At 43.0% G+C, this 144,179-nt stretch overlaps 2 protein-coding genes across 6 annotated transcripts; one reads left to right on the forward strand and one right to left on the reverse strand.

Annotated features, from left to right (window-relative positions):
• Nucleotides 1-37,210: 37,210 nt before the first annotated feature.
• On the forward strand, nt 37,211-65,288 carry MED15 (mediator complex subunit 15). Of its 4 annotated transcripts, none has more exons than XM_063454508.1 (18): nt 37,211-37,323; nt 44,565-44,652; nt 44,805-44,856; nt 45,331-45,360; nt 45,493-45,702; nt 48,851-49,116; nt 51,494-51,793; nt 51,930-52,157; nt 56,315-56,434; nt 59,117-59,253; nt 60,416-60,543; nt 60,650-60,784; nt 61,406-61,469; nt 61,548-61,614; nt 62,262-62,422; nt 63,670-63,836; nt 64,288-64,386; nt 64,659-65,288. In XM_063454508.1, exons 1-18 carry the CDS (start codon nt 37,256-37,258, stop codon nt 64,793-64,795), a joined length of 2,457 nt encoding a protein of 818 aa, XP_063310578.1. In that variant the 5' UTR covers nt 37,211-37,255; the 3' UTR covers nt 64,796-65,288. The 4 variants fall into 4 exon arrangements, with proteins under 4 accessions (XP_063310578.1, XP_063310579.1, XP_063310580.1 ...); XM_063454509.1 differs by having other exon boundaries at nt 45,523-45,702; XM_063454510.1 differs by having other exon boundaries at nt 45,547-45,702.
• Nucleotides 65,289-74,647: 9,359 nt separating this feature from the next.
• SMPD4 (sphingomyelin phosphodiesterase 4) lies at nt 74,648-107,531 on the reverse strand. 2 transcript variants are annotated; one of them, XM_063454512.1, is made up of 19 exons: nt 107,383-107,531; nt 104,617-104,703; nt 95,518-95,660; nt 95,363-95,438; nt 95,173-95,281; nt 94,718-94,770; nt 94,148-94,299; nt 93,866-93,995; nt 90,100-90,171; nt 88,495-88,578; nt 86,387-86,532; nt 84,992-85,082; nt 84,785-84,888; nt 83,931-84,094; nt 83,632-83,837; nt 83,261-83,494; nt 78,452-78,583; nt 77,340-77,468; nt 74,648-75,347 (listed from the first exon to the last, which is right to left on the reverse strand). In XM_063454512.1, the coding sequence occupies exons 1-19, from the start codon at nt 107,422-107,424 to the stop codon at nt 75,027-75,029; spliced, it is 2,475 nt and encodes an 824-aa protein (XP_063310582.1). In that variant the 5' UTR covers nt 107,425-107,531; the 3' UTR covers nt 74,648-75,026. The 2 variants fall into 2 exon arrangements, with proteins under 2 accessions (XP_063310582.1, XP_063310583.1); XM_063454513.1 differs by lacking the exon at nt 88,495-88,578.
• Between the last annotated feature and the right edge of the window lie 36,648 nt (nt 107,532-144,179).

Here is a 144,179-nt window from a genome sequence, read left to right on the forward strand (position 1 = left end):
AGTGGGTCCTGCCGTCTAAAACAGCAGTTGTCTTACCTCCTCGTTCCTGAACCTGAGTTCACACTCATCGACGGGGACACCCCAGCACTTCTCACGTAGAGGCCGATGATCTCCTGGACAACAGACCAGTGGCGCCGAGACGAAGGGAGGTCCACGCAGAAGTTCAGGGGTGCAGCCGTAGAGAACGTGGGCAAAGATAGACCGTCTCACGCCTCTGCCTCTCAGCTACCGTTGAACGATGAGCTTCCCGGCCAATGCACCAAATGATACCGGAGAAACTGACGGAAGCCAAGCACAGAGAGATGGACACAGGTTTCTTCAGGAAGGAAGAGATTCTTTATTGGATCACCGATCGGGACTCAGAGGGACTAGCGTCACCAAAATACAGCAAATTCTGAGCCCCGGACAATAGTGCAGGCTCCTTATATAGGCATATAACTCCTCCCATATTAAGCTCCACCCGCACATTCTCTTAACCAATCAACACAAATAAGAATTAACTTCCTGTTTGACCGCATGGCTTGTCCAGCACAATGGAGGAGGGGGAATACTATATCCTGTATTCTTGCACATGCTCCGTACACTACTGATCGTATCTTGCCTCGTGCAACCAACTGATCGATACGTCAGCATATGCACGTACACATGCCACGTGGTAATCTCGGCCTACTAAATTTATTTTTACCGAGATTTCACCACACCGCTAGAGGCGCTTCCGCGATTCTCACTGTGAAAATCACAGTGAGATGATGCTGAAGTCCATAGGAAAGCATTGAATAATGCTTTCCTATGGGCGGTTTGAATGCGTGCGTGGCTCTTGCTGCTCATTTGGCGCCGACGTTGGCAGGAGGAGGAGAGTTCCTCAGCGTCGATGCTGGAGAAAGGTAAGTGGCTGAAGGGGTTTTAACCCGTTCAGCCCTGCGAGAGGGGGTCCATCCTTGCTCTCAATCCTTCTTTTTGTGAGATTAGGTCAAACCCAAATATGAGAGGAATGGAGGTGAAAGGAGGGAATAACATTAACGTGCCACTTACGCTGATGATTTATAGGGCATGTGCATGGGCAAAAAATTCGGTTAGGTTCGGCATTCCGAAATTCGGCACTTCCGAAGTTCGGGAATTCAGAGCTTCTGCAATTCAGGACTTTGAGTTGGGGTTGGGATAGGAGTAGGGTTAGAGTTGGTAAGGAGTAGGGTTTGGGTTGGGTTACGAGTAGGGTTTGGGTTGGGTTACGAGTAGAGTTTGGGTGGGTTAGGAGTAGGGTTATGGTTAGGGTAGGGTTAGGTTTAGGAGTAGGTTAGAGGTAGAGGTATCCCTACTCCTAACCATAACCATAACCATACTCCTAACCCTACCCCTATCACTACTCCTACCCCAGCCCCAATCCAACCCTTACGCGTCTTTCCACTTTTCAGAAGTCTGAAGACCTTCAACACTTTGGAAATTCGGTTAGGTTCGGCACTTCCGAAATTCTACACTTCGGACATTTGGAAGCGAACCGAATAGCACATGTCTAATGATTTTATTGTTTTGTCACCTGTGCCTCCTAACATTGTGCAAGAATTTTACTAATATGGTTCCCTAGAAATTAATGTCTTACCCCTATTGAGATAGCATATATTCCACTTAAAGAGGTATACAGAACAATATAATCTAAAATAAGAAAATACACATCATGGTGCAGTATGCGTGTAAAATCTGGATAAAGTGTAAAGAAGATGTATATCCAACTCACATGGTGAAGAGCCTGGGGATTGGCTCAAATCACAACAGCTTGGGTATATATGGTAATACCAGACCTTCTCCAGATATAAGGCTCACAAAATATGTGGATAAAAAAGACAAAATCCTGGTGCAAATACATATAGATAAAGGAGTAATCACATTTAAAGGTGCATGGATGTGCTCACCTGGAATAGAGTCGGTTATACTAGGCTCTATGTATATACGCCTATGTGCCTTTAAGAGAGGCACTACCCTTCTTTATGAAGATGCAGGAAGCAGTTGAAGATCCACTACTTAATATACGGTAAAAGTAACAATTTATAAAAAATAAAAAATAAAAAAAAAACTACAGTAGATACAGATACCAAAATAAAAGTCACTGAAGTGGTCTTCCTTCAAGGGTCATGACAATGATCTGACCATTCGGAACCAGCAGAGAATAATGTCTAGGATCACGGTGGATAACATTATTGGTATTAACGCTGATTCACAGCAAGAGTATGCTCTCATTAAGACTTGTTATGATCAGTTAAAACATATCCAGCGGCAGATAGAAAAGGCCTCTACCTTATGCATGTCTACTATAGACGTTTCTTCCCAAGTCATCCTACAAATTTGACTCAGATAAAATAGACATGGTTGAGTTATCTAATACTGGAGACTCGAAACTGGAAGAGTCACCTATACAATTTGCTCCGGGAGATGCAAATGACGACAAGGCTGGACGACTGAAGTTGGAAACCAATCTCGTTGAAGGTGATCCTCTTGTCAAAAGGCCACCACGTCGGAAACGTGGTAAACGACCTATTTCTTCCAAAACACTGTCTGAGAATGCTGAAAAACCTAAAGTGAAGCTTCAGAGCAACCAGTGGAAGAGGAAGTTATTGTGCCAAAGTCAGCTCACAACTTTGATGTGGAGAGGTTTGATGATTCCAATTTTAACCCTTCTACCTCTGGGGGTTCGAAGATTGGCACCTCTCTTACAACCTCAACTGTGAAAAATGAGTTGACACCAAGTAAAGAAAACTGTCATCCTCAAGTGGAATACAAAGAGTCAGACTTGGTGCAACGTGACAAATACATTCTTTATACCAAAGGACTGTTTAAGTATACGCTGCCTGCCCACTTTGTGGTTATCCTGATTTATTGTAAATATTATTCTGTGGCTTTGTATATATTTATTACATATTGTTTTGTTATCTTTTGTCCTTTGGTTCCCTTTAATGTATATTTCTTGATTTATTCTATTCATTGTGTCCACATTTAAAGGGACAGTGCTGTTCCAGGGCAGCACCCCTTCATGTCATGACAACTTAGACCCAAGGCCCATTAGAGCCCTACAATTTCTTCTGTGATAATTATTTTAGGAAAATTCGCACATGGCTATCCGGGGTTACAGCAGAGCCGGACTGGCCCACCGGGATACCGGGAAATTTCCTGGTGGGCCACAGCACCTGGGGCTGGGCTGACAGCCCTAATCATCACTGATCAGGCTCCTGTAATCCCGGCCAGCCATGTGCGAGCTGTGGGCCGCAGGGGGCACCAGGCGGCCGACACAGCTCACACATTGCCGGCCAGGATTATAACAAAACAAAATAAAAAAAACAATAGTGGGGCGGAGCTTAGTGTGCTGCGAGGCGGAGCTTACTGTGGGGCGGGCGCGGGCTAAGTGAATGAGCCAGGTAACTGCAGCATGGCCAACAACCAGTCTCCAGGAGCTCCAAGGGATGTGGAGATAAGAAGCAGGTCAGTGTGTGTGTGACTGTCTGCCTGTGTGTGTGAGTGTGTGACTGTCTGTGTGAGTGTGTGACTGTCTGCCTGTGTGAGTGACTGTCTGCCTGTGTCTGTGTGTGGCTGTCTACCTGTGTGTGTGTCTGCATCTGCTAGTGAGTAAGTGAGCTTCTGTGTGTGTGTGTGTGTGTGTGTGTGCGCGCATCTGCTAGTGAGTGAGCTTCTGTGTGTGTATGTGCATCTGCTAGTGACTCCGGCATTTCGGGACTTCTCTTGCAGCCGCTTGGTAGATAACTCCCTAATTCCCACGGTATTAGGGAGTTATCTACCAAAAGGCTGAAAGACCTAAATTGGTCTTTCAGACAAATTTACTAATACTAAGTAAAGATTACTTAGTATTAGTAAATTTTGACCCTACTCGCTATACTTACAAGTAGGGGCATGTCTATTAAACAGTGAGCAGCCTGTGCTGCTATTGCCTCCACCCCTGAGCGGCGGGTGGGGGCCCTAAAGTAAAAAAATGGGGGAGGACCTATTGTCCTCCCCACCGGCTCTCACCCCTGAGTGGAGGGTGGGGGCCCTAAATAAAAAATTGGGGGGACCTAAAGTCCTCCCTCCTGGCCCCCACCCCTGAGTGGTGGGGGGCCCTAAATACAAATTGGGGGGAGACCTAATTTCCTCCCCCCCGGCCCCCACCCCTGAGCGGTGGGTGGGGTGCCCTAAATACAAATTGAGAAGGGGGGAATCATTGTCCTCTCCCCTGGCCCCCACTCCTGAGCGGAGGGTGGGGGCCCTAAATACAAATGTAACCCCCCCCAGGTGACTAGGGGTCCCCAAACCCCTAGTCACCCCCCTCCCTCCCAAAAATGAAGCCCTACCTACCCCCCTCACCCTAAAAATAATGACCATTTGATGTTTTCTTTCTTCTAAAATCTTCTTTTTTCAGACCCAAAAAAGGCCAAATAAAAATCCATAATAACCGACGCAATAAAAAAAAAAATAGAAAAAAAACAGCGCAATTTTTTTTCCCCACGCTTTGTAATTTGACTCATAACTCTCTGATTGGTTACTTAATACACCAATCAGAGTGTTATGAGTCAAATTACACAGCGTGGGAAAATTCCAAATAACTTTCCCACGCTGTGTAAAATGACACAGAGCCAGGGCCGGATTAACATAGGGGCTGATGGAGCTGCAGCTCCAGGCTTAGGGCCATGGAATAGGCCCATTTTTACACACTACTCTTAGGTTTGTCACCTGACTGGTATTTTACTGGCACAGCCAGTATTTGAGGCTGCCTGGCTGTGCCGATATTGCAGTAATACCGGAAATACAAATGCAAGTATTTTTCTCAGAATATGGAGATTACTCTGCAATACAAGCACCGGCCAGTAGGGGTCACTGTGTGTGGAGAGAGGCAGGGATAGGAGGTTACAGCATATCCCTCCCTGCCTCTCTCTACTCACTGATCCGCGGGGGAGCAGCTACACAGCACAGAGTCCAGACAGCAGCACCCAGCCTGCAGAGACAGACTACAGCTCAGGTAAGTGAGGGATGGGGGGAAAGGCAGCAGGGACACATGGGGACACTGAGACACTAGGGGACACATGGGGACACAGACACTAGGGGACATATAGGGACACTGAGACACTAGGGGACACAGACACTAGGGGACACAGACACTGGGAGACCTGGAAACACTGACACACTTGGGGACACTGGAAAACATGGGGACACTGAGACACTAGGGGACACTGGGACACATTGGGATGCTGAGACACATGGGGACGCTGTGAGACATAGGGACATTGGGAGACACCGAGACATTGGGACACGGAGGCACTATGTCCCCATTTCTTTCAGTATCCCCATGTCCCCCATCCAGTGTCGCTAGTGTCTCAGTGTCCCCAAGTCTCCCAGTGTCTGTGTCCAATGTCTCTCAGTGTGCCTAGTGTCCCTATATGTCCCAGTGTCCCCATGTCTATGTCCACAACTGTCCCCATGTCTCCCAGCCAGTGTCCCCTAGTCTCCCAGTGTCTGTGTTCCCATGTCGTGTCCCTAGTGTTTCAGTGTCCCCATTGTAACAGATCCCCCTGTTTTGCATTGGATCTGCAATCTATGTTGTATCAGCCACCTACCGTGTTACCTGGGAACATCTACCCTTTGTTTTATTGCCATCATCCACCTTGCCTTGCACTTAAAGACAAAAACTGTTTCTGGTCCTTTAATTGTGTTGTGCAAAGAATGGGTACGTTTGATATGGCACTTCGGATACAGCCTAAGTGCCAAAGTAGTCGAAGTGGCCGCCATTAGACAATCGAACACGTGGCGGCGGCCATTTTAATGCAGTCGAACGCGGTCAGCGGTGTGTGCCGTCAAATCCCTGGAACGGAAATCGGCCACACATTTGAACGAACACCGCTGACCTGTACCTTCCCCTACCCTTCGACACCGCGGCTGGAGACTAAGTCCCGTTCGTAGATTCGAACACCCGTTCGATTGGGACTTTGTCATCTTTTCATGGGAAATAGACTGCCACTCGACTGACGACCACCGCAGAAGTTTAACCCCATTCTACTTCAACACTTCGACAGATGTCAAAGTGCGTTCGACTATTCGAACGCCACATTCGGATGGGATTGTCAATTTTCAAGGCAGAAATAGACCGACCACACAGCCTGAATCTGTGGAGCTGTTTTGGGCATGCAAACAGGCGTGCGGTCGGTCCAAAGAGACTTTTTCAATATCTCTGGAACCACTGAACCGATTTGTATGAATTTTTTATATGTTTGTCCCCAAGTTGTGTGGTTCATAAAAATATAAGTTTTATTCCTGTGTGATACAAAATCAAAAAGTTGTAAAAATGTATAAGTTTTGGCTTGGAGAGAATTTAGGAGATACAGTAAGAAACTCAATTATCTCCCAAGCAGAGGGGAGGAAATATGTGTGATGTAACCGTTATCTGGTTGGTGAATGCCTAATTGCCTGTGGGCGTCTCCTTTGCAGGGGAGCACTGCATAAAAGCAGAGTACCTGCCATTAAACATCAGTTCTACTTCACCCTCAATCTAGAGTCCTGTCTCTTATTGGGGGTAACCGCTATACAGCTATTCACACTAGCTCTTGTCAGAGCTTCTTCACTTGGAATACGACTGGATGCCGAGAATCCTCCTCACTGATCGGGAAAAGGACTCCCTCCAGCGGTGGAAACCCCTCTGCTACACGGGGTAACCGCTACACCCATGTCTCTGTTCCTAGTGTCAGAGTGTGCCTAGTGTCCCCATATGTCCCAGTGTCCCTATGTCTATGTCCACAACTGTTCCCATGTCTCCCAGTGTTCCCAAGTGTCCCCTAGTCTCCCAGTGTCCCTTAGTCTCCCAGTGTCTGTGTTCCCATGTCTCTGTGTCCCTAGTGTCTTAGTGTCCCCAAAAGTTTCTGTGTCCCCATGTCTCCCAGTATCTGTGTCCCTAGTGTCTCAGTGTCCCCATGTCTCACTGTGTCCCCAGTATCCTAGTGACATGGGGACACACCGAGACATTGGGACACTGGGAGAAATGGGGACACTGGGAGTCTAGGGGACTGGGCGACATGGGGACACTGAACTGTGATACATAGGGACACTGAGACACTGGGTGACTTGCGAGACTGAGATACAGCAAAATCAAGCTGTGAGTAGTTTGTTAGTGATATTACAGAATTTTCTTTTATGTCACTCCTTGTGATTATACAAATGATTAAGGCTGGTATTTTTTTCCAAGAAAGGTGGCAACCCTAACTACTCTTCACATACTCTTGCTTAAAGGAGCACTGAAGAGCCTAAGACAGTGTTAGAAGAATTGGCTTTTGAATAGGTGCCCTTGAATTGCTCTCTTTGTGAGCACAACTATCTTCAGGTACTACTACTGTCTCCTATATTACTTTTGCAGTATTATTACTTTTCCCGCCTTTTTTGTGACGGTACATAGTATCTAGCAACGGGGATATTTTACCGACAGTGCTATAGGGTGATTCACTATACCCACCAGCACTCCGGTTTTTACCACACTGACCATTACTCTATTTGCTCTGTAATTGCAGTCCTTACCAGGACCTCACTCTTTATATTGCTTAGCAGACGTACCTGTCTGCTTGCTTTTTCACATTGCCGACAAACCGGCATCACACAGTAACCATCTAGTTACTGTCTTGGCATCCAAAAGTCCAATTGCAACATAGTATTCCAATATTGTAGCAAACCACAGCAGACACAGCTAGCTGATATCTATCTACTTCATTCTTACAGTTATTACCAGAACTAACCCTTTACATTACCTAGCAGCTGCACTACTCTGCTTATATTTTAACATCGCCGAGGATTCAACCCAGCAATCATTTAGTCACTGTTCTGGTTTGCATTCAACAGACAAATTGAAACACAATTCTCAGATTTTACTATTAAAGTCATGATTTTATTAAAGACACGGAGGCGAGTATTATGCATATCTCTTTCTTTATTACTCTCAGCAGCAAAGATAGAGAAATATAAATATATCAAAATGAAAGAAAAAACTGCATAGGCACACAGACAACCAATCACAAAACAGACAAAGTGACTATAAAAGGCCTGTGTCACCCACAATCCCCCTCTTTCTTGCGAACCGAAGACCAGGAAACATGAACCGACATCACACACTGGTAAGAACAGGAACGGCAACAAACCGAACTCCAAGCTACAAAAGAGAGAGAAATATGGTAAAATCTAAACTCCAAACTGAAACTCACCAAATAAATTCGTCAGGAGCAGTCTAGGAAACCAAACCTATAGTAGGAAAAATTACCATTAGAACCAAACCATGGAAAATTGAAACTTCTTTAGTAAATATACACAATAAATACATACAACAAACAGACTGGATTGCCACATACCTGTAAGTCCAACAGCATCTCATCCCAAACCCAACATCGGGAGGGTGGGCGGGAATAATACTCGCCTCCGTGTCTTTAATAAAATCATGACTTTACGTCATGCTAATAGTAAAATCTGAGAATTTTATTAAAGACACGGAGGCTCCTATTATGCAAGTTCAAAGCTGAGCCACCATATGAGATGCAATGTGATCAATCGGTCTGGAATATAGAGTCACGAAACTCAACACTCGCCACTGGAGAACAGCCCGTAGTGTATCCTCCAAACGACAACCGCCCTCCAAGGCCCCGTATGTCGTACCCTCGTGTACCAAGTGGGATGCATCAGACGACATGTCGATACCAGCCAACATAGTAGTCAGGAAACCCATCTTGACAATGTAAGAGTGGACACCAGTAGGTGGGGAGCGTTGAAAGGAAAGAACAAAGTGCACGATCCGGAAAACTTAGTGGCTGTGTAACCTCCAGGTAAGTTCCCAGACACCCCACCGGCCATAGCGTCAAAAAACGTCCTGAAATGTATGCTCCAGTTGACTTAGTAAGGTGAATCCTCTACATAGATGATCTACGAAGGTTGTTGACCGACCAGGAAAAATCCCAAATCCAGGGATAGATACGGAAAAAACAGTGGTAGTCCCACGCATCAACCGGACCACACTTGTCATGATGACCTAAGGCCGGTCGATCACCCGGGATCCATGTTTCACAGAGGAGACGGGGAGTTGATCGCAGAATGGCCAAGATAATCCAAACGTCCCGAAAGGAGTCACATCATCTAATGTAGAAGGTCTTGATCCACGAAGTGTAGTCCCATTCGGTCTAGAAGGGTTCCGAATGCTTGGAATCAAACCTGGCAAATCATCGCCATTCTCAGTAATCGAGGGAACCATGGATGCGACCTTCACAGAGCAGCAATCAATACCAACGCCACCTAGTGCTGGGCCAAGTGCAAGAGCCCGCAAGCAGCCAAATCGAACGGAGGGAATGCATACATCCAAATATCCGGTCAGTCCAGAACGAACACGCCAATCGTGACAGTTGCTGGGTATCGCCTTCCATACGTAAAAACCTCGTTAACGAGGTGTAAAGGCAAGATGGCAATAGATCCACCTCGAACTGCTTCCACAACCGTTACAAACCGAGAAAAAACGCCATAAACTCTTGAATAAACGTGAAGTCCAAGTGGACCTAGAAGTGTCCAGGTGGAACGTGTTCAGCTGTCACCGAGACCCTGAAGGCAAAAAAGCACCAGAATCAGTACGCTACGATTAGCCACGTGTGCGCCATGTGCCCCTTAGCTGGTCAATGGAACCCATCGCCGACATATAGCCCACTCAAAACATAACGTAGTCGTATGCGTGACTGGGGCAAAACCGCGAAAACAAAATGTTCCCGCCAAGATTTACAATAGTCAGAGTGCAACATCTTCTCGATTTTGGACCACTTGTCCCTGGGAGAAAAGATTCATGGCTCACAGAGGGTCCCGCTGATCCAGGTCTACCTATGAGCCAAGCCTTGAATCAGATAGATCCTGGAACCGTCGTCCAACTCCCGCCTTGCCTCATAACAGTGACCCGGACAGAGATAGGAATCCTCACTAAATGCCCGACCACCAGGACCACTGTACTAAAAGTCTACATGACAAACTTCATAATGGTTTAGATCTCGGAGCCAGGAAGGAACGGGAACAATCTGATAGAGTTCCACCGTTAAACCTAAGAAAAAACTCCATCGACCGTGAGGACTACATAAAACTGGCTCCTAATCGCTCATTAATAAATGGAAAACCCGAAGCATCGTCATCGTAACCCTCGAATCTTCCCTAAGGCGAGCAGGTCGTGGATCTCCGTGGAGAATCACGGTACCTGTCCCCCTGACAGGCAAGTGCAATGGGGCCAAAATGCCAACAAGTCAAGACAGAAAAAACACTAGACGGTAGCTCCACACCGCTCAGAAAAACTACTAAGGCAGCATCTTTAGCAGAAACTGGAGCAAACCTGTCCGCCACCCGTCCATAAGGAGGAGGGGAACATAGGGTATCCACCAGAAGGGAGTAACCATGGGGTGGCAGGGGCTTAATATATTCTCCCCCTGGATGGGGAGGAGTGGAGTCTAGAGCTGTGGAAATACCGCATATGGAGTAAGGAGCTTGGCATTCTCGGAACGAGTCCCGTAAATCACGGCCAGACGGGCAGCTCCCGTCACGCCCGGCCCCACCAAAACCATTTCTAATTACTTGGGGCTTAGCAATCAACGTGAACGTCTTCACTTATAAAACCCCGGTTCCATGACAAAAAGTCTGCATCTGAACAGCCTCCCTTCAGCTTAGGGCCGGTGCGGAGATGGCCATATTCGGCAATCAGGGTGAACCTTCAAAGAATCGCCTTCTGGCGTCCGGTCGTTACGACCATAGAAAACTTGCCAATAGTGCCAACAGGTGATGCACCCGGGCGTTCATATTCACCGCCGTAGCGGAATCAAGTAGGACATACATTTGTACAGAAAAAAGGGAAGGGGGGCCCATCGCTCTCATAAGTAAATTCTGAAATTCTCCAGGGAGGAGCCAAGAGGTATCAAAGTATCAGCCCGATTCGTTAAAGAAAACGGGGCGTACCCAGAGGACCCAAAAGGGGTCGTACCCCTAAAACCCGCCCGAGCGGGAGCACCTGATAGGGTAGTAGCCCCAGTAGGGGTCGCCATAGGAAGGCACCTATTCTACACCTACCATAACCACATAATCCTTCTCCTCACTCCGGTCGGTAACCGACCTCTCAGTACGGTGTCTAGCCCGTATCCACATTGGTCTTTTTAGCCCGACCAGGGGCTCTTATGCGCGGTGGGAGCGCGCCATCTTTGACCGCCTCAGCGAGTCCGTCATATCAGGCAGGATCTGCGTCAATGAGTGGGAGTTATGAGGTGATAATCCTCCGCCGTAGCCTTATGGGCCCCGGCGAGGCAGGGCGGGGGGGGGGGGGGGAGGGTACCATGCCCAGTAGAGCAGAGGTAGCCGCAGGGGGCATTAAGGGAGTTGCGTCAGAAATACTGGGAAAGCGAAGACGACTCTGCACCCAGGATAAAGATAAAAATTCATGGCATGGGATACGACATATAGGAGACTATTAATGTCTGACAGTCAGCTCTGCTGCCCCTGATGAAAAATCATGAAAAACGGCTCTCAGCCTCATCACCCTCAGCCATCATAGGGAGAGGGTTGTTATGTAAAACGAAAATGTATTGTCCATTAGATAAAAACAGATTTGAGAAACTGCAATAATATATAAAGGGAATACATAATCTTGAAATAAATAAAATAAATAGTCAGAAAGATCAGGTCCCTCTGGGACGTAAAACAACTAGTAGAGTAAAGGCCCATGTGATCTGGACACATTCATGCAATTCCCATCATTAAATATGGCAAAATACAAAGGCATAACAGGAAGGTAGTATGAGAAAACTGTAACAACACATTAAGAAAACCAAAAGCATAAACCTAGCAGGACAGGGTTGAGTAACCCATAGGAGAAAAGAAACGGTTAATTAGGCATAATAATAACATTAAACATAACATTAAACAGAGTACCTGAATGGTGGATTGCCCAGGAAAAGAAGAAACCTCAGAGGCCGACAGAGCAAGGGGAGGACGGCCGGGCAGGAGGAGAGGGAACCCAGGAAGCCTGCAGGAAGATCGCGGTAAAACCGCGATCCAAGATGGCCGCCGCATGAGGTACAGGCACCTCGGGAGAAGCAGAAAGTGCAGGGGAGGGACGCGTGTATGGTACACATGCGGTCCGGTCCGACCCGACTGCACCCAGGGAGCCACTGTCGCGAGGAGCGGAGGCACGCAAACACCTCTCCAACCGCAGCACCCATGGCCACCCATCAGGAGGCCACCCAACGAGAAGAGGAGAGGGTAGGAGAGGGTGAGGACGGCGGGGAAAAACCGACCGGCCGGCAGGGGAGAAAAATTAAGCAGGGCACACCACGCAGGCACAGGAAGGGGCAAAGGTAAGCAGAAGCCCAAGAAAAAATATAAACACATAATAAACAACCAAAGAAATTCCATAAATAACACATTAGACAGAGAGTGAACAGAGAGTACTTATCTGGTCTGAGAGCAGCAAAGAAAGAGGGGGATTGTGGGTGACACAGGCCTTTTATAGTCACTTCCTCTGTTTTGTGATTGGTTGCCTGTGTGCCTATGCAGTTTTTTCTTTCATTTTGATATATTTATATTTCTCTATCTTTGCTGCTGAGAGTAATAAAGAAAGAGATATGCATAATAGGAGCCTCCGTGTCTTTAATAAAATCAACTAATATTGTAGCAAACTATAGTGGACTCAGTGAGCTGATGTTTATCTATTTCTTCACCTTCCATTACAGAGCAAATTCCAAATTGTTAATATGTATATTATGCTTATTTAGCAGCATTAAGTGTTGTCTCCACCTAGTGGCAACTTTTGAGATTGTCTCAACCTTTATAATTTATCTTTTTTCATTTCTCTTTTTTGTGTACATATATTAAAAGTTAAGTTTTATTTTTCCATCAACATAGGCTTAGAGCTAGTTCCTCTCGTCTCCTTACATTTCATCAACCGGGTTTATGCCCAGCTCCATAAGCCCTGATACTAACATATAGTATTCTCCCACCTTCTTCCTTTATTATCAATTTATCTTGTAACTAATTGTTACTATCTTCCAAACTGCAACTACAAGCCATATATGTTGCCATATTTACAAACATTGTGACTAAGATCCAGTACGAGAGAAGTTCCACCTAATAGAATACTGCTGTACATAATAGTTTTTTCTTTATAGTTTTTCTCTGTTTTCTTATATTTTTCTTTGACCATAGGGTTCACCCATCACTATATTTTTCAATAAATTTTTTCACGATAGCACTCATTCCTCATATGGTGCCAAGAAATTTTCTCTCTATTTTAAATATATGAAATAAATAAGTTTTTTAATTTTATACTTTATTTGTATATACATTTCTTGTGGGCAATTTCTGCATTTACTAAATCAATTTATACAGAGGGTTATTCCCTTTCAAAGCCTGCAAACATAGAAGCTCACTGTATTTTCTAATAATCATGAAAGAATCCTATACAATATAAATAAAAAGTACCATGGTGTAATTTTTAAACATGAAAGATGAGGTATTAGAAATAAAATGAAACACTGATACTTGGCTCTGATCTATAGTTACGTTTTATCCACGATTGGGATAGCTGGAATCTTTGTTTAAAGAATGTAATAGACAGAACAATTGGGGGACGGAGCTAGTTGCAGACCAGAGCAGACGCATCTTGGAAAGCGCCGTGCCAAAGCAAGCAAAATAACAGATTTATCAGCGGCAATTGTGCTCTTGTCGCTCCCATACTTCATATACCAGTTGGGGAGGTGATGATGGGCAGAAAAAACTAAAAAATTAGACCCAGAATTACAAAATACAAATACACATAGCAATGCATTCCCACATCCCTGTCGTGGCGAGTGGGGGCCCTAAAGTAGAATAAGGTGGGGGGAATCTATTGTCCTCCCGCCCCTGAGCGGTGGGTGGGCACCCTAAATCAGAATAGGGGGGGGACCTATTGTCCTCCCCCCGGCCCACCCCCCTGAGTGGTGGGTGGGGGCCCTAAATTAAAATGTTACCCCCCTCCCAGGTGACTAGAGGTCCCCAAACCCCTAGTCACCCCCCTCCCAAAAAATATGAACCCTTACCTACCCCGCTCACTCTAAAAATATTGAGGGGGGGAACAATAACTAAGTACCTGTAAAAAAAGAAATAAAACTTACCATTTGGAGTCTTCTTTTTTCTAAAATCTTCTTTTTTCAGCCCCAAAAAAGGCCAAATAAAAAACATAATACCCGTCGCACTTTGAAAAAAATAAACCCGACGCTGAAAAAGTAATCCATCTTCACCCATGGAGGGCACCGTGCAGACTGAGCTCCGCAGGGCGGGGAAGGCTTATAAAGCCTTGCCCCGCCCTGCAATTAGGCTCAGAGCACTCTGATTGGTTGGTTTAAGTCAACCAATCAGAGTGCTCTAACAGGTAAATGAAGAGACTGACAGGTAAGTCTCTACATTTACCTGTCACAGCACTCTGATTGGTTGGTTGAAATCCAACCTATCAGAATGCTATGTGTCATTTTACACAGCGTGGTAAAGTTCTTTGGCATTTTCCCACACTGTGTAATTTGACTCAACTCTCTGATTGGTTGCTTTCAATCAACCAATCAGAGTGTTGTTATGAGTCAAATTCACGGATTACAGGATAAAATTTACAAGAAAAGGTTAAAGGACCTTAGCTTGGAAGAAAGATGAGACAGAGGGGATGTAACGAACTGTGTCCCCCAACAGAGTGCAGCACTCCCGCTCCCTGCCACCCCTTTGTTCCAGCCCAGGGCTTGCCTACCTCAAAGAGCACTCTCCCTGGTGCTACCCACGTGGAGACATCCACCAGGGAGAGGCACAAGCCCTAGTTGACATTATGAAACTAGCAAGCTGTTATGTTTCAGGAATGTTAGACAAGATGGAGGAACACAACTGCAGAATTAATAGGTAGTACTATACCTTTAACCCCTTAATGACACAACTTCTGGAATAAAAGGGAATCATTACGGAATATTTCCGTCACATGTCCTTAAGGGGTTAAGAAAAGGAAAAAGACCCCTCTTGGGACATGATAACATTTCAGGTCCTGAACCATTGCAAAATGGAGATTGGAATCCTGAGACAAGACAATTATACTAATCCTAGAATAGAACAATGGGAGGAATGGGTGAAAAAGTTAAGCCCTACATAAGGAAAATAGTGGTATCCATTATTTGATTGTAGCACAGTATGAGTATTGGACACTACTGCTAAAAAACTACGTAGCGAACAAAAAAAAAAAAAAAATTATTTTGAGAAGAATAAAAGATGATAAACTTTCTGTGACTTATGAATATAGACAGATCAGAATTTTTTTTAATTTTTCATCTTACAGAGCTAACATTGTCGATACGTTTTGGGGCTGTAATGTTTATATATTTTGCATCTATATATAAAGCCGTTTTCTTGGCTATTAATAATGTACATTTTTTTTTTTTTTTAAAGAAAAAAAAAAAGAGAAAGTAGAAGAAAGGGAAAAAGTAAAGGGGAAAATATCAAGCCCTATAGTAAGATATTATTTATCAGGATGTATATAGATCTCGGCACAGTGTGACTTTATGTTCGTTTTGTTTTTATGCTTACATGGTTTATCATAGACAGTAAATAGTTATTTAAGGTTCTCTCAAGTTGAAGTAAAGATACTAAATTTGGTATGTCATCCAATCTATAATTAAGAGGATAATTAAGGGTAATAAACTAAAAGATTCAGTATCTTAGAGGGCTAGTACTGTCGAAACGTATTTATTGTTTTATTGTTTTATTGTCTATATTTTATTTTTTTAATAAGTCCTGTACTGTCCTGTATTGTCTATTGTGATACATTTTTTTTGAAAAATAAAAAAATTAAAATTAAAAAAAAAAAGAAAAGGAAAAAGAATGCACTTAAGATTCCTTGAAAGATTTTATTTAACTTTAGTGAATTTAATTTGAAGACAGATATAATTACTTAATTGCAGTTTGGCATGTAGTAAGAAAAGACTTTGCCCTAGTGTTCTGGTTGCAACAAATGTAAAAAAAGAGAAATTAACAATGTCCTTAATTATGCGTAGTAGGAGTTAGAATGCAGCATAGGAATTTGTTTTGAATAGATTGTAGAAATGTAACAATTCTTTAAAGGAAAACTCCAGTGCCAGGAAAACAATCAGTTTTCCTGGCACTGCATGTTCCCTCTCCCTCCCACCCCCCAATCCCCGGTTACTGAAGGGGTGAAAACCCCTTCAGTCACTTACCTGAGGCAGCGACGATGTCCCTCGTCGCTGTCTCCTCCTCCGCGCCGCTCCTCCTACTGTCTCCGTCGGCCGGTGGGCGAGACTGATCCCGCCCACCGGCCGAGGAGACCTAATGCGCATGCGGGGCAATGCCGCGCATGCGCATTAGCGCTCCCCATAGGAAAGCATTGAAAAAGATTCATTTCCTATGAGGAAATGAGCGACGCTGGAAGTCCTCACACAGCGTGAGGACGTCCAGCAACGCTATAGCACAGGTAATCTGTGCTATGAGTCAGGAAGTTCCCTCTAGTGGCTGTCTAGTAGACAACCACTAGAGGTGGAGTTAACCCTGCAAGGTAATTATTGCAGTTTATTAAAAACTGCAATAATTACACTTGCAGGGTTAAGAGTAGTGGGAGTTGCCACCCAGACCACTCCAATGAGCAGAAGTGGTCTGGGTGCCTGTAAGTAGTAGCAGAAGTTCTTAATAACTTGATTAGTAGTTGATAAGTGGCACATAGAATTTGATTGGCCTTATATGCAGAGTTGCAGCAATAATTAGATTTGATAAGTGGCACATAGAATTTGATGAGACATATATGCAGAATTGCAGCAATAAGTAAATTGATAGATAATATTTAGTGATACTTATGGTTTTCCATGAAACTCCTGGGGATTAAAGGACCACTCTAGTGCCAGGAAAACATACTCGTTTTCCTGGCACTAGAGTGCCCTGAGGGTGCCCCCACCCTCAGGGACCCACTCCCGCCCGGCTCTGGAAAGGGGAAAGGGGTAAAAACGTACCTTTTTCCAGCGGTGGGCGGAGAGCTCTCCTCCTCCGATCCTCCTCTTCTCCTCCCCGTCGGCTGAATGCGCACGCGCGGCAAGAGCTGCGCGCGCATTCAGCCGGTCACATAGGAAAGCATTCTCAATGCTTTCCTATGGACGCTGGCGTGCTCTCACTGTGAAAATCACAGTGAGAAGCACGCAAGCGCCTCTAGCGGCTGTCAATGAGACAGCCACTAGAGGACATAGGGGGAAGGCTTAACCCATTCACAAACATAGCAGTTTCTCTGAAACTGCTATGTTTATGAAAAAATGGGTTAACCCTAGAAGGACCTGGCACCCAGACCACCTCATTAAGCTGAAGTGGTCTGGGTGCCTAGAGTGGTCCTTTAAGTTATTAGTAGATTTTGAAGGGATTAATATATATCCAGGTATTTTAGTAGTAACAATCCAGTTTGTTTGAGAGTTAATGAATTCAGGAGTCCGTCCTGGTCTGGAAGTAGATGATGACCAGGGGCGTATTAGCCGCGAGGCAAACAAGGCATTTGCCTTGGGCGGCATTTTCCAGGGGGCGGCAAAAAACGCCGCCCCCAAATGCCCAAGGCAAATGTCTTGTTAGCCTCGCGGCTAACAGACAAACCGGTCAGGCGCGGCTGGCGAGGGAGCAATTCCTCTGAGCTGTCTGCTCAGCTCCCTCGCGCGCCGCAGAGTGAGGCTGGGAACCGGAATATGACGTCATATTCCGGCTCCAAGCCTCACTCTGCGGCACGCGTGGGAGCTGAGCAGACAGCTCAGGGGGAGCTCTCTCTCGCCAGCCGCCCGCCAGCAATCAGCCCAGCAGCCAGTGCCGCCCGCCCAGCAGCCACTGGACCACCAGGGAGAAAGAGACCCTCCCCCAGCATTCCCAAAGATAAGGAGGCTGGGGGAAGGTTAAATTAAAAAAAAAATGTGTTAGTGTGTGTATGTGTGTGTGTGTGTCTGACTGTGTGTGCCTCTGACTGTGTGTGTGTTTGCCTGTTAGTGTGAGTGTGTGTGTCTGTTAGTGACTGTGTGTGTGTCTCTGACTGTGTGAGTGTGTCTCTGACTGTGTGTGTGTGTCTCTGACTGTGTGAGTGTGTGTGTCTGTTAGTGACTGTGTGAGTGTGTGTGTCTGTTAGTGACTGTGTGAGTGTGTGTGTCTGTTAGTGAGTGTGTGTGTGTGTGTGTGTGTGTGTGTCTGACTGCGTGTGTCTCTGACTGTGTGTGTGTGTGTGTCTGCTAGTGAGTGAGTGTGTCTGTTAGTGAGTGTGTGTGTGTGTCTGCTAGTGAGTGTGTCTGTTAGTGTGTGTGTGTCTGTTAGTGTGTGTCCGTGTGTGTCTCTGACTGTGTGTGTGTTTGCCTGTTAGTGTGAGTGTGTGTGTCTGTTAGTGAGTGTGTGTGTGTCTGCTAGTGAGTGAGTGTGTCTGTTAGTGTGTGTGTGTTTGCCTGTTAGTGTGAGTGTGTGTGTCTGTTAGTGAGTGTGTGTGTCTGCTAGTGAGTGAGTGTGTCTGTTAGTGTGTGTGTGTGTTTGCCTGTTAGTGTGAGTGTCTGTTAGTGACTGTGTGTGTGTCTCTGACTGTGTGAGTGTGTCTCTGACTGTGTGTGTGTGTCTCTGACTGTGTGAGTGTGTGTGTCTGTTAGTGACTGTGTGAGTGTGTGTGTCTGTTAGTGAGTGTGTGTGTGTGTGTGTGTGTGTGTCTGACTGCGTGTGTCTCTGACTGTGTGTGTGTGTGTCTGCTAGTGAGTGAGTGTGTCTGTTAGTGAGTGTGTGTGTGTGTCTGCTAGTGAGTGTGTCTGTTAGTGTGTGTGTGTCTGTTAGTGTGTGTCCGTGTGTGTCTCTGACTGTGTGTGTGTTTGCCTGTTAGTGTGAGTGTGTGTGTCTGTTAGTGAGTGTGTGTGTGTCTGCTAGTGAGTGAGTGTGTCTGTTAGTGTGTGTGTGTGTGTGTTTGCCTGTTAGTGTGAGTGTGTGTGTCTGTTAGTGAGTGTGTGTGTCTGCTAGTGAGTGAGTGTGTCTGTTAGTGTGTGTGTGTGTTTGCCTTTTAGTGTGAGTGTGTGTATCTGTTAGTGAGTGTGTGTAACTGTAAGTGTGAGTGTGTTTGCCTGTGAGTGGGTTGTGTGTCTGTTAGTGAGTGTGTATTTTTGTTAGCTAGTGTATGCGTATCTGTCAGTGAATGTGTGTGTGTGTGTATTTAGAAGGCGGGGCGGGGGGAAGGGTTGGGTGAGGAGGGGGGGGGGGGGTAGCCTGTGTTTTGTCCTGCCTAGGGCAGGGCTGATGATGACAGCGTGGTATAGTATTCAAAATAAGTAAGAGGTACCCCAGTGTGGAGTCTGAAGTTGCAGTATTCGAACAAGCAAGAGGTAACTCAGCGAGGAGTCCGAGGTTGGGACAGAATCACTCAGCAATTTTAAAATTTTGCAAGGCTTCCCTATAAGTCAGGTGAGTGGAGTGTCATATGGATGGGAGGAGCTTACTTCCGAACGCGGAAGTAACCTTGGGGGAACGGAGTCACGGTAAGTTAAGACAACAAGCGGCTTCACAACCACAGAGACCGTGCCAACCAATGGGAGAAGCGCTATCATCTTGTGGAACTGTTTTCGGGTATGTACAGAGCCTCGAGCCCAAACTTTACACAATGATTTCTCAGGCTCTGTACATCCGATCACTCCAAATTTTTCAGGGAACATAGCTCAGACCAGGAGCTATCCAGAGATGTAGGGCATGTGGGGATGCCGTTCTGTGTATGTTGTGGGTTTTGTATGTCGGCTTCCATTATACCATTATCTTCCAGACACAGCGACGCCGGGGCGGGCTTATGTTTTACATTACTGTGAATGGAGACCCCCTGTGGGCCTGTGCATAAATACTGTGTATCTGGCCTTCAATTAAGAGATCCTGTTGAACCCTTATTAAGTCTTGGCTGATGTTTGGGTGAACAAGAGCTTGGGAAATGGGAGCCCTTCTCTGAACTCTTTTCAAAGTATCAATATCCTTCTGGAAATACGGTCTCCAGTACTGCGTACAATACTCCAAGTGAGGTCTCACCAGTGTTCTGTACAATGGCATGAGCACTTCCCTCTTTCTACTGCAAATACCTCTCCCTATACAACCAAGCATTCTGCTAGCATTTCCTTCTGCTCTATTACATTGTCTGTCTACCTGCATCCTGCGCTCACTCCCATCACTCCTGGGTGGCAGCAACGACCACAGTACACATCAGCCCCAATATATAGTAAAAAACAAAGAAGAAAAAATTACCTGCGCTCTCTCCTTAATCCCAATGGCCATTGGAGGGAATGCCCGCCTGCCAACGTCAAGGCATGCCCCCCTAAGCGGGTCCTACACTGACCCTTCACCTTGCTTCCTTGAGCTTCTGGCAAAGATATCTCTAATGTGGACTTATCTTTTTGTATTTGTATTCACTTTTTGTATCACACAGCTTTGTTACAATGCTGCCGCCCATCCCATGTGTTCCCTATTAAGGGTTAAGTATATAGTAAATAAGTATATAGGGGTGTATATAAAAAAAAATACCCCTCTCTGTCTCATTAGAGATATCTTTGCCAGAAGCTCAAGGAAGCAAGGTGAAGGGTCAGTGTAGGACCCACTTAGGGAGGTCTGCCTTGACTTGGGAGGCGGGCATTCCCTCCAATGGCCATTGGAGTAACTAAATGACCTCCATTTGTCTAAATATACATAGGGATGAAGGAGAGAGCGCAGGTAACTTTTTTTAAATCTGAAATAATTACCACTAAATCCCTTTCCTCGGATGTTGAGGTTAGGACTTTATCAAATATTCTGTACTCTGCACAAAGCCTGAAATTATGCAGGCACATTGGTCGCAGGGGTCTACAGGGTGCCTGGGCCCCCTGGAGTGATAGGCCCGGTCACAGCTGCGACCCATGTTACTTCCATAGTTATGCCACTGGTTCTCACAGTGACAGGGTCGGATGTCATGTATTGCAAGGTATTGGAGAACTTGCCACACTTTGCCATATGACCAAAAGTGGTCTGTTGGTTGGCTAGCAAACCGACCAATCAGAACACTCTGTTAGCCAAGTCGCTAGTCCCACTGGGTGGGGGAAATTATTATTATTTGGGATGTGGACAAGGGGAAGGAATACTAGGTCACACCCTATTTTATAACTATTAGTGCCCTGACCTGCTGGCATGGTTGGGAAGCCAGGGGAGGGGACACTATTGTATTAATATAAATAGTCTTCAAACCTGGATATGCAGCATTTGGCCTGGAGTTTAGCCATCGAGTGGAGATCGTCATGGCTGAAATCCAAAACAAATTCAGGTCAATTCAGATTTTTCAGTCTGAATGGCCCTGTATGCAGTCGTATGGTTTGCCCCATTCAGAATTTAGTGAATACTAGAGTCTCCTGGGCTCCCCTTCTGCCACAGAAGTTTGCATGGGTCTAGTGAGTGTTGAAGACCAGAAATTCACAAACTCTTGTAGAATTTGAGTCGTACTCTGGCTATGTGTCTGACATTAGACGCAGCAGCTTTATAGAGAAGCTGTGGCAACTTTGAAATCGCTCAGTTAATTTGTAGCAAAGCGATACAAAGTTGCCATCTGAGCTCCCTTCTGAATTTCATTGTGTACTGAACCTCTGCCTCTCCTGAACCGACTTTTTTTTAATAATTCTTGACTTTTCCAGTGCATGTGAAATATCGTATGAGGGGAAAACATGACATTAATAGGCATCGCGAGAAAGTAGTTTGCGTTTACAAAGCATGTGGATAGAGATGCACCATTTTTGTGGTACAGGTAATTGGTAAAAGGTTCTCGCCTGAGCCAGACCTTGCATAGAAACAACAATATTAAACGTGCTAGCATGCGCGAAACCAGGCATAAGTACTGTGTGGGTTGAGGCTATTGTTATTATTAGGGAGTTATGTGTCTGTCTAGGGAGTGTTATTCGAGTACTCTTGTGCAAGTTAGTGACGGCACACTTCGACCTGTGTTTCTCTTGATGCCTAGCCTGCTGTTTAGCCGGGTTGAAGTGAGCTGTAGCTGAGGTTATCTGAACTGAACCAGATCGGGTGTAGGCAGTTTGGTAGCTGCTAAGGGTGGTCATATAGCTTGACGTGGGTTTAAGTATATGGGTGTGGATGGTAGTGAGTGCCTCCGTTGATCAGCCTCGCTTTGCGGGCCTGAGCTTTAGGTGATAGTGATTTTGCATCGAGGGGAGCTTGGGCCGGTTGTGGCTGTTATTGACCCTAACCAAGGGGGCTGCGAGAGGGGGGGGGGTGTCGCGGTGGGTGTAGAGCCCTACCCCTGTATACCTATCTCACGGAGCATTGCCCCTCCCACGGCTGCGTCTATACAGGTATGGGATATATTATATATTTGTGATAATAATATGCAGGTATTTTTTTTACCCCAAATTATAGGGTAAAATGTGTTCCAAAAAATAAAGGTATTTTAAATTGTCATACTAATTAGACTTTTCGTTTTATAAGATAACTTGTATTATGTGTAAGGTTTGAGAACTCGATCCTAAAACAATTGACTCAAGAGAAGAATTTTTCTCTTTATTTTTTTTCCACATGTTTACACTATAGCGTTTGAATTCAATTGGACTTGATTTAATTTATTAGTATAATGTTTGCAGTTAACACATAATGTATGTATATATATATATATATATATATATATATATATATATATATTATAGTTGTGCAACACATCACATGAGTTCATGGTATATTTACTCCTAATTAGTCATATGGTTATATTTATTAGTATATTATAGCAATTAAAAACCAAAGAAGAGAGTTACTTGTGCACTATATTCAATACTTATGCATATTTAAATAACTGGAGGTTTTTAGTATCATTCCAATGGCCATTAGATGTAAGCTCATCTGCCACATCAAGGCAGACCTTCCAGGTGAGTCCTATACTAACACTTCACCTTGCTTCCTTCAGCTTCAGAAAAAAAAAAATCTAATGGACAGAGATGGGAAATTTTCTAAACTACAACATACTTGGGCGGCAGCATTGTAACATGTTTATTCTCTTTATTCTCTTCCTGGTTTGAGAAAGCTGCTCTCAGCATGTTGGGACTGGATAAGACAGGGAAAGGAAACACAGCCAGGCCGGATTTACATGTTCGGTGCCTGTACACTCAACATTCTAAGGTGCCCCCTGCTCCCAAACGCCAACATAAGGCAGATAAAGTCAGTATATAATGCATTAATTAACTGGACATTCTTGGCATAAAACATGGCTGCTGCATATGTATAAATGCATGTATGTGCATATTTCTGCTTTTAATGTCGTGTTTGAATGCGTTACTACTGTATAACGAATGTATGCAGCTGTGTAAATGCATGCAGGGTTAAAACTAATGTTAGATGTTGTTAGGGTAAAGGGGGTTAGGAGTTGATATCAGATTATTACACAGTGGGTTTAGTGCTAACTAGCTAACGAGGGACATCGCCGCTGCCTCAGGTAAGTCACTGAAGGGGTTTTCACCCCTTCAGTAACCAGGGATTGGTGGGTGGGAGGGAGAGGGACCCTCCAGTACCAGAAAAACGGATCGTTTTTCTGGCACTGGAGTTTCCCCTTAAGGACACATGACATGTGTGACATGTCATGATTCCCTTTTATTCCAGAAGTTTGGTCCTTAAGGGGTTAAACTGCTAAAGGCCTAATGTGTGCCTCTAAAGGACTCAATGCTACAGGAGTGGTTATACCTTTAAGCCATATCTTTGAACTTCGTGGGCTACAGAGTCAGGATGGGGTAGTCAAGCCACTCAGGGGGTGTTGCAAGTGATGCGGTCTGTCCCAAATCTTCAGGGTTGGGGCTACAGCACTCCATGCATGGCCCTAGTGTCTACAAGCACAGGTGTTCCCAGATGCGTGACACCAGTGAAATAAAGTGGGAAGCAGGACAGGATCCCATAAATTGGGAGGGTTTCGCAGACTTTATTTTGGATGAAATAGCCACCAAAGATTTACCCACTGATTCATGTGATCCGATTGACTATTGCATTCCACATAGACAATCATCACCTAAGAGAGACACGTATGCATAGGGAAAGACAAAGACACATGTACACTTGCCCTGTTTTAAAACCACCTTCCACTGAACTCCTAGGTGAGACTACATTTTCTGAGGCTGAGAAAAACTATAGGAGAAAAGAAGGCTTATCCATACAATATGGATAAAAGGGACTTTAGAAAAAAAGATTGCCCTAGCCGCCCAGAAAACTCTCACACCTAAGGCCAAACTGGGGGCCAGCCTAGAGTCTACCTGCCCTCCGAAAAGGAGAATGTTATCATGGAGGAATATATTAGGGAGTCACTGGCTAAGGGTTTTATCAGAAGGTTCTCTTCTCCAGCTGAAGCAGGATCATTTTTTGTGTCGAAAAGAGAGGGGGATTTCAAACCCTATAGTGAATACAGGGGTTTGAATCACATTACTGTACTTAACGCCTATCAGTGGCGGAACTACTACTGGTGTAGCCATCCACACAATGGCAAACGTTTGTGCCCTGTAATCTCTGTAGCATGTGAGGAAATTACAGGTGGCCACTTCCTTCCAGCTAACACAGAGCCACAAGGGACTTCTAACAGTCTCAGTTAGCTTATTGACCCCAGGGAAGCCACCCTCCTGCACCCAAATGGTAGGAAATAGGAGGGTGGCTTAAATGTGTACACCGTGCCTGCATGTTTGTGTGTATCTAAGCTGTTTCCACTACTTCAGGCAGAACTATATAAAACTTCGATTCACACTCATAGGAGTGTAGAGGAAATGGCATTAACTCTGTTGCCAGCATTAAATTGGGCATATCTTAACAATTATAGCATAAGATGCATCTGACATTAAGACAGTGCCAAAAGTTGAAAATAAGGAAGCTCGAAGTAGAAAATAAATTCTAAAAATAAAAATATGCTCCTAACCTTGGGAGCATCTGGGGGGGATGAAAAAGATTCATAGACATGTAACTTAGCATGCATAAGAAGGGGTACAAGCATTATATGATTAGCTTTACATTGACAGCAATGACTCCCTTGATATTACTGAACAGTACTTTAGTGGTAGAGACAGAAGTGTGAAAGTGTCGGTCCCAAGAACATGAAGGACCTTCGGAGGGTGGTCATGTGGTGATGGCACCCAGCCTCAAGAGAAAAGTCGTACTTAGAGATATATATATATATATATATATAGAAAAACGAAGAAAAGATAGCACTCCCAGGACTTGTAAGTAAATATAAAACTTAACTTTTAATCAATCGGCAAGAGGTCGACGTTTCAGTCTGTTAACCACAGACTTTCATCAGGACTAAAGCACAACACCATAAAATGACATATATATACAATAAACACACATTGGTAATCAACTTACCCGCCACCAAACCAATTACGTCTCCCTATCAGCTCCGGCTGGGTTTGCCGCGGGTTCCGCCGACGTCAATGCGTGCGTCGCAGTGACGTCATTGCACGGCGCCGGCGTCATTACACCACGTGACCACATGCCCGTCAGCATCATGGGGAGTGTTGTCATGGAAATAGACTCCATGGCAACCTAATAAAAACAATAATAAACGGCTGAAGCGGAAATTAGGCGAACATTTGAATTACATTACTTATTCCAAATGCATGAGTGTAACCACTATCCCCAATCAATCGGGGGATTATAAGGCTCACAATAATTACAGTCCATGGCAGGACAAAATCAAGATGAATTTTTAAGGGGGCAGAACATTAAAGGGATAAATTTCCAAAGAAAATTAGAAATTAAGCGAATGGGCCCATAATGTTAAATAACATGGAGTCTTACTTTCCGTAAGGTGTTTACCCAATATATAAACACCGAGATTTCAGGGCTTGCAATAGAATAGCCTAACATATTGACTCCGCAATTATAGCGACTATAAGAACAATGGTGCTCAATCATGTTCAAAGAAATTGAACCAAGGAGTAAATATCTATATGGAGACTGAATCATGGGCCCATCTGTATACTGATCAAACCTCCAAAGTATGCCCACTAAGTGGCTTCCAGGAATAATTAGTGAATGACTAACTAAGAAACAACAATCTGGAAAAAATATATACAGATAGGTGATATCAATGAAAAACGCATATCAAGGACCCACTTCGTGGATTGGTCCCCATGTCAATATATTCACTATATTAGTCAAAATAACCTACAGACACCCAAAGAATGGAGGCATATGTAGAATATGAAAAGGGTGGAGACAATGACCATCCTCTAAACTGGACAACCAGGGAGGTGGCTTAACCCCAAGGGCGGGCCCCCAACACCTATGCCAGTATATATCAGGTCATCCAAAGTAATAAACTATAAGAACACAGACAACGAATATTTTTCATTCAGTCCAAGGGGATGGACCGTTTGTAGTGTCCTAATCCAGAATAATTCTCTTTGGAGGAGCATCTTTTTCCGATCACCCCCTCTCCTAGGTGCTGGGACATGATCTATAGCCATCAACTTCATGGATGGCAAGTTATGGCCAAGTTCGAGAAAGTGCTTTGCTACCGGTAACTCCGACTTCTGGTCCCTGTATGCTGTTCTGATGCTTGACCTATGGTTCCTGATCCGTTCCCTCAAGGGCAAGTCCGTTTTCCCGATGTATGTTAAACCACACGGACACATGAGTTTGTATATCACAAAATCGCTGGTGCATGTTAGTCGATGTTGGATGCGGAAGCTGGTTCCCGTATGAGGATGTGTGAACGTTTTTCCGGGGATCATATGCCCACAAGTCACACATCCTAAACAGCGATAACATCCCAGATTCTGTGGAGTACTGCTCTTCGTGTAGCAGTGAACTGGATCGGTGTTCACTAGCAGATCCCTCAGATTTTTGTTCCTCTTGTAACAGAACATAGGAGGATTCTGGAATATAGGAGGCAGTGTCACATCATTGCTAAGTGTTCTCCAATTTGCCTCAATAATTTGTTTGAATTTAGGTGATGATGTTGTGAACGTGGTGGGGAAGACCAATCTGTCAGATTTTTCCTTAAGTTCAGGAGTGTCAAATGTAGCCCGCCCTCGGTCGAGTGCCTTCTGTAAAATCTGGCATGTATACCCTCGTTGTCGAAATTTTTCCCACATTAGCCCTAGCTGTTCTTGGGCTCTTATTGGATCTGAGTTATTTCTCAGGACACGCAAGAACTGTGAGTAGGGTAGAGAGTTCTTTAATGAGCCAGGGTGGAAGCTATTAGCCTGAAGGATTGTATTTCGGTCCGTCGGCTTAGAGTATAAAGTATAGGCCAGTCTCGACCCTTCCCGTAGTACTCTAATGTCCAGGAAGTCAACTGATGTCAAGTCCATCTCTGCTGTTAATTTGATATTGCTGGTGCTTATATTGATGGACTGGACCATTTCTTTGGCCTCGGCTATGGAGCCAGTAACCAACATAAAGATATCGTCGATATACCTTGCATACTTCAGGATACGGCCATGATAGGGTTGCAGAATGTGTCTGGTTTCAAATTCAAACATGTAGCCGTTAGCATACATGGGTGCCATAGCCGCACCCATGGATGTACCAGCAATTTGTCTGTACCACTCCGTCTCGAACCTGAAGTAATTCTGGGACAGGACTATTTCCAAAAGCTCCAACGTGTACTCTATGGGAGGTCCTATGTAGTGTGTAGATTGCGATAATATCGACCTCATAGCATCTATCCCCTCTTGATGGGGTATCACGGTGTACAAACTTGACACATCACACGTCAATAGAACAACCGGTTCAGAGGGTAATGTTGTCTCAGATAATAATCTTATGAAGCTTGGGGTGTCCTTTATGCAGGTGGGAAGATGTTCAATGGGTTCTTTAAACAAGAAATCCAGCCATTTTGCCAGCGGTTCCAGAACTCCCCCAATTGCCGACACTATGGGGCGGCCTGGAGGTTTATCCAAATTTTTATGGACTTTGGGCAATGAGTAAATCACAGGCGTCCTTGGTGAAGTTGTTTGAAGATATTGGTAGAGTTCCATCGAAATATAGTTGGAACGCAGCCCTCTTGATAGGCATTCTTCAATTTGGTTGATGACCAGATCTGTAGGATCCTTTGTTAGTTTGGCATATGTGTTGTGGTCCGACAGTTGTAATAAAATTTCTGAACGGTAGTCACAATAATTTTGGATGACAATGCCTCCCCCTTTGTCGGCCAGACGGATGATGATCCCCTTGTCAGCTGACAAGGATTTGATGATCGCTCGTTCACTCTTGGTACAATTGGAATGATGAGGAAGCTTTTGTTTTAAATGATCCGATGACTCCTTCTGCACTGAGCGTAAGAAGGACTTAATAGATGTTTGGTTGGGCATAGGGTCGAATGTGCTCTTAGTTCTAAATCTGTTAGTCGAGTTCGTTGTATCCATGGTTTTGGTCTTAAAAAAATCTTTCAATCTTAGCGACCGACCAAATTTATAAAGTTCAACTTCCCAATCTAGGGGTTTAGCTCCAGACATGGGAACAAACGATAAGCCTTTACTAAGCATCCTTGTTTCTTCTGGTGTCAGAGCTCTGGAAGATAGATTGAAGATTGGGGCTATCTCTGTTGACGGGGTGGCCGCCCTCTTGCCCCAGAAGGTACGCCCCCTCTGGCCACGTCTTGTGATGTACCTCCGCCTGATGTTCCGTGTCTGCTCTGGTACCGTGTCCGTATAGATGTTTCCTCTGCTGATGCCCTTTCTAAAAAAAGTTGTGCAGTGCTGGATGAACTATCAGTTCTCCGTACTAAAGAAGAATCCTGCGGTAATTCAGACTCGGAGGTGGATTCACCTGAAGTTCTATCTATTGTGAACTGTCTAGGTTTACGGATGGGTCTGCGTTTCTTAATAAAATTCGGTGTATCTGACTTTCCGCTGAGCCATCTATATACACGATGTTCTTTATAATCAGCTGTAACCCTCTCCTGTTTTTCTCTTTTGAACCTCACCAAATCAGTTTTGTAATTCTTGATGTTGTCCTCTAGTTTTAATAAGGTAGTTGCCGATTCAGGTGCTGATAGTAGTACCGCCTGTCGTGTTTCTAATTCAGAGATTCTTCTCCTAATTTGGATTAGATCTTCCCTGACGTCCTCAATAATAATGAGCATAAGATCTAGTGAACATTTATTAAGGACGGAAATCCAGCGTTTGCAAACCTGTGGCTTCAGTCTGCCAATGGTAGGAATGTTTCTGACCCGAAAACCTCGTGGAATCTGTAACTTGCGATGGTAATCTGACAGGAACAGCCCATGTAAGTCCAAATCAGTCTCACGTTTTCTAAGTCTTAATAGCTCAAAATATATATCCCTTAAGGACGTAGTATTGGGTAAATCAGATGTAGACGCTGCCCACCGTATCCTGTCTGCATCCTCCTCACTGTACTGCCATGTTTCCGCCTGTTCAACTAAACCGCCAGCCAATGTAAAAAAATCTTCCATAGATGAAAAGATGTGGGATAATAGATTGAATCCAATATGTACAATTATATACAAGTACTCACAAGGGTACAGAATTGTAATTTTCCAACAGAAGTAGTTGAATGTAGATTCAGGAGTGGTTCAAACTCCAGAGTCGGGGTGCATAGAAAGCTGGCTCCTGCCACTGAGCCATACATACAAGGAAACAAAATAATCCTGCACTCCACAATCCAAACGTAAATGCCCGGTGCTTGTCCAGCAAAATACAGAAAAACGAAGAAAAGATAGCACTCCCAGGACTTGTAAGTAAATATAAAACTTAACTTTTAATCAATCGGCAAGAGGTCGACGTTTCAGTCTGTTAACCACAGACTTTCATCAGGACTAAAGCACAACACCATAAAATGACATATATATACAATAAACACACATTGGTAATCAACTTACCCGCCACCAAACCAATTACGTCTCCCTATCAGCTCCGGCTGGGTTTGCCGCGGGTTCCGCCGACGTCAATGCGTGCGTCGCAGTGACGTCATTGCACGGCGCCGGCGTCATTACACCACGTGACCACATGCCCGTCAGCATCATGGGGAGTGTTGTCATGGAAATAGACTCCATGGCAACCTAATAAAAACAATAATAAACGGCTGAAGCGGAAATTAGGCGAACATAAGTCCTGATGAAAGTCTGTGGTTAACAGACTGAAACGTCGACCTCTTGCCGATTGATTAAAAGTTAAGTTTTATATTTACTTACAAGTCCTGGGAGTGCTATCTTTTCTTCGTTTTTCTGTATTTTGCTGGACAAGCACCGGGCATTTACGTTTGGATTGTGGAGTGCAGGATTATTTTGTTTCCTTGTATGTATGGCTCAGTGGCAGGAGCCAGCTTTCTATGCACCCCGACTCTGGAGTTTGAACCACTCCTGAATCTACATTCAACTACTTCTGTTGGAAAATTACAATTCTGTACCCTTGTGAGTACTTGTATATAATTGTACATATTGGATTCAATCTATTATCCCACATCTTTTCATCTATGGAAGATTTTTTTACATTGGCTGGCGGTTTAGTTGAACAGGCGGAAACATGGCAGTACAGTGAGGAGGATGCAGACAGGATACGGTGGGCAGCATCTACATCTGATTTACCCAATACTACGTCCTTAAGGGATATATATTTTGAGCTATTAAGACTTAGAAAACGTGAGACTGATTTGGACTTACATGGGCTGTTCCTGTCAGATTACCATCGCAAGTTACAGATTCCACGAGGTTTTCGGGTCAGAAACATTCCTACCATTGGCAGACTGAAGCCACAGGTTTGCAAACGCTGGATTTCCGTCCTTAATAAATGTTCACTAGATCTTATGCTCATTATTATTGAGGACGTCAGGGAAGATCTAATCCAAATTAGGAGAAGAATCTCTGAATTAGAAACACGACAGGCGGTACTACTATCAGCACCTGAATCGGCAACTACCTTATTAAAACTAGAGGACAACATCAAGAATTACAAAACTGATTTGGTGAGGTTCAAAAGAGAAAAACAGGAGAGGGTTACAGCTGATTATAAAGAACATCGTGTATATAGATGGCTCAGCGGAAAGTCAGATACACCGAATTTTATTAAGAAACGCAGACCCATCCGTAAACCTAGACAGTTCACAATAGATAGAACTTCAGGTGAATCCACCTCCGAGTCTGAATTACCGCAGGATTCTTCTTTAGTACGGAGAACTGATAGTTCATCCAGCACTGCACAACTTTTTTTAGAAAGGGCATCAGCAGAGGAAACATCTATACGGACACGGTACCAGAGCAGACACGGAACATCAGGCGGAGGTACATCACAAGACGTGGCCAGAGGGGGCGTACCTTCTGGGGCAAGAGGGCGGCCACCCCGTCAACAGAGATAGCCCCAATCTTCAATCTATCTTCCAGAGCTCTGACACCAGAAGAAACAAGGATGCTTAGTAAAGGCTTATCGTTTGTTCCCACGTCTGGAGCTAAACCCCTAGATTGGGAAGTTGAACTTTATAAATTTGGTCGGTCGCTAAGATTGAAAGATTTTTTTAAGACCAAAACCATGGATACAACGAACTCGACTAACAGATTTAGAACTAAGAGCACATTCGACCCTATGCCCAACCAAACATCTATTAAGTCCTTCTTACGCTCAGTGCAGAAGGAGTCATCGGATCATTTAAAACAAAAGCTTCCTCATCATTCCAATTGTACCAAGAGTGAACGAGCGATCATCAAATCCTTGTCAGCTGACAAGGGGATCATCATCCGTCCGGCCGACAAAGGGGGAGGCATTGTCATCCAAAATTATTGTGACTACCGTTCAGAAATTTTATTACAACTGTCGGACCACAACACATATGCCAAACTAACAAAGGATCCTACAGATCTGGTCATCAACCAAATTGAAGAATGCCTATCAAGAGGGCTGCGTTCCAACTATATTTCGATGGAACTCTACCAATATCTTCAAACAACTTCACCAAGGACGCCTGTGATTTACTCATTGCCCAAAGTCCATAAAAATTTGGATAAACCTCCAGGCCGCCCCATAGTGTCGGCAATTGGGGGAGTTCTGGAACCGCTGGCAAAATGGCTGGATTTCTTGTTTAAAGAACCCATTGAACATCTTCCCACCTGCATAAAGGACACCCCAAGCTTCATAAGATTATTATCTGAGACAACATTACCCTCTGAACCGGTTGTTCTATTGACGTGTGATGTGTCAAGTTTGTACACCGTGATACCCCATCAAGAGGGGATAGATGCTATGAGGTCGATATTATCGCAATCTACACACTACATAGGACCTCCCATAGAGTACACGTTGGAGCTTTTGGAAATAGTCCTGTCCCAGAATTACTTCAGGTTCGAGACGGAGTGGTACAGACAAATTGCTGGTACATCCATGGGTGCGGCTATGGCACCCATGTATGCTAACGGCTACATGTTTGAATTTGAAACCAGACACATTCTGCAACCCTATCATGGCCGTATCCTGAAGTATGCAAGGTATATCGACGATATCTTTATGTTGGTTACTGGCTCCATAGCCGAGGCCAAAGAAATGGTCCAGTCCATCAATATAAGCACCAGCAATATCAAATTAACAGCAGAGATGGACTTGACATCAGTTGACTTCCTGGACATTAGAGTACTACGGGAAGGGTCGAGACTGGCCTATACTTTATACTCTAAGCCGACGGACCGAAATACAATCCTTCAGGCTAATAGCTTCCACCCTGGCTCATTAAAGAACTCTCTACCCTACTCACAGTTCTTGCGTGTCCTGAGAAATAACTCAGATCCAATAAGAGCCCAAGAACAGCTAGGGCTAATGTGGGAAAAATTTCGACAACGAGGGTATACATGCCAGATTTTACAGAAGGCACTCGACCGAGGGCGGGCTACATTTGACACTCCTGAACTTAAGGAAAAATCTGACAGATTGGTCTTCCCCACCACGTTCACAACATCATCACCTAAATTCAAACAAATTATTGAGGCAAATTGGAGAACACTTAGCAATGATGTGACACTGCCTCCTATATTCCAGAATCCTCCTATGTTCTGTTACAAGAGGAACAAAAATCTGAGGGATCTGCTAGTGAACACCGATCCAGTTCACTGCTACACGAAGAGCAGTACTCCACAGAATCTGGGATGTTATCGCTGTTTAGGATGTGTGACTTGTGGGCATATGATCCCCGGAAAAACGTTCACACATCCTCATACGGGAACCAGCTTCCGCATCCAACATCGACTAACATGCACCAGCGATTTTGTGATATACAAACTCATGTGTCCGTGTGGTTTAACATACATCGGGAAAACGGACTTGCCCTTGAGGGAACGGATCAGGAACCATAGGTCAAGCATCAGAACAGCATACAGGGACCAGAAGTCGGAGTTACCGGTAGCAAAGCACTTTCTCGAACTTGGCCATAACTTGCCATCCATGAAGTTGATGGCTATAGATCATGTCCCAGCACCTAGGAGAGGGGGTGATCGGAAAAAGATGCTCCTCCAAAGAGAATTATTCTGGATTAGGACACTACAAACGGTCCATCCCCTTGGACTGAATGAAAAATATTCGTTGTCTGTGTTCTTATAGTTTATTACTTTGGATGACCTGATATATACTGGCATAGGTGTTGGGGGCCCGCCCTTGGGGTTAAGCCACCTCCCTGGTTGTCCAGTTTAGAGGATGGTCATTGTCTCCACCCTTTTCATATTCTACATATGCCTCCATTCTTTGGGTGTCTGTAGGTTATTTTGACTAATATAGTGAATATATTGACATGGGGACCAATCCACGAAGTGGGTCCTTGATATGCGTTTTTCATTGATATCACCTATCTGTATATATTTTTTCCAGATTGTTGTTTCTTAGTTAGTCATTCACTAATTATTCCTGGAAGCCACTTAGTGGGCATACTTTGGAGGTTTGATCAGTATACAGATGGGCCCATGATTCAGTCTCCATATAGATATTTACTCCTTGGTTCAATTTCTTTGAACATGATTGAGCACCATTGTTCTTATAGTCGCTATAATTGCGGAGTCAATATGTTAGGCTATTCTATTGCAAGCCCTGAAATCTCGGTGTTTATATATTGGGTAAACACCTTACGGAAAGTAAGACTCCATGTTATTTAACATTATGGGCCCATTCGCTTAATTTCTAATTTTCTTTGGAAATTTATCCCTTTAATGTTCTGCCCCCTTAAAAATTCATCTTGATTTTGTCCTGCCATGGACTGTAATTATTGTGAGCCTTATAATCCCCCGATTGATTGGGGATAGTGGTTACACTCATGCATTTGGAATAAGTAATGTAATTCAAATGTTCGCCTAATTTCCGCTTCAGCCGTTTATTATTGTTTTTATTAGGTTGCCATGGAGTCTATTTCCATGACAACACTCCCCATGATGCTGACGGGCATGTGGTCACGTGGTGTAATGACGCCGGCGCCGTGCAATGACGTCACTGCGACGCACGCATTGACGTCGGCGGAACCCGCGGCAAACCCAGCCGGAGCTGATAGGGAGACGTAATTGGTTTGGTGGCGGGTAAGTTGATTACCAATGTGTGTTTATTGTATATATATGTCATTTTATGGTGTTGTGCTTTAGTCCTGATGAAAGTCTGTGGTTAACAGACTGAAACGTCGACCTCTTGCCGATTGATTAAAAGTTAAGTTTTATATTTACTTACAAGTCCTGGGAGTGCTATCTTTTCTTCGTTTTTCTGTATTTTGCTGGACAAGCACCGGGCATTTACGTTTGGATTGTGGAGTGCAGGATTATTTTGTTTCTATATATATATATATATATATATATATATATATATATATATATATATATATAACATACACAGTCTAAGTGTATTTTAATATATATATTACACACACTCTAAGTGTATTATATATATAAAAATACATGTAGAATATTATTGATTAAATAATAACCATCATTATATATATTTATATAATATAAAATAAATGTAAATACGTAAATAAAATTTTATAGATAGCGAGATATATATACATACATATATATATATATATATATATATATACACACACACACACACAGTTCCAAATTATTATGCAAATTCTATTTAAGTGTCACAAAGATTAAATATTTAGTTTTTCAGTTTAACTCATGGATGGCAATGTGTTTTTAGTTTTTTGCATTTTTCACACACAAACAAATATTAACACTAACTTTGGGCAGTGTTTGTGACCAAGTGGCTACTAACAAAGACTGGACATACTCAGCGCTGGGGAACTCTCCTCCCTCTTCTGACATCAGCGCTTAATGTGCATTCCATCAGTCCCTAGGAAGGCATTTCTCAATGCTTTCCTATGGACGGCAGCGTCTTCTCACTGTGAAAAATCACAGTGAGAAGCGCAGAAACGCCTCTAGCGGCTGTCAATGAGACAGCCACTAGAGGCTGGATTAACCCCAATGTAAACATAGCAGTTTTGTTTACAGCTGCAGAGTTAACCCTAGATGGACCTGGCACCCAGACCACTTCATTGAGCTGAAGTGGTCTTTTAAAAATCACCTCTCTCAGCAAACAAATATTGGGATTCAATTATATGGCCATATTGTGTTAAGGCCACCACTACATCTGTGTGTTCTAATATGTATGTATAATGTATGTGGCAGTGTATGTATGTGCATAAATCCAAGCAATCAAACGCCAACACAACATATTTAGACACCCTTGAAATCAAAAACAAACATTACATACAAACACACCTCTTCATTCAAACACCAATATTGCACACAAATGTACGCATTTAAAAGCCAACATACAAACACACCCCTACAAACCAACACTACACACAAAGGCACACCTGAACACACCTCTGCATTCATATGTAAACACTATAATTACACCACTGCATTCCAAAGGTAAGAGTACATACAAATATACACCCCTAAATGCACACACATACTCTATACAAAACATGCTTGTATTAAAGGGACACTCAAGGCACCCAGACCACATCTGCCCATTGGATTGGTCTGGGTACCAACTCCCACTACACTTAACCCTGCAACTTTCATAAACTGCAATATTTACCTTGCAGGGTTAACTCCTCCTCTAGAGGGCACTTCCAGGTTTTTTAGCACAGATTTTCTGTGCTATAGCGTCGCTGGACGTTCTCACGCTATGTAAGGGCCTCCAGCGTCGCTAAAATCCCAATAGGGAAGCATTTTTGAATGCTTTCCTATAGGGAGGTCTAATGCGCATTAGGTCTCACCCCGCGGGGGAGGACCCCGGACTGCCCTTCAGCAACCTGGGACGGGGGTGGGAGGGAGAGGGGACCTGCAGTACCAGGAAAACGGTTTGTTTTCCTGGCACTGGAGAGTCCCTTTAAAAAAAAACAAAAAAAAACTCACAAATACAATTCTACAAGGATAGGCAAATGGTAGCTCCCCAGCTGGCATAGCAGCATGGGAGTTTGATAGATGGGGATCTACCCTTTGGCCACTTTCACTCTAAAGGTGGCACAAAAAAAACCCTTCCATTTCAGCCTTAAAGGGACATTCCAGGAACCAAAACAACTTCCTCTAAATTAAGTTGTTTATGGGGCCAGGAGGACCTCAAAGGCACTCTTACATCAATGTACCTTTTCCAAGCCAGTTTTGTGAATAGGAAATCACTGATGGGCTGAGAGCAGGAGCTGCACTACGCACTTCCCCCATCTGTAAATTAAAATAATAAAATGGATGGATTGAACATCACTGCTGATAGCAACTTTGGGGTTAAACTATTCAAGAACAGTTTAACCCCTTGAGGTTAGAGTGTTCCTCTTTGTGGCCTCCTGGCACCATAACAACTTCATTTAGATAAAGTTGTTAAGCTGCTTTGAGTGTCCCTTTAAATGTGAAATTCACTTTGAAGTCTCTTGATATTCCTGACAAATAACCCTGCCAGCCCCTACCCTGTCACACGGCTATTCAATGCGGTGTGCCATATTTCTAGGCTTGCCAGCAGCTCTCAGAGTGTAAAATATTCCGGCTTTGGCAGCGAAACCCCCACTTAGCATGGGTTTAGCCCCTCGGCCCGGTAAGTACGGAGGAGCCCCGTGCTTGTGGCAGTAAATCACGGCGAGTCACTGTAGCAGAGGTGACATGCCCGGGGTGCCAGGCGCAGTGAGCTGTCTGCCCGCTAGACGGTGACTGGCCCCTCACAGCGTGCTGCTGGACTGACGTCACTTCCGGCTCGATTGCCAAAGCGCTGGGCCGCAGGCAGAGAGACAGGAGACCTGGCCAGAGATGGACGTGACGGGGCAAGACAGCGACTGGCGGAGCCTGGCCTTCAGACAGAAGCTGGTCAGCCAGATGTAAGTGCGGCTGCTGTTATGGGGCAATGCGGCAGGAGGAGGGGGGGGGGGGGGGGTGTCTCGGACAGGCCCCGGACCTGGCACCTCCTGGACGGTGGGCGCGCGGGAGGCTGCTCTCCGCTGGCGGAAATGCTTTGTGCGGCGCGAGGCTGCTGGAGAGCGGCATGCCAGAGAGGGGCTATTCCCCCAGTTTAAATAAACTTTATTAGTATATTAACCGCGAACACGCCCGTGCTGGGGGTTGTTTTCCCTCTGTCGCCTATTATCCTGTAATTAGTATTTATAATTAAAGGGCGAACAGAGGGTTAATGGAGATCATATTTTACTGAACTTTTTAAATTTATTTTTTTTAAAGTCTAGATTTCCAAGTCTTAATTATTTTTCTTTTTAATAGTTCCTGTACGCTGACCCAGAGCCCCATTTTCCACATAGCTATGCAGGGGTTTCTGATAGTTTCCAAGTGGATGAGTATACACTGTATCAGATAAAGTTGCCAACACGTTGGGATGTTGTCCCTTCCCAGGCAGAGAAATAACCTGATTTAAGTAAAAAGCATCATTTTGTATTTATTTGTACGCCTGACTCACTTTGTTTCTTGATATTTGTTGGGTTTATAGGGAAATGTTTCAAGGTCAGGGTCAAAAGCTAGAGCCCCACAGTTTTACAACTCCTAAGATTAGACGGCCTTAAAGTAAAACTAAAGGCACCCAGAGCACTTCATCATAATATGTGCTCCACAAGCCGGGGGTATGCCAGGAACTGGCCGGCTCGCCACCTCAGTGCCCCCCAGGAGGCGGTTGGCTGTACCTAAGGCAGGGTAGACTCCTGCTTGCTCATACAGTAGGAGCCTACTCTGCTCGAATGTGATGTGTCTGGAGGGAAGACAGGAGGTGAGGGAGGGCTGATATCTGTACTCCAGCACTACTCCCTTATGCCCTGCGGTGATGCCGGGAACGGGTTATGATGTCCCTGGCCCCAGCATCACTAAAGAGCGCAAGGGAGCAGTTCTAGAAGAGCGTAAAGATGACGGCAGGCACACTGAACCCCAGGGAGCGCATCCACTCCAGCTCTCCCAACGGTAGGGAGGCTGAGTGGACTTAAAAAATTATTTGCGAGAGAATGTGTATCGGTCAGTGTGTTTCAAACCAGTGAGAGAGTGTGTGTGTGTGTCAAATCAGGTATTCACTCAGGAGAGTTAACAGAAGCTGCTAAGCAAAACCACCTGGTGTGAAGGTGGGGAGGAGCGCTTGATCATTACTTTCTGTGAGACACTCACTTTTCAGAAGCCCAATCCATCTATCATAGAGAATCATTGCAGACCTATGCCGCATGCGTGAGACTTTTTCCATTAATCCAGTGAAGCATTGTTTCTTTCACCCCCACAAAATGTGTATTTCATAAAGATATAATCTTTATTAAAATACTCATAGTGACTGGATTGGAATTTTACCAAGATTCCAATACAGTCAAAAACATATACTGAGACAGAGTATGGGGCTATTTTGTCTCAGTATTTTTCCTGTGCCTGATACTTCTTGATACTGGGTGGAGCTACTGTAGTCAATAAGTGTCAATCCCCCAGCCATCATCAGTGATGGTTGCAGGAAATTAGCTGTATCTATAGAGGGTCTTGCGGGATCCTCCTTAGATCTCTCTGCTGTACTCTCACGTGCGAGAGCACAGCAGTGACGTCTGCTCCTAGCAGTGGAGCACCAGGAGCAGAAGTGGACCGACCCGTCTTAAGTGAATGACCGCGCCCATGAGTTACAGGTTCAGGTAAGTATAACTAACCTATCCCTGCTCCCTCCGGAACCCCAGCTTCAATATAATTAGCAGGGGTCCTTGCAAATTATGCAAAGTCCCCAAACAGTAACAGTGCTGCCTGAAGAAGTAAGTGCCTTTAGTGGCTACCTTTTGATAGCCACTAGAGGCATGTTATCAGCCAGATGTAAACATTGGTGGAGAACTGATAAGTGACCTGAAAATTAAAGGCGAAAATAACCAAACAAAAAATAATTTAGCTCTCAAGGTGGATTGCCCCGAACCCCGCACCCAACAACAGACAAAAAGACCTACACAAGCGAGAGGGAGACGGGTGCACCTAAGATGGCGGATCAAGCAGACACAATAGTGTCTAACAAACAACGACAACGCCCAGGTATGGCAGATACCGGGAACCAAGCAAGAGATCCCATTATTGTAATCTTCGAAAGCTTCTGGGCCAAATTGCAGGCATGTTTACAGCCTGAAAAGCCTCGCCGACACCCTACCAGGAGGGCTGGAGTCGAAGGTATGCGGAAGAATGGGGGTCCTCCTCAGGCCTACTCTAAGACCCACGCTACCAAATCACACACCTGTGGCCCTCCCGGGCTGAGAGCAGTAAGGGGGCGCGCCCCAGAGGTGCCGGCCACACTGGCGGAGTACAACTAAGCGACTACCCAAGCGACCTGGCAAGACTCCCCGCACCACCCCGAAGGGGTTGACCCACGGCCACAATGGCTCCCAGGCTCACGGCCGACTAGCACCAGCTCTCGCACAGCTCCGGGGCGGGAGAGTATTCCAGACTCTGAACCACTGCGGCACTACCCAGCGAGACGTAATTCAGGTAGAAGACCTATTCCCGAACACATTGCATCCCAACACAGCTCATCTGCTCTAGAAGCCTACTGACCATGCTGTTGCAGGTACGTGACCTGCAGCGGGCAAATTCAAGACACTGTCAAGGGACAGCCTGCAGAATTGTGGCAGCGCCTGCTTTACTGCACGAGAGCAGGGGAGAGGAACCCCATCGAGGAGGCCGGAGATAGCGGAGACGGGACTTACCTGACACAAGGCATAGACTGACGAACCCACAAAACATGCCTGCTGTGTGGCCACCTACCCAGCATAATGTCTGCACCACATATGGGACTTTAAAGGAATGTATGCTGAAGCACATTTTATACTGCCCAGTGGCATTTCCTAGCTGTTTGCCTCACCAGTTCTAGTTTAGCCTGTTTCTCCTACTGTTCATACCTGTTAGAACTAAATTCTAGATGTCACTTAATAACATAAAGCTTATAGCCTACTATTCACAATTACGCATGATACAGTATGTAACCTAGCAATGTCTTAACAAGCGTAGTGGCTGTAAAGTACAACTTAGAGCAACGTGACCTCTATCAGTCTTAATGCCCCACTGTGATATACTCTCTCGCAAAGTTAGCGAGAACCACTAAAAGATTAGCCAAACCAAATGTGCAGTGTTATTGAATATAATGGTTATGCTAAAGTTATTATATTATAAAAATTGTGCCGTTTAACCCAATGCTCCTATTGTTACACGTGAATATTCACTCAAGGATTGCTCTTGGGGCACCACGAGCTTGTCTGTCATTTATGTCATTGCACAACAAAAATAAAGAATAAAAAAAAAAAAAATTTAAAGAATGCCTGTACTAAAAAAAAAAACGTTAAATCATTAAATTCTAATGGCATAACCATCTATACATTGTTCTAACAATTTTGCTAGCAAATGTATAAATCTGCCAGAATCGAATTTTTGGATATTTGCTCCCATCTCTCTATGGCAGACAGACTATCGGCATTTAGGCACTGCCGATATCTGTATGCATACAGCTTGCCTACTACCTTGCCATCCTCGTAGCTTCAGCGTTGCGACCATGCATGTGTTCTGCAAGTGTCCCCATCTGCTCGTGACACCACTGCCAACTATACTGAAGATCAGAAAGTTCACTTTAACTATTTTCACACCTTGCCTATTTTGGCAAGAAATAACAAACCTATGATTCGGAGCTAAATATTTATTTGACTCGCGGTCTCAAGATAATTAATCTGTTAGTCTATATCCCTGTAGAGGGCATAACAAAACAGGCAGTTAGTGTGTCATTGTTAGTTGGATGCTTCAACTGTACAGTCCTCCTGGGTAAAGATATTCTGCTCAGAACATGCCAAATAAGTAGGACCGTAGTAACATAAAAATATTAATTAGTGCAATAAAGCCCACGTGGAGGGTGGAAGGTAATTAAAGTGCTACGATTACTATTATGCAGTAAGGGTCCTTTGGGAATGAATTGTGACCCACTGTGGCAAAATTTCCATCACCGAATGACATACAATATTTATATGTAAACAAGATAAAGCATGCATAGTACAGGGGAGAATGAGAGTTAGAATAAATAATTAGTGGGAACAGTGATAGGATGAAGAATTGAGATGGAACTATGGGTAGCAGTACTGGAAAATGGGGCGATGGACATGCTAAAGGAATAAGATGAAGAGAGATGTTGAATGGAAATTGTCAAGAAGATGGACATTCTGAAAACTAGAACCAGGTGCTTGAAGGCACTGAGCCCGAAATGTAGATAGCTGTGTTTGCATAGCTCCAGAGCTGGGTAGATGCTATGAAGGGGTCATTCAACAGAATCTGAGACACGTCTTCTTTAAAGGGACACTCCAGTGCCCAAACAAAAATATATATTAAAAAAAACACTGTTTAGTAGGTATGCACCCAATGAAAACATGTATTCCTTTAATTACACATTTCTTTTCATTGGGGGTATAGCTAAAAACAAACAGCAGCCTCTGGAATCTCTTCCTTTCTTCAGCAGCTCAGACTTTCTATAGTTGTGCAGTCACAGACTTCCCAATTCAGCTCAATGAGAAGTCTTTGCAAGGCAAGTGCTCTGGGTGATTGCTGCCTCTTGAGTTTAGCTCCACTGAGATAAACAACCAGGAAGTAACAGGACCTGTTGTCTGATTGACAACCTGGAAAGTGTAACAAGGTTAATTTATAAAAATTTCAATTTATATTGAAATCTGCACTTTTTGTACAAAAAAAAGGTTAGTCTTCACACAAATCATATAGACAAGCTAAAGTGCTTTAGGGTTCTGGAGTGTTCCTTTAAGTATTTCACACTATTCTCTCCAAATTTCAACACCCCAGTTCTCAAGCACCATTTCTGAAGTAGCCTTTTAACTCAACCCATGGAAACCCACCTTTTTACCTGTTTGCTCCCTTAACATTTTATTCATGCATCCTGTAATCTGGATGTGACGAGATAGGTTTCAGCGTGGTGATGTGCTGTATAGAAGTCTGATAGGAATGCTCTGTTTCCTGTTATACCTTGCCTTTGCTTCACATTGATTGTCTTACTGCTGGTGGAGTACCATCCGGATTAGAGATGTAACATTATTCTATCATTTGTACACTTTTTTAAAAACTTTTTTTTAATAAGTATAGATTGTTTTTGTATGTTATGTTTTATTTTTTTTTATTAATATTTAGTGATTTATTTTATTCAGAAAATGAAGAAGCAAGGGCTATGACTGATACTGTGTGACAGTATGCTTAAAGTATATAAATGTTTTTGCTGTTTGGAAGTTCCTCTCCTCTCTCTCCTAATAATTATTAGAAGTAATCGGGGTATGAGATCGAGTGGATTTCATAGGGTCATTTATTATGATGGTAGAGGTGTTTGGGTTTTGGGAGATATATGGCACATGGATGGAGGATTTTTTAAAAATTTTTATGAACAGATGAGTTAGCATCTTTTGGTCTAACCAACGTTAGGATGTGGCTGCAATACTTGGCATCACCTTTTCCTGTTTCATTTGAGGGTCATACACTTTCAGGCTGTTTAAAATGTGTAGAACACTTTTCACTAAATAATGGGTTCATTTTTTTTTTATAAAAAAGAACATGTGTTTGTAGCTTCAGGAAGAAATCACCCTTCAGAATGTGGAAAAAAAAACTATATCCACAAACTAGCAAGCACATGTAAAGAAGCATAGGGAATGGTTTTAAATGAACTAAGTTGATTCTTTTTGGGACCACAGCTTGCAGTTGTACCTGCAGATTTTATTGTCCAAACATGTTAAGTGATGCCAATCTAATTATGGATAAAGACATCAAGAAAATCCTAGCACAAACAGTTGTAGAGCTTTCTGCAAATAATATCCGTATGTTCTGGAAAGAAGGTGCAATAGAAAAAAACACACCTTATAGTGTACTATTTCTTAAGATTGCAGGAACATAAACAAAAGTCAGAACCTATTCCTCCTAACGAAGGTAAGGTACTCACACAGGAACTGGCATAAGAATATATTGAGGTTACAATTCCTTTCTGTACACCTTTTGTATTCCAGCATTGTCTGTCTGTCGTGGCTCACAGCAGTGCATGCCAGCAAAGTCCCACGGGTAGAATGCTGAAATTCCGGAGTCAGGGCAGATCCACAAATGTTATTCGCGGCAGTGTTCCAAAGCCTGCGCGTTTTCTAGGACTGCAATTACTTCCTCAGGGCACAGGAAGCTCTGCCGATATACAGCCATTTATTCACTTCCTAGTGGCCATAGTAGTCAATGAATCCTTCCTCTTCTCCATAAATGAGGATGAAAGTATTCTCTCTCTCATTGAGTGCACTTTATATCACTTTGCACTTTGTTATATTTTGCACTTGTGGCACTTTAGAAATTTGGTCTTAAAGACCAAAGCGCACCTTAATTTTGAGTTTTTTTGTATTGTATGAGTGTTTGTTGGTGCTTTACACTTGTTTTGGTGCAGCTTCTTTTTATAACATTCCTTGGTATTTATATCTATATTTTTAGACATTTATTACTAGCGCCTGTTTTTTTTTTTTACTTGTTTTTGTTGTACATATTCTCTCTCTGCCACCATCAGTTTTTTTTTTAGCTTAACAGTACTGACATACATAGATTCATAATGTATACAGTCCTTACAGATCAGAATTTTTATACATTGTATCCAGTATAATAGTCTTAATTTCATACTTATTACTGCTCACAATATGATTAAAAATTCATAGTCTTGCGTTTTCTGATGATTTCCTCCCACACCTGTAGATCCCTGTAAGTAGTGGTAGATGTGTTATATTTTCCTGCTTTCAGGTATATATATATATATTTTTTTTTTTTTTTAAACCATACCTCGAGCCACAATTTTTTTTTTTTTTATAGTCTTGTTTTTTTAAATACTATTTTAGTGTTGCCATTCACAATTCCTATTAGTTTATCTTGGGCTATTACAGCCAGTAAACTTTTAATATATTCCCTACTGCATTATATGTTGTTACAAAAATGGGCATCCCACCCCTTTCACTTTCTCTTTCGGACTCTCTTTGTATGTTATATTTTTAGTTAGGTTTTATTAGGTTTGTTTTGTTAGTAGTTTTACATATATCTGGCATGTACATGACTATTGTCATGCTGTTTTCTTTTTCAGAGATGAAGCAATGCGCAAAGCAGGAGTTGCCCATAATAAGTCTAGCAAGGATATGGAATCTCATGTTTTTCTAAAAGCCAAAACACGTGTAAGTATTGCACACTCCTTATTTTACTGCATGTCGGTAGACATACCCAGCCTTCTTCAGTTACAGCACTATTGTTAACATGCATAGATGGATCCATTTAATCAGTCTCAGAATAAGTCAATTTGATCATCAATCTTTGCTCTGATTTGCAGGAAGAATACTTGTCTTTGGTAGCCCGACTTATTATCCACTTCAGGGACATACGTAAGTATCTTCTGCTTTGGTTTTATTAACTTTACACTCAAGTTGATAAATTTAAATTGTACAAAATTCTAAGTATTTTGTGTACTTTGTAGAATCCCTTGTGACTAGATCTGACATATTAAAGTTACACATTAAACTATTGGGCTCACTAACTGATATAAATATGAAGCAATGCTCTAAATTCAACTCCATATGCCAAACTACAATGTCTTGGAAACACCAAAGACTAGTCGTAGAAGTATTGATAAGGTGACTTTATATTATCCAAATATATATTTAAATATTGAGATCTGGTGCTTTACTATACCCGTCCTGCTGATTTAATTCACCAAAACAAAGTTGTGTAAGTTGTATCAGAAACTCCTTCTACATTTAATGCACCTGCCAAATTAGCCAGAATATGGTACAATATTGATTGAGCTCATTACATCAGGAGTTATTGTTTTAAGTTAATTTTGGGGGTTTCTTTTTCAGACAACAAGAAGACTCAGGCATCTGTAAGCGGTAAGTAGCTTAATGTCTCACTAATCAGCAGACATTTTTTTCCTTTCCTTTTCTTTCCTTTCCTTTCCTTTCCTTTTTTTTTTTTTTGGTCACTTGGATTTCGGTGACTTTCTTTTCTCCTCTCTCTATAAGACCCTATGAATGCTCTCCAAAACTTAACAGGTGCACCCCCTGTTGGTCCACAAGGAATGGGTATGGGTGTTCGCCCACCTGGAGCGCAAATTGGAGGCATTGGTGGAATGGCCCAGATGGCACAACAGATGAGCCTACCGGGACAGTCACAGCCTGGTAACTCAGGGATGGCCGGACATGGGATAACGGTGTCTGGTACAAATCAACCAAGTAAGTAAAGGCTTCCTTCACAATGGTTAAAATAGGCTTATTAGTTTAAATTTGAGGTGGCACATCGATCTGGTGATACTTCAGGGACTAGTAGGGTTCCAGGACACACATAGGGCCAAGCAATCAGTCCATGACCAATTGAGGAAAGAAAGATTGCTGATACTCCACACAATGACCGAGTCCTACCCCTACAGGTCACTATGTGTTTTGTAGAAACATTTGACTTTTTAAAAACAAGTATAAAATAGTTAACCCTGGTAAACTGTGCTCCCAAAGCAACAAAATATATTGTTTTAGTTATTTGAGAGCGGTTATAGTATTCAGTGAACATGGAGTGCCAGGCATAGGCGGCTCTCTAATTAGATGGTGTAGTTTGCCGCCTAAGGCCTTGTGTTGCCTGGAGCCTCGTGGCCGCCTAAACCACCATTGGGCAGATTGCGTCGGGTCCTCGGTCAGGGACACTAGGAGGGGTCCAGCGGCTTGCTCGAAATGCCACCGGGTGCGAGGCCCCTCCGTGCCCTCTGCCCGGGAGGAGAGCGCCCGTGGCCACTGGTCTGCAGGTCCGCAGTTTGCAGAGCTGCAGACCATGTGTCTCGCGAGATCTGGCCAATCAGAGAGTTGTTGCGGTTACCATGGCAACGCTCATACTGAGTTTAGCGAGACACATGCTCTGCAGCTCTGCACACTGCGGAGCTGCAGACTGGAAATCACCGCCGGACCACCAGGGCATGAAGGACACTGGACCACCAGGGAATGAAGGTATTCAATCTCACCCCCCTCCCACCATTACCCCTTCCCTCCCAGTATCCCCCCTCAGCATCACACCCCTCTCAGTATACCCCCTCCCTCACACCATAACCTCCTCCCTCCCAGTAACACCCTCACTATCACCCCCTCCTTCACACCATTACCCCCTTCCTCTGAGTATCCTCACACCATCACCCCCTCACTTGCAGTATCCCCACTCACTATCACCCCTCTCCCAGTATACCCACTGCGTCCCAGTATCCCCCTTCATTATCACCCCTCTCCCAGTATACTTCCTCCCTCCCAGTAGCCACCTTACTATCACCCCCCTCCAAGTATACCCACTCCCTCACACTATCGCCCCTCCCTACCAGTATCCACCCTCACTACCCCCCCTCCCAGTATACCCCCTCTCACACTATCACCCCCCTCCCTCCCAGTATTCCCCAGTCTTTCCCAGTATTCACCCCTCACAGTAATAACCCCCTCCCTTTTATTATCACCCCCCTCTCTCACACTATCACCCCACTCCCTCCCAGTATACCTCCTGCTTTATACTATCACCCCCTTTCTACCAGTATTATCTATTGCTGCCACACTCACCCTGTCACATTAACATCCCCTTAATCCTGACACACTACCTCCTCCAACCATGCCACATTCACCCTTCACCCCAAAACTGTGATACTCACCCCACCCCAACTATTCCACACTTACACTGTCACATTAACCCCTCTAATCCTGTCACACTCGTCTCTCTTACCATGCCACTATTTGCCCTGACACACTTGCCTCCATTCGCCCTGTCACACTCCCTCATCAAACCATATCATACTCGCCCTCCCTCATTCTCTCTCACAACCCCCCACCCTGTCCCATTTGCCTCCTTCGTCCTGTCACACTCTCCCTGCCACTGGTACCCTTTACTCACTCTGTCACAGTCACCAGCTGAAGACATACATCATACACACTTCATTATTTGGTAAATGATTTTTATGAAAGCTTTTTTGCTCAAACTACATTTTTATTTTTGTTTCTTCAAGTAACCCCTTCACACCACTACTTATGTATACACGACTGCCAGACAATGCAACCATAACCCACAAATGTGTTTAAACGATTGGCATAATTGTAAATTACATTTATTTATTGCCAATTAGATTTGTTTGCAAATTATGATACAACTACAGCCAGAGAGCTCACAATGTAGGGGCACAGGAAGTCGTGACACTGCAAGCTTCTGAACAATGAATGCAGGGACTGACTCTCTGTATCCAGAAGTCCAAGCCCGCCTTTCAATATAGCGAATACTCCTTACACACACACAAAATACAACCCTAATATTTTATACTTTGGGTGTTAGTGGGGCCTCATGCTTGAATTTCGCCTAAGGCCTAGTAAAGTCTAGAGCCGCCTTCCTTGGTGAGAAGCGGCAGATAGATATACTTACTTAAATTTCTTGCTTAAGTAAGTATATCCGACATTCTCTTATTTGGCTCTGTCTTTAGCTCCTGACAGCTTCTAGGTGCCTGGGTCACTATTGTATTCTTGTGCATGCACAAAATTATAAAACCGGTCAATGGAAAATCATGCAAGATCGCCATAGGTCTTGCTCCAGTGCAAGAAATTGCCCTATTTTTCAAAATATCAGGACTTACCTGAGACAAAGTAGATCTTACTTTGCCTCCTGTATATCCTCTGATTATGTTGAAATTAAAATGAAATTCCAATGCAATCTTATGCATTTTTGTGTCTTTATAGGAAAACTCAGAAGTGACAGTGCAACTTTAAGGGAACACAATAGCGTTAGGATTACAAACCTGTATTGCTAATGCTATATTGTCCCTTGCTATATACAGGTCCTGCCATTTGCAAAAAGTATAATTGAATACAAGTTTTACTTCCCTTTCTCCCTTTATTTAGATTAAGTGGTCTGGGTGACTTCAGTGCTTCTTTAAGTAATGAGTGGTGTTTTTTTTTATCACTGTTTACAATCCATTTAATGTGTAAACTTTCATTTTGAGGGGACACTGTGTTCTTAGTTTGTGTATGGGTAGGCAGGATGTCGGACTTCACTGTGCTTTTAAAAAGTAGTTGCAACTAGCTTATTTTTTGAGACCATTTTACTCCTTCTGTGCCCATGTGTTCTTTGTTAAACAGTCATTTGTACTGTCTCATGTGTTTCTCCTGTGAAGAAGTACATAATATGTTGTGTTTTCAAGTATGCAGTAATAGAAGTACAGACCTTTTATTGCATTTGTAATATGACTACTTTTCAACTCCGCTATAGAGCTTTTAACCAGCCTAGAATTCCTCATTACACATTCCAGTGTTTTAGGAGAGACATATTTATTGTTAAATAGGAATAACTTTGTATTACTCCGAATTGTACCACTCGCAGCCCAACTGCAACTTCAGCAAATGGCACAGCAGCAACAGCAGCAGTTTCAGCAACAGCAGGCTGCTTTACAGCAGCATCAGCAGCAGCAGTTCCAAGCGGCAGCGCAGACAGCCATGCAACAGCAGCAGTTCCAGGTGGCAGCAGCAGCTGCAGCACAACAGCAACAACAGCAGCAGCAGCAACAACAGCAGCAGCAGCAGCAGCAACTGCAGGCAGCTCAGCAGCAGCACATACTGAAACTGCAATTGCAACAGCAGAACCAGCAGGTGGGGTGATTTCACATTCTTTGTAACTATCAGAAGTGAGGACTCTTACTATAAGTGTTGTAGTTAGTTGCATGTATGTGCGGTAGAATAATACTCCTGTGATAAGCCACTGGAGGTGCTTCCTGGCTCAGTGCTGCATAGTAGGCAGCAGTGCCGTTCTACGTCTTCATGCTCTGCATGGGGATGCTGAATTTTCCTCATAGAGATGCATAGATTTAATGCATCTCTATGAGGAGGTACTGATTGGGCAAAACGGCGTTTGCCCCACTACCTTGCCGATTTCAGCCAATCCAATGCCTTCCCCAATGGGAAAGCATCGGATTGGCTAAAAATCGGCAATACTGATGTCACAATGGGGCGGAGCTAGCGCTGGTGGACCCGCGCGCAACTGGAAATAAGTTGAGTTTTAATTGCTTTTAAGGGGGCTAAGGCTGGGCAAGACACCTAAATGGTGGGTTAAATACTATAGGGTCAGGAATACATGTTTGTGTTCCTGACCCTATAGTGATCCTTTAAACTTCTGTTGCCTGAACCCCATTATTAACTGAACCATGACTACAGAAATTACATAGTTCACAAGTGTTGCCATCTGCCCAAGTGCTCCACGAATCACCATCTTCTGCGCCCTAACCTAAAGGGTTGCTCCAACCACCATGACCACGTCAGTGATTTGAAGTGGTCATGGTGGTAGGAGTCAGCATGTGCAGTCTTTCTGTAGTTTTGTGTAGTGTTTTTATAGGGTACAAAGATGAGCTCCATTAGTACAGGAGCATACTAAAACAAAAATAAACCATATTTGGTAAATCTACCTTTTATATTATTAATGGAATTGTCACCATAGCACTTACGTTACGTTTTGGTTGAATGTGACAGATAAGTTAACTGCATTACCACCTATGAGAGCCTATCATAATGGCAATATGAGGATATAGAGAGCAGAACTGGGGTACCAACACTACCTCAAGTATATGTCTTACCACCTCTGCAATACTTTGTAAAATACAGGCAGTTTGCCTCCCAATCAAAGAGACACAATTTCTTATAGAATTTGGTGTTGCATAATCTCATTGGTGGGCAGAACATAGTTTTCTGTGGCCTTCCAAATGATTAAGATAATGTGAAGTTCCATGCCAGATAGAAAAGGCCTTTTTCCGAGCCAGAGTAGCAAAATCTTTGCCAACGTTCCACTCCCAATAAAACGTGGGATATTTTTAGGAACTGAAAGATGGACCAATTGGGAATAACAGGTGTAAGCTTACCAGAGCATCTCCTGCCTAGACTAATCTTGTGAGAGGGAGATAATTGCAGTATGAATACCAATAATTTTCCGAATTTGGAGTATGTGTTTTATACGGTACAAGCAAATTCAATTTATAGCTGTGGGAATGGCTTAATCTGAGATATTGTAAGAAGTTAGTTCACTCCTCTATAATTCCCAGCCACCTTTTATTTTCCCACAGAAAGGTCTGGTGTATATAGCTGCTGTAGAAAATTTCTGGTAGTGTGATGATGTGGGCTTCCAACATTAGCTTTGGGATAGTACCTGAGGCTTGTATATGATTATAGAGGTGAATGAGGTGGGCCACTCGTATATGAGCATATTTTACAATTCCTGAAGCTGGCAGGGCAGGAGGCCTTGTGGTTTAGGAGAGATTTTATAGCTTTCATGAACTCCTCCTCATTTGAGAATGGTACAACAAAGTATTCCAACTGTGTTGTCGTCAGAGCATGTAGGGAAATTTCTGCCAATAAATCTTGACCATCTGTTGTGTATCTACTCTTTAAAAACACATTTATTCAAACATAGCAATCTCTGCTCTATACATTAACAAACCTAGCACACTCCTTCAACGCATGTATTACCACACATAAAACATGGGCTAATTAATGATTAGGGGTTCATAAAAATCGGCCTGGATCTAGCGCAGCATAAACTTAATCATAGCTTTTATTTGACTAGGTAAACATTTCTTTTTTTTTTGTGCATGGTAATAACTTTGCAGATCCTACAATGCCCCAACAGCACATGCAGGTTCAAGATTAAACATAGCATAGAGAAACGTAACTGTTGATCAGCATTTTGATGAGACTGCACATTATAAGGGTGCATAGGGAGAGAGCAAGTTATGCTTAACAATAGTGGGGTAACTAGCAAGACTAAATGCTTAAAAGTAAGTGTAAGTGAGATGCCCGTTGTAGTAGTGTAGGTTAGGCTTCAGATGTGAGTCGGGCATAATATACATGTTGTGTCTCATGCAAGGCTTATTAGAATGTAATACCACTGGGGGCTAGGTAACCATTTCTGGTCTTGTATATCTATATATTTTTTTGTCGTTGAGTTGAATGTTGTTTAAAAGTGTTTTTTATGTCCCCTTAGCAACTACAGCAGCAACAACAACAGCAGCAACAGCAGCAACTGAGATTGGCACATATTCATCAGATCCAGCAGGCTCAGGTCATCCAAGCACAGCAGCAGCCACAACAAATGCAGCAGCAACCACAGCAAGTCATGCAGATTCAGCAGATGCAGCAGCAGCAGCAGCAGCAGGTTGCCCAAAATCAGCAACAGCTGCTTTCTACCCAATCTCAAGGACAGTCCATGGTGTCCCCGGTTATGTCTGTAACACTCACACCGCAGCAGCAGCAGCAACAGCAACAGCAGCTCAAATTAATGCAGGTATTTTTTACAGAAATGTATTTTTTAAATGTGGTTGTCAGCGCAGGGTTGTCATTTTGTGTTAAAGTGTTTGTAATAACACTTTTAAAGGTTGCCCTTCTCAGTGTTCAGTTTCTGCTATATTTCTTGTCCACAGACACGCGTCCAGCAGCAGGCCCTACAGCAGGCACAGCAGCAGCAGGCTCAGCAGCAAGCACAGCAGCAGGCTCAGCAGCAGGCGCAGCAGCAGGCTCAACAAGTTGCACAGCAGCAGGCTCAGCAGCAAGCTCAACAACAGGCACAGCTAGCAGCTCAACAGGCAGCCCAGCAACAGGCGGCTCAGCAACAGGCGACCCAGGCTCATATGGCTGCTTCTGGGGGACAGGTAAGTGTAGCCGCTTTGATTTTTGTTTGGTGCATGGATTTCTGATTTGCAAAAGAAACAAATAAAGAAGCACTATAGACACGCGACTTATGGTGCATTACAGCACTGTCCTCTAGGTCATATATACTCACAAGTAATTTCCCTTAGTCTGTATATGTGCCGTAGGGAGGATTAGTAGACTTTAATCCCCTGAGTGAACATTTCTTTTGCTTTAACCTCTAGGTGTGTAAATCTTTTTGTATGGGTCAGGCTTAGGCCTAGAGGATCTCCTTTTTGTGTTACAGTGCTTGTTTAATTTTGTTTCTTCTATGCTAGTTGAAAAACGCCTGTTGATATTACATATGTTGATGTAGGACTTTGTAAGAATTTACAACTGATAACCCAGTATATTTAAATAAAATAAATTCTATAGGAGGTTCTATAAACGACTTTATACTGTTAATCACGTTGCTTGCATAAATAATACATACAAATTGGACAGTGTTTTAAAGTTGTTTTTTTAAGAGAAGATGTCTGTTCTTCTATTCAGGATGACAAATTCATCTAATCCAACTAGCAGGTCAGGTTAAACAGTGCTGCATCTGGAGCTTGACTTGTTGAATACGCCATTCCTTGATATAGTGTAAATATCTTTGGTGGGTTGACTGGATTTTTGTTACTGTTTTTTCCTTTTCTTGAAGAAGCAATCGATGCACTATAACCTCCACGGGCCAGTGTCCTGCTTATGGTGGCCAGAGTGTGGGTGACAAAATAACAACGGAGCATGGCAAACTGTTTGGAAATTGTTCTCCCGCACTCAGACCACACGGATGGTGCAGAATTGAAACTTCTTCATTATCAATGTCCATTTTTTATAGTCTGGATGGAAGTGATTGACTAAATGGGGGCAGGTTAGTCCAACACTCTCAACCTATCACTGTGCCTAGGATAGGTGGAATTGACATTGAAAGTTTTGCATAATCAGTGTGACTGAAAAGAGGTCTCTGGGTTCTGAGTAGAGCCTAATTTTATGAAACTGATTCCAAACAAAAAGGCTTGGTCCGCCTCCATGGCTGAGATCATCAATCTTTATGATCTCAGCTAAGCCAATTCTTTCCCTTAGGAAAGCCTTATGAGGATACTGCGCGCATGTTCGCTATGGGTTACATTTAGCACCTCCAAGCAGAGCGTCGAGATGCTGAAAATAAGTGCTGACACAGGAGACTCTAGTAGCCGTCTGAGTGTTAATAGGCAGCAATGTAAACACTGCCTTTTCTCTGAAGGCTACAGGGACAGGCTATAGACATCAGAACAACTTCAAAATCTGTAGTGGTTCTGGTGACTATAGTGTCCCTTTAAGAATTGCTTTTTTCTCATGGAAAATTAAACTGGCTCCTAACTTTTTCAACTGGCCCCTAAATTCCAAACAAATTTGTCAAGCCCTGCTCTAACTATTACAGCACCATATGAGGTAGTGACCTTGACAGTACTTTTTGTTTTCGGTTCTGTTTTAATTTTTGGGTTTATTTAGTAAACCTAGAATTGATGAGAATTAAATTTTTTAGGCCAAAGTAACTAAAAGGGACACTGTAGGGTTAGGAATGCAAACCTGTATTCATAATGTTATAGTACCCCTGTCTCAAGTAAAATACAGGTCCCTTTTTACCAGCAGCGAGACTCCATCAGTGCTACTTACCAATTCTCGTCCCATGACATCATCGAGGATGCATGGCCTCCTCTGCGGTGGTCCAATCCAAGGCTCCTCATAGAGGTGCATTATGGACCTGATGCACGTGCATTCAAGGTTTTTTTTGGGGGGGGGGGGGGGGGGGGGGAGGAAGGGGGAGGGTTTTCTCAGGAAAGTATTGTATTTACAGCTTTCCTATAGACTTCCATGTCATGTGACCGCATTTTATTCAATCAATACAGTGGAAGCGCCTCTGGGGTCTGTCACCATTACGTACACTAGAGCAGGGCTACCCAAAAGGTAGATCCACAGATGTTTTAAAACTACAGCTTCCCTGATGCTTTCATTCTAAAGGCATGCAAAGTATCAAGGGAGCTGTAGTTCTACAACATCTGGGCATCTCCTTTTTGGGCACCCCTGCACTAGAGGTTAAATTAACACTGCTTCTAAAGGTTTCTAAAAAAAATTGCAATGTTTTACATTGCAGGATTAAAAGGACAGGGCAATTACACTGCATTGAGATGACATGATCTGGATGACTATATTGTCTCTTTAATAAAAATATTTCCAACTGACAAATCATTCAGCTTTGGTACTTTGGCCAAAAATGCGTAATTGCGTTCACTTTTTTGCTGTAGTTCCTGGTTTGGTGAGTAATCCATTATGACTTCTGGTTTTGTAGCATAATCATTACAATAACATTGTCTTATATGGTTGATCTGCTAGAATTTGACTTTTCATATGTTCAAATTGGAATGCCTTAACCCCTTAAGGACCAAACTTCTGGAATAAAAGGGAATCATGACATGTCACACATGTCATGTGTCCTTAAAGGGAAACTCCAGTGCCAGAAAAACGATCCGTTTTTCTGGTACTGGAGGGTCCCTCTCCCTCCCACCCACCAATCCCCGGTTACTGAAGGGGTGAAAACCCCTTCAGTGACTTACCTGAGGCAGCGGCGATGTCCCTCGCCGCTGTCTCCGCCTCCGCGACGCTCCTCCTTGTGATTGCGTCGGCCGGTGGGCGAGACTGATCTCGCCCACCGGCTGAGGAGACCTAATGCGCATGCGCGGAAATGCCGCGCATGCGCATTACGTCTCCCCATAGGAAAGCATTGAAAAATCATTTCAATGCTTTCCTATGGGGTTTTGATAGACGCTGGAGGTCCTCACACAGCGTGAGGACATCCAGTGACGCTCTAGCAAGGGTTTCCTGTGCTAGAAACTAGGAAGTGACCTTATGAAAAACTGCAATAATTACACTTGCAGGGTTAAGGGTAGTTGGCACCCAGACCACTCCAATGAGCAGAAGTGGTCTGGGTGCCTGGAGTGTCCCTTTAAGGGGTTAAAAGTGATTAGCGAATGTCTGAATTAGCAGTTTTCAAGCTAAATGTTGTTGTTTTTTTTTTTTTGTAAATATTGTTTTTATTGAAAGAGAAACATGTATTATGAAGACAACACTACATGTTAGTTTGAGACATGCAGGTCCAACACAATTCAAACTCCGTAATACAACCATTAAGGAACAAACTTTTTGGATGAAAACGATATCGGAACATCGTTAGTTAGGTTATCTGATGCTATTGCACCTCATTTAGAATCTCAATATTGAAGATCCCTCCATCTTCTAGAATCATCTTGTTTGTTGTGTTCTTTTAAAAATGTTTTGCTGTTTTCCATATCTATGGTTTCTTCAGTCACTCACAAACATATTGGTTCTAAATGTAGAAAAGAAATCCAGGCACTCCAAGGTATTCCACCAATTAGGCAATTTTATTGGACCCAAGCACTACATTTTGGTGCTTGGGTTCAATAAAATTGCCTAATTGGTGGAATACCTTGGAGTGCCTGGATTTCTTTTCTACATTTACACTTGATATTTCGGTCCCTTTGGTACTGGGGCTTATGCAGCTCATTGCACCCAGATTCCAGGACAAGGGATAGAGTGCATTTTCCATTGCCTAGATTTAAACATAAAACTTTTTTGGAATTTACGATCATTCCAGAAAGGCTATATCTGGGTTGCCCAAAAGATAGATCCCCAGATGTTTTAAAACAGCAACTTCCATCGTGCTTCATCATTCTAAAGGCATGCAAAGTGTAAAGGGAGCTGTAGTTCTACAACATACTGGGGATATACCTTTTGGGCTAGATTATTAAAAGCGTATCCTGTAATATTACCTGATTTTAAAAGGTGTTAAAACCACCAGCATAAAAGTACCTAGCTCTATAGAAATTGTACAGGTATGAGTTAAGGAATAAGTTGGAAAACGTTAGTGAGATATTGGCTGCTCTGCCCATTTGCTGTGATCTGCAAACTTTTGGTGCTGATATGTTATGCTTGAGGTGCTGACTTGTCTTCAGTAGTTTGTACTACTTGTCTTGCTCCCCAGGCCCCTTACAGTTGTGGCATTGCATGTGCTCCTTCCCTCCCCCTCCACAATTGCATTTCATGTTTTTACTTTTTGTCTGTGTACCTCTGTCCTCCAAAGATGTTCACCGCAGCTGTGGCTCGAGGTGGGATGCCAGTAAGACCCAGGTTCCCGCCCACCACGACTCCATCTGTCACGTCTCCAGGTTCCACTCCTTTGGGAGGACAGCAGATCCCACAGGTATTGACTGACTTACGGGTGCCAGAGTTGTGACATGGTCTGTTAGTAAGCTACCATCCTGCAGGTACTAACTGAGCACAAATGCTTCTGTGGGGCAACCATAACCTGCTTCTCTGACCCTGTCAAGAATGTCATGTCTGTCTGGATAAAAGAAACACCTAATTTTTAAGGGCTGTTCTCAATAGTTAATAAAGTATGGTGTTTGCTTTGTCTTGCAAACTTAAACTAAGCTTTAGTGCTATTTAAGTACAGAATGTGGAAGCTATATTGTTATTTTCAAAGGATCTTAAAAGGGATTCTACACAGAATTCTAAAATGTTAAACACAAACTTTAATATTTGTGTACACATTTGTAAGATAACATTAACACCATAGTATTGTAGTTAAGAACATATTTCTATCTAACTTTTACACAAAGTGTTCTTACTGAATTGTTTTGTAGGTGGTTGAAGTGGAGGTAAATATAAAATGTGATTGTCTCTTGTGGTCTTCGTATATTATTGTAAAGCGCTGCGGAATTAGTTGGCGCTATCTGAATGCCAATAATAATAATTGGTGCTGCCATTTTATAATGATATATTCGATGCCAATGACTCTCTGCATACGTGCAGACTTGGGTTGTATGCAGTGAAATAGGAGATATTGGGAATTTTGCAATGGATGCCAGGCTGTACCAGAAGGACCTTGCATTTTATACAAATCCAATTTTATTCTATTAATTATTATACCTAAACTAACTTTTACTCTACTCTTGACAGAGTTCTCCCATGGAAATGACATTTCATTTTTAAGCTGCATATGTAGAGGGAATGGCCTGATGTTATGATCCTGTCCTATGAATATTTGTTTTCTATAGGGATTTGCTTTACCTTGGAAAACAATTAAGACTGTGTTTGGTTTACAAATAGCATTTACAGTAAGTCATTAATATATATGTGATGGTCATGGAATTACCCCTTCTTGTCCCATGATGCCTGCAGTCTGGCGGCTGTTATTATTCTTGCCTGTAAATTGTCGGTGCTCCATGGTTTTAACCCCAGTATTCTCATAGGTATTTTTTTCAGATGAGAATACTGTCTTGATTTCAGATGTTCAGAGTTATTCCCTCTGATTTCTTAATGCAACATCCAAATCAACACTAAAAAGGGAAGGCTTCAGTGGCAAATGCATAAGCAATGATTCCCATTTCCTTTACATACATAGCTGAACTTGGCACAGTGAGGTACCTTTTATATAATATGTTTTTTATTAAAAGGATTCTCTAAGCACCAAACCAACTTTCGTTTGATGAAGCAGTTTTGTTGTATAGATCATGATACTGCAGTGTCACTGCTCAATTCTCTGTCATTTAGAAGGTATATCATCACTTTATCCCTTTATCATCACCTCGCCTGGCTCACACAGTCTACATGAAAATCATGGTTTAAGTTTCAATCGGATATGACAGCACAATGTGTTTACTTTAGAAGTTATGTCCTGCTCACAAGCAGCAAGCTCTTGCAAGTTATTAACAGAGCAGGAGATTAGCACTTGTAAATTTAAAAGACTTTTAAATATTAGATCTCATATTACAGTGAGACTCTGTGGGTCACATGTAGGAAAGGCGTGGCTATGGCTGCTTAAACAAAGTTAATTAACTCATAAATGTCAGGGAATGGAGCAGAGTCATGTTCTACACACCAAAACCACTCCATTAAGATACAGTTGTTTTGGTGATAATACTCTCTCTCTTTTTTAAAAAGATAACTGACCCTTCAAAGCAGACCTGACAGGTGCAGCAGATATATAATATTTTCATCTAACAAAACCATAGTTAATTTAATCCGTAATAACCAGCTGACTTTTTCTGTGTTTAGATGATCATCTGGGACTGGCATTACTGCTTTCCACTCACAGTCATAGTTTTTGATTTCAATAAGAAAAATTGAGCCTTAGATTCTAACATGTGACCTGATTTACAAACAGCATTCCCCTGTGCAGAGAATACGGAGCCGTTGTTTGAGCTGCGTCGCGATATGAACATACAAAAGGCTGTACTAGCTGCAACCTTTATTTCAATTTATTTTAACTCTTATTAGTGAGGAGACTGCATGTTTCTGACCTGGCTAAAGTAACAATATAAGATGTGTAGTACAAACAAATAGTAGAAGTTATTAGCAAAACATAATCCCTATTGCAACCTGCATGAAGGCAAAGTCTACATTTGTATTTGGTATCTTAAACAAGAAACAAGCGGGCAATATATGTATAAGGCTTTATCAGACCATTCTCATTTAACATCTCCTGCCATTCCAATTACGTTTATGCTCTTTGCCAGATCATTTTCAAACGCTTTAGGATAGCATCTCCCCTCCTGTCATCTTTTGGAACATTTAATGCCCCCTGGAATTTGTCGTCTTATCCACCTGTTCATCAGTAGCTGTTTATGAATGTGTGATCTGGTTATGTGAAAGCTCCGTGTTGATGTTTGAGATCTCATGTACAGGTGGTTTACAGCAGATATATCAATTTCACTAATTGTTCAGATCCAATTGACAGGAATAGTATGTTGTGCAGTAGTAGGAGGAAACTGAATCATGTACCTAAGCTCTATGTCTAACTGTTTTTCCTCTTTATCAATCAGTTTCCCTCAACCCCCTGCTTGGACTTTATATTCACTTGCAAAGTATCTGTTTATTTCAGGTTGCTCAGAGCAGCATATCCTTAATGTCTTCACCATCTCCGGTACAGCAAGTGCAAACTCAACAATCAATGCCACCACCCCCCCAGCCATCCCCACAGCCTTCACAACCCATGTCACAACCAAACTCCAATGTCAGGTAAGCAGTGCCTTAACTTTGAATTGAGGTCCCCATTGTTGATAGTAATGTTGCTTGTAGGGTAAGCATCTTTTACACTGGCTTATTAGTATTTAATGTTTAACCCCTTAAGGACACATGACGTGTGACATGTCATGATTCCCTTTTATTCCAGAAGTTTGGTCCTTAAGGGGTTAAATACACATGTAGTTTTAAATGTCACAATGTGTGAATAAACAATAGAAGAAAAGACTAGGCATAGGTCTAAAGTGCAGGCAGTTTATTGCAGGAAGGGCAGCATCGTTTTGACTCATGACAGAGCCTTTATCAAGCTTTATATGTCTGGACCTGAAACATTGCATCTTTCATCCAATAATTTGGCCTGCGCTTCTATTGTTGAATTTGGTATCCTCTGGACTGGAGACACGGTTGCCATCTCGAAATGTATGCCTGCCCGACATTATTTTCAGATTGGTGCTTTCCACAGACTTTCACCCATCAGCATACCTGGAGTGTTGCCTGCTGTCTTTTGGTGGTCGCAGTATTTAAAGGGACACAATTGGCATCAAAACAGCTTTAACTTAATAAAGTAGTTTTGGTGTATAGATCATGTCCCGGCAGTCTCACTGTTCAAGTCTCTGCATTTAGGAGTTAAATCACTTGTTTATGTTTATGCTGTGCCAGGCACACTTTGCCTGGCTGAAATAAAATGGTTTAATTTTCAATCAAATGTAACTTGCTTTAGAAGTTGTTACCTCCTGCTCTGCAAATTAAACTTGTATCACAAACAAGATGCTTCTGCAGGTTCTACAAGGCTATTAACATAGCAGGACATATGAAATTCTATATTAAACAGATTGTGCAATAATGGAATCTAAATTATCTAGATTCCTTTTGAAAGGTGTTTAGGGAGGCTTTGCAAGTCACATGCATGGACGTGTGACTAGGATTGTATAAACAAAGTGATTTAACTCTTAAATTGCAGATAATTGAGCAGTTAGATTGCAGAAACCTGATCTTTACAGCAAAACCGCTCCATTAAGCTAAAGTTGTTTTTGGTGCCTATAGCATCCCTTTAAGTCTTATAGGTGAGGAAGACTGGTCTATTCCTTACTGTACTTTTATTTGTTTTGTGCTTTCCCCCTAAAATCACCTTTCTGGGTTTATGTGCTATCTTCTGCAGCTCCGGTCCAGCACCTTCGCCAAGCAGCTTTATACCTAGTCCATCCTCTCAGCAATCCCAAAGCCCAGCATCGGCTCGCACACCTCAGGCTTTCAGTGTCTCCTCACCAGGACCTCTAAATACCCCAGGTAAGAGGTATAGCCGTGCTTTAGTAAAAGCTGTAGAATATTGGATGCTGCTCTGTGTTTCTGTACTCTAGATACCCTAATCTCTCTCTCTCCTTCAATGGTACAGGAAATCCAAATTCTGTGATGAGTCCTGCAAGTTCCAGCCAGTCAGAGGAACAGCAATACTTGGAGAAGCTAAAGCAGCTTTCAAAGTATATAGAGCCATTGAGACGCATGATTAACAAGATTGATAAGAATGAAGGTGAGTTTCAGGTCACTTTGGGCCACACTTATGAGAGTTCTGAGCTTACCCTGGGCTGCCTCTTTAATGTATTATAATTGAAAAGTTAGATTTAATAGACCACAAGGGGAAGTTGGACAAAATGGCCTTTGGTCAGACAACTGTGCTAATTTGATTGTTTCTCGTGTCTCAGTGCTTGTTGTTGTTCTAGGAATTATTACCACTTTAAACCATAGTTGCATATATATATATATATATATATATATACAAATGCATATCTTGTCTCACAAATGTATGCATGTATAGAATGGATTTTTTTTTTTTTTTTTTAAATACTACTAGATTGTAAGAAACCATGTTCCTTCATTTGTATTCATGCATGCCTTGTCTTGTAGTTAACTATATCTGGAATCCTATTAACATAGAAACACTGTTTTCTATTGTTTAAAAAGTTGTTGACTTATTTTACTCCATATAACTAGGTAGTTCACGCTGGTATTTGTATAGTCTAAAATACCTAATGAACTTCAAATTTGGATAGAGCAAATCTATATAAATACAATATTTAAATTTTGAAACCCTATTCTATAGTCGTCATGTGTTTTAGGGCTCAATGCACTATGTTTGTCCTTTGGATTTTAGAAAGAAAGAAAGATCTTAGCAAGATGAAGAGTCTTCTGGATATTCTCACAGATCCTTCCAAGCGGTATGAATCTGTCCTGTAGGTTTACTTTCAATATATGTTGCGGACTGTCCTCTAACTCACATTCTGTTCTTTTCACAGGTGTCCCTTAAAGACCTTGCAAAAGTGTGAGATTGCTCTGGAGAAGCTGAAGAATGACATGGCTGTGGTGAGACGCCTTGACATTTAATTTTCTTGGGGATCCTGGGAGCTTTTCATGTTGTATGAGAACATATAAGTACATGCAGAGTGGGAAAAGACTTTGGAGATCTGGGAAGCTTTTGCAAAAACATTTTTTTCTTGTCTACCTATTGTACAGCGATGCATAATATGTTGGCAATACATAAATAATTATAAAGCATCTGGATCTGCCTGAATTTAGATAATTTATGTAAAAGCAGAATATAATGTCTCATGCTCCCTTGCAAAGTGCACCTTGTATGGTTTTTCAAGAGCACCTTTTTGTAATATGTAGTGGAAATATAGTGTGCTCAGTCCTATGAATGGAGCTTGCCTGTGCAAAGCTGTAAAACTAGTGGAGGGAATAGTGTATGTAGATGTATCAGTCATGCAATTTTTAAATAACAGAGTTATTCATTAAAATATAAATGGTCTGGAATGTAAGTGCATTTAAAATTTTTGTTCAAAATAACCGAACTCGGAATATCATAGCCACTTATATTTTCAATTTGACTGTTCTGGCCTGTAATTTAGAATGATAGGAAATGTGGGTTTAAAATGCCAATTTCACACAAGTTGGATGCTAATTTGGCTGGTAACTATAAGTTTGTATTATTTGTGTGTACACGTTTGTAGCCAACACCACCGCCACCCACAGTTCCTTCGACTAAGCAACAATATCTCTGCCAGCCACTCCTGGACGCTGTCCTGGCTAATATTCGATCACCAGTATTCAACCATTCCCTGTATCGAACCTTTATGCCAGCAATGACTGCTATTCATGGACAGCCAATAACGTGAGTCCTTGCCACAGTTACTCTTTTTATTAATCGTGCTGTCTTTGCTTTTGGTGTTAAGCCATGGTTGAACAGTTTAACACAGAAGTTCTGTCCCAGATGTAAATCATGCCACGTTCTCACTCTTTTCTTGACCACTAGAACACTATAAGGTAAGACAGCATCTGGATACTCCTGGCCACATAATAATTTAATTGAGCTGAAGTTGTGTGGCTGGAGTGTTCCTATAAATATGAACATTAAACTATCTTGTTACTACAGTAAATAACAGTTTGGATTGTTGCGCTTACTTTGTCTTAGTTGTCATCGGTTTGTAGACTTTCAGAGTAAGAGGCCAATGAGCACAAACAGATGCATACATACCTAGAGAGACTGTTGCACCAAGACACAGGATTTGAATTCATAAAAATATCTGTGAAGTCACTTATATTGCAATTTCAGGAACAACCCCTATCAGTCTTATTGACTAAAGTGAGAATTCAAAGTGAATTTCCATTTTAAGGCCAAAATAGCTTAACTGAAATCATAGTTAACGTTTTCGGGTCAGCTATTTTTTTTTTTTACTTTTAATTCTCACTTTAGTGTTTACTCTGACAAGATCCACTGAAAGCTTGCAGAGTTACTCAGCTCAGTGGAAACTATCAAGAATGTCTGATTTAGGGAATGCCCATAACCCTAATTTGCTGTTATAAAGACTTTATTACAATCAATCAGTTTGTCTTTGAGCGATTTTTGGTTAGTTTTTTGTGTGCCTAGTACATAACCTAGTTGGGGAAGGGGGTTTAACTAGTATGATCGGAATTACCCAGATGTTTGTTGCATTTGTGTGCCAAGTACATAACCTGGTTGGGGAAAGGGGTTTAACTAGTATGATCGGAATTATCCAGATGTTTGCTGCATTAATGTAGAAATCTGATTGTTCAAAGTAATAAAACATTCACACCAGAATTCCAAAGGTCTGAGTGGGTGATTTAGTATTAAACCTTTAAATGTTCTTAGTGTAGTTTAGATGTGGCATAATTGTACTTTGTGCTTTAAATTATGAAGGTCTGTCCTTACATGTTATACATACTAGTTAATTTACCTCTGCAGTGCAACAATGGATCCGCAAGCTTTATTTCAATATATTCATCTTTTCTTTACAATGTATTTTGGTGTTAAGGCCCACAGTATATATGCAGTGTGACATTTTTAAAATGATCACAAAATTAAACTTCTAACATAATATGGTTCTTGCTGTTTCTTAGGGCCCAAACTGTTACACCTCGGAAGAGGAAGTTTGATGAAGATGAAAGACAAAGTATACCAAACGTACTTCAAGGGGAGGTTGCCAAACTGCACTCTAAGTTTTTGGTGAATCTTGACCCTTCCCACTGTAGTAACAATGGAACTGTACATCTTATATGCAAGTTGGGTGAGTCACAAATATTTCTCACTGTCCCCTCTTGGTGCTATGTGCATCTTCAATGGACAGTCCACACACAGATTGTCCAGGATCATATTTGAATTTTCCAAATAAAGTCATCCTCTGCTGCACTTTAGTGCTACCCGTATCTCAATAATTAAAAAAAAAAAGGATAAGGCACCTAGTGGAAAAAGATGTGTGCATTTATGTGGAACTTCCCTAAGAAACCTAATGTATCATGGAGCGATGACATTGCCAACACAATGAAATGCAGCAGAAATATTTTAACGTCTGCTGCGCCTCTCACCCCTGTGAATATTTCAATGTTTACTAGAGTGAAGGATTTAGGAACGATCATTTTTAGAGAATTTCCAGTCCAGTGTAGTTTATCCTCTGTACTTTTGATAAAATAAAAAGTGTCCCATGCCAGTTTTACATATATTTATTTCATATTCTCTAGATGATAAAAACCTACCAAGTGTCCCACCATTGCAGCTTAGCGTCCCGGCTGATTATCCAGAACAGAGTCCTCTGTGGATGGACAACCCACGACAATATGGTAACTAATGACTATTATACGTTTTCATAATCATTAGCAACTGTAATGAAGTCCTTAAGTATGACAGGAATAGTCCAACATACAATATAGATGTAACTAAATGTTTCCTAACTGGGAAATATGCCATTCAATATTTATCATGGAAAAAAAGAGACTTTTGGAGGTCATGGACAGATTTGTTACTTAATAGCATTATATCTATAAGCATGGAAGTATAGCCACGCCTGCACGTTAATTTAATAGTTGTATGCTTTTTTTCCTTTTTCTTCTAGAAGCTAATCCGTTCCTGCAGTCTGTTTATCGTTACATGACCTCCAAACTCCTCCAGCTCCCTGACAAGCACTCTCTCACAGCACTATTAAACACCTGGGCCCAGAGCATACGCCAGGCATGCCTGTCTGCCGCATAGAGACTGAATAACTTTCAGTAAAAAAAATAAATAAAAGAAAAAACGAATCCAGTGTGGAATGGAGTCTTCAAATGCCTTATATTTTTTTTGGGGTCCAATATATTTAGAAGCACGTGAGGACTGCCCTAACCACGAAGAACTATGTTTATCAGCTGTCACTTTTAAAACCTGGCCTGCGCTTATCCATGAATACATTTGTACTCCATTCAGATAGCACTAATGTTCTAGGATGGTTCCTGTGATGGAATCGAGGCAAGACTGACTGAAAATGTGACGCCTTATTCCATTTCTCCTCGTTGGCATGGCTGAGAGAATATTTAAATAGTACTCAAGGGTGAATTCTGCTTTCTCTTACGGTGGTGATTGCTAAATCCTGGTGCACATAGCATCAGTATCGCATGTATTCAAAATGTAACACTTATTGTATCAGGCAACATTTGCATAGGAGTGAATTTTAATTGCCAATTGGTTTATTAAAATACATGGAAAATTGTCTCCAGGGAATGCTATACTTATTGGAATAACTATTGCTGCCGCACTTTCCAAATGAAAGATATCCTGGTTTATTGCCCTAGAGAACAGCTGTGTGTTCCCTGTAAACAGTGTTCTTATGAAGACATTAAGCTAAATGATTTGTTGCTTTAATTCCCTCAAACCCAAAGGTTTTTATTTACTAAACAAGGAATTGAAAACGGATTTTAAAAATGCAGGCCATTTTATCAGAATTTCTTCAACCAATTTGGCCTGCATTTTGCCCAGAATGGCTTCCAGTTAACCACAATTTATGGCTTAGCAGATAAATATCTCTTCCGGTGCCCTCCAACTCCCCAATGATACTAGAGTTCCCTTTATGATAATGGTTTAACGTAACACCCACTGAATGTGGTTTCTTTGAAAAGCTTGTGCTTTCCTCTGTCGATCAGCAGTGTTGCTCCCCAGAGTTTGACTGAGAGCTGGTAAAATAGGTTTTTCAATGCTGGATGTCGGGAGGTGCACCCTAAGGACATAATAGTAGAGTGAGTGAAGGCTTCCAAATCCAGCTCAAATGTTACACAACATGCACAAAATGGTATTAATCTCTGTGTACAAACACATGTAACCTGCATACTGAACCAAATACTCTGCTAGTAAGGCCTTTGGTAAAAAGACAGCATTATTGCTTTATAGGAGGCAGGCATGTGTACAAAACCTATTAACTATAGGGCATAATGATAAGATTTTTGCCAAGATAAAAAAAGCAATCTATTGTACATTTTTATCAATTCCTGTGTGTTTCAGAGTACTCAATGGAATATATCTCCCATAAATAGTGTGTCCTGAACATTATGGCATGACTATAACTGTTTGAATTGCCACGTGGCAGTCGGCTTATTTTTGTCTATATATACTTAAAGGAACACTAGAGTCACCAAAACAACTTTAGCTTAATTAAGTAGTTTTGGTGTATAGATTGTGCTCCTGCAGTCTCGGTGCTCTATTTTCTGCCATTTAGGAGTTAAATCACTTTGTCTGTGCACCATAGTGACATCTCCCTGCATGTGACTTGCACAGCCTTCCTAAATACTTTATGTGAAGAGTCATCTAATGTTTAAACTTTACTGAAAATTCCGTTTAATTTATAATTTTGTTTCTCTTGTTCTGTTAATAGCCTTTTAGACCTTGCAGGAGCCTCCTGTATGTAATTAAAGTTTAATTTACAGAGCTGGAGATTAAAACTTCTAAAGTAAGTTAACATCTGATTGAAAGTGAAACCATTTTTTTTTTCATGCAGACTGTGTCAATCACAGCCAGGGGAGGTGTGGATAAACCTGCATAAACAGAAACAAAAGTGATTTAATTCCTAAATGACAGTGGATTGAGCAATAAGACATCAGAGGCATGAGTTATACATCAAAAACTACTTAATTAAGCTAAAGTTGTTTTGGTTACTATAGTGTCCCTTTAAACCAAAACTTCCATACTGGATAACACGGCCAGATTCAGTGCTTCAATTGGGACACCACTGAGATGTGTATTTACGTGCACTCTCTTCCATTGATGGCAGGCTATTTCTATGAACCAGTGATAAGGGAGCAAATGAGAAGGTGTTTTTGTTGGAAACACTGCTCACAATGACTGAGTAGAAAAGGATATTGATATGCTGATTTCATATATTGCACTGACTTTAATATGGGGTTAATATGTTGGTAAAGTTTTTACTTTAATACATTTTCTATAACTTTGGAGCTGTGCTTATCACCTTTTTTATGCAAATGGACTTTTGATACATTTAAAGAAGGGATGATGGCGTATTTTTTATTAAAAACTAGCCTCCTGCAATTTACACAGGGTGTGTTCATATTGAAGCCTTAACCCCCGTGTTGTAGTTTAGTACATATAGAATGTCAGGCTATGTTTTAACATACAGTATGGCTGGGTTATACAACATGGGACAATGTGTAGGTTTTTTTTTTTTTTTAAATCTGCAATAGAGTAATACATATACAACTGTGAAATGTAATTTACATAGCCGTTCTATCAAGTGCAGGAATTCTTAAAACCTTTTTGCAATTTGCTGAGGTTGATGGCTAAAGCTATGAGAGGTCTGTTAAAGTACAAAACAAAGAACCCTGAATATCTTTGGAGGAATATTGTATAATTTTTTTGGTGTCCATAAGCTTGAGAAAAAGCTTATTTCAGGAGTGGAATATTGTTATATGGTTACTTTAAAACAACGAGCCCCTCCCTCCAAGTATGATCTGAACCAATTGTACAGCGCTGCAGAATTTGTTGGTGCTTTATAAACAATAATAAATTGCACAGAGTAAAATGTATAATGTGTGGCTCCATGACACTTTTTCAAATTGCTTTCTGGACCACATGAGCTGACATCAAAGAATAAAAAAACATCCCACAACGTTGAACCTTTTTCGTATGACAGGGTCTTACCTTTCATGGATCCTTAGTAGTGATTTAGCCTGGTGTTGGGTCTCTATGTTCCAATCATTGGCCTGAATAACATTTTTCAGAAAGACTTTGATGTTCAGGAGCTACAAGAGGACATTGGCATGATTACAAACAATATAATCTGTTACTGCTTAAAATGTGCCCTCTCCAAGCTCACCTCTTGTGTCACCTGGTAGTTCGTTTTCCACAGATCGTGAATTATTTTCTTGCACTCTGCCAATGTGGTTGCTGTAGGTGGGTGTGACGAAGAATGGTGGTCTAAAGGTGGGATCAGATAAGTACCAGGGATATAAGCAGACATTTTCTTTTGACTCTGAAGATGACTGTGTGGGGTGTGTCCTGTAGACACACGTGCATTTCCCTTCCTAAAAAAAAAAAAAGATTTAATGGGGAAATAAAGCATAACAATGTTATTGTGCTTCTGTACCTTCATTGATCAGATAGCCTTGGTAAACCCCAACCTAACTGCCCAGTAAACACTCCCACCACAAATGAATTTGTGTGTCCTTTTTCATTTTACAAAAAATGCAGATTTCAGTAGAAATTGGTGCATTTATAAGTTAACCAACCTTGTTACACCCCCTGGCTGTCAATTGAACGAAAGTCCTGTTCCTTCCTGGTTTAGTTAGCAAGACTCAAGAGGCAGACAATTGCTCAGGGCACCTGTCTGGCAAAGATTTCTCATTGAGCTGCATTGGGAAGTCTGATTGGACAGTCACAAAAAGTATGAGCTGGGGAACACAGAGAGGGCTTGGAAAAAGTTGCAAACGAGATCTACTACACTTTTTGCACACTTTTTTTAAGATATATCTTAAATGAAACAAAGGCATAATTGAATATATGCAAGTTTTAATAGGGGGTATGTATACTAAGTAGTGTTTGTTTTTATTTGGGCAGTGGAGAGTCCCTATAAGCAGAGAATCAAGATCTGGGTGTACAAGATGTGCAAGAATGTGTGTCCACAGCCCTCTATGTTTGAAGATATATTAATTCTGTCCTAGTTTCCTATGTTTTTATAATATTGTAGCTCATGTTCTGAAGAGCAGTACATGAAACCTTTCACATGTTCTATCTCAGGGGTAGGCAGCCTTCGGCACTCCAGAAGTTGTGGACTATATCCCCCATAATGCTCTTACACCCATAATGCTGGCAAAGCATCATGGGAGGTGAAGTCCAAAACATCTACAATGCCGAAGGTTGCCTATGCCTGTTTCTATGTTATACTTAAGCTGGTGTGTTTTTCTTATTTTCTTTAAGCTCAGATTTAGAATTTGGTCTTCATTTAACATGTCTCGAATAGTCTTCTCTTCTGGATTGCTTTCTATATTTCTCTGATCTGTTAAAACAAGACAATCGCCTGCAGAGCCTGGCTGAGAGTGATCAGTAGTGGTGCTGTGTGACGGAGAGTTGTGCCCTGCAATATATTAATGACTATTTTATTAATTAAACATACATGAGAAAAACAAAACATAAGATATCATCAACATAAAATAAACAAAGTATGAACATTTAATTTTTTTTGGTGGTAGCGTCCCTTTAGGCATCACACTTCTAGCACAAACTGCATGCATTGTCCCCAAAATGTTATAGAATATCTTTTTATATTTGGATCCGGTATTGTTTCCTTTAAATTAATTGATCATTGCTTATTTTATATAATATGCCTCAGTACTCTCTGTAAACCATGGTTTGCTCAAGATATACAGAACTATTCACTAAAGTGAGAATTCAAAGATAATTTCAAAATGAAGGCCAAAGTAGCCAAAATAAAAGCATAACTAACTGGGAGTATTTTTCTGCTTCAGCTATTTTTAGCCTCCAATTTGAAATAACCCTGTGTGTGTTATTACAGCTGTCTTCACATGTCTATTCCAGTGAACAGTTTGACAACTTACCTGGGGTTGTCTGGCCACAGTCTCAGAAGTTCCTGCAAAGGGCTTCGGATAGCACCATTGAGATAAGCCAGCTCATTGGCTGAAAGCTCTCAGCCAGAGAGTTAGAGACACTCCAGGCACCCAGACCACTTCTGCCCATTGGAGTGGTCTGGGTGCCAACTCCCACTACCCTTAACCCTGCAACTTTCATAAACTGCAATATTTACCTTGCAGGGTTAACTCCTCCTGTAGTGGCTGTCTACTAAACAGCCACTAGAGGGCACTTCCGCGTTTATGGCACAGATATTCTGTGCTATAGCGTCGCTGGACGTCCACACGTTATGTGAGGAACTCCAGTGTCGCTAAATTCCACATAGGAATTGAAAGCATTTTCAATGCTTTTCTATAGGGAGGTCTAATGCATGTGCGCGGTATTGCAGCGCATACGCATTATATCTCCCCCGCCGCTGGCCGCGCATGCGCAATAGGTCTCCCCCGCTGGATGACGTCGGCAGGGTTGGAGCGTGGTCGGACCCTGAACCAGCACCGAGGGACATCGGCGCTGGATACAGGTAAGTCACTGAAGGGGTTTTAACCCCTTCAGCAACGTGGGAGGGAGAGGGGACCTGCAGTGCCAGGAAAATGGATTGTTTTCCTGGCACTGCAGGTCTAGCCAGTGCAGAGAGTATCTGAGGTACAGGAGGAGGTGACTGGCGCATAGTGGACACCATGTACGTCATAGGCATGCGCACGGGGTGTGTGTGTGTGTGTGTGTATATATATATATATATATATATATATATATATATATATATATACGGCGTGTGTTTTTGTGCTTTAGGGTGCACACCCTTATACAATAGGCTGCGCACGCCTATGATGTACGTTGAAACTGTTCTTACCCTAGGAGGGTGCCCGGGCACTCCTGACATCTGGTTGTGTTGCTTGGATTGTTTTGCCATTTCCGAGAAATAACATTTACATTTGGTGGAAAATATGGCTGACAGAGAAGCACTGTATTGCCCTGTGCTTCTGATTGGACAACAGTAATCAGGATTCATAACCTTACTAAAGGTCTGCAGTTGCTAGGAGACTGGAGTAAAGATAGCCTTTATTATTTCAAATGCAAATAAACACAACAATGGCCCAGTAATTACCAGATTTTACTATTAACATGACGTAATTCATGACCCTATTGAGGCCAGGGAGGTTGCAATAGTAGAAAGACACATATTACATTTGCAGTGTTACGTCATGCACTCTGGGAGTGAAGTCCTCAACTTTTTTGTAGAAAAAACAAGAAAACAATAGAAAGCAAACAATACGGTTGTGCCCTTTCACAGCATAGAGTAGGGTTACCTATAAGTTAAAGGGACACTCCAGGCACCCAGACCACTTCTGCCCATTGGAGTGGTCTTGGTGCCATCTCCCACTACTCTTAACCCTGCAAGTGTAATTATTGCAGTTTTTTTTATAAACTGCAATAATTACATTGCAGGGTTAACTCCACCTCTAGTGGCTGTATACTGCCTTTAATTGTGTAAGGATCTCAGGGCTATGGGCAGTTTTATGTGTATTTTCTAGTTTACTAAAGGCAGCCTGCAACTCCAGTAGCTTACGGGATTTTGAACGCTGTTTGCAAGTGGCCCTTCTTTATGGCCTTATGGAAAATCCATACTGTCGACGTCTGGACTTCAGGGGACGTATTCTACTGGAAATAGGAAGTTAGTGACGCTACAACCTCAACTATTACTTTTATGTGGACATTCCTCTTTTCCAATACTTTGCCAACAATAACGATGGCAGACAGAACTGTCAACAACGGAATAGAGGTGTGACCTGTCAACTCCTACACATCATGTCAACCCTACAACAAAAGAGGATTGAAGATTCCACATTTTATAATTTCTCACAATTTTGTTCATACTTTATTTGTAAGTTTTTACTACTTTATTTAATAAATTTTGTTTTATATTTGGAATCCATCTTCCATTGTTGCTGCTTAAAGAAGGGTAGTTGCCCCCTTAAATGCACAGACACCTACACACTAGGAGCCAGGTATAGGGCACCACATCAGGTGAGAAGCCACTTTTTCTGTACTATTTGACATTGCACATTGGGATTGACCGCACTAGGGGTTCTCCTCTTCCCCTTGTTTTCTCTCTCTCTCTCTCTCTCTCTCTCTCATGTATGCATAAGGATCTCCAGACGCCTAGAGGACCGATTGGGTACTGTGTCACCATAAGCACACGCAGGCCATTGAGATCTGAGCCTATCCTATAGGGCTCTGTTACATGTGAGTGAGATCATATAGAATATTCCCTCACTGCACTTATTGAAAACGTTATCTGCACTATTTCTTGCATTTACATTTGTTTCAGATATATCGCTATGAGTTATGTTTTCCATACATATGTATGTTAACCCATATGGGTGAGTCAACAAATTTGTAAGCGCTTCACATGCACACCAGTGGTGTTTTTTATTATTAATTTCCAATACTGAGTGTGCACTTTATCTTTTCTCTGTGTACTATCCTGGTGGGTTACTAGCAAAGATCTGGGAGCACCCCATCTGTGGCTGATGTCTGCTGAGCGGAGCTTTGTTGTAACGTGACAGAGACCTACGCCATTGTAGGGTGGCGCTGGCAAGATCTTGGTATACAAAAAGTTGGGAGTCCTCCAACGTATATGACGTTTTGCCCCTCAGTGTGGCCAAAAGGGGCCCCTTGTCCTGGGAGGTGGTACAGCGCATGATAGATGTGGAAAGGTTGTGGGTAGTTTAAGTACTCCAGGAAGTCTGTAAGCCCCATCAATGCTGAATTTCTTGGCCATTTGGGGGATAACACAGTTGCCACCAGGCGGCAAAGATAATGAGGCAGTTCGTCCCCCGTGATTGTGGTGGGGACTCCCCTTATTTTAATGTGGTTACGCCTAAGGCGTAAGGGCTGAGAGTTGGGTGGTGTGTGTGAAATGAAGCCTTCATGTTATGTACCTCTGTATGCAGGTCCATCACATCCTCCTCTGTGGCCTTCACTCTGTGACTTGCTGGACTTCCATCCTTATCACTGACAGATCAGTCACCCCCAGCTTCTGGATATCATGCAGGAGGGTCTTAAGGACCTGTTTTGTAGCAAGATTGCATGTCAGGGCTTCCAGCTTGTTAGTTACCGTCAGGCTGTCACTGGGGGTTAGTGTCCCTCCACCCCCCGTCATCAGTTCTGGGGGTGCTCATGTTCTGCTCGGCCGCCATCTTGGGTGGAGACTGCCTCTGTAGCAGGGTGCCTACATATCTGGAGTCCATCACAGCTCTGGGTGCAGGCTTCTGCCCCGTGGTCTGTGTAGAAGCAGAGGTCAGTTGCTGGGGCCTAGGTGCAGGATTCGCGCCGAATGGTCCCAGTCAGGAATGGCCGGTGTTTTCTAGGCCCCACACTTGCGCCTCAGCTTTACCGCTTTCGGTGCCTGAAAGAAAGGCATCAACGTATACATGAGCTAGCAGCGAGGGTTAAGGCAGTCCATGCTGGATGGCCACTAAAACAGGTGATTTTTAGTAGATTAGCCCAGAGTCAGCGGGATCTGAAGGAAACGGCGTCCGCTCGGCTTTGCTGGCAATCTCCACCCCCCCCCCCCGCAGATGTTTTTATGCACAGAATTGACATTGGCAGCCTGGAACAGTCACATGTGCTGGGAGTGCAACCAGCCCTCAGCACACAATTAGCAATAACGCTGTATGTGCAGTGTTTCAAGCTGAAACACTGCACATAACTACTCCTACCACGACGAACACTTTAAATCAATAAAGTGGTCATGGTAGTTGGAGTAAGCCTTTAAAGTAAATGGTTTCTTCAGGTTTTGGCTTTGAGTGCTTAATTTGGGTAATAAGGAAAAGATTTGTTTAGTTTTTTGGGAGGGGTTTAATTTAGAGTTAGGGAAAGGGGTGTTCAGGGCATATGGAGTTTGAAGTTAGATGCAAAGTACCCTCCTGTGTCATCTGTAGTCCAGTCTGCCTTCTGTGATTGATACTAGAACTGCATGAACGGTTATACAGTATGCATCACTTAATGCTGCCCCTGCCCCACCTGCAAGGCACTTTCTATGTGAGAAGTTGTTGTTCACCCTCCTTTAGCAGATCTGATGATGTTTTTCACTTCTTGCCCAGCCTTACACACATACACTGGAGGAGTCAGTACAGCACTGTGTTGTACACCCTCTAAAACTGTTCCTACAATTCTGCTATCAAGCACATTGAGCTAACTGGACTACAGAGGCTCCTGGTACACATCCCTTAACCAGTTCGCTTAATGGGACACTCTGGTACCAATACAGCTTTAATGCATTGGAAAGGTGTTGGGCCTCATTAATATGGTATATTTTTTGCATGTTCAAATCTTTATAGTTGTTGCATAGCCATGCCACATCTGTACTGAATGACCTGAATTACACATCAGCCTGTATTAGAAAGTGAGGACACCCAGGGAGGCATAGAGTAATTAAAAGCAGCTCACTCAGTCCTTCCGGGGCAGAGACTGTGTGAATGATAAGCAAGTCCTTCTGGCACGAGGGGCCGTTGCTAAGGAAGGCGGCTTATAGTGCAGCATTATGCAAAACATTTACTTTTTTTTAATGCAAAACTATAAAGATTTGAGCATGCAAAAATAATGTAGCATTATGAGGTCAAATCGATCAAATGCATTATAGTTGTATTGTTGCCCAGAGGGTCCATTTAAGCTCCAACAAGGCACATTATAAGTGCAGAAAAGAGGTGACCTCGAGAGAATATGAACCTTTAGTCAGGTGCCTAATTGGAAATCCGGCCCTGAATGTCTCATATTCTTGGGCAAAGAGCACGAAAAAAGGGAAAGACAGACCTATGAGTTTAATCATTCTCAAACCTCCCTAATGCCATCAAACACCATATAAGCTTTGGAATGGGAATATTTGATGAAGTGTGGGTGAATGTTAACGGATTTGCAATGTGAGAAACCGGGAAAAAAATTAAATTAATATTTTATTTAAAAATATAAAGTGGAAATATTTCACCAATAATACAAATTATTAACCTAAATTTTACAATATATAGTTCACATTAATTATGTAATTAACGGTCCTATTTACACAGTATCTTAAAATGTACAGCAATTGGTAAAATTATGTCTTTGTTTGCACCTCCGCAGACAGAAAGACAGGAAAACTTTATTTTACAGTGAAAGAATAAACACTTTTATATTTTAATCAGCCACTCCAGGTTCATTTTTTATATGTTTAAATTGGTATATCCATCAAAAATAAAGGCTGTAAACAAAAAGCTCTTTACTAGAAACCATTTATTTAGGATGGAAGAGGTCACATTAAAAGAGACCCATCACCAGAACAACTAAAAACAAACAAAAAATACAGACACAGATCTTTGTATCAGTTCTGATGTGGTTTCTTTCTTTCAGTAATAAGTGTCATAGCAACAGCATAAAACAGGTAACCAATTAATAGATAGAACGTGCAGCTGATGGGTCTCACTGACAGCAATGCTGAAAAAAAGTAAAGCACAATTAAGTAAAAAAGTATCTGGTAGCTGGCTAGGAACCGCAGGCGAATGCGAGGCGTCTGTGACTCGTAGGATTGACGTGAAGTATTTGGACTTATCGTATGTGTAGGAAGACTTCTGATCAGAAGGTAACGGCAGAATTTGCCAAGAAAGTCCCTGCGTGCACACAACGCATCCATTCTGTCTGAAAACTAAGAAAATAGCAGTTGAGAAACAGTCAACAATTGTTCTGTAAGATACTGCAATACAATCAGCATTTTGATTTTAGACTTACACCCATTTATTGAGCATTTTCTGTTTTGTTTAGGTGCCGAGGTGAGAAATGCTGACTATAACTTGGTATTTTCTCTTAAATTATAAGTGTTGGGCAGACTTCGAGCCTGACCTGCTAAGCCTTGATCTTTCTCAATTTTCTATGTGGGTCCATAAAGCACACATACCCCTCCTCCATAGAGGGGATAGTACACCATCATAAAAGAAATACTAGGATAGATATTTGGGGCCCCCTTTTGAGAGTGGGGAATATGAAGATATTTGAATGCAACATCTAAAGTTTCTGTGTGTGTGCAGGTTTATTCTGGATGTTGTAACACTATTTCAAGCCGCCACCACCAGGCCTCACCTCACACACCCAGAAACTCAATTTTTCATTTCCCAGCAAACCCCAGGTACTGCCTGAAGATTGGAAGATATTGCACCTAATTTATTCTTACTTTCTTACCATATTATCATTTGTTACTAAAGCATTGTTACAATCTATACCTTTAGTTTGCCACTGTAATTTTCTGTGCATGCAGTTTTTTTTAAATAACATTGAATGTATTCCACCAATATTCCATGTACACATTGTTATATTTTAGGTGATGAATTTGGTTGGTAAACTTTTCAATGGTATACAACACAAGTTTACCCACCCCCTATCCTTTTCATTTGCTCCTCTTTGCTGTAATTACCTTCATATAAATGTTTCATCTCCATCTCAGTTCTTTAGGCCTTACCTCATTCACCCAGAATCAACAATACAGAATATCTCTCCATTTTTACTCAGCACTACCCGCCACCCAGTTTCCTATTAAATATATAGCATGCTCCTCCAGCTGTTTCATAGTCTCATCCAATTACCTCCTCATTCCTTTTATAATTTACCAATAACTGCAACTCTCTTACCTTCTTTTAGCCATCACTTCCAAATTCCCCCTGCTACCTCTTGTCTCAAATCCCCATTCTATTGTTTAGATTGTAAGCTCGCGGGCTATCTAGCTAAGCACTTTGTATAAAAGAGCTTCAATGGTTAGATCTCAGCTTAAATGGCAGGGCCCTCTCTACCTTTTGTATAAGTTTGTATATAGTTTACGTTCTCCGCTAATTGCTCAGCGCTGCAAAATATGTTGGCGCTTTAGTACTGCCAGTTATAAATAAAATACATTTAGGCCTTACCTTTATTCCAGCCCCACACCTGTCTCCTCATAGCTAGCCCCATGTCCCTTGTTAAGATTATCAAATGTGACTCTCTCCATAGGAAAGCATTGGGAGAGTATGGAGAGCATTCATCGCCTACATGCAATGTAGTTGTTCTAGTGACTATAGTGTCCCTCTAAGCATTTTATACCAAGTCAAAACAGCTCTTTATGATGCATAGAATAGGCAGAGATTTACGCTGAACACAGGGGAACCTACTAAAAGATATGATGGTCTTGGCCCAAAGTAAGTTTTTGGGGAATAAGAGTTCTCCTTTCCAGAATTTATACAGACCAAATGACAGACTCTTGTGTTTTTTCCTGTTGAGAACAATGTCATCAATCGAGGAAATTAAATAGACATACCCTTGCTCCCAACAGGGCTCTGGCTGCTTCTTGGTTTGGTTGATGCTTCCTTCCCCTCCCACAGCCATTGTAATTAACAAAGATAAAATGATGGATAAACTTAAAGCACTGGTGCATCACACCTTTACAGCATATCAAAAAGCCCGGGATTTATTGGTGGAGTTCATGGAGATGATGGACAGGCTACAGTTTCTAAACCCAAAATGGCTTCTCTTACTGTGAGATATATGTATCCATATGGTTACACACAACTTTTTTTTATATTCCACTCTGTGATAACATGATGTGTCTAACTGTGCCCTAAAGGAATACATTGTGTATCCAAACAAAGACAGACAAATAATCCCGGAAACATCTTACCATTTGATTTAAAAAACCTGACAGCTTGAACAGGAGACGAACCATGGTAGCATTCTCATAGCTACGGATAGGCTGTAAATCTGGGTCACCGTGATACTCAATGTCAAACCTGCGCAATCCATTAACAATCTAAAAACAGGAAACATTAGTTATACAAATAACCAAATTAATTGCTCAGAGCAGAGAAATTTTACAATGATCTTTTAAAATAAGTAATTCAATCAACTGGTAACTGTGAATAATTGACAAAGGAATAAAAATATGTAGGCCAAATGGCCAACATTTCAAAATTTGCTATTTTAGCCTAAAATTTTGATTTTTTTTCCCACCACTGCTGGTTTAGTAGATCAACACCAATGTGTATATATTAGGTGTTTATCTGAAAAATAAAGAACCTTGAACAGCGTTATGCTGTAAAGCAATATTTGCAATTCAAATGGCATCCGTTTGCTTAGTTATATAATTTGTTAATATGTACAATACATCAAATATTAGAGATAATGCTGTAAAGTGAATACATAATATAAATACAATATCATATAAACAAGATATAAAAGTGATTGCAGCGGAGTGCAGTGGAAGAAAGTTATACATTAAGCTTTCCCTTGCGGCTGCAACCATCTTCTTCCTGGAAACCTTTTGCAATAACTGCTGCTATATCTTCCAGGAGCAGTGTGACTGAGGTTCCCAAGAGAACTCTGGAGTCTCCATAGATCACATCTCGCAATGAGTGAGAAAATGCCTGAATCCCACTGCCATTTTTAGTGAAGGTTGCTAGGATTTGACAAATGTTCACAGTAAAACTCTGCCTTATGTCAATATCAGGCCTGCGCATAAGAAAAGTAGACCCTACTTTGTCTTATAAGATCTTTGAATTGTATTGGAATTTGAATAAAATTCCAGCTTGGTCTGTAGGAGTTTATATGCATACAGTCTTCGCCACCACTGTCTCAAGATTCGAACTGGATGGTTTTGGAGCATTTAACACATGTCCATATGACAATAAAGAAATTGCAAATAAATAACCGGGTCAATGTGACACCGTCAACTTAATGATTAACGTAATTGTATTTGGGTTATTCTGATTACGGTAATGATATTTTTTGTCTTACCTGGTACCTGCCCCGTGAGGTTAGGGTCAATCCCTCTGGTGTCTCCATACACTCAGGCTGCAGATTCCTCCCGTTTACATATTGCAAGCTTCCAAAGCTCACGGAGAGCTGGTTCAGTTGAGAAGAGTTCAGCTGAGAGCAGAGGGCACAGGGTTAATAAATAGCAAGCACCTCTACAACATTCCAAAGATTACCATTATGGTCAATGTGGGTTCTGTATCTACTGTACCAACTCCCAAAGCATTTCTCCTCCATCACACCACTATGCCGACACTGGCATATAAAAGATCAGTAATCCTGCATCTCCTCAATGTCGCAAAGGTAATCATCTCCATATACTGGAGACAACCACATACATACCTCATTAAGCGATGGGTTGGGGAAATGGAAGACACAAGAAAATTCGAAGACCTAAAGGCTTTAAATTTTAGAAATTTCAGCAATTGACAACTTTTGGTAAGAATGGACATCTTCACTTAGAACCCTACTTTGATGACGTTAAAACAAGGTCATTTGACAAAAATCTGAATCCTTTCTTGAAGAATTGATTTCCCAGCCAAGATTACCGGAAGCACCCTGGTGTTGTGTGTTATGGAGGATGGCAATATACCAAACGTTGGAAGTGGCACCTATTTCACAAATATTCACATACACATTTCCTAAATACTTTGGTTTTTGTGTGAAATCCTATTTTTATTGAAATCAATTTTGGAAACTGTGTTCCCTAGCAGGGGATGTAGTATATACTCGCCGAACAGTATATGAAACAGTAATGGTATAAGCAACGATAGTGACCGGCGCAGAGGCGAATTATGTGTTATATCTGTTGTTACTGCGTTCAACAAGGTAAACAGGTTTCCCACTCAGGGGAAATATCGTATACGGTGCAGTGAGTTTAGGACATGGTTTCAGCTTTTGTGTTGAATCTTCTGTTATTGAGCATTGAACAGTTTTCTCACGCAGGGGAGGTAATGCATGTTTAGCAAGCAGTATAGGGTGCATTATTGGTATAGCTTTGGTACATCGGTTTTTGCCTGTGCAGAGGCATAGTATATTCTATAAGACTTTATATGCGTTTTCTTGCAGTAGAGCTGATCCTGTATTATTTTTGGACGTGGGTGATGATTTTGTCCCAGTCTGCCTCTGAGTGTTTCATCAAGGTCTTCGTCCCATTGACTGATGCAGGGTGGTGCCAAGAGGTATCGGTTTGTCACCAGTGAAGCGTAAATCAGGGAGATGGCTTTTGGTGGCATCGCTTCCTGTAGGCAGAGCGATTCAAAATCTGTTTGGTCTCGAAGTAGGTTGTGCTTTTGTGGGATTGATCTGGCGTAGCGCGATATTTGTTCGCTCGTCATTGTGTGTAGGAATATGTGTGGTTGTTCTGGGAAAAGGTCGGCGACCGCGAACAGAGGGACTATCACGTCTGTCATGCGGAGTAGTGATTTATGCTTCGTCAGAGAGGGCCTTGGTCTCCCGCCAGGAAACTTGCGTTGCCTCTCAAAGGGAGCATGGGGCCAGGGTTTGTCGTGAGGTAGATATTTTTCCTCCAACAAAAGAATGCAGGTAAGCAGTGTTTCCCTATCATAATAAGTCATCTAACAGGAAGTCCCACAGAAAGATCCTTTTCAAGACAGGTGTTACGATTTCACTTGAAAAAGAAAAGAAGCAGCCGGTCTGGAAGCAGCAGAAAAGCCATCTTTTCCAAAAATAAGTGGCATTTTGAGTAGAGGCCTCCACTCCATCTTCCATAAGGAGTCGTCTACTCTGTTAAAGCTCTCAAGCTATTTTTTTGGAGGGTCCCCTTTAAAGTCCCTTATTTCCTGGAGCAAGTGGACAACCAGTTTGGTCCTACACGATTGGGAAACATGGATATCTACCTTTTGATCTTGAATACTAAAGGAATGACGTTGAGAAGTGTTTTTTTTTATCATCTTTCCTACTGAGTGCAAGTGGCCTAGGAGTCTTTATGGGAAAGAGTGTGGTTTATTCATCCTGTTATCTATGCATCAGTTGGCACAGGCTTTCATCCAAGCCAATGTATCTAGGGCCCTAATATTGTATAGCGCTACACTGGAATACAGGCCTAAGAAAGAAGGAAAAAACAATCTTCAATCTAAGGTAGCAGGAGGTACTCCAGCTACCACAAATTCCATATCCATAGTTCAGGATTAGTCTGCAGCCTAGCAGATGGAATTGGTGCAGGGCATAGGAATATCCTTGGAAACCTCATAAAATAAGCATTGTTGCCAAAGGAAAGGAACATATTTGGCCAAGTTATCCATCTGCTGGGATAGCAGTCAGGCAACCTTTAGCATCATCTAGTATACATATGAAGAAAGATCAGTTGCAGATACAAGACAAAAATAGAGAAGGAGATTGGAAGCAAGGGGATGCACTCACATATGGGTTAACCCTTTGGAGTCTACAGCAGTAGTAAAAAAGAGGAGAAAGAGAGGGTACGTGCCCCTAAGTATAAAATATAGCTTTTAATAGTATGGTTAAAATAAATGGTGTACTAGCTATAGATATAAAAGGAGAAAATAATGATTATCACTATATATACAAAATAAACCATAAAGGTAAACAATCCTAAAGGGAAAACAAACTCACACTGAATATGACTACAATCTAGGTCTAGATAAGGAGGTCCTGTTCAAAAGTTTTCAGGATCCTTCTCCTAGTTGTGTGCAAAAACCATGTGGTTAATACAATAAAGTTGTAAGATAATAGAACTGGACAAATAAAGGTATATAAGGTGCATACAATGATGATTAGATCAATAAACCATGCTTTGATAACACAGAGGTACCTGCATCTAATACATATGTAACAGTGGATTGCCAAAAAGAAACATTTGGTTAAAAAAAATATGTCTGCACAAATGAATATCCACATTCACAGTGCTTTTTGGTCAGAAGGAAGCACTGGAGTGTGTTTAAGTAGTGCAAGAAAAATATATTGTGCACTAATTAAAAATAAACTCCTACTGCAGAACCGGGGAGTAATGCCTAATTAGATTAGGTATACGGTCCAAATGAACCCCCACTATTATAGACGGAGTTGGGCTCGGGATCACACGGTCAGTGCAGAAATAAGTTTTGGTCTTTAGCACCAACCAATGTTATGCTCATCTGAGGATCCCCTAAGAGCCCCTAGCCTCTGACGCGCGCGTTTCGCCCACAGCTCATCAGAGGGGAACTGATGTGTGGGGAAAAAAACGATAAAGGTAAGTGAGCAGTTCTTATTGGTTAGTTTGAAATTAGTCATTCGATTTTTGACCAATCCGGATGGGGCTGGGGTATGACGTAACTCGGTGTAGCGAGTACACCCGAGCCCTGATATTGAAATCGTTTAACCCCTTAAGGGTTTGGTATCAAAATAATAAAATTGAAATTACAAAAAGAAAATCTTCATTGTGGTTTTATTACAGCCCTATTGATGTGCATAATCTTAGGGGCTGTGCTAACTGTAAATCATTTGGAATAAATAGGAGTATAGGTTTAGTTTTATTCTCGCAGTGATAGAAGGATATAGACACAGTGGCGTCTCCAGGATTCATACTTAGGGGAGGCATATAAGGAGCCAGGGACAAAATAATGGGGGCACATACATACACACACAGAGGGCTCGACAAATTCCAGGCGCCATGACGACTAGACATTTCACCCTGGCGCCTGGCATTTGTCAGCCCTTTGCTAAGCCGCGCAGGAAACAGAGCCGGCCGCCGCAGGGAGCATGGAGATGGTGCGTGAGGGAGCAGTAACCTTCCTGAAGTTCCTCTCTGCTCCCTTGTGCGTTGTTTATTAACATGATGTCACTCCGCCCCCAGCACCACTTCAGAGAGCGCGCAGAGGAGCAGAGAGAAACTGCAGGAAGACTGGGAGTAGACACACTGGACGCCAGGGAAAGATCCACTCAGCTCTCCCGAAGGCTGAGTGGATTTAAATTGAAACAAATATATAAATTGTGATTGTGTGAGAAAATGTGTGCGCTGGAATGGCCTGTAAAGTGTGTGTGTGTGCATTTAGGGGATGCATTGTGAGTATATGTGTATTGGGGTTGCACTGTGTGCTTATTAAGGAGTTGTAGTTGTATATATATGTATATATGACCACTGTAGTGCCAGGAAAACAAACTTGTTTTCCTGGCACTATAGGGTCTTTAGAATTCTGAATTCAGAATTCTTGGGCAGTCTTTCTCAGCCGATCGGAAAAGAATCCAGGAGTAGTGTGCCCATCAGGCAAAGTCTTTCAGATGATAATGGGAGGCATTTCCCAAATAGGGGCTATAGCATATCGCAATTATAACTTATTTATTGGGATGTAAATTCTAACATTATTATTTGGAGTCTGTATGTTTCTTCTCCCACCCTTGGTTTTTGCTTGGGTATTACCCATTGCTGTGCTGCCATTGATATGGCCAGGAAAACCGAAAATATGTTCATACTTACCGTAATTTTTATTTCCTGGTCATAGACCCTGGCAGCACAAAGATCCCACCCTGGGATATTGCTAAAAACAAGACTGAAGAAGGGAAGGGTAGGAGGGGGTATTTATACCGTTATTTTTAATAGATTCCTGTCTTATTGGGTATGGGGAGGAGCTACCCATTGTTGTGCTGCCATGGCCTATGACCAGGAAAGGAAAATATCGGTAAATATGAACAAATTTTCCGATATATTATATATATATTATATATATACACATATACATATATATATATATATATATATATATATACACATACATACATGCAAATACACGCACATATACATATATATAGATATTATTTTGTCAAAAAGCTGCTCACCCTAAAGATCTGACAAAGGTAATCCAAGGCTTTCTCCAAATGCTCGTCCGTCTTCCGAATACTGTCAAATCCAACTTCATCTATATCATTTCCAGAGTAAGAGTTATTCTGTTCTGTAGAGTTCATTCCAAACCAAGACAAGAAGGACTGATTGCCTAAAGCATCCGGAGAATTGTCAGAGAGCGATTTAGCAGATTGCTTTGCTTGTACTATCATATGAGCAAGTCGCAAAACCTAAAGGGAAGAAAATCATGGTAAACAAAAAACACAAAAAAAATAAAACAAAAAAGCAGGACACTAGATTCAGGAAAACTAACATGGGGCTTTATTAGGCCTGTTTAACCCAATCACATGATGTCATCCACACTCACCAGATTACGTGCATCAGTACCAAACATCTGTACATATTGGTGTTCCTGCCCTTCCAAGCTGTATACATGGTTCTTCACTTTCAATGAGGCATCTGTAATTGGCGGTTGCCAGGAAGATAAGAAGCTTCCACCGAGGTTTGGAGACATAAGGAGCCGGTGCTGCCGATGGTGAATGACAGGTTCTGGCTCCAAAAATAGTTGTTCCCCTAAAGAATAAGCAAAATAGACAATGCCATCTAGAAACAAAATGTTCAGCCTTTCTTACACCTATAAACAAACAGTTGTCAAACATTGCTCACCTCTCTGAATCATTTCTGGGAGGTTGGGTTGAGAAAACACTTTCGCAACCCTGAAGACCATCAGGGCATTCTTTGGGCTACCAAGATCAGTGCGGAGAGCTCGGTTCAGAAAGCGAAGGAAGAGCTTTGTGTATATAAGCAGGTTTTCCTGCACAAAAGGTGTCCTATGTATGTGACAGGAGATATGAGTAAAGATTTTAATTAAACCATGACCACACTTTTTCGGTAAGAAACAGTCAAACAGTCCTCAGGGGTGGGCTGAAGAGTTCCTGCTCACTGCTTCTAATACAATCATAAGGACACACATTAAATATAGATGTTTATATCGGTTTAAAAAAAAAAATCTCAATTTTCCAAAGGACCAGGTATACAATGTTCTAGCTCTCATTTAGGACAGATACCAAAAATAGAATGAGTTAATAAGAACCAGTCATGATTTAAAGATCAGTGTTCTTCACAGTTGCATTCCATCAGCATCACGTAAAGAGGGATGCCAGTGTGCAGAGCAAAAGGAGTTTGCACAAATGTGTCACTGGCTGTGTCCAAATGGGTCAGTTCCGCACAAATAATAGGCAGGTTAGTATGCCATGAATGCATGCTAGGATGCCTGCCAATTACACTGGTCAACGCACTGAGGGCAGAACACGCAGTGCCCAAAGTATAATGAAAGTTCATCTAATGATATGCTCACGATATGCTTTTTGGGGACAGTTCCTCGGTATTTCCAAAAATGGGACACCAGAGGGGAAAAAAAGTCAGGATGGAAATACAGGTTCCTAAAATAGGGACTGTCACACAGAAATCAGGACTGTTGGGAGACCTGGAGTTGGTTTCTTTTGATGTGGTCTACTCACCATTTTTCAGGTACACAGCGATTCTGTGGTTCACTGATAAAAGGGGTGGATCTCTCTGGGACATATCTCCAAGGCTGCAAATAACTTAGCCACATCTCCAACACCTGCAGGAAGAATGGACAGTTAGAATAATGATAATGTGTCCGTTGTCAAAGGAATAAATACAACCAAAAACATATGATTAAAATGATAAATAAAAGTACTTACTGCTCTAAAAGAGGCATCAAGGGGCCAGTGACCAAAGCAATGCTGCAGGAAGATGTACAGTTTCTGCTGAACGAATCTTGGTATAACCACCCTGACAAAAGGAGACAACAGGTGGCACAGTGAGGTAAGCATAGAACATTGCATATGTGTTAAATATGTTCTCTAGGATGAGAACTGTTGCCTATCTAAGGAGAACTATCACTTCTCTGGAAATTACACAATTTAAACTTTTTATTGTGGTGCTCGGTTTCTTGTTTTTAGTAAATATAAAGAATGTACTAAATTACATAATCAATTCACTGCAGGCACAGCCAGAGTAGGGATCGGACGATATTCTGTATTTTCGGCAATATCGGTATCGGTCTATAGAGTTACCGATATTACATACCGAGACCGCCGGGCCCATCCTGGAGGGCCTGTAGCAAGTTCTTACTTACCTTCCCAGCAGCTCCCTTCAGCTCCCGTCTAAATCTTGCGAGTCCCACAGCCGTCAGAGCATTGCCACGGGTTACCATGGCAATGCTCCGCGGCACGCAGGCCGTGAGATTTACACAGGGGAACTGAAGGCAGATGCTAGGAAGGTAAGTAAGAGCTTGCTGCGGGCCCTGACTGCACAGTCTATGCCACTGAACCACCAGGGAATGCCATATCCCCCCTCCCTGGCCAAGTAAGAAGCAGAGAGGGGGGGTGTCAAGATTTTTATTTTTTAGAAATATTATATAGATATATCCACATTTCCCCCCACCCCCATTTTACACAAATTCAATACCTACAGAAACACTACACAAACACACTGCATTCATTACATACACACACTACACAAAAACGCTGCATTCACTATACACAATGCATTCACTTTACGCACACACTACAAACACACTCTGCATTCATTAGATACACACTACACAAATACACACTGCATCCACTACACAAACACACACAGCTCCCCTGTCTAAACGCACTGCATCCACTACATGTGGCATGTATATTTTGTACATTTACCTTTAGAAAAAGTTTATTTTTTCAAAATGATAAATGTACAGAATATCGGTACATTATCAGCTATCGGCCTGAACGTTCACAGATTATCGGCTCTAAAAAAATCAATATCGGTCGATCCCTAAGCCACGGTACACATTACAAATCAGGAGAAAGAGGGACTTTTTTCAACGTCTCCTCTTCTCTATATGCTTTCCTCTATGTTGACTGCTGTGGATTTGTGAATTTATTTTTCATATTTCACTAATACATATTTGGTAAATATAGGGAATATACATATTAAAAATTCTAGAATGTGACTGTTCCTTTTTTATATAATTTCTTGCAAAATGTATTCCCTATTATATACTTTATACTGGAGTATTATTTCACACTGCTGATGCCAACATAAATCACCTTTTTAACTCCTCCAGGGGACTTGCCGTGTGTGAGTGAGCAGAAAGAGACATTATCTCTGGCCTGAGACTATTGGCAAACATATGTAGATGTTTCACGAAGAGCCTGACCAGCAGAACATGTTCCTCCGTGGGCTGGAAAGATTCCTGCAGCCAGAAACATAAGTGAAAGGGTTAAATTATTTGTCAGAAAGCCAACTATAGAATCCTGCAAACTAAGAGCAGGCCCTGGAAAATATGCAAATTAAAACTGACTGCAGTAAACAGAGCAGGAAGGGGAGTCCCAGCAGATGATAAAAGCATAGGAAGAATAGGAAGCAGATTACTGATAATCATAAACTGGATATAAGACCACATTCACTCTCTTAGGGTGTAATGCTGCCCAGAAAAAATTAAAAACTCCAAAGGAATGTACAAAATTAGTTTGTTTTGAGAAACAAAATATACATAGTATAGTATATGTCCTAGCCTGCAGGTTTCCCTGTGATATTTAGGTGCTGTTTCCCGATAAACTACAACTTGTGTAATATTTCCCCAAAGAGACCTAGCATCATTACGGTGCTGTCCCCAAAAGAGAACAAGTTCCAATAGTTTTATTGAATACCACCCCCTTCCAAAAAAGAATTGACAAGCTTAATTGTCAGGCTTGCATAGGATTATTGATCACAAAATAAAATGTTAATTATCGTCAAATACCTGGTTTGAAAAACAAACACACAGTTGGCTGGTAAAGTGCCTTTTATAGTCAATACCATCTCACATCTACACAAAGCCAAACTAATACCAAATTATTGGTTCAGTCGTACTGCGTTTTTTTTTTGCAGCCACTCAACGCCAAAGTGACACTCTAATATCCAATAATTCTTAATATTGCAGTGGTGGGAAGTCTCTCAAATCCCACCTATCCACTTTGACAGGATGAAAAGATGCACCTCTAAATATCTTTTAAAGGAACACTATAGTCACCTAAACAACTTTAGCTTAATGAAGCAGTTTTGGTGTATGGATCATGAGTCTTAAGTTTCACTACTCAATTCACTGCCATTTACAAGTTAAATCACTTTTGTTTCTGTCCATGCAGCCATAGTCACACCTCCCCGGCTGTGACTCACACAGCCTGGATGAAAAAAAAAATGGTTTCACATTCAATCAGATGTAACTTACTTTGAAAGTGTTTCTCTCCCAAAATTGAACTTTAATCACACACAGGAGGCTCTTGCATGGTCTAGCAAGCTACTAACAGTGCACTGGATAAGAATTTTTAAATTAAACATAATTTGCAATAAAGGAAGCATAAACATTAAATGACTCTTTACAAGAAGTGTTAAAGAAGGCTGTGCAAGTCACGTGCAGGGAGGTGTGACTATGGTGCATAAAAAAGTGATTTAACTCCTAAACTGCAGAGAATTGAGCAGTGAGACTGCAGGTGCATGCTATATACACCAGAATGGCTTCATTAAGCTAAAGTTGTTTTGATGACTATAGTGTCCTTTTAACCTATACATTTGCTGGATGTTTTGCAAGCACAACATAAAGATTAAATGCACGTTGGTCCAGTAGTGACTTTATTGTCCATACATTTGGGGAGTGACCGTTCCACATTAAAATAGTGTAACTTAACATTTAAATTTTGATATTTTGACTATTGTCAAATATTTTTTACCTTGTGTTTTTTTCCTTAGAGTGAATGTATCTTTTCCAAAAGATTAACAAAATAAATAAAAATACATATTAGCAGACTCTCCAGCCAGAGCAGATTAGCTGCAGCCATCCAGAGGTTCAGCCAGTCACATAGCCATTAGGGTTATGCAACACCTCTAGAATCTGAGTCAGCAATGAGGAAAGAATGTATTCGTACAAGCTGCAGTGAATCAGCAGTATGAGCAGAGCATGTGTACCATAAGCAATGTTTTTGAGACAAGGCATCAGTGGTAATTTAAAAAAGCAACAAATAGTCTGGTTAGGCAGCCCATGAGATCTAATAGCCAGAAGATTTGTCGTCTGTGTGCAAGAGTTGCAAGGTAAGTAAAGATGGAGGTGAAAAAAGAAGCACCCCCTCAGTTTAGCAATGTTTAAAAGCACAAGTGTGTTCCACAAAGCTGGAAGTACTTCGTATGAATGGTAGATGCCGGGCATTGCAGGACAAATGAACTGAGAGCTGGACACACTGAGTCTGTTGTGGAGAGCTTCCAGCTGATAGGCACACAGGACCCAACAGGGGGACAGACAAAAAAAATAGAAGATAGGGGGTGAGGGAAAATAATTGATTGGGCAATCCAAATACAAACATTTACAGATACCAACATAAAATATAATTCCCCACCCAAGAACCCTTAAAGGGATACTGGAGTATGCCGAGTGGCTGCATCTCACCTAATTTTTAATCATGATGTAAATACAACAAAAATAATAGAATTGAAGAAAAATAAAAAATATATTTACACACAAACATACATATAGGACGAGTGGAACTGTTCTATAAATGTGTAGTAGCCTTACCACAGTTTACACATAGCCAGGTTTACAGTTAAGGTCTTGCCAGAGCGGTCATACACATTTGTAGTCTGCGGCTTGACATGTTTTGTGCAAGTTGTGCATGTGGCAAACCGATGTCAAACACAGATCTTAGATAATATTGATTCAGACAACCCAGAACTATGGATTTAGGCTGTCTGGCAGCTTTAAAAGGCTCTAAAACCTGCAGAGATTTTTACAAATCAATGTGGTTCTAAGCCTCACTCAAAAACCTTCAGGATGCCCTCAGAGTGACCTGTTAATTTCCAAGCATAATTTATACCACTCAAGGTCACATAGGTTATGAAGTGCGAGTATGCAATGTCACATGTCATTAGATTATGAAGTATGAAAGACATAAAAAAAACAAAAAACAACTACTAGATATTAAGTACTATAACAACAATGTCTATCAATGGATCAATATGATGTACTAAGCAGAACACTTACAGGGTTATTCTCGGACTTCCAAACCGAAAAAAAAATCAAAATCCAAATTTAAAAAAAAAAAAAATAGCACTAAAATATTTAAGTTGGAAACATTCTAATCTCATCTTAAAGGGAAACTATAAGAAATATTTATTTATGATGCAGAGTATTATGGGAAAATTAATTTATCCTGCAAGAACAGTCCACTCCTTCAACACGGCAGTTGGTATCAATTTCATACAGCCCAGCTCACTGTTTAATTAACTCTGCTCTGTGCAGCTACTGGAGTCATCACATGTGCAGTCAGCAGCTTGTAAATTTCTCTGGAGGGAAGAGTGAGAGCTCAGACCATATGGTACAAATAGTGTGCGCATGCACAACTTGGACAAAACTTGTATCTGGCCGCCAGAACTGAGAATTAAAGCCGTCTGAACACTCTGAGGGATATTACACAAACTGTGGGTGATAGCCCACTCTCAGTAAGCTGAGAGTGGATTCAGAATACTATACACCATGGGTAGGCAACGTTCGGCACTCCTATTGTGGATTACATCTCCTCATCAGCTTTTCCAGAATAATGACTGCAAGACCATAATGGAAGATTTAGTCCACAACATCTGGATTGCCAAAGGATGCCTACACCTGCTATACACCATCAACTTTGCAAGCAAAGTTGTAAAGCCACTTTCATTTTTGCCACTCCGGTTTCCATTTTCTACAATTTGGAGTTTAATGATTGACCCAGCCACTTACAAATGGCCAGTTATTTACCTTGGCATGCGGAGACTGCAACTTGTGATACATTTCTACGGAGTAATGGTGAAGCCACATTTCCACAAAGGCCTGAGAAGATCGAAAGAGATAAAATTATGCTAGCAGACAGTCATTAATACAATATATGTATAATTTATTATAATTTATGTGCAATATACAATTCTATATATGTTATGTATATAGATGTAAAAAAAACAAAATTTGTATCTTGTAATTTCTTTTTTATTGGACTAAGAATTTAATGACAAGCTTTCGGGAGAACCTCCCCTTCTCAAGTCTGAAGCATTTCTGAGCAAGACGACACATAGAATTCAAAGTCGAGTTGTGATACAGAGGTTAAAGCGATATGGGTGCAGATAAGACACAGGGTTGATAGAAAATAGACAACATTCTTGCAGAGGGTCATAAATATCTTTCTGAAGATCAGAGTGAGGGGGGGAGGGGGAGAGGGAGAAAAACAAAAAACAAGGAGACATTGCCGAAGATGGTACACTTTATACACACACACGCATATATATATGGAAACACATATACATACACGCACATGAACTCATATACACAAATATAAATGCACAGTCACATATATAAGCATACATGCATAAAAGTATGGGAAAGCATAGGTCTATACATAGTACTTTGTATATAGATAGAATAAACATATTAAAATGCATTATAAAATGTTGATACATATAACAGAACAGTAAGATAATGTTGGGGGAGTGTTCATGTAAAGTGTTAGTAGTGGGACACTTTACTTTTTTGGGGGCTATTCTCAGCCAACCTGCACCTTTCACTTCAGGCACATCTTCTGCTATTTATGATACCCCACTCACCCCCCTGCCTCTCCTTCTCCTAACATTAGTTGTTTTAAGTGTTAAACTATCAGACTGACCAGTATTGCTTTAGACCTGAAGAAGAAAGGAAAACTCTTGAAGGCTTGTCTTTGAAATCTTATGTTAATCCAATAAAAAAAGGTATCATTGCATACTGCAATACTCTGGTATTTTGGATATATATATAAATCCAAATGAACGGAGAGCACTCCAGGGTCTTTGTATAGTATAAAATATAACTTTTAATTAATCATAAAATAAAAAATAACATCAACGTTTCGGCTCACATCTGGAGCCTTCTTCAGAGTACAGATGTAAGCCGAAACGATGTTATTTTTTATGTCTGCTGATTTTGCTGGATCAGCACCGGGCAATATTTACAGTTTACCAGGAGTGCAAGCATTTTGGACTTTATATATGTGTGTGTATGTGTATATGTGTGTATATATATATATATATATATATATATATATATACACATATACATATACATACATACACACACACACACACACACACACCATACAAAATACACAACCCAGCGCACTCGCTTATTCACTAAACAATGATTTTAAATCTCACAGATTGTAATAGTTTTATTTAAATATAACTCACCTAGGCAAAAAATAATGGGGGTTTAGTTACGTTATATGATCATATATTGCATAAGACTGCCACCACGTCAAAGTACCCCATTCTTGGCAGGTCCTACTCTAGCAGCCTTATGCCCTAAAGCCTATTACAATATGTGAGATTTTAAATCATTATTTAGTGAATAAGCGAGTGCGCTGGATTGTGTATTTTGTATGTTGTCTATATTGGCCCCAGCAGCGCCCTGTAATGTCTGCATGTTCAGGTGAGTGCAGCCCTCTTTGTTTTATTTATATATTTGGAAGTCCAGGCCAACTCCTTGGTTTTGCACACCTTCCTGTCTCAGGTGCCCCAATCCAGGATTCTATTTAGCCTTGACTTGCAGAGAGTCCCAGGAGGAAGTAGTTCCCAAGTAAGTTGCTTGATCTCATAAGGGCAGGCATTAGGCTGCTAGAGTAGGACCTGCCATGAATGGGGTACATTGACGTTGTGGCAGGCTTATACAATATATGATCATATAATGTAACTAGTAATAAAACTATTACAATCTGTGAGATTTTATATTGTTTAGTAAATAAGCGTGTGCGCTGGATTGTTTATTTTGTATGTTGTATATTTTGGCCCCAGCAGCACCCTATAATGTATGCATGTTCAGGTGAGTGCAGCCCTCTAGGTTTCATATTATATATATAAATCCAAGTCTGTAAGAGAACAGATACTGAATATCTACCACTTTCAGTGCAAGTGTCATAATATTCTTAAAATTGCAACACAGTAGAGAAGTAAACATAATTAAAAAAAAGCCTACTAATTAATATGTAAAGAAATATATTTAGTTGCATAAAACAGACTTCAAGCAAGATTATTTAATGCAATGCTTGTATAAATGATAAAGAAAAAAAAGTAGTAAAGTGTGTAAAAAGCTATGTAAACCATAATTCAGCAACTTCAAGTTAATGTGACACTAAGCACCTAAACCTTAGTCTAGTGGTTCTGTTGCAAAAACAGTGTTGCATTTGTCTCTAAGGATTCCTGAGACCAGCAAAAACTAAAAGCAAGTAATATTTATTTGTTTTAAATCAGGGGTGTGGAAGACTGAATCTAAGTAGATCGGAGAACACTTGCAGAGAGTTAGAAATTGCTAGAAATACAGGTCTGCATTTCAAACATTAAAATGTTCCTTTAAAAGAAACATTATAAAGCATTATGAATACAAATGTGCATTCCTAGTGCTATTGTGTCCTAGCCACAGTTTAGTTGACCCCCCCCCCAGGAGTGTTAAAAAAAAACAAAACACTGAGAGACCATCTGATTGAAATAGCCAAGTTTTGCTCGGCTATTTTGTCAAAAGCGCCTCTAGTTACCCTGCAATGTAAACATTTCTATTCCTGCACAACAGTGATTGTTTACACTGCAGGCTTAAAATGAGAGGAACATGGCACCTAGACTACTTCACTGAGATGAAGAGGTCTGGGTGTCTATAGTATTCCTTTGATCCCTTCGTGACCAGACCGTTTTTCAATTTTCTTGCCGTTAAGGACCAGGGCTGTTTTTACATTTCTGCGGTGTTTGTGTTCAGCTATAATTTTCCTCTGACTCATTTACTGTACTCACATATTATATATCATTTTTCTTGCCATTAAATGGTCTTTCTAAAGATACCATTATTTTCATCATATCATAATTTACTATATAATATATATATATATATATAAATAAATAAAATAAGATGACATTTAAAAAAAAAAAAAAAAAAAATTTTTTTCTAACTTTGACCCCTAAAATGTACGCATCTACAACTGCCAAAAAACACCCGTGCTAAATAGTTTCTAAATTTTGTCCTGATTTTAGAAATACCCAATGTTAACATGTTCTTAGCTTCTTTATTTTTTTTTTATAGAAATTTATAAGGCAATAAGTATACTTTTAGCCGGCTGGCAGCTCCATTGACTTCTATTGCGGCGATGTGATCACGGTGATCACATGGCCCTGGATTGCCAGACAGGTCGGAGCTGCTGCATGGTGATTGCTGGGGTCTAGGGCAGTTCCCCCACACCCCCCAACCAGGATCTCCAGTCCAGGTAAGTACACAGGTCCTATTTACCGCGGATGTACCAGGTACGTCCGAGGTCGTTAACAGTTTTTTGTAGGACGTACGTGGTATGTCCGCGGTCAGGAAGGGGTTAAATAAATAAAACTATGGATGCATTGTATCCTTTTGGTCCAAGGGGAACTTTTCAACAAACAATGTGAGTATGCTTGTTTGCACAGGAACTTTTAAACCCTGTGCACCTACATGTGTATGTCCTGAGTATGTTCTATTTGCAGTTGATACTCACTTGCAATAAAGTTTCCGATCTCCATATTTCCTGTGCTGCAGGATCAGCATTCACCAGATGTTGATGACAAACGTGTCTCTTCAGAAGACTTGGGTGAGTGCCATAAGAGGTGAAGGGAATTGATGGGGACCTGGAATGAAAAATGTATTGTTTGCAAGATAAGCCTAAGCAGAGAGAACATTAGCATTTAAAGTAACATTTGAAAAAGAATAGTTCATGACTGAATAATAAAAATGCGGATTTAATTCACTCCAATAATATACAATTAGTTTGTCATGTTACCTGGGGGCAGGCGAGGGCACAGCTCCTCCTGGATTGGAAAAATGAGGAGGGGGGACATTCCCCTCAACAGGAAGAAACCACTTCAAGTATTTGTCCACTAGCAAAAAATATGCACTGTTTGATGTGCTGGCGAGATGCCCCTGAGGGTAGTTCTGCATGGGAAGAATTGAAAAAACACTTATCCACTCTGCTTGTCTCCACACATACTGGATTGTATAGGAACTGATATAATCCTAAAATTATTCAAGACCTGCATGAACTAAATGGATCATATTTACTGAAAGCCAAAATAATGGATTTCCTATAAATTCAAGTTGTTTTACTAAAACTAATATTAGATTAATGTTTTAATAGCAGCTAAGTACAGAAACTGTTAAACCCAACGTTTGTCCCCGGCGCCTTACAGCTCTACCTCCTCTGTCTTTCTCTGGCCACCGTACAGTTCAGAAGGGTTTGCCTTGGTGGTTGCTGATGGCTTGAGTGTTAGTCCATCAAGTGTGTTTGGGTAAATGTCAGTAATATGAAAATTCTTCGTTAATTTTATATTCTCTGAATGCTGTGAATACATACCCTTTGAGTGATGAGACAGATGGCAAAGTGAAACATGAAATACTCAAAAGGGTCTGAAGACATGTAATTAAGGAACAACATTGTATTATTTATTTTTTAAAAAAAATTCACATTCAATGAAGAATACTGCATTATTTAAAAACAAGTAAGAAATCAGAGCAAGTGAAGTATTCACTTTAAAGCAAAAGAAAAAATGTCAACAAGGTTTAGCTCCATAAACATCCAACTAATAAGTGTATACAACTTATTGCTAAGGAAACAATGGTGATACTTTTATTGAGTTGTCTGGATAACTCACTCTCTGTAATCGGTGAAGATGATGCTTGCTTCATATATGTAGCTTTCTAATTCCTTTTCTAGAAGTGAAATATCTCTCTAAATAAGTCTAGTCCAAAAAACAACAACTTGTTCTGCTCATTTTAGTTCCATTTTCTAAATAGTACTGCAAAGGATACTCAGAGACAGATTATTGCTTAGTCCGCCTGCAGTGGGAAGCTGAATCTTATTGTGGTATAAAGAACATTCCGGTAGCATTCTTTCTTGTAAAGATGCTCGAACGGGCCCCTAGAAGAATAAAATGATTATATTTACATAGAAACACATTTACGTATGATTTTAAAAAGAACTGGAAAATGCATTGCTTACGGGAAGGTAAGAGATGGGGAACTCATACTTGTATTCCTCAGCTTGCAGCTTATATATCATTTTCATCATGGAACCACTAAGAACACAGAAGAAAAACAACATGTAATAATAGTTCATCAGAGCTAATCACGACATACCCAAGATGTTGAGTTTACCCTGGATGCAGAAATTCTAGGACAGTGTGAAAATCATTTGGGTTTGCATGCTCCTGCATACCACGAAGGTTCCAGCCCAAAAGGCTGCCATCGAGGCTACCGAAAATTGTCTCAATCAGCCATTGAAAGAGTGAATGCAGCTCCTGAGACCAGAAGGAAAACACATTGTCACATTTATGCAGGGCATTATCCCATATGTTAAACATATTGAAATATCATGGACGGATCATAACAATAAAACAATCATATTGAGTACATCATACCATAAAAGGAGGAGAATAATTTAAAATTGTTCTTACTTTTAAAGAATTGAATTTTAGGAGAAAATGAGTCCCAATAAATGACAAAGAATAGGCAGTGATTGTGTAGGTGAAAATATACATTACAAAAATACAATTATATGGTGCTTAATTATATACTCAAAATAATAGTGAGAGGATACAGTTGTGCTAAAAAGTTTGCATACCCTTGATGCTTTGGTAATATATGTATATTTTTTATAGGAAACATGAGTGAACAGGAAAAACATTTATTTTATTTATTTTGGTATTCATATTCAACTGTAGGTTATAACAGACTGTAACAGTCAAAACAAAACATGGCAACAAAGAAAAAAATTAAATGACCCCTGATCAAAAGTCTGCATACTCTTAGTTCTTAATACTGTGTAACTATTGCCCCCATTTAGCATCAATAACAGCATGCAGTCTTTTGTATTAGTTGTCAATGAGGCACCAAATTCTTGCAGGTGGTATAGCTGCCCATTCGTCTTGCCAAAATGCCTCCAGGTCATGCAGAGTCTTTGATAGTCTTGCATGAACCGCACATTTGTGATCTCCCCAGAGTGGCTTGATGATATTAAGGTCAGGAGACTGTGATGGCCACTCCAGAACCTACACCTTTTTCTGCTGGAGGGTAGACATGGCCTCGAGCTTACGGTCATTGTCATGCTGGAAAGTCCAAGAGCGTCCCATGCGCAGCCTTCGTGCAGAAGAATGAAAATTGTCTGCCAGTATTTTCCCGATGCCATGCTGCATTCATCTATCCTTGAAACAACCACACTGTCTTTTTTCCAGAGCAGCCTGCATTTCTCCTGCGGTTACCTGTGGATATTTCTTTGTATTCTGAACAATTCTTCTGGTAGTTGTAGCTGAAATCTTTCTTGGTCTACCTGACCTTGGCTTGGCATCAAGAGATCCCCGGATTTTCCACTTCTTAAAAAGTGATTGAACAGTATTGACTGGCATTTTCAAGGCTTTGGGTATCTTTTTATATCATTTTCCATCTCTATAAAGTTCTAATACCTTGTTACACAGGTCTTTTGACAGTTCTTTTTTGCTCTCCATGGCTCAGTATCTGGCATGCTCAGTGCATCCACATGAGAGCTAACACACACATTAAAAAGCCTTTAACCGAGGACGGTTGGGGCCCAGGCAAGATGGCGGTAAGAGCGCGCTCGGCGCCAAAAAGCCCCCTCTCCAAGCCACCCAGGGACACCCGGGAATTCATTACACGGCTAAGTAACAGCCTAAAGGCACAGTCCAGCAACATGGGCAAATCCCTCCACCAAACAATGAGGCTGATAGCGGCATGGATTCGCCCGACCATCCGGCGCCACATAGGCAGATACCTGCCTCGAGCCCCCAGAGCGATTTCCAGCCAGAAGCAGCGAACAAACTGTAGGGAAGAGGCAACGGGTCCCTCATACGCCGACAACCGACCCCATACACACCAGGGAGAGCCCACTCACCAATCAGCTGCACCGGAAACCTCCGACCACCGAGACACGATCCCACAGCCAGGGACTCACGCTGATTGCCGCGAGGTCGCCCAGAAAGCAGCACAGCCACCTTCTAGCGAACGGCACAGGCGAAGAACCCCACGGAGGCATATGGGACAAGGACTTTTACCGCAACGTCAACTCTGCTACTGTCCCTGGCCCACCCATCAGGCCTCCAAGGCCGGCATCGGCTAAACGGAATGGACTACACCGGAGACGAGACGTGCCCCCACAGGCACAACTGCAGCAATGCAGCACAAGCCCGCTCCCTGGACTCTAATTGTGACTAAGCAACGCCACTGAGTCAGGTCATGTTTGTTATGGGCTCTGGCATAACTGTTTAACGTTCTATGTTTTCCCAAAACCCACCGGATAGCACAGCATTAGAGACGCAGATCAAAACATGTAATTTTTTTTTTTTTTCTCATTTATCGTTTTTATTGAGCAAAATGTTACATCACATATCACGGTAAGTAATTCACAGTATATTACATTAAATTTGCGCAGACAGTGCTTGGAGATGTTTTCAAGTTATCATTTGCGCCTGTCCAGAGGCAATGCATTGTTAGGTGGCAATAAATGTGATGCATATCGTATTGACAGTGCTTAACAGAATTTTCTAACTGGGAAAGGGATGGGGTACAGAAGAGAAAGGGATGGGGAAGGGGGGTGCCCTGGGTTCATTCCATTTAACACTAACATTAGCGGCTCATCAACCTGGCGTTTCTGTCTCTAAACCTTTATTTTCAATGTTTACCGTTTGCCTTTTCTTGTCGTCCCTACTTTATGGCCAACATTCCCATTCCCAGGTATATTTGTCTAGGCAACCTTTCATCTTACTAGCCATCTTCTCATATGCACTAATTGTGTTCATTTTGGCGATAATAGTGTCTATTTGGGGAGCCTGCTTGCTCTTCCAGTTGCCTGCCAGAGCTACCTTGGCCACCGTCAAGACATTTAGAATTACTTTTTTGTGGGGGTGTGTGTCCATATTTGGTATAACGTGCAATAGGTATTTATCTGGTTGTAGGGGAATGCTTGTGTTAGTCCTGTGTGAAATTAGGGATTGGACCTGTGTCCAGAAGTTGTTTAAAAGGGGACATGTCCAAAATATGTGGAGCAAGGTACCAGTTTCCGACTCACACCTCCAGCATAGGTTCACTGCACCTGAGTACATAGTCGCTAATCTTTGTGGCACTAAATACCACCTCATAGTTATCTTGCTGTATGCCTCCCACAGCGAGAGACTGTTCGATGCTTGTTTTGTGTGCATCATAGCAGACTGCCACTCTTCTGGGGAGATTTGGCTACCTAGGTCTTTTTCCCATTTTGTCATATATGGTAGTTTTTCTGGTGCGTTACCTGCTATGATTGCATTATAACATACGGATAGCGGTTTCGCTAGCTTGTTTAGGGATAGGTGGTTCGGCTGGAGTGTTGGTGCGTATTTGCTAGTGGCTGTTTGCTTGTTACGAGTAAGCATGATATTCTTAATTCTTAAGTACATAAAAAGATCTTTAGAGTCTAATCCTAACTCGTTTTGTAAGTCAGCAAAGTGTTTTATTTCATCGCCAGACATTAAGTCCTCTACCAGTACCGCTCCTTTGCTTAGCCATTTACCTATTTGTAGGCCCGGGGAACAGGCTGCTAGTGCTGTGATTGGCGCTTTCCTGAAGAGTTTCGTCGGGTCTAGCATCATCGGGCTCCAGGCTTTCCACGCCTTGAGCATGGTAACCGAGCAACGGATGTGCGGGCCTGTAGATGTTTGGGGTACGGCATTTGTCCACAGATAATGGGCAGTGTCATGCGTGTCAAGGCATGCATTCTCCAATGACAGCCAAAGTGGGTTGTGTGAGGGGTTGTGATTTCGGAGAAGTCTTATTCCCTGCGCTAAGAAGGATGCTTTGTAGTATGCATTGATGTCAGGCATACCTAGTCCGCCCCTAGCGTAAGGGAGTCCCAGGCACCCTTTAGCTACCCTTGGGGGTTTTCTTTTCCAAATGTGTGCGTTTACTGTACTTTGGAATAGTTTAATCAGTGAGTTCGGAAGTGATATGGGCAGGGTCCTAAAAAGATACAAAATGTGTGGCAGTGTCATCATTTTGACAAGATTGATACGGCCTAGCCAGGATGTATTTAAGCCTTCCCATTTTTCGAGGGTGTTCTTAATCTTGTTTATTATGGGATAGTGATTCTCTTTGGTCACAGTCTGGAGGGTTTTGGTCAGTTTGACACCGAGGTATTGTAGGGAGTTTGTGCGCCAGTCAAAGGGATTTTGCAGTTTTAAGTTCCCCAACACATTTTTCGACAGGTTTATTGGCAAGGCCTGCGTTTTAGTGACATTGTTTTTGTAGTACGAGACTTTCCCATAACCTACCAACGTTTTCATGAGTGAAGGCAAGGAGGACTCTGGTTTTGTGATAAACAACAATATATCATCGGCAAACAGAGCTAGTTTTTTGGTGCCCCCTGGTGTGCTCAGCCCTTGTATGGCAGGGTCTTGTTTCACTATCCTAATTAGAGGTTCTAAGCATAGAATGAAGATTAGGGGGGAGAGAGGGCAGCCCTGTCTGGTGCCGTTGCGTATGGCCAGTCTTTCAGAGATAAATCCTGTGCTAAACACCTTAGCCAAAGGGCTTTGATACAGTGCCATGATGCTAGACCTGAATGTCGGAGGAAACCCCATTCTGGTTAAAGTAAGTAGCATATACCCCCAGTGCAGTCGATCGAAAGCCTTCTCGGCATCAAGTGCTAGTAAAAGACCTGCCTGGTGTGAGGTGCCTGCCCAGTCTATCAAGTTCAGGAAATGCCTAGTATTGTCGCCGACTTGTCGGCCTTGGACAAATCCCGCCTGCTCCTCTGAGACGAGAGCTGGGAGAATCGGTTTAAGTCTAGAGGCAATGAGTTTGGCATATAATTTAGTGTCAGCATTCAGGAGTGAGATTGGACGCAAGTTTGCGCAGTGTGTGGGGGGTTTATTGGGTTTGGGTAGTGTCACTATATGTGCTTCTAACATTTCTGGCGGCATGATTCCTGTTGATTTTATGTGGTTAAACATTTTGGTGAGGGGTGTGATTACTTGTTTGGCTAGTTTGATGTAGTAATAATTTGACATCCCATCCGGTCCTGGGGCTTTGTGTTTAGGCAGGGACCCAATTGCAAACTCCACTTCGTCCTCCGTGAAGGGGCTCTCTAGTTGGTCGCATTGTGTTTGTGTCAGGCAATCTAGGGGAGCTTTGTCTAGGAAATGACCTATCTCGTCTTCTGTCGGTTGATGTGTGGCTGAGTCTTTGTCTAGTTGGTAAAGTGATGCGTAGTATTTTGCTAGTTCGTTCACTATGTCCTGAGGGTTATAGAGTTTGTCTCCTGTAGCAGAGGTTATGTACGGGATTTTGGATTGTAGTTTCGTTTGTTTCACTTTGTTGGCCAATAGTTTCCCAGCTTTGTTGCCCAAGATGTAGTACGATTGTTTTAAAGACCTCAAATGCTTCTCTGTGGTTGTGAGATGGAGGCTGTGAAGTGTTGCGCGACATGTCATCAGTTGTGTGCGCGTTGCTAGCGTGGGTTTTGTTTTATTAGTGTGTTCTGCTTTGGCCAATTCTTGCTCAGCTTTATGCAGAGCCGTGTTGTGGAATCGCTTTGTTCTAGCCCCTAATTGGATCAGTTCACCCCTCATGACCGCCTTATGGGCTAGCCATTGTGTGGTGACAGACGACGAGCACTGGGTATGGTCAGCAAAAAACTCCTCTACCCGGGCCCTTAGTCTTCGGAGGTGCTCTGGGGTGTCCAGTAGGCTATCATTTAGGCACCATGTACCCCTACCCCTAGCAGGATAAGGGATACGCATTGTTATGACAAGTGGGGCATGGTCGGACCACGTGATTGTTCCTATGTTCGCTCTCGTGGCAAAGGGCAGGGTTTTAATATCGAGTAAGCATAGATCTATTCTCGTGTAAGTTCTATGGACCGTTGAATAAAATGTGTAGTCCCTCCCACTTGGATTAAGGTTTCTCCACGTGCCATAAAAGTCATGTCCATGCATCAAATCCCTAAGGTGCAGGCCTAGCGAAATCGAGTGCTGTTGCGGACGTTTGTCACCTTCTCTCCTAATGTCTACCTCTGGGTCCGGGGCACAGTTAAAGTCCCCGCTTATGATCGTGTGACCTACTTTAATCTCGTCAATCTTCCTAAATACCTTGTTAAGGAAGGATTTTTGTCTGTCGTTGGGCGCGTAAATTGAGGCTATAGTCACCGATAGCCCGTTCAGGGAGCCCACTAGTATCAATAATCTCCCGTCCTTGCTAGCATACTGTTTGGTTGGTGTGAAGGCCCAGTCTCTGTGAAAATAGATGGCAACACCTTTGGCTTTAGTCGCGGACATAGCGTGGTAACCTTGGGGGTATGACTTGATATTGAATTGCGGAGGTTTGGTGATACAGAAGTGCGTCTCTTGTAAACTCACAACTGCCGCCTTGGATTTGGTCATTTCTTGTACCACCAATCTCCTTTTATGGGGACTATTAAGGCCTTTAACATTTAATGTTAATATAGTTAGAGAATCATCCATGATCCTGGTGGGAAACTATGCTGTACCAGGGTATTGGGGTAACATTCACGTCTTGCGACCTTTGGTAAGAGACCATTCCAGGGCAAGGAGAAGGGGTGAAGTAGAGAGTAAACAGGGGTGTGGGAAGGGGAAACCAAAGTATATACAAAGCGCCTTTGAGAAAACTGACGCTCTACGTGGGTGAGGTGCGAGCGGGCAAACTTTTCCACTCACACTTCTCATCCTGGGGTCGTACCTAGATAGTACGGCCGAGTGCGAACAGCCTAATTCCTCATAAACTTGTATTTACCCTAACATTCTGAGGTTTCAAACATATGCCTTTTGAATATCTGTAGCGAATTCTCATGCTCCTGTCCCACCGCTCTCTGGGCATTGCACTGACATGTGGCATGTTAACGTCTTGTCGCTAATGTTTGGCTACCTTGTACCCTCCTCGTGCTACATCCCATGAGGGAGCTGCGAGGCTCCTGTCGCTATGTATCTGCCCCGAACCCTAGCCTCACGGGTGGTGCGAGTTGGGTTAGCCCCGCATCAATTAGTCTCGTTACCTCGGTACTGGGGTATAACAGGTATTATGCAGTCATTAACATGGTACAATATATACATACTCACAACCAGTTACGTTAGCACGTCAGATATCAGAAGATTGGCCATGGGCCAGAGAGTCCTTAAAGTGTTCAGTATTTGCCGTGGGGTGGCGGCATGATTTTGCTAGAACAGGACCCAAAGTCTTAGTGCTTTCCACGTGGTGAGCACGCCATCTGCCATTCCGCCTGCGGCCTTTTCGGAGATGCTGTATTCGAAGCGTCCTGTGGTGGCGGTGGTAGCGAGAACAGGCCCCATTTCTTTAGTAAGCGCATTCCCACCTCTGGTTCGTTGACAGTGTGTGTCTTGGCATTCCTCCAGACAAGTAGCTTTGTCGGGTACCCCCATCGATATGGAATGTCGTTGTTCCGCAATGTCTTTGTTACATTGATGAACTCCCTCCGCCTGCTCATAGTCATAGCCGACAAGTCTGCAAATAATTGAACGCCTGCATATGGTTCAGGCAACGTGGCTATTTTCCTCGCAGCTTGCAGAAGGGAGTCTTTAGTTTTGTAATAATGGAACCACGCTACCACGTCTCGTGGCGTATCTTGACGCAGATTTTGCGGCTTCGGTAGCCTGTGGGCACGGTCCATCAGCCATTCTTGGTCCGATGTGTCTGGCATCAGGGACTTGCAAAGAGATAGTAGGTAGTGAGGCAGTTGTTCCCTTGTGATACTTTCTGGAATTCCGCGGAAACGAACATTGTTCCTGCGGGAGCGATCCTCCATATCCGCCATCTTCCTTTTCAGGATCTGTTGATCTTCCACTAAGGACTGTACTGTGTCTGCCAGCGTATCATGCGCAGCACATATATCATCAGTGCGGGCTTCTAGGTTGTTAGTTCTTTCACCCAGATCTGCAATTTCCCTTTTAATGTCATTAGTGGCTTTCTTTAGGTCAGACTGCAAAATGAGCCTGAAATCTTGCAGCATAGCGTAAAGTTTCTTCTCTGTGACTGGGGCGTCGGTGTAGCGCTGCTCCTCGTGCTCTATATGAGGATTTGATGCCTGAGCTTCCTCCAGCTCCTCGCCGCCGCCATCTTGCGCCGGCCGCGACCGGTCTTTTTTCGTTGATCGGATCGAGTCCGTCAGCTTTGTCTGCTTCGCTCGAGACATGATGGGTAGTAGAGACAAATAGCTTCAATATTGCCCCTTGTGCTGGGGGTAAAAAGCTGCTTTTAGTCAAGCTATGGCTGTTTCGGACCGGGAGCTCTCACTCCATGCGTCCGTTCACCTCGGCAGTTGGACACGCCCCAAAACATGTAATTTTTAAGGCCAACCTTAATATGTTATAACGCGCCTGCCTTCATATTGGCTGACTGCCGCCTAGCAAAAAACGGCTTTGGGTGCATAACGCTGTAGCCACCCCTCACTAGGTTTAGACTAGCATGTTTCTGCAACTGTTCATATCTATTAACACTCTATGCAAGATGTCACTCACTAGCATACTGCCTGTAGTCTACTGTTTATTTTTAGGCACCACACAGTGTGTACCCTAGCTAGGTCTCCACATGCATAGTTCCTACAAAGTACAGCTTATTATTATTATTTTTACAAACACGAAATAGGATGCAACTATTTGTTACTCGAGTATAATATAAAAATGTGCAATGTTTTTCCCTGCCGAACCAATGTACAAGCTTGTCGACAATCTACACGCCCTAGCTGTTATGGCAGAGCGTGCTGTATGTGAATCTCCCTGCACAATAAAAATAAAGAATTACAAAAAAAAGCCTTTAACCCCCTTAAGGACACATGACATGTCATGATTCCCTTTTATTCCAGAAGTTTGGTCCTTAAGGGGTTAAAAAGGCACAGGTTTAGGAAATTAACCGTTAATTGCCATTTTAACCTGTGTATGTCACTTTGTATATCTGTAACAAGCCCAAACATTCAAGGGTATGTAGACTTTTGATCAGGGTCATTTGGGTGATTTCTGTTATCATAAGGATTTAAAAAGGAGCCAACTATGTGATAATAAATGGCTTCATATGATCACTATACTTCAATAAAATAAAAAAAAAATTCCACACGGATATTTTCAAAATCAATGCCAAAATTTTACAATTTTTGCCAGTGTGTGCAAACTTTTCAGCACAACTGTATAATCAAACATTCTCAGAGAAAGAAAATGATGGATCCTGCAAATATGTTTATCACACTACCTTAGCAGGAAAATCCTCAATAATTCTGGCAATGTCCTGGCACCTCTGGAATATTGGTTTGTTTACACAATCAGCTTTGAGTGAGGCCTGCAAAAGAAATTTAAATAAGTCAGATAAAAAAAATATTACATAAGGAGTAAGGTGGGCATAATATCTTCATGATGGACATTTAATTAAGATTTAAATTAGCACAGCAAATTATGGTGTATTTGCATTTTTTTCTCCCTCAAAGACCCCTAATATATTCCTCATGTTGACAATGTATATTGTTTATAGCTTTTCAGGCAATGATTGGCTTAAAACATACGGTAGATAAAATTAGCAACAGGTGAACAGGGGATCAAGCTGGAGGATGCATTGTGACTCCCAGTTTTAATCAATTTAAAATTGCAGGTAATAAGAAAAGGAGTGATCTCCTTAGAGAAGGTGTATGGCCAAAAAAAAAAAAAAAAAATTAAAAAGGGAAGGATTTTTGTTTTCTCACTCCCTATAGTCAGTAATTCAATGACATCAAAATAATCATTAAGAATAACTTGCCCATTGTACATGGTGCTGCTCAGTAACATCTGCTCAATTCCAATAACATTAAATACGTTGCTAAGAGAGCGCCAACTTTGGCACATCGGTTACCCTCAAGACTTTTTGTCAGTGATGATGTGAAAGTCCGTGTCAATCAGAATATGCGGTTAAAATACAAATGTTCCTTTAAATGTGGTTATTCCCCTTGCAAAGTTTGTAGATACAAGAGATGTTTTGGATCTTTACTTTATCACTAGATCACCCTTAGGATTAAGTGTAGAATGGGATCTTTCATTATCCTATTGAGGAATAATTATTTTTTTTGTGGTAAAGTTACTGGTTAGATTTTTTTCAGGGTGCTTTAATGTAAATTTTACAGTATTGGTATTGCGATTCCCCTTTAAACGGATCTGGTGTCATGTTTTAATGAGCCCACTTGGATATATTGCTATTTTCTATGGCGACTAAATTATTGTTATTAATTGTTGTTTGGTTTTCTGCAAATGTGGATACGTTGTTGTCCTGTATACTACACACATTTAAATCTTGTTTAAATCTCTCCCTTATGAGGGCTTGCAACTTTTTTTTTGTTACGTTTTCTAAACTTTATTTGTATCTAGACAACTGATGTGTATCACTGGAATATAGTATCTCTGATTGCTAGTGAACTGACCTAAGCTCACAGTTTTTTTCCATTTTTCTACTTTGTTTTATATGACAGTTTATATGAAGATTATGTGATAGTTTGTTAATATACAGCAATATACTGTGTGTTTAAGGTGAATATAAATTATTAACAGTTTATGATGATTTTTATTTTACTGGGTGTCCAGTATGTATTTTTATAGTCATGTTTATATAGTTTGTTGTTTCAATATATACATGTCCACATGGTGAATTATGTGGTTTTGTACTTGCATTGTCTTTGCCCAGCTTTGTTTTGATATCATTTGTTTCATTATATCTCTTTGCGTCATTATCTGGTTGTGTAACACAATATTTAGGTGGATCTCCCCTTTTCTCCTATGGTGTGAGTTTTAGGATATTGGATCCTAGGATCCTTGCATGGTTAATAATATGTGATTTCCCAAGTACTGAGACTTCTTTCATCTTCCACTCTATATGAGGAACGGTGCTTTTCTATTTATCACGGTGAAATTGATGAAGTGTTTTAGAACATGAAACACATCAATTACCAAAACCTGCACACCACTTGCTATTTTTTCCTCTTACCACTGCCCACATCTATCTATGGGAGTTTTGTACAATAGTGTTTCTGTAAGAACAGTGATGCAATGACAACACATCAATTCAATGCATAATCTAAGCTGCAAAGAAACATTAGCTTAAAGGGACACTTCACTGCCTAAATAAAAACATAACTGTTTAGTGGATGTTTCCATATGGGGTATATCTAAAATCAGATTTCAAAAGAGGCAGATCTCTTGTATGCTGTCTTTGCATGTCCATCCCCTTCTAACTCAGCCCATACTTTCTGTGGTTGTCCAATTACAAAGTTCCCAGTGCTGCACAATGAGAAGTCTTTGCAAGGCAGGTACTCTGGCCCTTTGTCTGCCTCTTAAGTTTAGCTTCCCTGAGCTAATCAACCAATGGGTAACAAATTGGCTGTATGCTTAACAGCAAATGAGTAACAAGATTAAGTTATAAAAAGTGACAATTTCTATTGAAACCTGCACCTTTTATAAAATGGGGGGAAAGGAGGACACGCTCTTCATTCATAATGCAAGTTGAAGTGCGTAAGGGGTCTGCAGTGTCCCTTTAATGAAGTTGTTTGGTGCATATAACATGTCCCAGTATTACATTGCTCAATTCTCTGCCATTTGGGAGTTCACTACAATCTATATAAGATACCTATTGTCTTGTAAAAGTAACATTATTGACAATTGGGTATTATAACAGGGCTACTTTAGTGTAATGTTTTAATTTCCTTTGCCCATTCTCCACAATTCCCTGATTAAATATTAAATCCTAGTATTAGCCATGTTGTGCGCTGGGGGGTGAATCTTCTTACAGGGTTAGTCACTAGAGTGAGCATTCCAAATAGAAGCCCAATGTAGTGAAACAAAATGAATAGCCCTTTAAAAGCTGGCTGGTGTGCAGATATTCCTCACCCAGCTCCATCTACACTTCCAATGTGTCTGCAAGGTTTAATACGGTATTGACTGCTTTACTGACACTATCCATGGCCCATTATAGTCTATATAAACACGTGTCGCTTTCTCTCACCAGCAGGAAGCTGGGCTGCAGGTGCCCACCGGGGAGGCTCATGTTTCCCACGAGTTTATGACTCCGGTTCTCCGGTTCGAGACTCGCGCCACAAGCCCAAAGTCTGCTCGGCGCGTTAATGACGTATAATCACAGCGCCAGCATTAGGTCTACCTCCTTAGCGTGTGTCTAACACTAGAGTTCTAAACGCCGAAGAAGAAACCGGGAGAGTGTATGTCTCCGCTAGAGGCGCCATTTTGGTGGAGGTCATTGTATTTGCTCCAAAGGAAGGCCTAGGTCAGGAATAATGACTACACTATGTGCTTATAACCGAACGTGTCTCCGTGTGTATGCAGCACGTCCTGGTTACTGCTCGATATAATTAAACACTGAATGGCACTCATTGATCCATGGGATGAATGCTCTGCGAAGCCATAGTAACTAACGGTTGGACAGGGAGCAGCTGGTTGCATTGCTAATGGCTGACCTGGCCCCCTGTGTACACTAATGAGTGTGAGGGCGATAAACTTACACGGAAAGCTCTGTCCAGGGATTTACCCCTAAAATACATGCTATTAGACACATGGTTACTATGAGCCCCAGTGTGACCGGTCAGCCAGCTGTACACATGCTGCAGGATGCCGCTGGGTTTATGTCTGTGCTGGTATCTAATCTCCTTTAGTAGTGTGTGTATCCATTGCTGGATGCTGCCCATGTCCGCAGTATGTACTAAGCAGCTCGCCTGCTGCTCAGACATCAGTGATAGCACGCGGAGCAGGGCCGATGGAGAGCCACGTGCAGCTGTAAACACGTGTCTGTTGTGTTATTACTGCTAGAGCAGAGCAATGTAGCCTCCAGCATCTTGCATATCATTATTTAAAACAAGGTATATGGTGGCATAGTAAATGTCAACATCTAGCCAACAGTTTGCGGTGTCTCTGCAAATATGACCCAAACTAAACTCAACTGGCCGCACACCATAACTATAGCCCATAATAACCACAAAACCGTTATGTAGAGATAGTGTATAGAGGGCCAGACTGACTCACATAAGACAAAGAAAGAATATGCCACACCGCACAGCCTATACAAAGAAGACAAGAATAGGTGCAGGACTCAAGTATCACTAAATGACAACCAAACAAGATTAACAAAAAAAAAAAAACAATAGAGAATCAGCACTCAAGAGGCATAAAGTTTGTAATTATTTTCAAGTTGTTTTTTTTTTTGTTATGCAAAGTGTATTGCCAAAACCTGTTTTTTTCTTTCTTAGCATGAGTCAAGAACAGTGAGACACCAAATTAAAGAATCCAATATAAACACAAATAGTCCTCCCCTCCCCCGCAACTGTGAATAAAGAGTTAAAAACTATTTATTTACTTACCTAATTCCATGTCCCTCGGTGCTGGGTCACAGCTCCTCCTCTGACACTCGTTAAGGGGGCGCTAATGTGCATGTGCGGTTAGTGCTGCACGCACATTAAGTCTCCCCATAGGAAAGCATTGAATCAAGAGAGCAGAGCGTGAGGACATCCAGTGTCAGTTAGCGGACCAAAAGTCCTGCAACATTCTGGAAGCGCCTCTAGTGGCTGTCTGGTTTCTCAAAAACTGCACCGTTTAACATTGCAGCACTAAGTGCAATAGGGACACTGTACCCTGATCACTTCAATGAGCTAAAGTGCTCTGGGTGCCTACACTGTCCCTTTAATAAAATGATACTTGACAAAGGTACACAGTGCCCCCACAGAGGCTATCAGGTGCGTCACTAGGTGATGGGGGGCATAAGGAGCCATTGCCCCCCCTACATCAGGCTGTGTCCCCCAATTGAAACAGAAGCTATGGCTCACTGTCCTGCCTTCGACTTTACTGTCGCGAGGGAGCACTGATTTACCCTCCCTCGCAGCTGAATGATTTATGTTGTGGCAGGCTCGGGTTCGCCTGTTTACAAGGTGGCGCTTCTCATACTGAGCAGCGCCTCTGAGCATGACGTCAAATGGCCAAACCATAGAGAGTACGAGGGAGCGAAGCAGGAGTGGACAGTGCGGGGCAGCCACACCTTATTAGACAGCACTGCAGAGTAGACAGGAGCAAAAGCAGAGTGGAGCAAGCAAGCAGAGCTAAGCAGAGTGGAGCAAGCAGAGCTGAGCAGAGAGGATCAAGAGCAGAACAAGCAGAGAGGAGCAGAGCAAGCAGAGAGGAGCAAGTGCAGAGCAGAGAGGAACAGATAGTGCGGCCAGCGGGCTGTGCCACATCGCGGTTCTGAGAAAAGTGACTTACCCCTGATTGCAGTGAGTGGTGTGAGTGTGACAAAAGTGAACCACCCGTGATTGCAGACAGTGAATGGTATGACAGTGACATTTACCCCTGAGATTGCAGGCAGTGGTGTGACGATGTCACCTTACTTACCTACCTGAGATTGCAGACAGTGGTGTGACAGTGTCACCTTACCTACCTGAAAATTGCAGACAGTTTGCAGTGCGGCCACACGTAAGGTGTGAAACCTTACCTACCTGGGAATGCAGTTTGCAGAGGGACCGAGAAGTAAGTAGAGCGGACAGTATGGCTACACCTTACCTACCTGAGATTGCAGTTTGTAGAGGGACTGAGCGAGCCGAGCGGACACTCCAGACAGCGGCATTACTACAGTAAGTAATGTGAACTTTGATTGAAGATTTTGAATAAATTATATGTATGTACCCAGGATTACATATTGTGCGCATGAGAATAAAATAAGTCATTTTAGTTTGTGTTGATATAGGATTCACCAACTTTTATACAGGTCGCAGGCAGGGCAGGGCAGGGCAGATCACAAACTTTAGTTTAATGAAGCAGTTGTGGTATGTAAATCATGCCCCTGTAGTCTTACTGCTCAATAACCTGAAGTTTAGGAGTTAAATCACTTTGTTTTTGCAGCTCTAGCCACATCTCCCCTAGCCGTGACTCACATAGCCTCAATGAAAAAGAGGTTTAATGGTTACAGTACAGTGCAGGGCTGGACTGGGAAAAAAATTTGGCCTCTGCATTTATGCAGAACATCAGCCTGCCGAAGAGCTCTCGCATGAGGAAAAAGGCCCTGTGTTTGTTCTGCACAGCACAAGCACATTTAGTAAAACGCTTGCACTGTGTTTGCTTGTGACTTGTCTCTGGTGTCTCCATAAGTGGGATACCAGAGGACAAAAGGGCCAGAAAAGCATATTGTGCATATGTTTGGAAGCTGCTTGTGGGATTGCGTGTGTAGAGTGAGTGTGTGGATGGGTGCTGTCAGGGGCGGACTGAGAACCCTCAGGGCCCCCGGGCACAATAAATCAAGGGCCCCCTTACAGGCCCCACCCATACTCCGCAGCAAGCGCCACCCATGTCCCGCCTCCATGCACCGCCTCCAGCCACACCCTACACAATCTTTAGACACAAGGAACAAAAGTGCAATAATCCCTTCAAGGCCCCAGTAGAGACTACAATTGAGGGCTAATGGGCCATGGAGGGGGGTCTTTCTAGCAGAGGCTATCTCAGTGTCCTTTAGAGAGTGTGTTAGAAAGAATCCCCTCCAGGCCCTATTAGAGACTACAATGGAGTCTAACAGGCTTGGAAGGGGGTCTTTCTAACAAGAGGCCATCTCAGTGTCCCTGCTGGAAACAGTCGCCTCCAGGCCCCAGTAGAGACTACAATTGAGGGCTAATGGGCCATGGAGGGGGGGAGCATTCTAGCAGAGGCTATCTCAGTGTCCTTTAGAGAGTGTGTTAGAAAGAATTTCCTCCAGGTCCCATTAGAGACTACAATGGAGTCTAATGGGGCCTGGAGGGGGGTCTCTCCAACACTCTGGTTCCTATTCACAATATAGCAACACAACATAGCTGATACCTAGGCCAAGTTGGCTCCTCTTACCTTAATTACTGTTGCTGGCTGGCAGTCTGTGGGCTTGCTGGAAGGCTGTGGGCTTACTGGCTGCGGCTGGCAGGCTGTGGGCTTGCTGGCAGGCTGTGGGCTTGCTGGCTACTGCCGGCAGGCTGTGGGCTTGCTGGCTGCGGCTGGCAGGCTGTGGGCTTGCTGGAAGGCTGTGGGCTTACTGGCTGTGGCTGGCAGGCTGTGGGCTTGCTGGCAGGCTGTGGGCTTACTGGCTACTGCCGGCAGGCTGTGGGCTTGCTGGCTGCGGCTGGCAGGCTGTGGGCTTGCTGGCTGCGGCTGGCAGGCTGTGGCTTGCTGGCTGGCAGGCTGTGGCTTGCTGGCTGCGGTTGGCAGGCTGTGGGGTTGCTGGCTTTAAGCCTAACTGGTGGCCTGTAGGCTGGCTGGCTGTCTACTGGCCAGCCTGTGGGCTGGCTGGCCTGTGGGTTGGCTGGCTTGCTGGCTACTGGGGCACTCGTAGATTATTTAAAGAAATAATCCATGCACAATAACCACTACTACTCTGTGTAGTCGTTATGGTGCCAGGAGGGCCGGGCCCCCCTCCCAGAGTAAGTAGTCAAACCGTTTAAGAACAGTTTGACAACTTACCTGGGGTCTGCTGGGATATGAGGCTGTAGTAGGGTATAGGAGCAGTGGTGCAATGTGTAAGGGGTGCAGTCTGTGTGAAAGGTTCAGTGTGTGTGAGAGGGTGTAGTGTGTGAATGTGTAGGGTGTGTGGGGCAATGTGTGTACGAGGGGGCTGTGTATGTGTGTGGCAATGTTAGTATGGGGGGCTGTGTGTGTATGGGTGGGCAGTGTATGTGTGTGTGTGTGAGGCAATGTGTGTAAATGTGTATGGTGTGTGTGGGGGCAGTGTGTGTGTGTATGGTGTGTGTGGGGGCAGTGTGTGTGTGTATGGGGGGCAGTGTGTGAAAGTGTATGGTGTGGGGGCAGTGTGTTTATGGGGCTAAAGTTCACTCTCACCACTGCGACCACCAGGAATACCTGGTGGTCACAGTGTTGAGAGTGAACTCTAGCCCGTAGCTCCAGGGCTAGAGTTTACTCTTGCAAGAGCCGTAACGTTGCCGTGGTAACCGCGGCAAGGATCTGTGCTCGCGCAAGAAGGACCCAGAGGAGCTGCAGGCTGAGCTCCCGGGTCCTCTCTTCCTCCCTCCCCTGCCGGCTGCCCGCACGGTGCCTGCGGACAGGGGAGGGGGCAATTGCCCTCCTCTTACTCCCCCCTCCCCCTCTTCTTACCCCCTTCTTACTCCCACTCTCTTCTTACCCCCATTCTTACTCTCCCCTCTTCTTACCCCCCTCTTCTTACTCCCCCTTCCTCTTTTTACTCCCCCCTCCCCTCTTCTTACCCCCTTTACTCCCCCCCTCTCTTCTTAATCTCCCCTCTTCTTACCCCCTCCCCCCTCTTCTTACTCTCCCCTCCCCCTCTTCTTACTCCCCCTTCCTCTTTTACTCCCCCTCCCCCTCTTCTTACTCCCCCCTCCCTTCTTACCCCCTCTCTCTCTTCTTACCCCCTCCCTCTTCTAACCCCCCCTCCCTCTCTCTTCTTACCCCCCTCCCTCTCTCTTTTTACCCCCCCTACTCCCCTCTCTCTTTTTACCCCCCTCCCTCTCTCTTTTTACCTCCCCTCCCTCTCTCTTTTAACCTCCCCTCTCTCTCTCTTTTAACCCCTCCTCTCTCTTTTAACCCCCCCTCCCTCTTTTAACCCCCCCTCCCTCTCTCTTTTAACCCATCTCTTTTAACCCCCCCTCCCTCTCTCTTTTAACCCCCCTCCCTCTCTCCTTTTACCCCCCTCTCTCTTTTAACCCCCCTCCCTCTCTCTTTTTACCCCCCCTCCCTCTCTCTTTTAACCCCCCCTCCCTCTCTCTTTTAACCCCCCTCCCTCTCTCTTTTAACCCCCCTCCCTCTCTCTTTTAACCCCCCTCCCTCTCTCCTTTAACCCCCCCTCCCTCTCTCTTTTAACCCCCCCTCCCTCTCTTTTAACCCCCCCTCCCTCTCTCTTTTACCCCCCCCCCTCTCTTAACTCCCCCCTCCCCTCCCTCCCTCCCTCCCTTTACCCCCTCCCCGTAGCGTGGCCGAGAGGCTCTGCGTCCGCGGTGCCGACCGGATTGATAGGAAGGTGCACACACACTGAGTGTGCACCTTCCTGTCAGTCCGGCCGGGTACAGGAAACAGAAACTCCTGTTCCGCGCGGAACAGGAGTTTCTGTTTCCTGTACCCGGCCGGACTGACAGGAAGGTGCACACTCAGTGTGTGTGCACCTTCCTATCACTCCGGCCGGCACCGCGGACGCAGAGCACCTCGGCCACGCTACGGGGAGGGGAGGTGAGAAGCTGCAGCCGGCTCAGCGCTCTTAAGAGAGCGCTCAGGCGGCTGCAGCATTTAAAGGGGCGGCCGGGCCCCCTGATGGCGGGCCCCCCTCCTGGCCGGGCCCTCGGACCATGTCCGAAGTGCCCGACCGGTCAGTCCGCCCCTGGGTGCTGTAGAGAATGAGAGAGTGTGTGTATAGGGGCCTAGTGTGTATAGGGGATGTAGCATTTGTGCTATAGTGTATGTGTGTGTAGGTGATGTAGTGTGTGGTAAAGAGTGGTATTTAAGTAATGTAATGTGCTTGCTTACAGGGAATCTAGTGCATGTATAGGGGATTCAGAGTGTGTATGTCAGAAATGTAGTGTTTGTTTATGTGGTGCAGTGTGTGCCTATAGGGGATCTATTGTGTGTAGGTGATCTAGTGTGCAGTGGAGTACATACCGGGGTCGCGGCTGCGACCGGGTATGTACCCACTGTGGCGAGCCTCTTCTCCTGGGGGGCCTAGGAGCCGACCACCTCAGGGCCCCTCGAGGCTGGCCCTGGTGTCAGCGGGCGGGCTGTCTGGCTGGCGGGCGCGGTGGGAGCACTCTCCCCTGAGTGCTCCCTCTTCAGCTCCCTAGCGCGCCGCACTGATACCGGAGCCGCCCAGCAGCACCACTGGACCCCAGCAGCACCACTGGACCCCAGGGAATCCCCTCAGCTCTCCCAAAGGTAGGGAGGCTGGGGGATGAAATGTAAAAAAAACGTATGTGTGTGTGTGTTAGTGTGTGTGTGTTAGAGTGTGTGTGTGTTAGTGTTAGAGTGTGTGTGTGTTAGTGTTAGAGTGTGTGTGTGTTAGTGCTAGAGTGTGTGTTAGAAAGTGTGTGTTAGTGTTAGTTTTTGTGTCAGTGTGTGTGTTAGTGTGTGTGTGTGTGTTAGTGTTAGTTTTTTGTCAGTGTGTGTGTTAGTGTGTGTTAATGTTAGAGTATGTGTTAGTGTTAGAGTGTGTGTGTGTGTGTTAGTGTTAGTTTTTTGTCAGTGTGTGTGTTAGTGTGTGTTAATGTTAGAGTGTGTGTTAGTGTTAGAGAGTGTGTGTGTTAGTGTTAGAGTGTGTGTGTTAGTGTGTGTGTGTTAGTTTTAGAGTGTGTGTGTTAGTGTTAGTGTTAGAGTGTGTGTGTTAGTGTGTGTGTGTTAGTTTTAGAGTGTGTGTGTTAGTGTTAGTGTTAGAGTGTATGTGTGTGTTAGAGTGTGTGTGTTAGTGTTAGTTTTTGTGTCAGTGTGTGTGTTAGTGTGTGTGTGTTAGTGTGTGTTACTGTGTGTGTGTTACTGAGTGTGTTAGTTTGTGTGCGTCTGTTAGTGAGTCTGTTTGGTGTCTGTTAGTGAGTGTGTTTTATAAGTGAGTGTATATGTGTCTGTCTGTCAGTGAGTGTGTATGTATGTCTGTCACAGAGTGTGTGTCTGTCAGTAAATGTGTGTGTCTGTTAGCTTGTGTGTATGCGTCTGTTCGTGAGAGTGTGTGTGTCTGTTAGCTAGTGTGTATGCGTCTGTTCGTGAGAGTGTGTGTCTTCAGCACTTACCCTTCTCCAACGCCGGACTCCCTTGGCGCTGGGGATCCCTTCCGCCCCGATCCACCTCTCAGCTCCGAATGCGCATGCGTGGCAAGAGCCGCGCGCGCATTCAAACCACCCATAGGAAAGCATTGCTCAATGCTTTCCTATGGACATTCAGCGTCTTCTCACTGTGATTTTCACAGTGAGAATCGCGAAAGCTCCTCTAGCGGCTGTCAATGAGACAGCCACTAGAGGCTGGATTAACCCTCAGTGAAACATAGCAGTTTCTCTGAAACTGCTATGTTTTCAGCTACAGGGTTAAAACTAGAGGGACCTGGCACCTAGACCACTTAATTGAGCTGATGTGATCTGGGTGTCTGTAGTGGTCCTTTAAGTGTATGTGTATCTGCATGCACTGGCGTACATGCGGGGGGGGGGGGGGCACGGATCAGTTTTCGCACCGGTACACCACTGCTAGTGTGTGTGGAGAACACAGAGTGTGTATAAGGGTTCTAGTGTGTGTATGTGTAGAGGATCCAGAGTTGTATAGGTGATCTAGTTTGTGTGTAAGGGGTGCAGTATGTGTATGTGTGAGGGGCACAGTGTGTGTGTGTTAGGGAGCGAGGGATGCAGTGTGTGTGTATGATGAGGGGTGCAGTACGTGTGTGTGAGTGGTGCATGATGTATGTGAGGGGTGCAGTATGTGTGTGTGATGGGTGCAGTGTGCATGTGAGGAATGCAGTGTGTGTGTGTGAAGGATGCAGTTTGTAAGGAGTGCAGTGTTTGTGAGGGGTGAAATGTGTGTGTGATGAGTGCAATGTGTGTGTGAGGGGTGTAGTATGTGTGAGGGGTGCAGTGTGTGTGTGTGTGTGTTAGGTATTGTGTATGGGAGGGAGGGGCAGATTACGTAATATATGTGTTTTTTTAATAAAAAAATATATACTATACGTCCCCCCTCCCTTCTAAACTTTGCCCAGGGAGGGTTGGACCGTGCTGCAATCTCTGATGGTCCTAGTATTGTTATAGAATTATTAAAACCCTTATTAAATTTCCTATTAACTCCATTAACTTCATTATATGACATATTTTCCTAACAGCATTTAGAATATTAGAAAGAGAATGTATTTTCTAGAAGGATATGAGTAACACCGGAATTGTCAAGTTCCTGTAATATGAAACATTGTATGAACTGTACTAATGAAATGTGTATTCACTAAGCCTGAGAAACTAACCTTGGAGCTAAAAGGTGCCAAGTACTCAAAATGGCTGGCTGCCAGATCCCCCCTCCCATCGAGCGAGCCTCGTGCTAAACAAGAATGGCGCTTGTATCTTATGTCCACTCCCGTGTCGAAGATGACGACATCCCATGATGGGAGGATGCCCAACTGACCACTTAACCCCTAAGCCAATTAATAATATAGATGGGAGGGCATTTAACTTACCACTTAACACATAGACCAATTAATAATGTTTATTTGTTGTTATCTTGATATTCTATGATGATGTAATATTGCCTTTAAAAGGGTCTGCATACCCGCTTTTTAACCAGATGCCATTAAATTTTCTCGAAGTTCTTTTAACCTGAACTCCATGTGTCAGTGTGAATTTACTTCTGCGTATACGCAATGTAATCATCTCAGATTTGGACAGGAACAGATAGTCATTCAAACATATTTGTTTGCTTAAAATAATCTATATCGGGGGGCGGGGCCTGGCTGCTGACTGAACAGGACGCAGGGTGAGGAAGCTCCTCAACTCTAAAGCATATCTACGCCCAAAAAATGATAATCTGCCCCAAAATTTCGCCCATCAAGGTCATACCTCGACTTGGAAACACGCAGGCAAAACACTGCGGTAAAAACCCGATGGCGAAATACACCCGTGGTGAAGGGGGCGCCTTGCGGCCTACTAACAGAAACCGGGCGGGAGGCACGGCCGGTCTCCTGTCCACTAATCGACTTGCAAGCAGCCTTGGTCTCGCTTTCCCCCCCTCTGGGCCGGTGGGGGTCATCCCGGTCCCTGCTGGGCCCCACTCTAAGGTCCTCCGAGGTCGTTGTGAGCTGCCCACACGACAAGCAGAATGCCTCGCAGTGGCACCCAAGATGGCGGATGCGCCAGTAACTCAAACTTTGGTAAAACATCAAGATGGCCTTACTGACTCACTCAATCGCTTTGAAGCGAGACTGGATGCAGCCTTCGAAAAATTCTGGACCGACCTAACTGAGCGGATGAACCGAGCTCAACCTGCGGCGCCACCACGGGTGAGAAATCAGGCACTACGAGAGAAGAAACACGAGAGTTCCCCCAAAGGCAACCCGACCGCATCAAAGGCACACCGCGCCACCTTACACCTTCCTGGGCCTAGAGCCACCCTGGGAACACCCCTGAAGCTCAGACCACACATGCAGGAGGGAACAACAAGCCGACACCAACACGGTAAAGCTCCCTGCAAACTCCCGGCTGGGAAACACTTTGACGCAAAGAAGACCCAAGTCTGTAGCAACAAGGTGCAGGCCCTGGAACAGGCCTGGGGCACGGGGAGTACCTCGCTCTCGACAAAAGGCATGGCTCACCGCAATGGACAATACACGTATGTAATACAGAAGCCTAGCCAGGGCATTGGCTAACTTACTGACTCTGGGATATGGCTGCAGGCCAAGACAAGTCACTGCACAGGGACTCGGGATCGAGACTGCTGGCCCAGTGGCATCAAAGCATAGAGACATAAAAGCATAAAAGTGTATATGTTTTGCTAAATAACTCAGCTGTACACCAGCTTACACCATAAGCAACTTTGGGATATTAATCTATGTCTAAGCTAAAGTTACATTACCTACTTTATAGTATCATAGCTACATAATTTACTAAGCCTGTTTACGTTATAAGCTCAATATTAATGTTACCTCTTCAATCCTAATATTAGACTCTCAAGGCACTTATGTTATATCGTTAGCAAGTCACACGTGTATAACCTTAAACATCACCAGCATAACTATGAGCGACTTTACCTAAGCAGGTTATTCTATATAAGCAAACTGTTAACTGTTAAGCGTATTATCTCTCCTGTTTCATATAACTACCTAACTATTGTTCTATCTGAAAAATATGCAACCAGATAACATGTCTAGCTTGTATATCAGCTTTTCTATATACACTGTTATGTCTGCCTTAACTCATGACAAAAAAAAAAAAAAGAGGCTGTTTGTGCACGGAGCCTAATTTACTCGACTGCATTTAATGTTAACGTGCTGATTGCTCCTACTGCTATTTTCTGTTACCTCTTGTATTCTACTACTTAATCCCATATCTAGCGGTCCGTCTATACATGGACTGTAGCTGTCATAATCTTGATCTAGAGAGATCTCTAAATAAGCTTGTTTATATTCCTGTTATTCCTATTTAAAAAAAAAAAAACTGTGCATCCTAAACGTAATGCCTGTTTGCATGTAAACTGTGTATCCTACACTCTCTTGTTCATTGCTATTGGGGCATAACAAGCCATATGTTATTCACTGCACTACAAAAATAAAGAATTAAAAAAAAAAAAAAAAATCTATATCAGTATGCCCCATCATATGCCAACCTGCACCTGAGCTGGTATGAAAAGTCTGTGTTTTTTTCCGGGGAGTTTGCCCACCTCACCAAATTCATTCACACATGGAAACGCTATATTGATGATGTGTTGGTGATATGGACAGGCTCCTTGGACACAGTTGATGAATTCGTAGATCTTCTTAACAACAATGAAATGAATCTTAAATTTACAAAAGAGGTGGAAATACTATCTCTGAACTTTTTAGACCTCACAATAATAGTCGACGAAAATAACTTTATCCAAACTACACTCTTTAGAAAACCTACAAACAGTTTGTTGCAATGGGAGAGTCATCATCCTAAACCCCTGAAGAGGGGAATACCAATAGGAGATTACGTAGTACGTAGGAATTGTTCCACTCTGGAGGATTTTAATTTAAAAGCAAAAGAGCTGTGCATGCATTTTTTTTTTTTTTTTTAAATTCTTTATTTTACGTGTGCAATGAAGAGTACATGTGCAGGGCCACAATAGCCTCCATACGATAGACATTATCATAAACAGTTAGCAAGATTTTAGGCACACATTTTTCTATATATATACGGTCTCAATGTTATAACGAGTGAATTGAGGTGTAGAACTGTTAGGGTTAAAGACACCCTTCTAAAGAGATCACCCTGAGTACTGCGGGGCCGTAGGTGGAGGGGGATGGGTAGTGGCGGCTATGTCTGATAGCTATTCTGTTCCCCTGTCGCGTCTCACTTGCCGTGGGTAAGCTATGTGTCTCCTGGCCTCGGTGTGAGTGGTTGGGGCTTGTGGTGACAGTTGCGGATTCACTTTGTGTTGCCCCCTATCATGTCTAGGTCATGTCTCGTGTCTCATCTGATCGTGGTCATTAGAGTACTTCAGCGTGCGCGGCATTCTGGGAGTCATAGAGTGTTATGTAGTCCTAGGAGTGGTTGCGTGTTATGCTGGTCTAGTTTACTACTATTAAAGGTTGGGTCTAGTTGTGTGAAAGTTGCTGTGTTGCATCTGGGTTGAACTGTGCCCGTGGGGCCAGAGGCTAGAAGTGTGTGCGCTGCAGTCATTTCCCTTTAATCCCGGGGAGGGGGGGGGAGGTGGTGTCACCGTGGCAGTGATTGTCAGCTCCCTTGGGCCTTTTTGCCCGTAACAATAACCGTTAAAGTATGACAGACTGTAAAGTTATGAAACATAAAACTTTTAAACTGTTTAAACTAAGGCCTATAAGGCTGTATGCAGATAGAGTTCGTTCAGGTTTTAGTGCCCCGGCTTGGTCCAGGTGTCAGGTGTAGATCTGCGCCTGTTGTCCCTGGTTGGTGTGCAAGCCTCGTTGTTGGGATCTGTGCAGGGTTCAGGAGTCCCAGGGCGGCCATCAACGCTGGTCCCTCCGTGTGGTCAGTAGCTTTGTAGTGTTTGTCGTCTTTGGTGATCCAGAGTGTCCCTGGTGTCGACCACCTGTAGGTTATTCCTGCTGCTTGGAGTTGTTTGGTGATTGGGTGCATGCTCTTGCGCCACATCAGTGTGGCTCTGCTTAGATCCTGAAAGAAGGATAGTTTGCTGTCCTCAAACTCAAATGGGGTGTTGCCTTGCATAGCTGCCATTAGTCCAAGTTTGTCAGACATAGATTGGCATCTTAGTATTATGTCTCGTGGAGCTGTGGTGGGTGCCTGTGAGGATTTGGCTATCCTGTAGACCCCGTCGAAGTGGAAGGTTTTAGCGGGCTTGGCTGGGAGGAGTTTGGCCGCAAGGCGCCTGGTAAAGTGCGGTAGCTCCTCCAGCGGCACCGTCTCAGGTACTCCCCTGATCTTGATGTTTTTGCGGCGCCCTCTGTCGTCTAGTAGATTGACTTGTCTGGACATTGCCGCTTGTGTGGATTGTAGGTTGTGCAGCTTCTCCCCCATTATTTGATAGTTCTCCCTCAGTCCCTTGACCTCCTCCTCAATTGCCTGGGTGCGTGAGGACACTGCGTGTACATCTAGCTTTAGGACTGCCAGATCTGCTTCCCACATTTGTCTCAAGTTCTGTTGCAGGCCTGTCAGCATTGCCTGTATATCTTGTTTTGAGGCCGGTGCAGTGGCTTCTGACCTCTCTGCTTGTGTGGGATGATGGGGACTGGGGTGTGGGCTGTCCTGCGGTTCCCCCTCTTCTGAGGGTGGCGGGGATTCTTCGTGGGGGGTCTTCCCTGCACTTGGGGCCAGTAGCATTTGGCCTATGTCACGCTGTGGTTTCGGGGTGCTTTGGGGTGGTTTTTGGGACCTGCGCCCCATCTCACCTGAGTTCTGTGCGCTGGGGTACCAGTCCTCCAGGTCTGTGAGGTTCCAGGGACAGTATTCCCCTGCTGTGGTCTGAGGCCTCACTCCCGCCCGGTAGGCCTTGCCGCCTCGGCGTTTATTTTTGGAGCCGGGCGTCTGAAAGAATGGCATCGGCGGTTTCAGTGGGGTCTGCTGGGCTCCTTGGCGGTATTTGTGGCACGGGGTTAGCCCGGGATGCCTCGGATTTGTGCAGTGTCAGGCTCCGCCCCAGTGCATGCATTTTAAAGAACGAGGATACCCCAATCGCTGCTGAAAATCAGCATACAAAAGGGCTTTGGACATGGACAGGGAGATCTAGGGTGGGAACCGGCAAAATCCATTCTTAACCGATTCTGGCCTATACTCACACAGGACACACATTTCCACCAAGTACTAATTCCCCATGCAGTATTAACAGCCAGAAGGGGTAAAGATTTCTGTGACCTCCTGGTACCCAGCCACCTCCCGGGTATAAAACCTTCATATACATGGTTAAAAAATACATTCTCAATGTGGCAAATGCATGGCTTGCAGATTTATCTCACACGACTCCAAAGTGATTGAGGATACTGCAAAGAGTAATAAAATGCCTGTAAGGGATTTCTTTAATTGTAAAACCACAGGGGTGGTGTATCTTCTTACTTGCTCATGTGGCAATAAATACATGGGTAAAACCTTCAGACAATTTAAATGATGTATTTTTGAACACATTCGTGCAGTAAGGTATAGAAACGATACACCAATCTCAAGACGCCTTTGGGAATACCGTGCAGGTCGCTCACATGATCTACATTTTGCAGGGATTGAACATGTAAAACTGGATCAAAGAGGGATCAATCTGGATGGACTACTCAAACAAAGAGAGTCCTTTTGGATTTACAAACTCAAGACACTGGCACCTTTGGGCTTAAAGGAACACTATAGTCACCTAAATTACTTTAGCTAAATAAAGCAGTTTTAGTGTATAGATAATTCCCCTGCAATTTCACTGCTCAATTCACTGTCATTTAGGAGTTAAATCACTTTGTTTCTGTTTATGCGGCCCTAGCCACACCTCCCCTGGCTATGATTGACAGAGCCTGCATGAAAAAATAAACTGGTTTCACTTTCAAACAGATGTAATTTACCTTAAATAATTGTATCTCAATCTCTAAATTGAACTTTAATCACATACAGGAGTGATAGCTAACATAGCAGGGGATAAGAAAATCTTAATTAAACAGAACTTGCAATAAAGAAAGCCTAAATAGGGCTCTCTTTACAAGAAGTGTTTATGGAAGGCTGTGCAAGTCACATACAGGGAGGTGTGACTAGGGTTCATAAACAATGGGGTTTAACTCCTAAATGGCAGAGGATTGAGCAGTGAGGCTGCAGGGGCATGTTCTATACACCAAAACTGCTTCATTAAGCTAAAGTTGTTCAGGTGTCTATAGTGTCCCTTTAAGAGATTTATAGCTCCTACCAGTGCATTGCTCAGAGGCAAAAAGACCAGGAGCTTTTATTATTAATTATTGGATAACCCAGGTATTTCTGATTTGGAACTGTTCACACTAATAAAGAAAACAGCTACTATCCAAACAAAGAAAATGTCTGCTGTGCAAAATGTATGTTGCAAAGCTGCAAAAGAATGCCATGACAATTTAAAATGCATAACATGCAGTCTGCCATGACAATATAAAACTCATCTCTTCATATAATTGTTATTAATTCATCCATGAAGAGATGAGATTTACCTTGTCATGGCAGACTGCATGTTATGCATTTTAAATTGTCATGGCATTCTTTTGCAGCTTTGCAACATACATTTTGCACAGCAGACATTTTCTTTGTTTGGATAGTAGCTGTTTTCTTTATTAGTGTGAACAGTTCCAAATCAGAAATACCTGGGTTATCCAATAATTAATAATAAAAGCTCCTGGTCTTTGTTGTGATATAGTAGCCATTTACTTTAAATTTTCTTATCTTTGATCACCCCACTTGCCCATGAAGGCACACAGCAGGGCCGGCGCTCGGATATCGCGGGCCCTGCATGGACCGGCCGGGGAGATCCTGTGGCCCATGGCCATCGCAGCCCACCAGGCCTGCTCTTAATGAGCGTAGAGGTGCTGGGTCTAGAGATGTACCTCAATTGATTCCAGTGTCATATATAAGATACTTCCAAGCATTACTTTCCTCTGAGAGCACTCTCCCACCTCTCTGACTTCATAAAAGTTGTTTTTTTTCTTAAAATCTGCAGTATTATAAAGTAAAATGAAGGGGGGCACTCTATTTACTTCCTAAAGTACTTTAGTAAGCTTTAAACGTTTTTTTGCTTTTACTTGTTACTTTACACTATGGATCAATGTACAGGAATTACAATGAAATGTTGACCTCAAAAATAAAAAACAAAGAAAATGTTTTACTTACCTTTACTCTTGCGCTGAGACTCCTTTGGTACTGATGTCTGCTCCGCCTCCCATGGCATTGGCATCCCTCTCCAGCCAATGGTACAATCCTATGCTTCTCATAAAGTAGCACTGGGGACCAATACGCATGAACAGCAACTACATTTAAACACTAATGGTTAAAAAGTAAGTGTGCCTAGTGCCCAAGAGAAAGACAGCCACTAGACGTGTGTTCAATCCTGGTAGACAGCTACTAGAGTCAAAAATTGTAGGACTAAGGGGGGCAGGGACAGTGCATCCAGACCACTTCAATGAGTTGGAGTAGTCTGGGTGCCTATAGTGTACCTTCAATGACAGTTAAAATACAGATCATTAAATCTATCATAAAGTAGTTCCAGTATTTTGGGGTCACAGTGTGTGTTAAAATATTGCAGCCAAGGGGGTGGAGCCTAGCAGCATACCGAAACGGACGCACGATAGATGGGCTCCACACTCACGACCGTTAAAATACCGTTTCTCGCCATGCTAGTGAGCCACAAACATAGCCCACAGACCCACCAGGGACATGGGACGGAAGACAAAAAAACAAAAACCGGACAAGCCCAAAACAGGACATGGGGCCAAAATGGCCGCCAGCCTTGCAAAGTACACAGACTCCTCAGATGATTTGAGCCTGGATGAATGCACCAGCGGGATGTTTGCCCCATTAACACAACCAGCCACAAAAAAAGGGTCACCCGAGCCAGTTACCACAGAAACACTGAGATCCATGCTGGATGACTTGCAAAGAGTACTCCAAGCTGACGTGGCCCAGCTCTGCACGGACTTGACGGGCCTGGTGGGCCGCATTGGAGTCATCGAAGCCTCCTCAGACAAGCAGGCCGAAGCAATAGCGGACCTTCAAAGCGAGGTGCAGGCGCTTAAGAAACACCAAGAGACCACAGACCAACGATTTGCAGCTTTTGAAGACCTCAGACGCCGTAATAACATCTGAGTATGGAGGCTCATCGGAGATCTGCTAAAGCCAAAACAGGCCAAGACCGCTAGTTTTGAGGCGGTCTTCCGGGTCCCCAAACCACAAAGAGCCCCAAATACAGCCTCAAGGGATCTAGTGGTGAGGTTCCGCTCTGCCGCAGACAAAGTGGCAATCCTTGCGGCCCTTAAGGGGAAGACACCCTTCAGTTTTGAAAATGCCATCCTTACCTTTTACACTGGCGGCCCCTCCAAACGATCATGTTTAAGCTGTGTTGCTGCTGCCAACTCTCGGCTCACCGAAGAACTCCATTACTCCTGCAGGACAGCCAGGTACAAACATTGCCACGCACCAATGGGACCCAGTGAGGATTACACCTTTCGTGCTTCAAAGATGACAGCCAGAGGATTACGCGGCAGCCCCAACTTGAACCGCGGGACTCACTCCACACTGCCGCTTCTTCTGTCCTCAGGACATACCCCAGTTGAGGTTCAAAGTTATTTATGATTATTTTTTACCCCGACTTTACACTTTGTTTTTCGCCCCTGAAGCATCCTAGTCACACCTGGGTATCTACTGGCCCACACTCTGGGACTTTTTGGCCCAACTATGATGACCTCAGCACCAGAATCGACCTCTTGTCAGGATTGGGACAGGGATCCAACACGCAGAGTACAAACAGTAGCCAGATACGTATACCGGACCTTAGAATTGCCGGACTAACGTAAGTAGTACAGTATAGAATGGTCAAAGACAAGCCGAGGTCGAGGGTAACAGAAGACAGGTAAGCGAGAGACAAGCCGAATCAAGGGTAACAGAGATAAGCAGAGTAAGGTAAACAAGCCGGGTCAAAACCAAAAGGGATAATAGAATACACAAGCACTGAGTGACTAGAACAAGCTAGAACCACGACAGGGCAATGAGCTAATGAACGAAGCTCTGTTAAATACCCTGTTCAGAGCAGTAACCACGCCTCCGAGGTGTCCTGATTGGTCCTGCAGCAATTGAGTGACAGGTCGTTCCGGAGGAGTGTCCTGATGACAACTTCCTGCCTAGATGCTGTAAAAGGCAGTCACTCCCTCGCGGCCGGCCTTGCATGACCGGATAGACCGTGGGGAAGGGAGCCATCAGGCCGTCTGGATGGAGGAACAGCTAAGTCTCTACCTCTTTCGGAGGTAGAGACCGCAGGTACCCTGACAGTACCCCCCCTCTCAGATACGCCCACCGGGCGGAATACACGAGGGCGAGAAGGGAATCGAGAGTGAAACGCCCTGCGGAGACGGGGAGCATGCACCTCCTCCTGAGGTATCCAACTTCTCTCCTCAGGACCATAACCCTTCCAATCGACCAGATATTGCAGTTTCCCCCGGGAGATTCGAGAATCAACGATGGAATTGACCTCATACTCCTCCTGACCCTCCACCTGAACTGAGCGGGGAGGGGCGATCGTGGAGGAGAACCTGTTACATATTAATGGTTTTAGCAAGGAAACATGAAATGAATTAGGAATGCGTAAGGCATTAGGCAACGCTAAACGATACGCAACTGGGTTAATTTGAGACAGTACCCTGTAAGGTCCAATATATCGAGGAGCAAACTTCATGGACGGCACTTTTAACCGAATGTTTCTAGTACTTAACCATACTCTATCGCCTGGAACAAACACCGGTGCTGCCCTTCTACGTTTGTCAGCGTGTTTTTTAACCAGCGTAGAATTGTGCAGAAGGATTTGTCGAGTTTGATCCCACAACTCTCTTAAATTGGCAACATGAACATCCACCGACGGTATCCCTTGAGAAGAAGACTCCGAAGGAAGGATGGAAGGATGAAAGCCATAATTCAAGAAAAAAGGGCTAGAATGCGTAGAATCACAAATGAGATTGTTATGTGCAAACTCCGCCCAAGGAATCAAACCGACCCAATCGTCCTGGTGTTCTGAAACGAAACTACGTAAATATTGTTCAACTTTTTGGTTAGTGCGTTCAGCAGCTCCATTGGACTGAGGATGATAGGCAGAGGAGAAATTCAATTTGATGCCTAGTTGGGAGCAGAATGATCTTCAAAAACGGGAAACAAATTGGGAGCCTCTGTCAGAGACAATTTGGGAAGGTATCCCATGCAAACGGAAAATCTCCCTGGCGAATATCTCCGCTAATTCGGGCGAAGATGGGAGTTTAGGTAAGGGAATGAAGTGAGCCATTTTAGTAAATCTGTCTACCACAGTGAGGATGACAGTCTGCTTTTTATAGATAGGCAAATCAACAATGAAGTCCATTGCCAGGCAGGACCAAGGCTTTTCAGGAACCTCTAAAGGGTGCAGAAATCCGCATGGAAGCGAATGGGGTAGCTTGGTCTTGGTACAAACTTCACATGCCCCGATGAATTCTTTAATATCCTTGCGTAAGTCAGGCCACCAAAAATCTTAAGAGACCAGCGCATAAGTCTTGCGGATGCCAGGATGCCCAGCCACCTTGCTGTTATGGAGACAGCGTAGCACCTCCAGTTGGAGAGCGGCAGGAACGAAGTGTCGATCCCCAGGAGTCTGTTTGGGTGCCAAATGCTGAAACTTCATGATCTCAGAAAGCAATGGAGAGTGAATCCTGAGATTCGTGTTCGCGATGATATTCCCCTTAGGAACTATGGAGGACAGAAGTGGTTCAGTTATAGTGGATGGTTCATATTGACGAGACAAAGCATCGGCTTTAGAGTTCTTAGAACCAGGTCTATACGTAAGTACATAATTAAAGTGAGTGAGGAACAAAGCCCAGCGAGCCTGCCTGGCGGACAAGCGCTTAGCCTCCCCAATATAAGACAAGTTCTTATGATCCGTTAGGATAGTAACAGGGTGTAGTGTCCCTTCCAGTAAATGTCTCCACTCCTTTAAAGCCTTAATGACCGCTAACAGTTCCCTCTCCCCGATGTCATATCTGCTCTCAGGCCCAGAAATTTTTTTAGAGAAGAAACCACAAGGGTGTAACGGTTTATCCACCCCTAACCTTTGAGACAGAACAGCCCCAACTCCTGTCTCAGAAGCATCGACCTCGAGCAAGAAAGGCAGAGTCGTATCAGGATGAACTAGAATGGGAGCTGAGGCAAAAAGTTCCTTGAGAGTCTTAAAAGCACCAAGAGCTTCCTCAGACCAGAACTTAGTATCAGCCCCTTGTTTGGTCATATTGGTAATAGGCGCAATGATAGAGGAGTAACCTTTAATGAAGCGCCTATAGTAGTTGGAAAAACCAATAAACCTTTGGATAGCCTTGAGTCCTTTGGGCAAAGGCCAGTCTAAAATAGATTGGAGTTTACCAGGATCCATTTTAAAACCTTCGCCAGAAATCACGTACCCCAGAAAGTCTACCTGAGACTGATCAAAACTGCACTTCTCCAATTTGCAGTATAGACCGTGTTGCAGAAGTTTGTGTAACACCTTTCTGACCTGTCTATGGTGAGTCTCAATCTCCTTAGAGTGTATTAGTATGTCGTCCAGGTAAACAATAACACACTCATGCTGAAACTCCCTAAGTACCTCATTAATCAACTCTTGAAATACTGCAGGAGCATTGCATAGTCCAAATGGCATAACAGTGTATTCGTAATGGCCATACCGGGTATTGAATGCCGTCATCCACTCGTGACCTTGCTGGATTCTCACCAAATTGTAAGCCCCTCTGAGATCTAACTTGGTGAAGATTTTGGAGCCCTTAAGACGATCAAATAACTCGGTAATCAGTGGGATAGGATAGGCATTTCTGACAGTTATTTTATTCAAGCCTCGGTAATCGATACAAGGTCTCAGCGTGCCATCCTTCTTCTTAATGAAAAAGAACCCCGCCCCGGCCGGAGAAGAAGACCTCCTGATGAATCCCTTTTCTAAATTCTCCTGAATATACTCCTCTAGAACCGAGTTTTCCTGAACAGACAAAGGATATACATGGCCCCTCGGGGGCATAGTCCCGGGTAGAAGCTTCATTTTACAGTCAAATGACCTGTGTGGCGGCAATGAATCGGCATTCTTCTTGTCAAACACTGCCCTTAAGTCTAGGTAAAGGTCTGGTATTTGTCTTTCTGTGGACTGAGTAGGATTCTCCTGTATGTTAATATTAGCTAATGGAGAAACCTTGCACAAACACCGATCCTGGCAGCCCTGGCCCCACGAGAGTATCTCCCCTAACTCCCAATCAATAATAGGGTTATGTTCTTTCAACCATGGGTACCCCAGAACTATGGGAACGGAAGGAGACGAAATGAGTAGAAGAGATAAATTCTCCACGTGTAGGATACCAACATTTAACTCAATGGGTATGGTCTCACGAAAGATAACAGGGTCTAGTAGTGGTCTACCATCTATGGCCTCAACGGCCAATGGTGTCTCCCTTAGCTGAGATGGGAAATTGTTTTTACTAGCAAAGGCTTGGTCGATAAAATTCTCAGCAGCACCGGAATCTATCAAAGCCATAGCCCTTACTACTTCCCTCCCGCAAGTTAAGGAAACTGGTAGCAGAAGCCTGTGATCTTTATAATTAGGAGTAGAGGACAAAATAGAAACACCCAAGGCCTGTCCTCTAGAGAGACTTAGGTGCGAGCGTTTCCCGGGCGGTTAGGACAGTTCGAGAGTAAATGACCCTTAGCTCCACAATACATACACAAACCCTCTCTTCTCCTGTACTGTCTTTCCTCCTCAGAGAGGCGGGTATACCCTATCTGCATAGGTTCAGGAAGCAAAGATACCGTGGAGTCAGGACTTGGAAAAGCGGGGGCTAACCTAAAAGAAGGTCTCCGGTTCCTCTCTCGAGTGTTCTGTCTCTCTCTTAAACGTTCATCTATACGAGAGATGAACGAAATTAAATCCTCTAAATTCTCAGGGAGTTCTCTGGTAGCAACCTCATCAAGGATTACTTCAGATAAGCCATTCAAAAATACATCCATATACGCCTGCTCATTCCACTTGACCTCTGACGCCAGAGACCTGAACTCTAGTGCATAATCCACCAGTGTTCGGTTCTCCTGTTTCAGACGCAACAGTAATCTGGCTGCATTAACCTTTCTACCTGGAGGGTCAAATGTTCTTCTAAAAGCAGCTACAAAGGCGTTATAGTTATAAACTAATGGGTTATCGTTCTCCCATAATGGGTTGGCCCATCTCAGAGCTTTCTCAATAAGTAGGGTGATAATAAATCCTACCTTTGCCCTATCTGTAGGATAAGAGCGAGGTTGCAATTCAAAATGGATACTAATTTGGTTTAAGAAACCACGACACTTCTCAGGAGCCCCACCATAGCGTACTGGGGGGGTAATGCGAGAAGAAGCACCCACTGTGGCTACCTCTAGACCTGAACCGACAGGAGAAACAGGGGTATTACGTATCTCCTCTGGTGGGTTATTGGCACGAGATAATAGAGCCTGTAGCGCAAGCGCCATCTGATCCATTCTGTGATCCATGGCTTCAAACCTAGGATCAGGAGAAGCAAGCTGACTGTTTGTACTTGCAGGATCCAATGGCCCTGTCGTAATGTCAGGATCGGGACAGGGATCCAACACGCAGAGTACAAACAGTAGCCAGATACGTATACCGGACCTTAGAATGGCCGGACTAACGTAAGTAGTACAGTATAGAATGGTCAAAGACAAGCCGAGGTCGAGGGTAACAGAAGACAGGTAAGCGAGAGACAAGCCGAATCAAGGGTAACAGAGATAAGCAGAGTAAGGTAAACAAGCCGGGTCAAAACCAAAAGGGATAATAGAATACACAAGCACTGAGTGACTAGAACAAGCTAGAACCACGACAGGGCAATGAGCTAATGAACGAAGCTCTGTTAAATACCCTGTTCAGAGCAGTAACCACGCCTCCGAGGCGTCCTGATTGGTCCTGCAGCAATTGAGTGACAGGTCGTTCCGGAGGAGTGTCCTGATGACAACTTCCTGCCTAGATGCTGTAAAAGGCAGTCACTCCCTCGCGGCCGGCCTTGCATGACCGGATAGACCGTGGGGAAGGGAGCCATCAGGCCGTCTGGATGGAGGAACAGCTAAGTCTCTACCTCTTTCGGAGGTAGAGACCGCAGGTACCCTGACACCTCTGCGGTCTACCATTGCATGAGTCTTACCACCCTCCTCGCCTAGCCGCATGTAGACACACTTCACCTCAATCTCCGAGACTCTCGGCCTGACAATGGCGGCCTCAGTATCTGAACTCACCTATTCGCAGGGGAGGGCTGTCAGCCTTATGCCTGGGGGGCAAAACCAGTCAAGTGGCCCATTCCACCATCAAATCAGTTCACCATCCATGCCCACCTTTTCCTGGTTTTATAACGAATATTGATGTTATGCTAATCGGTAGCTTTTTGCTATACCCACTCCTTCATGGCTCTGACTTTCAATGTTGTCAGAGCGCAGGCTGAGAATCTCTGAGCCTGTGCTCTGACTCACTAACTGAGCGCCGGAACCACGAGGGAGAGGATATGATCTGACTGCACCTACTGCTGGTGGGCAACAGTGAACCACCAGCGAATCATTTAAATTGAATATTCTGGTGTCCCCAACTTGTGAGCTGTGTTGGCCGCCGGGCGCCTCTGTTGTCATGGCACCCTGCGTGACCGCACAGCATGCACACCCCAACAGCTGGCCCTGCTGTCACACACTGATGTTACTACTTAGAAATCCCTCAATATTAATACAGACATCAGAGTAAACACCAATAAACTGTGGAAACAGAGCTGATCCCCCCAAATTTATGAAGATTTGCTTACTGGATTTGTTGTAAGCTTAAATCATGCCTCCTCCTCTCTCTCTCCCATGCGCTGCTCTGTAGGCTGGGAGGAAGTGAAGAGTAATCACATTCTCCCAGCACAGCGCCACCTGTGGCTGCATGGGGAACAGCTGTTTAATGTAATGCTTGCAGGACGGCCAGCTGAAGCAGAACCTCTTTGTTCCCGTCTCTGCAAAGGGCTCCAGGCACTGCTTGCTGTGAGTGTGAGCCACTGTAAATTAGGGGCAGAGGGCACTTGCACTGCGGTAAAGATGGATCTGGGCAGGAGGAGAGTGCTGTGCAATCGTTGCACTCCTCTCCTGTGGGTCACCTGTAGACTGGTGCACCTGCCCAGGATCAGAGCCAGTGCAAGGATTTTTGCCGCCCTAGGCAAAAGAAAAATTTGCCGCCCCCCCATGTGACATCACAATGCCCCACCTATATGATCTGCCATATGAACTAACGCCAGTGCTGCACACAGTGTGTGTTTACATTAAAAAGCCTGCAGGGACCGGCTATAGACACCAGAACCACTTCATTAAGCTGAAGTGGTTCTTGGGACTATAGTGTCCCTTTAACCCCTTAAGGACCAAACTTCTGGAATAAAAGGGAATCATGACATGTCACACATGTCATGTGTCCTTAAGGGGTTAATGTGAGGTAAATTATAGATTAGTGTCACTAATAATATACTAGATTGCCTACTTACAACCAGATGAGGATGATGATGGGCTGCAGTTTGGCTCCACTGGTCTGGTGTAGAACAGGATCTCTGGAGGCTGTTTGTAACTGTGGTTACAAAATTCAAAGTTCCAGTAGAATGGGAAGCAGCTCCATTTTTTGGGGCCCCTTAAACAGCTCAAGGTCTGGGCCCCAGGGCCTGACGGTGAGTATGCCCATAAGGCCCACCTACATGTTCCACCCATGAGTTCGCTCACAGGGAGTGGAGTGTGTAGGGGATGTGTTATGTGTAATTGTAGAGGATCTAATGTGTGTGCTTACTGGGATACCAGTTTGTGTAGGTGATGCAGTGTATTTGTTTTTAGTGGAAGCAGTGTGTGTTTGTGTATAAGGGATGTATTGTGTGTTTCTAGTTGTGTGTAAAGGATGCATTGTGTGAACCTGTGTTTGTATGCATAAGGGATGTTTGTGAATATTCCTGCCTCCATAAACACTACAACACACTTGTGACAGACCACTCTGTCATCCAGGAATGGTACATGCCTCCCAACAAACACTTCCATCTAAAAGAGCTATTTTCACTTCATCTGCCTCTCAGGTCCATGCCTACCAGTACAGCACCCTTCTTAGCATCCCCAGAGTAATCATAGACCTTCAGGAAGGATGGAGAGGTATGGCTTGTCTGGTCGGGAGCAACCTCCAACTCCTCTGGAATTCCTGATCGCATCACGGAACCGCCATGGTCTGGTAAAACGTTGTTGAGGGTGCTCTCAATCCTAGAGTCACCTATTAGAACACTATTTGGAGAGGTGATAGAGGAGGTTGTGAGGCATCCAATGGTACCCAGGACTTGAGGGAGCTCCATGTACCCATAGAAAATGCCATAGTTATATAGCTGAAAAGAGAATATGTCCATCAAGTTCAGGCTTTCTCACATTTGTTTTTGTTTTTTTTTTAAATCTTTTTTTTTTAACAAAATAAGGTACATTTGTATACTTTGCTAGTTGCACCAAACAGGTCCAACGGTATCATCAGTTTGAAAAATAAAGATTTCAGCAAAGTGCAGAGATAAGGACGGTGCAGAAGCCCTCCCATCGCATGGATAAAAATAACTTTGCCTGGTACGGTGGGCATTATTGCTTATACACTGTCAGAGATATTGTGTAGGAAGAAAATATGTATATATTGTGTGATAAAAATAATTCATGCATAATAGCAAAAATGCAATTTAGCTAATACGCCATGAGGTGCTAAAATGAAGAAACAAGATGTTTTCTCAAAGTATGACCCTGTCAGCTAAAAGAGCCAGACAGTGAGTAAATACATCTGTGTCAATAAAAGATAAGAAAAATATGTGTTAATTAAAAGTACGTGTTCAGCAAACACACGAATATCGCTATGAGGTATATAAGTTTAATTATATATAAAAATAGAAATATAGTGTGATATTGTCACGGTTCTCACCTTGACATCCAGACTGCCAGACGAGGTCACCCCAGAACTGCCCAACAGGGGATTTGAACCTGGGTGCTTTATGGTTCTCAGTCTGTATTCCTGCCTCTGAGCCACTTCAGTTCTTAGTTTGGCCTGAAACTTATCCTTGCCATGTCTCCAGCACTAGGGGCTGGACTTAACCTGTGACTGCTCCTGTCAATCATGGTCCAGCTGTAAAGTATAACTGATTAGCCAGTTATAAGACGCTGCCTCTCCCTTATCCGTATCCAGATCGTGTATTCTCCAGTTTGTTCCTGGCTCTTGACCATGGCTTGTTTCTTTGATTTCTCTGGCTTCCCCTGACTTCGGCTCTCCACGACTACTCGTCAGCTTGTCCTTGCCTGTACTGTGACTTGGAGTTTATCCCTGCACAGCCCCTGTGCACAGGCTCACAGGCCAGGTGAATTATTACCTGACCACTTTGGTCTGTGTCTATTTGCAAGGGTGAGCATATATCTCTGCCTACCGGACTCCCACCTCAGGTAAGCTGTAACAGATATATCCTAAGTTAGAAATTTACATATATAGAAACTATATACATATAAAAATCTAACCAATAGAGATAAATTAGGTTAGACAGCTTAAATATCCTGAAATTGCCATAACGCTTAGGTGAGCAAGGACACATTGGTTTGAGACCAAACTCCACATTGGGAGTAAAGAAGAAACACTGACGAAAGCATCTTTAAAGTAAACATTCCTAAATTGTCCTGAACAAGAATTAACCCTATATGATGATAGCTGGTAACATTCCTGACGTATACAACAGCTCCACCTGCTGTTTAAGACATATAGAAATGTATATCAAAATGACGTCAAAAGCTATTAACATAATGACTTGCCCCAAAATCTCATTGGACCAGGTCAGAAGGTTAACAGATAAGGTATGACATATAACCCCATGATATACACAAAGAAAAGGGACATACACAAGGAGAAAGGAGACAAGAGACAGACAAGAAGACGTCTTGAAACAATCTTAAAAATAACATCCAGAACCTCTATCGGTAAATATAAGCCAATTTTGTTTAACTATAAAATGACATAACTAAAAGCTAATATTTTCTGTGTAGAAGCTGATACGAAAGCCGCCAGATTGGATTTCATGATAGCTCAAGACTGATATCTCAAACTGCAGACTGGAATATTAATCAAAATCATGAAATAAAAAAAAATAGAATACCAAGAGTTACCCAGAGAAATATAGAATACCAAGAGTTACCCCGAGAGCCTTGCTTGATGAAAGGTAAATGCTGTATGATCACATTAATGAAAAGAGGAGGGGAATCTTGTGCTTTTTAAAATTTTATTTTATTGATATTTTGTTATAAAATTACATTTTAATCTCTATGCTGGGTACTGTAAGAATTAGACTGACTTTTTTTTTTTTTTTCTTCAAACGTTTTAGACATACCTCTGTCAACTATGGAAAAGAGAATAAAATTCCCGAAGTGCCATACCATGTTCGGGTGACTCCAACTAAAACCAACAACCTAATGACATATCTTCGGCCACCTAGGTAAGTGTATCATGAGACACAGAATGACCGGCCATAATCCTATTACGTAATCCAAATAAAACTACAGTGTCCTCAGTAAGCCAATGCACTGGTTCCCTCACTAGCTGTGTACACAGAAAACCAATGAAATAAAAAAAAAAAGACAGAGAAACATGTATGTTCTCTTTCCGTACCAACATCACAAATCACTGGGGAGTTTTACAGCAACGTGATGTACCAGGCTTTACCTAAAGTTGTGCTCAAAGGTTTGCATAACCTTGGAGAATTGGTGATGTATGGACCATTTAAAAAAAATAAAAAATGAGTGAGCAGGCAAAACACATTGATTTTATTACTTATGGGATTCATATTCAACTGTAGGTTATAACAGAATGGCACAATCATGCAACAAAGAAAAATATGATATGACCCCTGTTCAAGTCTGCATAAACTTAAATATTTATACTGTATATTGCCCCCTTTAGCATTAATGACAGTATGCAATATTTTGTAATAGTTGTCTATGAGGCCCCTAACTCTTGCAGGTGGTATAGCTGCCCATTCGTCTTGGCTCCAGCTCATGCAAAGTCTTTGGTCGTCTTCTACGAGCCGACGTTTGACATCTCCCCAAAGTGGCTTAATATTAAGGTCAGGAGACTGTGATGGCCACTCCAGAACCTTCACCTTTTCAGCTGTAACTACTGAAGGGTCAACTTGGTCTTGTGCTTGGCTCATTGTCATGCTGGAAAGTTTAAGAGCATCCCATGCGCATCCTTTGTGTAGTAGAATGCAAATTGTCTGCCAGTATTTTCTGATAACATGCTGCATTCATCTTGCCATCCATTTTAACAGGATTCCCCATGCCTTTAGAGCTCCCCCCCTCAAAAAACATGAATGACCCACCACCATGCTTCACAGTGGGGATGATATTCTTTTCACTATAGGACCTGTTGACCGCTCTCCAAACATTGCGCTTATGGTTGTGACCATAAAGCTCTATCTTTGGTATCGTCACTCCAAATTACAATGTGCCAGAAGCTGTGAGGAGTGTCAAGCTGTTGTCTGGCATATTGAAACCAGGCTTTTTTGTGGCATTGGTGCAGTAAGGGCTTCTTTCTGGCAACTCATCCATTTTTGTTCAAGTATCGTTGTATTCCATATACCTGTATCCTGAGCTCTTTAACTGGGTCTGGATGTGAAGCAACATGGACTAACCAGCTGGGGGGTACTTTCAGCGATCATTAGCAACCGCCAGACATAGTTCTTTGCTGACTGGAGTGACTTTGCTGACTGGAGCCCAGCCGGGAAAAATCTTCATTGAGTTATGGTGCCCTTGCTTCTTAATTTAATTTTATGTTGTTGCTTGTTCCTTTCTGCCCTTTTAATAGTTTTAATTCTCTACTCATTATATGTCCCATTGTGTTCTGGACTTTATATTTACCTTTTAGGAGCTATCTAGGGTGGCACATTTTGTTTCTATGTTTACGCAGCATGTATGATCAATTATATACCATAAAATGGTGCAGCACCATCTAAGTGGCAAGCAACGTAAAGCTACCCACTGTATTTGTCATTATGCTAATTGTTTTAATATATTCAATAATACTCTTGTCTTTGCTGTTGTGGCACTACAAGATTCTTTGTATTCTTCTGCACAATATAAATATAGAATTTTTTAGATTTTTTTAAAGTATCGTTGTATTGTGCTCCTTGAAACAACCATACCGTCTTTTTCAAGAGCAGATTTTATTTCTTGTGAGGTTACCTGTGGGTTTTTCTTTGTATCCCAAACAGTTTCTTCTGGCAGTCGTGGCTGAAATCTTTCTTGGTCTACCTAACCTTGGCTTGGTATCAATAACTACTTCCTATGGCCCCCATGGAGCCTTGAGAGATACTCCCCGTGGCTCAGTATCTAGCCGGTTCAGTGCACCCACGTGAGAGCTAACAAACTCATTGACTATTTATACACTGTCACAGAAGCTGTGACTTTGTTGTGTGTGTTCATTATTTTCTAAAATTTTGAACTGGATGAAAGTCCAGTTCAACTATTGTGTTACTTAAATACTAAAATAATATATGGTATAGAATATATATACCAATTAGTGGAGCGCTATATAAACCACTTACCCCATCACTTGAGTGTAATAACACACTTGGGAATATACATTTCGAGGTACTTATAAAAAGAAGAAACAAACATAGAGATATAGTGCAGATGGTCTTTGGCAGTGATGGATGGTAAAGTGAATAACTAGAACCACTCACATGGTCTGGAGCCTATGTGGTATTGGGCCTGTAAAATAAACCTTTTTGCTCTTTGGGCAGCAACACACAACTTCCTCAATGATGTTCCTCTAAAGATACAGAAAAGAGAAGAAACAGACCAGATGTGTAGTACCGTGCAAAATTGCAGTTGATATAGTTATAGTAAGTATTATGCTCACCTTTTTAGGAGCCTTCAAATCCTGGCTCTAAGGATGATCAGCAGTGTGCCAGTTTCTTAGGATGCACTCCCCAATATGGTTCCTAGAGGCTCCAAGGACTTGGTTTGGAATAACTGGTAAATTTATTGGTTACAAATAAACACAATATAAAGAAGTCCAAATTCGGCCAAAACGCGTTTCACTTGTTGGTGAGCTTCCTCAGTCAGCTGTGATGTAGCCTCAGGAAACCTCTGCTTTTTAAATGTTCAATACGTTTTGTGAGTCCTCCCCTTTAGAGTCACATGGTGTTTAATTAACCAATCATGAATTCAGATTTTCTGGTATTTCTTGTGTGACCTAACTGCACCTGTGATTGGGGAGCCCCTATTGGGTAATTGGATCTGCCACCTTAATTTTGGTCACCTTTACCAAACCAATACCAACCATGCAGAACTGCAGAACTCTGGAAAATTGAAAGTGGCTTAGTGAAGACTCATCTTGATGTAGGAGAAGGGAACCGGACAAAATGGGCCTCTCATAGGCACAACCTGAACTCGGGCACCCACTCCCTCCCAATCTGTCTTAGAGCGACGAATGACCAGTATCAAGCCACTCTCAGCCATGACCCATCTGCCAGTAGCAGAGCAGACTGAACCTTGGTACTGGGAGCCACCAGCTTCCCTACTCATAGGGCTTCAAAAAAACTCAACACGAATGCCACTCGGAACAAACGGACTTCGTAAGACGACGAACAGAACTGGGGCAAGAACTCTAAGAGCCGACACAACAACCCGTAGGAAATAGATCGATGAGAGTTTTGACCATGACCTTTCTTCCAACCCTTCAAGACCCACAAAATGCCTTGGTCATGTCCTGCTACCCGAACCACTAAAATAAAAGACAGTGATGCTAAATACCTTTCGGGCTACAAAGGCGGACTTACCTGAAGCACAAAATGATTCCAATAAGGCCACCATCACCTACAACATACCTGCATCCGAGGAAGTATCCCTATAAGCTCCGATCTCCCACCACAAGGCCACATATGACATCCACGAAGACTCTGATGACCCCATCACCAAACGTCTCAAATGTCAGAAACCAGATCCCATAAGTCTGTCAGGCAAGGGGTTCCTGTCTGCGCTGCCTTCGGAGCCGCCTCTCGAAACCGGTCCCACTGAAACTGAGAGTCTGCTATAATGTTCAGTACCTCAGAGACATGACACGCAACAATCCACACATTTCGCAACAAACTAAGCAATACCAAGAAACATAGAATGTGCTGGCACTCTTCTACTATAGGAGGTATTCACATAACAACCTGGAAATAATACAAAAAATCCATAAGTTCAATACCGCACTCAAATATATGAATTTATGAAAAAAGAGTTGAGTCAATTGATGTATATGCAAAAAGGAAAAATTAATGATACACATTTATGTACACCAATTCATGGGTAATATGCGAATCACCGTAGTAATTTGATGGTGTCCTTATGAATTCATTGGTTTTACAGACTTCATAGTATATACATCCCAGAATATGTACAGTTATTTTACAGCCTTTATGCACAATATAAATAGAGTTCGATTGTTCATTGATGTTCAAATGGATCCACCGCTAAATAGTTCTCTATGTTTAGAAAAATGTATATACAACACAGAAAAAATGAAATTGAAAAAAAGAAAAAATACATGAAGGAAAAAAGGAAACAAGAAAAAATTAGAGAAAAATTGATAATTGAATGTTTAATGTACATAGAGAAATTTAAAAAAAAAGTTGGTTGGATCTCACCAATTGAGGATTGCAATCCCAGACTTCCAATTATCCAATAGTAGTAGGATGTCCAATAGTTGTTAATAAAGTGTAACATCAGAGTTCCTTTGATCTGCAGTCCGGGAAACCAGGGTAGACTCCTACAGTGTGCATGTCCAATATCAGAACTCTTTCTTGTTGCTAGGCTGTGTTGGGCATGTATAGCTGCTTGGCTGTTCTCACTCTCACTCCCACGTCCTGCTCAGTATGTAACCAATGTCCTCATATTGGACATGCACACTGTAGGAGTCTACCCTGGCTTCCCGGTCTGCAGATCAAGGGACTCTGGTGTTACACTTTATTTAACAACTATTGGACATCCTACTACTATTGGATAATTGGAAGTCTGGGATTGCAATCCTCAATTGGTGAGATCCAACCAACTTTTTTTTTCTTTTTTACTTTTTTTCTCTATATACATTGAACATTCAATTATCAATTTTTCTCTAATTTTTTTTCTTGTTTCCTTTTTTCCATATTTTTATTTTTTTCATGTATTTTTTTCTTTTTTTAAATTTTTCATTTTTTCTACACTTTTCATTTTTTCTGTGTTGTATATACATTTTTCTAAACATAGAGAACTATTTAGCGGTGGATCCATTTGAACATCAATGAACTATCGAACTTTATTTACCGTATTTATCGGTGTATAACACGCACCGGCGTATAACACGCACCTCATTTTTAGAAGGAAATTCCAGGAAATTTCCCCCCCTCCCATAGTATTCCCCCCCCCTCATCCCATAGTGTCCCCCCCCTTTCCATAGTATTCCCCCCTCATCCCATAGTGTCCCCCCCCTCCCATAGTATTCTCCCCCCCTCCCCTCCCATAGTATTCTCCCCCCCTCCCCTCCCATAGTATTCTCCCCCCTCCCCATCCATAGTATTCTCCCCCCTCCCCTCCCATAGTATTCTCCCCCCTCCCCTCCCATAGTATTCTCCCCCACCCCCTCCCATAGTATTCTCCCTCCTCCCCTTCCATAGTATTCTCCCCCCTCCCCTCCCATAGTATTCTCCCCCCTCCCCTCCCATAGTATTCTCCCCCCCTCCTCTCCCATAGTATTCTCCCCCCCTCCCCTCCCATAGTATTCTCCCCCTCCCCTCCCATAGTATTCTCCTCCCCCCTCCCCTCCCATAGTATTCTCCCCCCCTCCCCTCCCATAGTATTCTCCCATTCTCCCCCCTCCCCTCCCATAGTATTCTCCCCCCTCCCCTCCCATAGTATTCTCCCCCACCCCCTCCCATAGTATTCTCCCCCCTCCCCTCCCATAGTATTCTCCCCCTCCCCTCCCATAGTATTCTCCCCCCCTCCCCTCCCATAGTATTCTCCCCCTCCCCTCCCATAGTATTCTCCTCCCCCCTCCCCTCCCATAGTATTCTCCCCCCCTCCCATAGTATTCTCCCCTCCTCCCCTCCCATAGTATTCTCCCCCCCTCCCCTCCCCTCCCCTCCCATAGTATTCTCCCCCCCTCCCCTCCCATAGTATTCTCCCCCCCCCCTCCCCTCCCATAGTATTCTCCCCCCCTTGTCCTATATAATTACTTACCTGTCTTGAAGCGTGGGCTGGCTTCACAGCGCGCACCGCGGTACAGGAACTTTAATTTCAGGTTCCGCACACTTCCTTTCAGTCCCGCCGGAAACCGGAACCTGAAATTGAAGTTCCAGTACCGCGGTGCGCGCTGAACACCGGCCCACACTTCAAGACAGGTAAGTAATTATGGGATATCGGCGTATAACACGCACCCACGATTTTTCCCCTATTTTCAGGGAAAAAAAGTGCGTGTTATACGCCGATAAATACGGTATATTGTGTATATAGACTGTAAAATAACTGTACATATTCTAGGATGTATATACTATGAAGTCTGTAAAACCAATGAATTCATAAGGACACCATCAAATTACTACGGTGATTCGCATATTACCCATGAATTGGTGTACATAATTTGTATAATTAATTTTTCCTTTTTGCATATACATCAATTGACTCTCAACTCTCTTTTTTTCATAAATTCATATATATGAGTGCGGTATTGAACTTATGGATTTTAAGCAATACCAAGCGCCTAAGCAGTGCTAACACCGGAGGAGACGCAGACGTTGAGCGGTTGACCACATGAACCATGCTCAACAACCACCTCACGATTTGAAACTCCCTACCCCACAGCTTAACTGCCACCACTATGGGGAAAAGTTCAAAGAACGTTAAATTGCCCAACAAGTCACTATCCTGCCACCGACGAGACCAAGCCTCCGCACACCACTGCCCTTGAAAGTAGGCACCGAAGCCCACATAACCTGATGCATCAGTATATAAGTCCAAGTCCCCATTGGAAACTGCGGAACGTTACCAGCAAGATTGCCCATTATACATACCTAGAAAGGAACTTCATACTTGTAGATCTTCCCGATATCGTCGAGTTATACGGATAAAATGGAAAGGCTTCTTGACCCCAAACGTCAACAAGGAGAGCCGCCGACAAAACGCCCTGCCCATGGATAAAACCAGACATGCAAAATTCAAATGCCCTAACGAGACCTGCAACTGACAAAGCTGCACTTTCTTAGCACCCTTAACAGAGTCCACCAAACAAAGCAATTGAACCAGTTTATCCTCCGGCAGACGAAAAACCATGACCTCCGAATACACTTCTATCCCCAGATAAGACAGAACCCTGACCAGCCCCACTGTCTTCTCCCCCACCACCGGGACTTTAACGTCCGACGCAACCTCACAAAAAGACTCCAGGAGCACCTCGCAGTCCCCCGACTCCCGTTGACCCACAAACAAAAAAATCGTCCAGATAGTAAGTCAGTGACGGCTGGCCCGATACCCGCAAAACCACCCATTCGAGAAACTATGCAAACATTTTAAAGTACAAACATGAAATGGCACAAACCATTGGCAAACACATATAAAAAAAGAACGACCCCTGAAAGTGCCATCCCAGCAAGTGGAAGCAGTCAGGGTGGACCGGAGCAAATGAAAAACTGACTCAATGTCCGACTTGGAAAGCTGTGCACCCATACCAGCCTCCCGCACCAACTCAAGCGCCCGATCAAAGGAGGCATATCGAACCCGAGACACCTCCTTATCAATATCATCATTCATCGACCCGCCCAATGGGTAGGACAGTTGATGAATGAGGTAAAAGGCCCCTGTGCTTTGTCAGGGGGCACAACATTTCTGAGCCAGCCCTGTCTGGTTGCTTTATCTCTCAATCTTGTTACTGGTTGCAAGGACTTCTCTAAAGCATAGTTGATATATAAAGGTCGTTAAAGAAGGAAAGGTCTGAGAATTCAAAGTGGTTTGTAGGCGCATCTTTTATGGCAGCCTAAATGAGCTGTTTGCTCTTAAGCGAGTGAAAACAAAGCAACAAGTCTCTTGGGACCCCTCTGGAGCATTTGAAGATTTAGGAACCCGGTAATGGTAGTCCAGTTGTATGGAGAGAGCATAGAAATCAACATTCTATTCAGGTAATGAGAGACCTTACTATTAGTGATATCTTCAGGGACACCATGAACCATCCAGCATAGCTATCTTGCCCTCCATGGTGATGTTGGCCTGTTTCAGCATGTCTATTTCAGACTTCATATCCTCCTGCTTGCCTTTGGCGATTTCGCCATCATCCTACAGTGCCTACAGTTGGGCTGTGATAGCCCTCAAGTCTTCTCGAACCAGAAGCATATAGGTGACTTTTCTGTGAGTTTGAGATGTTTTAGTACAGCCTGGCTTGTGATTATGAAGTCTCTCTCAGGAGCTCCAAGCAGACACGTCTGCTCCCTTCAGTGGCTAACTTCACCTTTGTTTGTTGCACTTTCTCTATTGTCCACATATCCTCTCTCTTTAAAACCCCTACTTGAACTGTAAGCTTTGTTGGGTGGGATCCCTTTATGTTAATCATATGTATTGTATGCCTTCTAATAATCTACTGCATTAAATATATTCTCACTCACTAAATCACTAAGTACACTTTAAAACAAATAAAAAATATGCACACATACTGGAACAAAAATATTGGCTGAAATCACTTGTAACTTGATGTACATAGGGTTACATAGTTACATAATTAGATAACTGAAAAGAGACTTGCGTCCATCAAGTTCAGCCTTCCTCACACCTGTTTTTTGCTGTTGATCCAAAAGGCAAAAAAATAAAAAAAAACCCAGTTTGAAGCACAATTTTGCAACAAGCTAGGACAAAAAATTCCTTCTTGACCCCAGAATGGCAGTCAGATTTATCCTTGAATCAAGCAGTTATTACCCTACATTGAAAGATTATATCCTTGAATATTCTGTCTTTGCAAGTATGCATCTAGTAGCTGTTTGAACATCTGTATGGACTCTGATAAAACCACTTCTTCAGGTAGAGAATTCCACATCCTGATTGTTCTTACAGTAAAAAAAACTTTCCTTTGCCTTAGACGAAATCTTCTTTCTTCCAGTCTAAACGCATGGCCTCGTGTCCTATGTAAAGTCCGGTTTGTGAATAGATTTCCACACAATGGTTTGTATTGGCCCCGAATATATTTGTATAATGTTATCATATCCCCCCTCAGGCGACGTTTTTTTAAACTAAATAGGTTTAAATTTGTTGATAGGTTGATAGGTTTAAATTTGATAGGTTTAAATTTGTTGGTTGAAGCAATTTGTAAATTTTCCTGCATTTCTATTTAACTATTGACCACTAGATGGCAACATTCACTTTGTATCATATGTGTTATAGCTCACATTCATATTAAAGGGACACTATAGTCACCAGAACAACTAAAGCTCATTTAATTTGTTCTGGTGAGTAGAATCATTACCTTCAAGACTTTTGCTGTAAACACTGTCTTTTCAGAGAAAATGCTGTGTTTACATTACAGCCTCGTGATAACTTCACTGGCCACTCCTCAGATGTCTGTTAGAGATCCTTCCTGGGTCATGGCTGCCTAAAATGCATCCAAACATTCAGTATCTCCTCCCTCTGCATGCAGACACTGATTTTTCCTCACAGAGATGCATTGATTTAATTAATCTCTATGAGGAGATGCTGGCCAGGGCTGTGTTTGGATCATGCTGGCTCTACCCCGATCTGCCTCTTTGTCAGTCTCAGCCTATCCTATGGGGAAGCATTGTGATTGGATCAGGCTACCACTTCTGCTGATGTCAGCAGGAAGTGGGCAGGTCTAAAGGTAACATGGGCAAACTATGGGACACTCAAAAAAGCAATAGAGAAAAATTATTTG

The sequence above is a fragment of the Pelobates fuscus genome, chromosome 5, assembly GCF_036172605.1.
Source record: "Pelobates fuscus isolate aPelFus1 chromosome 5, aPelFus1.pri, whole genome shotgun sequence".
NCBI classification, from domain to species: Eukaryota; Metazoa; Chordata; class Amphibia; order Anura; family Pelobatidae; genus Pelobates; species Pelobates fuscus.

Excerpts from the sequence above, each read along its gene's own strand:
- MED15 (XM_063454508.1), top strand. The coding sequence starts at position 37,256 with ATGGACGTGACGGGGCAAGACAGCGACTGGCGGAGCCTGGCCTTCAGA. Across the intron at positions 44,653-44,804 it reads TTCTAAAAGCCAAAACACGT|GAAGAATACTTGTCTTTGGT; the intron begins GTAAGTATTGCA and ends TCTGATTTGCAG. Across the intron at positions 64,387-64,658 it reads GGACAACCCACGACAATATG|AAGCTAATCCGTTCCTGCAG; the intron begins GTAACTAATGAC and ends TTTTTCTTCTAG.
- SMPD4 (XM_063454512.1), bottom strand. The coding sequence starts at position 107,424 with ATGAGCCTCCCCGGTGGGCACCTGCAGCCCAGCTTCCTGCTG. Across the intron at positions 95,282-95,362 it reads TCCCCATCTCTTACCTTCCC|GGGCCCGTTCGAGCATCTTT; the intron begins GTAAGCAATGCA and ends TTATTCTTCTAG. Across the intron at positions 94,300-94,717 it reads TCTGTCTCATCACTCAAAGG|AACTACCCTCAGGGGCATCT; the intron begins GTATGTATTCAC and ends CTTCCCATGCAG.